General features: G+C 43.1%; 4 protein-coding genes across 7 annotated transcripts in view; 1 reads left to right on the forward strand and 3 right to left on the reverse strand.

Moving 5' to 3' along the window:
- The window catches only part of ACBD3 (acyl-CoA binding domain containing 3), an 18,700-nt gene extending 3,295 nt beyond the window's left edge, over positions 1-15,405 (reverse strand). The window contains exons 1-6 of the mRNA XM_062571606.1: positions 15,090-15,405; positions 6,677-6,818; positions 5,419-5,559; positions 4,553-4,711; positions 3,384-3,558; positions 766-958 (exon numbers count right to left, since the gene is read on the reverse strand). Of these exons, the coding sequence (XP_062427590.1) occupies positions 766-958; positions 3,384-3,558; positions 4,553-4,711; positions 5,419-5,559; positions 6,677-6,818; positions 15,090-15,348 (1,069 nt within the window). The 5' untranslated portion in view covers positions 15,349-15,405. The remainder of the gene's footprint in view (positions 1-765; positions 959-3,383; positions 3,559-4,552; positions 4,712-5,418; positions 5,560-6,676; positions 6,819-15,089) is intronic.
- Positions 15,406-38,475: 23,070 nt separating this feature from the next.
- On the forward strand, positions 38,476-39,067 carry MIXL1 (Mix paired-like homeobox; the record flags this gene model as incomplete). The annotated part of the gene is given in 3 exon segments (XM_062571611.1): positions 38,476-38,616; positions 38,667-38,840; positions 38,936-39,067. Coding segments are annotated over 3 exon segments (447 nt in total), but the record flags the coding sequence as incomplete, so codon positions are not given.
- A 2,936-nt stretch (positions 39,068-42,003) lies between these two features.
- Positions 42,004-79,672, reverse strand: LIN9 (lin-9 DREAM MuvB core complex component). 4 transcript variants are annotated; one of them, XM_062571608.1, is made up of 15 exons: positions 79,594-79,672; positions 71,224-71,256; positions 70,086-70,180; positions 66,169-66,273; positions 64,080-64,213; positions 60,690-60,815; positions 56,144-56,301; positions 54,934-55,067; positions 53,623-53,742; positions 53,363-53,464; positions 48,392-48,472; positions 45,285-45,410; positions 44,765-44,947; positions 44,554-44,651; positions 42,004-43,261 (listed from the first exon to the last, which is right to left on the reverse strand). In XM_062571608.1, the coding sequence occupies exons 1-15, from the start codon at positions 79,670-79,672 to the stop codon at positions 43,219-43,221; spliced, it is 1,617 nt and encodes a 538-aa protein (XP_062427592.1). In that variant the 3' UTR covers positions 42,004-43,218. The 4 variants fall into 4 exon arrangements, with proteins under 4 accessions (XP_062427592.1, XP_062427591.1, XP_062427593.1 ...); XM_062571607.1 differs by having other exon boundaries at positions 42,004-43,271; XM_062571609.1 differs by lacking the exon at positions 66,169-66,273 and having other exon boundaries at positions 42,004-43,271.
- A 6,337-nt stretch (positions 79,673-86,009) lies between these two features.
- On the reverse strand, positions 86,010-115,804 carry PARP1 (poly(ADP-ribose) polymerase 1). The gene is made up of 23 exons (XM_062571612.1): positions 115,654-115,804; positions 114,570-114,732; positions 113,390-113,508; positions 112,014-112,228; positions 107,533-107,629; positions 105,786-105,902; positions 104,945-105,121; positions 104,373-104,514; positions 102,450-102,590; positions 101,445-101,687; positions 101,128-101,196; positions 100,233-100,365; positions 98,696-98,891; positions 97,108-97,236; positions 94,177-94,260; positions 93,112-93,234; positions 91,927-92,055; positions 91,272-91,370; positions 90,610-90,762; positions 90,170-90,297; positions 89,703-89,764; positions 88,534-88,648; positions 86,010-86,826 (listed from the first exon to the last, which is right to left on the reverse strand). The coding sequence occupies exons 1-23, from the start codon at positions 115,771-115,773 to the stop codon at positions 86,745-86,747; spliced, it is 3,036 nt and encodes a 1,011-aa protein (XP_062427596.1). The 5' UTR covers positions 115,774-115,804; the 3' UTR covers positions 86,010-86,744.
- Positions 115,805-123,566: the final 7,762 nt, after the last annotated feature.

Raw genomic sequence — 123,566 nt, forward strand, 5'->3', positions numbered from 1 at the left:
TTGTATGCTGAAGTGTGTTTTAGGGGCACTCAAGGGCCACAAGCAGAGCTGCTTCTAAGTGGTTATCTTTTCCTACTGAAGCAATTCATCTTTTAACGGGGCTCAAACTTGTATGAAACGCAGTGCAAGTTTGGATATAACACTACACACTTAAATCATGAGCTTACCCATTCACCACATTTACACCAGCAGCGCTTATGCAAAAATGACTCAAGATAGAGGTACTGCTAATGGCATTGGGGCTACATTACACAGAATCTTTCTTTGAAAAAAGTGTATAAATGCAATAGAACCAGAGGCTAAGAACTTGTTCAGAAACTGTCAAATACTGACTAAAACAACTTATTTCCTAACTAGAACTGGATCACATTAGCATTGGTTCCTTACTAGAATCCAAGCAAGACCTTTTAGGGCTACTGATTCTGGATCAAAGGAGATGCACCCAGAGATAAGTGCTAGGAAAGCTGCTGGGATGCTGCTTTTCCAGCTCCCATTTTCATAGCTCAGCCAAGAGCTAAAGAAAGCTCTGGATCCCATCTATGGCTTCGCCTGAAATGCTTTCACTGCTTCACCTTTCTTCCCCCCAAAAGCTAGGTTTTATCTGTGCAATATATTTTGCCTTGAGAGAAACCAAATCCAGGAAACAAACCTAGCTCTTGCACAGCTTGACACAGCCAAGCAAAGAGACACAGTGATCATACCCAAGTATGTGTGTCCTAATGAAGTCTTTTGAGGGTATTTAATAAGGAATCTAGTTCATCCTACCTTTTGGTCCATTCTCTAATGCTTCTTCCAAAGCCTCTGGATCCAGCTCTTTTTCAGAGCTGTCTGCGTGTGCACTGGCCTGCCCGTTGATAGATGGGATGTCCCCTGGGGCAGGTGTATTTACCATCGATGCAGTAGTCAGAGGTGTCCCTGCTGCTGTCACTACTGCCTCCTGTTGTTTCTGTAAGGCTGCCTAAAATAAAAGAAATTAAAATCAAGTAAACATAGTAGTCCCAAGACATTTCCATCTGCTAGCAAAAAGTATAATGGCCATTAAAAAACTTCCCCTCTGGAAAGGATGGATATGAGAAAGAAAGAGCAGCACACGTTACTGAGTAGAGCTACGTGTGCTCAGTATTACAGAAGTCTAATCACACTGTTCCAGCCTGCTGGATACAGCCTGAGCTGAAAGACTCAACCGGAAAGTTAACTACAGCATGCACAGTAAGCTACAACACCTAAGTATGAAAGCTGAGCATTTCAATAACTCCTATAACACTTATTTCAAAAACAACAATCAATGATTTGTTTGCTGGTTTTTATTTGGGGGTTGAAAGTCCCCTGGGGATCAGCCAGCTTAAAAAAAAAAAAAAAAAAAGGAAATAATTAAGGTCTATTAAGTACTTTGCTAATTGGTGGGTTACCTTACTCAAAAGGGCTCTGTCAAACCCACAGAGCTTGAGAAAGGCAGTTATTTAATTTGAATGCAGACAACATACGAGTCAGAAGGACTGCAAGCAAGCTGGAAAAAGGTTTATTAAAGCACAGAGGTGTTCTATTAGAAGATTAATTATGCACTTGGAAACTCTTTAGATTGAATTTATCATGCTGTCCCTCTGCAAAGGATTAAGCACACCTAAAATGAGATTATACCAGGTAACACCCCTTCTTTCGGATGTAGGCAGGATGCCTTATCCCTTTAGCTTCAAGGCTTATTTGTTCCCCTCAGAGTTATCAGTAAGAAGAGATTACCTAAGGTTTTCTCTTGGGATAGGGTAGAAGGTATAACTGACAGTACTGTTTTCTAGAGAACCACCTAATAAGCATATAATTTTGATGAATGAATGCAACGTAGATATTCTGAAAAAGATGACAATAGTCAGTGAAATTTCAAACTTGACCAATTGAACAAATGCTGCCCAGATCTACCTTCATTACAGAAGGTTCCAGTGATTCAATGTAAAGTGGTGAGAACTTTTCTAGAAAACTATTCCACACAGTCTTTCCAAAATTAATTGTATCAACACCTGATCTAGAAGCAGCCACGATAGAACAGCACTTTAACTGCATTAGCAGATCCCAAAGGTACCTGAGTTATGGGCATCCAAAAGGAAAGTATTCCAGAAGCATTATGGAGGCTATCTTTGCCTCAAGTATCAGAAGTAGTTAGATAATCTTAGCACTGTTACAAGCAGATAGCTATGACCGAAAGGAGCAGTATTGATAGTGTTGAAGAAAAAAAGGCAGCATCTTTGACACTTCAGTCTCAAGGGAGCAGCATCAATTACAGATTACTTTGAGGGTGAAGCTGATGAGGTGGTAGCTTTTGCTTACTACTATGATGCCAAAGCATTGGCACCAAGGTGCTGTTAAGCTTCAGCAGTAAGAGTAATAGGGCAGGAAGCCTCTAGCTTTCCTATACCGCTTCAACTCTGTTCCTTCCGCAGACAAGCTCTTCACTGAGGAAAGTCTCTTCAAACTACAAGTGATTTCACAGAAAATTAGTTACTGAATTTTAAGCCTTCAGCTCAAGTAAAGCAGACCTCAGAGCAGCAGATACAGGCCACTTAAGAATCAGGTCTTCCATGCAGAGGTCAGACGTTAGAGACGTGAAGCCTGTTCTACCATCTGCTTAAGACAGAGATATCTTTGAACTTTAAAATAGTTTAAAAGTTTGAGATCTGAATAAAGTATGTTTGCCAGAGGTGCAAGATTCCGCTAAACAAAGTGTTAGTAAGCTTTCAAGCCCAGACACAAAATTCTTGCATAGAAGTCACGTTATCACTGTCACCTGCTGCTACCAGAAATGCAAGCATCTATCCTCCCATCCAAGCCCTTAGCAGTCTCCTCAGGCAAGCCACCAAATGTACTAACCACTGAAAACAGATGTAAGAGGGGAGAGAAGTGGAAGGCAGGCACAATCTCAAACCCAGAAGTGGTGAGACAGTATTGCATGCACATTCAGCTGGAAACTCACAGCTGACCAAAGGCTACTGCTACACTCCAGAGACCCTCGAGTGAGATACATATACAGACAGTCACCTGAAGAGGTTTGTTTATGCCTGTGCTCAATGCACTGGTATGAACATCCATTAAGTTACTTGCACACAGATGCTGCAGCAGAGCACTTAGCATTTGGCCTCCAAGAATTGTAACAGAATGATTAGTAAAGGCTACTTAAAATATTCTTTGTTAACAGATGCTTCTGAAACCTACCGGAAGAGATTAATAAAGGGGCTTTAGTATTTGGATCTGAAGCAACATTAGTCACGCTCTTTTTGCCTCTCCTTGCAACAGTTATCCTTTAAAGGGGATAGGGGTAGAAAAGTTGGCATCTCCCAAAGAAAACCTGGAACACTGAACACAAAAATCTAAGTTTCTCAGGCGGTCTGCCATACCTGTTGCTGTGCAAGCTGGACTTGATACAACTGCTGCATGTATTGTTGATAATGCTGTTCCTGAAGCTGTCGAATAAGGATCTGCTGCTGTTCGTAGTTGCCCGGATACTGCTGGGCTGCGTACTGCTGGAACTGAATGGCGGTCTGGGAGTTCAGCGCCGCCATTATCTGTTGCCTAGAACGGCAAGAGAAGGGTACGAAGATTACAAGCAGCTGAAGGTATTGAGGATTTAAGTGGCCTCCTCTAGCAAGCTGCATTATTAGACTTGTGTCCTAAAGGGCAAGATACAACCACCCCTCAACAAATTAACCACTCTGAATACACTGGGTCTCTATATGCATACCTAAATCCCTTTTCTGCCTAAGTTATTTACCTCTGCAACCTCCAATAACACTTACATGACTGCTTATCATGTTATAAAAAAGTCCTCTTAATTTCAAAGCATACTCCATCTCCTGTTACTTAACATTGCACAATTTAAATTGTATTGCCTGTTCATTTATGTTTTTATTTTGCGTTCCTCTGGCCCTCACCACTTTAAAACAAACAGCTAATCCACAAGACTTGTGGCTTTATTATTTGCTCCCTCTTCAAAATCACTACACAGCAAACATAGGATCTTTCAGAGGCACTCGCTGCAAAGACATTTTTACTGTGATATAATGTTACTTAGAGGTAAGGAGCAGCTTTGATGATCTATCAGCAGTGTTAAGGCTCCCAAGTCAAAAATTTCAGCCCATGCACAGTAAAAACCCAAGAACTACCACTATCCTTTTATAAGGTTTTGTATTCTAGGAAGGGGAAGAAACTTTCAAGTCAGAATTCAAATAACATTTCCAGTTGGATGCTTGCACTCTGCTCAGTTGAGTGTAGCACTATTTAAGCAGCAAAGCCACAAGTTTTCATGAAGTGCAGCCCCTGGATCTATATATCCCCAAACAGAGCTTCACTTCAGACGTAGTGCAGCTTAGCACACAGTAATACGCCGAGATAGTTACTCTTTGCAAACCGTCTCTCTCCTAGCTTAGGATTGCAGAAGTCACTGCCAGGCTCAAGTACTCCAAACTTCAGATATTCAACTCTTGCATAACTATTCAGAGTTAGAAACAACTGTCTCAAATGCAAGACAGTTATTTTCTTTGAAGTCTTATTTGTTTCAGCTACTCACTTCTGTTGCTCCATCCGAAGCCGCTCCTCTTCTATTCTCCTCCTTTCTTCTTCCTCCCTTCTCAATCTTTCTTCTTCCTCTCGCCTACGTTTTTCCTCCTCTTTTTGTAAACGCTCACGCTCCTCCTCTTCACGACGCCTTCGTTCTTCCTCTTCTCTTCTGTAACACCCACCCAATAAGCTATTTCAGCTTTCCTAAAATACTAGGATGAATTATTTTAAACATGCTGCAACCTGCCTTTCACCTGCCCAATAAAGCTTTCCGTTTCACATCATCTCTTTCCACTTCACCTTGACTGGAGACTGTCTTGCACACACACACAAAAAAAATCATTACTGTTTGGGTTTACTGCACTGAGCAACAAGATAAGCATAAATTCTGTTTTATAATATTCATTGAAACCTCAAGCTTTAACATATCTTCTAGGCTTCAATACATAGTCACTAGTTAGAGGTACTATTCAATATCATGTGATATGTAAAAACAATATAAGATAGCCTTTGTCAAATGGCTAACCCAAAAAGGAGAAGGAGTTTTAAATCCTTGATGATTTCATGTTCGGTAGCTATTTAGTCAATTGATACAACATGGAAGATTCTGTGAAGGGTATATTTCTTAAAACTAGACTACTTTATCAGCAGAAATAAAAAAATATTTTTTAAGATATTCTAGCTATGCCTTCACTTAAAAAACATTCATTACTGACAAAGTAAAAAGGCTTAAACAGAGCAAATGGTACCACAGCCACCTGAATGTGAAGCATCTCTTCCCAAAAAGGCTTCAACCTAAGTTGGCTGTGGCACCACTTACAGGGCCAGAGTTATACATTCAACATACTGTCCTACACCAAGAAGTTCAAATATTACCTTTTCTTTTCTTGTTCTTCTTTCTCTATCTTATGGGAAGTGACATACGTTGAGAACAAGTTGCAGCACCTATTTAGGAGCTTAACAAATTCTGTCATAGCTTCTTGCTTTGACATGTTTCCAAGTGCAGCCCATTCCTTCCTGAGAGAAAGGGGGAGAGAGAGAAAGAACTTATCAGCTGAGAAAACAGAACATTCAATTCTTTTCAAATCAGTAGCAAACAAACCCTTAGTCCAACCTGGGTGGGAGTGTATGTGTTGGGGGGGGGGGGGTGAGACCAGGGACCAAACTGCATCATATGTTGTTTCAGAGAACCAGTAACTTTTTGCCATTTGAAGTGAGACCTTAAACCTGTAGGTCTCATTGTTCTCTTCTGCCTGCACCAGAAGAAGTTTCAGACAGACATGTTTGAGTGCTTACAGAAAAATCTCATACATACTAGCAGCCCTACTTAGAGTTCTACACTGCATTCTGAAATTTCCAAAATACAAATGAACTGGCAAATGAATCTGAAATATTCTTCAGCCCTCTTTCAGTCCAGCCTATAGAAAAAAATGCTTATGTTTTCCCAGATGAACAACCAATTACACCGCTTAAGTCAAACAAATACAAGTTTGGTCTTCTTCGAAAAGGCTAAGTCCACTTGGGAGAAAAGGCAGTGCAGAGTCCAGCTCTGAGATGCCTATGCTGTGTTGCACACTGCCTTTACAAGCAAAATAGCGTCAAGAAACAACAACAAAGAAAATCTCTGTAGCTTAAACTGCAAGGAATACAGGAGACATCTAAAACTGCCCTCACCTTGCCAAAATTTACTCAGTCTGATTTCAATAGGTATCAGACTTCAGAAGCTACCCTTGATATTAACAGAAAGGCTGTGGCAAATAGTTCTACAACAGGCCAAGCCTTTTGCCAGCAGTAACTCCAGTGTAAAGCAGAGTTAGAAGCAGGAAACATGGGCTTGTACTTTAATGCAGATCTAATTAAGTCTTCAACTGCTATGAGAAACTAGGCAGTCAGCACTGCAGCTTTTCCTAATGTACTTCAGCCAAGTTAAAAACAAAACGTTCTTCTGTTAGTTCCTTTACCATACCATAGCTCAGATTTTTAAGACATATTGGAAGAGGCCCGTCTCACTTTCCACTACCATACATACCTATTGAGGCGACCCACATACTTGTTTTACTACTGACTTCTGGAGAACATTTGCTTGAGATAAAAAAAGCAAAGTTAAGATGAACAAGAGCAACAGTCTTTTTACCTTCTATCATTCCCCAGCACATCAAAGAATCCAACTTCAGGGCAAGTGTCAGGATTGTAAGGTCCCAACAGAACCTGCTTGTGCAGTGCGACAAGTTTGAGTTTTTCTTCATATGTTGGATGAAAGGCTTTGCCATCTTTTTCTGTAGAGGAAAAAAGAAAATGTCACTATTATGATTAAGGAATTAAGCAAACAGTGAGAGTGCTCTGTACAGCTTGCTTGTATCTTTATTGATTATCTTTTTACACAGGAAATCATAGTCACAAAAGGTTAGACAAGTTCAGTTTTATTCAAACAGATTTGGCCAGAAGAAATGCATCTAACCTTAGCTGCTGAAGCTTACAGTTTTGTTCATACCATCTAGAGCGAATCATAGCTAGCAAGATATCGCATAAACGTTTGTTAATTAGATTATAACATACGTTATACCATACATATCTATACCTCTGGAATATTTTAAAAGCCTCTAAACTTGAACCCAAACATGTCTGCCAAGTCTATTAGAAGATGAGTGGGAAGGATTTCCTGTGAAGATAGATATTAACTTTTAGATTGCTTTCCTCACATGCTCTTCACACCATGCAAGGGCAAAAAGAGCAAGTTAAAGGCAAGGAAAATTGTAGAAAGAAATGTTAGAATTAAGGTGAAGTTTTACTTGAGAGAATTTGATTACAAAGGCAAAACTGAAATAATCCCTCATGATAAGCTTTTGAGGTGACCTCAATCAGTACCAATGTTTTGCTTCTCTGCAAAGAGAGCTTTGGCAGTAAGACACAGGCAGCATAAAAACCAAAGACATACCAAAATTCCAATAGCTCCATATCACAGTTTTTTAAAGTAGTCCTGGTTAGATCACATCATGGATTTATTGGTAAGGAAAGACTTTCATACATCATTTTAAATGCATTAACCAATGCATTAGCCAACTACCAAACTAGGAGGAGTAGCTGATACCCCAGAGGGCTGCGTTGTCATTCAGAGAGACCTGGACAGGCTGGAGAGTTGGGTGGAGAGGAACCTCATGAGGTTCAACAAGGGCAAGCGCAGAGTCCTGCACCTAGGGAGGAATAACCCCAGGCACCAGGACAAGCTGGGGGCTGACCTGCTGGAGAGCAGCTCTGCAGAGAAGGACCTGGGAGTGCTGGTGGATGACAAGTTGGCCATGAGCCAGCAATGTGCCCTCTTGGCCAGGAAGGCCAATGGTCTCCTGGGGTGCATTGGGAAAAGTGTTGCCAGCAGGTGGAGGGAGGTGATCCTGCCCCTCTACTCAGCCCTGGGGAGACCTCGTCTCGAGTACTGTGTCCAGTTCTGGGCTCCCCAGTACGAGAGAGACACGGAGCTACTGGAGAGAGTCCAGTGTAGGGCTACAAGAACGATCAGAGGGCTGGAGCACCTGCCCTGTGAGGAACGGCTGCGAGAGCTGGGCCTGGAATAGAGAAGACTGAGGGGAACTGAGATACATCTTATCAATGCCTACAAATACCTTGAGGGGGGGGCAGTGTCAAGATGTTGGGGCCAGACTTTTTTCAGTGGTGCCCACTGACAGGACAAGAGGCAATGGGCACAAACTGAAACACCGGTAGTTCCACCTGAATATGAGGAGGAATTTCTTTACTGTGAGAGCGACAGAGCACTGGAACAAGTTGCCCAGAGAGGTTGTGGAGACTCCTTCTCTGGAGGCACTCAAAACCCGCCTGGACACGATCCTAAGCCACATGCTGTAGGTGACCTTCTTAAGCGGGGGGGGGGGGGGGGGGGAGGTGGACTACGCAATCTCCAGAGGTCCCTTCCAACATCAACCATTCTGTGAACTAGGAGTTACCTCAGCACATTTAACCATCAAAACAAATCCAAGAAACAGGCGCCACTAATTAAACTGCTTGTTTTAAAAGAGATTTTTCTTGAACAGGAAACCAAATAAGTATCATCTTTTTGGAAGGACTGAAACAAGGAAGCTCTTACTGGAGGCAAACACAGTTCATGTGACTGTACTTCATAGTACTCTGCGCGCAGCCATGAATCACAGGCAGAGCTGCCGCTAGTTTCCAGCTCTCCTTTTACAAGAAAGGTCACTTTAGAGTAAATTGTTTTGAGACCCAAACTAAGAGTCCAATTCACATCCAAACTTTACGGTGGATGTTTAACATTTTTTTTTTTTTCAGCTGAATTTTGTCGGCGTTACTGATGGAAAAAAAGAAATAAATTTCAGAAAGAAAAAGGAGGGAAAAACTTGTACTATGGCTTATTGAGAAACCCAGACTGAATATTTCTGAAACTTGAGAATCAGAGAAGCCCAGAGGGAAAGTGTTTGCAGGTCACAGCAAGAAGCTACGTTTTTGATAGAATAAATCCAGTACATTATTGGACTTAATCAGTTAAATTATCACAAGGAATCACTCACTACATGCATGCCATTAGCTGTGAAGCCAGAATCAAAGAATTTGGAAGGTAAACACTTATTCATCTATTAGCCACTTCATTCCTCTTCAGAATTCAGACTCTTTTCCCAATGTCACAGGAACTTACAGCAAACATCTACTCCTACTTCAGAAGTCCTCTGTCCACAATAACATCCATTTCTAAATATATCTGATGGGGTAGAAGGCGGATGTAAAGACACAGACCCTTCTCAGTAGTATCCAGGGAAAGGATGAGAAGGTATTGGGCACAAATTGAAATATAGGAAATTCAACTCACTTTAAAAAGATCTTATTTTCTGTTAGGGTGACCACACACTGGAAAAGGTCCAGAGACACCGTGGAGTCTCTGTCCTAGGAGGTGTTCCAAACCAAACTAAACCAGGTTGCTTAGGGCTGTGCTTAGCTGACCTTGCTTTGAGCAGGGGGGTTGGACCAAATGATCTCCAGACATTCCTTCCACCCTCAACCACCTGTGATCCTTAACAGATGCAAATCATCGTGCCCTGCAACTTCACCTCTGAGGATACAGCACTTTCTGCAATCAAGCAGACTTGGTAAGCTCTCCGCCTCCACCTCAGGGCTCCTGCTTCCAGCCCCCTAAATATTCCTTTAGTTTCTGCCCACTGTTTCTCCACACTTGCATTTAACACAGAACTTGCTAACTGGGCTGAATGCAAGTGCTTGGTACTCAATAAACAGCATACACTTTGAAAACGTACTTAGCATCCTGGGGTAGTGCGCTCGAGAGCAAGTCAACTGACAAGAGCATGAAACCGGTATTTCGCTAGGCTTCTGCACGAATTATCCTTCTCAAAGGGTCACTGCGGCATAGTGTGCCTTGTATAACCTGTACACCTCCAGCTGTCTGTCAAGAAACACAGCCGCTTGCTGTACTGAACTGCTGCCTAAAGCCAGCTAGCAACTAAGTATTTGAACCCATTTCTGTACAGGGTTCAAGGAAAAGAATTGTTTCCTCAGCAGCTAAAAGCAGCAGGTCTGCATCTTCCATAGAAGAGAGAAGTTCAACCTCTAGCCCTGAACACCAAAGGAAGCCAAAAATCTGCATTTATAAAGAACGGTGGCCCAAGGGAAGAAGAATGAAAGAGCAAAACAGGAAGAAAACAGAGACGGATAAGAGGGAGAAAAGTAAGAGACATTCAGTGACTTGTACATAATGCAGATTAGAAGCAAGCTCTCAGCAAAGTATTCAGCCAGCCAAGAGAGAAGTTATATACTAGCTATTTTTCAGTTGAATTCTTCAGGATGAACTCTGCTGTATAATTACCCCAAAGACAGGAAAATGTTGCAGTCAAACTGAACTAGAGCAGCTGAAGCCATCTGCAGAGTTAACTACGTCAAGAAGGAACATTAGTGAGTCTAGGCAAGCAGGAGGAGTGCTGAATTTGGGGTATTCATGAACATACCTTTCAAGCAAGTATTACCTAGCTATAAAATTGGATAGCTTATTTGATTTAAAAATACAATTGACAGCAAGCGGAAGAATATGAAGTAGAAACAAATTTGAGTAATTTGGAGGATGCACAAAGCTACAGTCCAGCACCTCTGCAGTACTCCCTACACCACTGGTATTCCTGACCGAGCAGGCATCCCTCCAAGGCCAGAGGAATGGCCCAGCTTTCTTAGACTCTTAGCAGATTTCTCTTCTGACACTACTTCAAACCATCATTCACTGGCGATGGCAGTTTTTCAACTCTCAAGCTCTACTTAAACAGCAGCCATTAACAGACCAGACAAACTCAATTAGTGATTAAGGGCATGGTTAGACGAAGGCAGGCTATGGACCTATTTTGCTTTAGGCATTCTGCAGCAACTGCCCGTACGCGCGTACTTCACTGATGATGAGTAGTTTAGCCAAGATGCAGTGAAACCCTGCATGCTTAGACCTTATAGACACGTGCTGTGAAACTGTTGTCACATCTCAAATGAAAGTCTCCGCACACCTAATACTACCAGTTTGAACTCGGCTCTCCTTGACAGTTGCCACCGTGTTTAGATGCTACCAAGAGATCCACTGGGAGCAGCTCAATTAGACACTTCAGAAAAATAGCACTTAAAACACAACCAACCTTCCTTGCACTATAGATAATTAATAGCATGCTTGAAGCTCACTGCTACCATTGCATACAAATACAAATGAGATAAGAGTTACATCACTGTCTGCTTTCCAATACTAGGTTACTAGAACAGCCTTATGTGACACCGTATTGTTAACTGGTATAAAACCACAAATTCAGACTCAAGAGAGTTTAACAAAGATGCTGAAGAAAAGACTGTCATACAAGAGATCATTACTTCTTTGTAACTTCAGAAATTTTTCTAGAAAGCAATAGAAAACCATCAGCAGTGTTATTTTTCACCTGTTGCTTTTAAATGCTGAAATCACACGTTAATCCTACTAATTTGTAAGGTTTTAATGAGCGAGCTCAAAACCAAGAAATGTGAAAACTGAATCACTGCCTGCAGTTCCCAACAGCATACATCCTCTTATACTCCTAGCTGTCATCTTCTGAAGATTTTCTGTATCAGCAAAAGTTATCCACCTGCCTTCCAGTTAAACATGACTGAAGCTTAGCATCATGTCAAACCTAGATCATAATAGAGGTTTTCGGATTCTTGAAAACAAGAGTCTACTTAGCTAATGAATTACAATCATGCTATCGGATGAGCACACGTTAAAAGAGATTAAGTTGAACAATAAATTTTGAATGCTGTATTGCTAAGGTCCATAATATCTCCTTGCTGGGTTAAGAGGAAATAACTTGGAGCAGTCAAGCAAAATTAAGAGTATTCAGGGTACCAGGAGAGCTTTTAGGAGTAAAATGATATGGTTTGTATTCTGTCTACCCAGCCATGCTGCACTGCAAACCACTTTGGACAGTGCATGAACTCAGGGACTGTTTGATATAAAAGGCTGGGTAGAGAGACTTCCATATTGTTTGCTTGGAATAACTGTAACACCACATCGATTCTTGGAGAGATTTGCTGGTACAGCTATGCAAGCCGGCCCCTTCTATCGCAGGATGCAGCTTAAACTTAAGCAAATTACCTTCACTGACACAGCTTGTACCAGTTCAGCAAGCATACCAAGCTGCCAGCCAAGACACTTCTATTCTGTCAACAGCCCGGGACATATACAGTTACAGACCGCCCCTGCAAGGAAGAAACCTGCCCCCCTCAGGAACATTACTATATAAGCAGTGTTTTCCCCTGTTGACCTGATTCAACACAGTGGAAGAGGTTTTTTTTTTTTTTTTTTTTTTTTTTTAAATGAAAGCCAGAACACTAGTCATTTTGAACTAGGCTAGACACAGCAGTAGGAAAAAAAGTGAGTATTATAAGGAAGGCTCTTATTTCAGGCAGAAAAGACAGATCGGAACATTATTAGCCAGCTCTCATTTCTTTGCTTCTATTATTCTGAAAAGCACTCTTCACAACTCGTTACAGAAGCTAGAAAACCTAGCACATCTGCTGCACAGCCTCAGGCCTCATGGTTGGAGTGACCCAGAGTCAAATCTTTACTAGAGACAGATTCAAGTAGCTTTTAAATCACTTTAATATCCTAATGTAGTTTCACTCTCACCATTGTGTTTATACACACTCCCACCCTCTTTTTACTTTGAAAATTTTATTTGGTTACATGCAGTACGTCAAAGATTGTCACAGGCATTGTGATAAGCAAGTATAAGGTGTTTAGACAGAATCAAACTTTTCTAGGAAAAAGGTACGTGATGAGCCACAACTAGACAACTCAGTCTACACACACAGGCAAAAAGGAAGCCGCTTCTCTAGTTATCACTACTTACCCTTTGACATCATCCTGTGACTTATTTAGTATTGCACTCCAAGCTCTTTCCATCCCAATAACCAGAGTTAATCCAGATACCACCATTCTCCCAAACAAGTGCTGCCCTTAATCACTTGTTTGTTTCATGCTAGTTATATGGGTAGTTCATAGCGTGTGTTAAAGCACTTAAAGTTCTTAGAACTATTCAATATGAATTTTCCAAAGATTCCTCCACTTCCTAATTAGTATAGATTTCAGAAAAGTTATCAGAAACAAGCATTTATTTCAGCATTTACCTATTAACATGTCTCAATCTTCAGATCCCTAAATATGTTGCTCCCTGAAGTAAAACAGGGATCTGTACTTGTTCCTTGGCATCTATAAGACTGCTAAACAAACATGCCCACTCCCACAGTTGTTTTGACAGTGGATATATTAAAACCACTTGGAAATAAGACCAATTCTTTTCAGAGCCATCCAGTTATAGAACAAGCTAACAGAATCGGTAATCTGAATATTACAAGCTGCAGTAACTCACCATCACATCTATAAAAACCTTCTTGCTACATCACACAACAAAAACTGCAGAGGAAAGTGAGCAATAACTTCATGAGATTTTTACTCTATCTATCCCCATGGTGCTAGAGGAACCAGGTTTCATTTGGAAAGCCTGACATGGTACAAAACAAAGTTTTCTCTTATGAGCAAAACCATGCAGTACAAGAAATTGCTAATGACTCAAGGGAACAGTAGTAAATTGAAACATCATGAAATTGAGCTTTTAATAAAAGGAAGACAACTAAGATGATTAAGGCAATACAAACACAACATAACAAACTGGAACCTAGGGACAATTAACACTTCATTCACTTTTCACCATCCAAAACAGAAAAAATAACACAGCATAAGTTTCACTAAGAAATGAAATGTAAGAGACAGACTAGCAACAACAAACAAGTTCATTTACAATATGTAGTTTTACACAGTCAACACCTATTTCAATGGTCTATTATGCTCAAGTCAAAACGAGACCATGGTTGACTGAGACAAAGAATTTGCTATTGCAGAGACATCTCCTTCTACACTGTATTTTAAAACAACTGCTCAGTAAGTTACACTACAACTCTTTCAGGTAGGCAAGCTTTATGCTTGTTTTTTTTCAGAAAGGGGAAAGAGACAAGTTGCAATACTTCCAAAACTGACAGCTGGTTGCAGCAGCTTCAGAGATTCTTACAGCTAAATATGTATCCCAATATATGTTATAATTCCTACAGAACATAGATTTTTTTGGAAACACATCAGCACAGGGTTAGAGAACCATGGCTCAAGGCACCCACTTTAATTTTACACACTTCTAACAAGTATCAGGACACTAAGTTAACCAAAATGAAGAAAACAGACAACAGTTTTGTCCTTCTAGCACAAGGGAGTTTTTCACCTGCCGAAATACTTGCCCTTGGACAAGGCAGCTTTCCTGGGGGTCAGCTAACAGCTGATCACCACAGAACCCACTAGAGTACAGCATCACACCTTCCCTTTGCACACACATCCCCGGACTCCCTATTCCTTGCTTTATGTTAAGCAGCAGAATGTAAGCTTGGATGCAATCCTGTCTAACATGCTCTAGGTGACCCTGCTGAGCAGGGAGGCTGGACTAGATGATCTCCAGAGTCCCTTCCAACCTTACTGATTCTATGATCTATGATTCTATGAAAGGCAGCACAGTGACACTGCTGTAAGGCACTCAAGCAGGGTAGTGCAATTAAATGCTACAGTGCACACAGTTCTTCCTCAAGATGCGCACACTAGATTTCATCCTCTTCACGAGGGAGTGTGGCAGAATACCTCCAGATTCCTGCAGGAGCTAACCTGGCTACAGGGAGTCCCAACACAGCTATCCCAGCCCTACATCCATGCAGACGTTTCACAGCTTGCGTGCAGAGCTGCCAGCTGGAGTCACGAGGGCGCAAAAAGGCAGCAAAGTCAGGCTTTAAGTTAACATCCTGGGGAGATGGCAGCTTAGCTCACGCAAACACGCCGACCGCCAGCACGCTTGACAACGGCTCCAGGGAGCTCCTCACCCCCCGCCCCGTGCGGCGAGCCAGGACGCTGCTGCCCACCCTGCACAGAGCTTCCCCGCGCCCTGGCCGCCCCCCGCCGGGCGCCCTCCCCGCCGCCGCGGCTTCACCTTTGAAGAAGCGCAGCGCCAGGCCATAGAGCTCCTCCAGCGCGAAGCCCCAGCGCCGCTCCGGGCTCAGCGCCGCCGCCTCCTCCTCCGCCGCCGCCTCCCCGGCGGCCCCCGCCTCCCCGGGGCCCGCTCGGCTCCGCCCCGCCGCCGCCGCGGGGTCCCCCGGTCGCGCCTCGCAGGGCGGCTCCTCGGCGTTGGGGCTCAGCGTCAGCCCGTCCACGGAGACCTCGAGCCGGTCCGAGCTCAGCGCCGCCGCCATCGTCCGCCGCCGCCACCCGCCCTCCGCCTCCTGCTCCGCTGCGGCGGCCACGTCCCGACTTCCTGTTCCCTCCGACCCGGAACTTCCGGCCACGCCCAACCGCCGCTCCCCCCCCCCGCGGCTCCACCCCCCGCATAGGCCCCGCCCCTCGCCGACGGCCGCCCCGCATAGGCCCCGCCCCCTCGCCAACGGCCGCTCTCGTGCGCGCCGGGCGGCGGCGTCAAGGGCTGGCGGCGGCTGCGGCCTGGGCAGAGGGCTGATGGCGGCGTGAGGCGCCCCGCAGCTTCGGGGGCTGGCTCCGGGCTGCCGGGGATGCTCCTGCGCCGCCTTCAGGGCCTCTGAGCCCTCGACGTCCGCGCCGCGGGCACGGCTGACCTATGTGTGTGGTACCAGCGTGGAGCCAAGCGCCTGCCCCGTGGGGCTGGGGCTGGAAATCCATCCCCCCTGCCAAAAGGGGGTTTTCCGTAGCCTCGGCCAGACTCTTGGCCGGGGCTGGGCTGGCATGGCATGGCCGGGGGGAGCTGCCCCCAAAGAAATGGGCACTGCATCTGCCAGAAACGCCTGGGCAATCTGCACTAAATCACAGGACCTCCTCCAGTGCAGCCCCCAAAACCCAGAGCACTGGGGTTTACGTGAGCTTTTGGAGGAACAGCTGCTGAAAACCCTGTGTGTGCTTTCTGGTTGCTTTATAGAAGGAAATAATGATTTTTCAGCAGCTTAATACCAGACATTAAAAGCCCTCTGCTCCAGCTCTAAGGTAGCGTGAGGTCAGCTACAGACCCCTCTTCCTTATCTTTCAGAAAACATGCTTCAGACCTCGCAGAAGAGAGGCAAGAAAGGAAAGTAATGAGCCAGGGAAAGAAAAAGAGTACAAGGCAATTATTTCTCCAAGAGTTACATCTGCAATTAGCTCGTTCCCTTGTGGCCATGAAACTATCCACAGTAACAGTTATCTTATGCTGTCCAAGGGGAGAGAGTCAGAATGTGATTCCACAGCTCTGTCCCCAGCCAAGCAAGCGGATTCCCAGTGCAAGCAATCCTTGTCAGAGGGCTTCAAGCAAGAAAAGATGTCAAGTGCTTTTGGCCATATTTCTCACCAGAAACAAGATGCCGAATGCATACCTTGGAAGGTCAGTGCTCCTCCCAGGAGCTTAACGAAGCCAGGCCAAAGAAACAGCACCCTACAGCTCTGCACTTCCTCCAGGAGCACCGGGGGACATTGAGGAGTCCCCAGTTCTTTACTCAAATCTGCCCCTGATTTCCTGGGTTAGCCTGTGAAACCACTTGCTCTGTCTATGAGTTTATCTGCCATTCAAGGTAGTGTATCCATGTGCTGATCTCTCAGGAATGCTGAGGAGATTTTATTAAGTCATATTTACAAAGTACTTTGAAGTCTTTGGATGAAAGGGAGAAGAACTGAAAGCTTTATTTAAAGCACTTCATTTCCAGTTTCATATTTCTTGAAAGAGTGAATGCCACATGGGACACTGTTTACTATAAATGTGTACAGACAGGAGCAGAATTTGATTCAGATGATGATTCATCTAAGCTTTAAAAGAAGTTTTACAACTGATTGAAAATCCTTTCTAGCTTCTTCACTGGATTTTTTTTTTCCTGAGGATCAAACATAATACTCTATACTTCACCTTTTCCTGGCTAAGATTACAGGACAAAGGTGTGCCACCCTCTTTTGACAGTTTTAGCTTTCAAGGGTGAACTGTTCTCAGTACTGACTATTTGGTACTATCTCTTGTACCAAATCAACAGCAGAACAGATAATTTTATCTCCTCATACAGGCCTGCATCCTGCTATCCTGTCTGATATTTCAGCATCAGATCTGGTTTCACTTAAAGATTTGTTAGTTCATCTATAAAATTATTTCTATTAAACCCTATATGTTTCAAAGTTTTCATCTGACACATTTCGTGTTTGGTTTACAGAGCTTGTGCTTCATAAATATTTCCTTACAGCATTAATTCCATTACACAGTTTAAACCATAGTGAGATTAAGCTTAATGTCTACTTTAAGAAACTCTGGATTGCATATTTGAGAATAAATCCTCATAGGAAAAGAAACCGAAGTTCTGACTGAGCCCTATAAGGTTTGCTACGTTTCAGCCAAGCAGAATGAAATATATATATCATTTTATGTCCTAGGAAAAACAAAAGCGTTTCTGCTTCATATTAGATTATCCCCAAACCAGACAGCGCTAAATCTGCCTAAATGTTGGGAAGTTAAGCTAAATCTAAGCTGCTCCACAGTCTTTGACTTGGTGGGCTAATTTGTAGGAGAATTGCAGAAAACTGATTTCCCTCATAGGAGGATGTTACCTGTAGATAATGTTTGGTACGCTTCGCAAATGCGGGACTGTTCCTCTCTTCCCGTGCCAGCTTTGCTAGTCCACAGCAGAGCATGTGAGCTGGTGCCAGCCGAGCAGGTTTCTCCACAGAGTGCAACGTGGTATCCTGGAGAGGTACCAGCTGGAGGCTTGAAAGCAAGACGTCTCTGGCAGTGCTACGTCTAGCCAAGGCGTAGCGGAGGCCCAGCCCTGCGCACAGCTCCGCGCCGTGGTGTGCGTTAGTTAACCACAGGGCCCTGCGCGCGTCCTCGCCCTCCTGCAGGTTTGGCTGCGGGGGCTCGGGGCCCGCTCAGCCGTGGCGCGGCCGTGGGCGGCGCGGCACCGAGGCCAACACCAGCGCCCAGCCCCAGCCCGCGGGAGCTGCTTTCCACCGAGGCTCTCGGCCCCGGCCCCCGCCCGCGCTACGGCCCCTGCCGGGCCGCAGCCAGGTCTGTGCCAGGCCCCGGGCCCCCAGCTCCGCACCCGCAGCCCAGCGCGTGGGCTTGCACCCCGCTGGCCACGTTGGCCCTCTCAGCTCCCAGCTCCCTGTCCTGCAGGGAGGAGCCGGCCTCAGCACACGGTCAGTATGACTTACACCTCATATTTCTAGCACTCTCAATGAATTGCTTATGAATCCTATAAATCAAGAAATATTTTCCAAATGATTATGACAAAGAGTTATCAATAGTTTATGTATTTGAGAAAAACCCTAGCTTAATTCACAGATAGGATGAAGATGCTAAGTTCCACTATTAAATTATTCATTTCTTGTAACCACTGATTCTACGTAGCAAAGAAAACACAGAAGAGATTCAAGTCCCAAAGAAGTAGCTTCGATCCAGCAACTGTGATCTTCACTAGGAAGTGTAGTCCTAAAAGCTTTTTATATAACAAATTAATTATTTAATTCAAGGTAGTGAATGTTTAAGAGCAAAAACCATCAACTCACTCATTGCTATTGCACAATAAACCATTAAAATGCTCATAGAGGATTAGTCCCACTTAAGCAAACAGCTATTTTACTCTTCTGGTATTCATAGGAAAAAGACCATAAGCCCTTCCTCCCAATTATTGATGAGTGAACCACGGGTGCTTCCTCCAGCCTGTACTGTCCTTCAAAGGAGTTTCCATCACCGAGTAGCTGGTAGCAGAGGAAGGAGCCCTGCTTTATGAGATGTGGCCTCATGCATTGTTTGCTAGAGCAAGACTGCTAAATATTTGATTATCTCGAACAGTTCTGAACAGCTAGGTCTGGCACTGTGTTGTGGGCTCAGAAATGTAAGTCATTCACTATGAAAAATAGTGAATGTAAGTCATTCATTATGAAAATACCATTATCAGCTTCCCAGGAACGGCTGCATTCAATAAAATCAGTGTGAGCAACCTTCCCAGACCTACTGGAAGCTACCAGCCCACAGGTTCCCTGGCTGAGGAACTGCACTCGCAGGCTTTTCACTGGGAGGGGGAACAGTGCAGTGGCTGGGAGGAAAAGCTACATGTATCTTTGCAAAGGTGATCAGATTAATGCAAGGCTTAAATTCCTCAAGGTTTAACAGTTAAACTGTGTTTGTGAGTAGTACATCCTAGAACATGACAGTTCTATTATTTATTCCTTTGCTGTCTTCACTTTCTGTTCATGAGAGTTTACTGGATGGAGCAGTCTAGGACCAGAAGGAAGACAGTGGTCAAGTTCTTTAAATTACTGGCTCTTTCTCTGTCTATCTGGATTTAGCCTGCCTTTCCTTAAAGGGTGGCTACAAGCAGTTTAGCTAGGAGTTGATCTTGTACTGTAAAACCACCTGAGGAAGCACTGTTACAGCATGGTGGACTGGGCCCCGCACTGCTAATAACACAAAGGAAAACAAATTTGATTTGTGCTTATGTCTCTAAATTGCTCTGGCTGATATAAGCTGTACTAAAGAGTGTATATGTATATATATGTGTGTGTGTGTGTGTGTGTGTGTGTGTGTATACAGCATTATGTGTGTATACACACACACACACATACACTATATATAATATATTTGGTTTTTTTATCCCCTCATAGTTTTGTTGATCCCTGTCTTTTCAAAGAAATTGATTTTTTTTTTCATTTTGGAAGACTGAAATGCAAACCATCTCTGTCACAGGAGCACAGTATATCTGCTAGAGCTTTGCCAATGATCCACCACCAAGTTGCTTCTCACGGTGGCCTATCGGTCTTCCTGAAATCCAGCAGCCGAGAGTGATCCTATTGCACATGTGACAAACAGCAGATCTTCTCAGTAGCTCTTCAGATGTTCAAAATGCATTAAGCTCAAAGATCATGTGCCATCCAATTTTGCATGTGCAATAAATTGTTTTTGGATCAGCTGATACTGGCAGCTCTGGGACAATAAATTGTATCATCACCATAGGACTCATTGAGAGTCATTTCTATGAAGTCATTTAAATCTGCCTTTTTTCGTTAGTACTTGTTAACTCACATGTCCTACAAACTCTGGGGAGAAGAATAAGCCCAACTAGGATTTTATGCTTCTACTTTTCAGCTCAGGCAGAGAGCATTTTGAATCTACTTCTGTAAGACCCCCACCACAGGCTCCGCCAGATTTAATAGCTTCAGTTTTTCTACTAAGTAACAAAAGCAATAAATATGGAGGGGGAAAAAAAAGAGAGAGAAAGGTAACTTCTCAGGCAGCAACCAGTACGCAGTTTGGGTAGATACCTGAAAACAGGCCCAATCCAAACCTGTTTTTCCTTCAAGGTCTCCTTTAAAACTCGGTCTAAGCTTGCCTTGCGCCCCGGGAGCACGCCGCGCTGCGTGCGCGTTTCCCGTCCTGTCGGAGCACCCCGAAGGACGGCAGCAGAGCCGCAGCCCTGCGCGTGTCTCCGGACCCGCCGGGACCGCCCCGCAGCAGGGGCGACCGTGTCAGCTCGCCGCCAGGGCTTCGCGCGCAGCCCTGTTCGCGGTGCAGCTGCCTTGCGATTTAGGTGGTAGTTTATGGCGACATTTACGCTGACTTCTCTAAATTATTATCAGATCTGCAGTTATTTGGATGTAGGATCTGGCAGTACCTTTTCAGCAGTGTTGGTTGGCAAACACGGCTGAAACCAGGTTTATTGACCCCATGCTAGAGTGAGTCCATCTGCACTTCATATATTCTCCATATTCCCATTTTGAGAGGCAGTAAACATCCCTTAGCACGGATGCAGTTAAGCCAGATACAAGTGATCTGAAGGAACAGTTCAGTTCAGTATAATAAAATCAGCTATAACAGGAATGTATCTTATGCTGATATGATTGCATCTGTGGCCACATACCTCTGTAAACAACCACACCTTCTCCAGGAGCTGAAGAAAGTAGTACAGCACTATCAAGAAGTCTTTGCTAAGTAAGATACGGCCAGGAATTCGAGCACTTCCTGAATTTAACCAGCTCCTCTAATACACTGATTTTACAGAAGAGAGGGCATGGAAATTGATACAATTAGCAATTGCGTCTTTGGCTCTCTGCCCAGAAAAACCTGTGAATCAACAGCCGGAGCAATGATTTCTGCCCCCCGAGGTGCTGAGCAGCTGTTGCTGTTCAAACACCCCTCGCAGAGCTGCGGCACCTCTGCCGGGGTCGGGCCCCAGCGGCACCCGCGAGGGCCCCGCGGAGCAGCGTGGCCCGGCCCAGAGCTCCCCCGATGCTGCTGGCCACGTCCTACCCTGCGCTGCCCTATACACCTGCTTCTTCCCCCCCCCCCCGGCCTCATCTCCTCTTGGATTTATTTCGGCATGAACTACGTCTGCCCGTGAGCCTTCCGGAGCCCGGTGGCACAGGCTGGGCGAGAGGTGCTCTCGTTGCAGAGCTGTTTACCGAGCCCTCCACCGTGTGCAAGACGTGGCGCTCTTCGCGGCACTCCTCCTGCTCAGCCACCAGCATAACCTACCTTCCAAAAGCAGGCGTGAAACCTGCCCTTCTTCAGCCAAGTATCAGCCGCACGCTTTGCCGCGGAGAGAGCCCAGCTGGTTCCCGTCTGCTCAGCTGCGGCTCTCTCGGTGGGGGTGGTGGTGGTGGTGGTGGTGGTGGTGGTGGTGGTGGTTTTACCTGCTTGGGGTTAAATTGAGAGCGAGGTTTCACGAAGCGGCTGCTGTAGGAAGGAGGCACCCTGTCCCCTCCCCGGCCACACCGCTCCCCGCACAGCCCTGTCCGCACTCCGGGGCCAGCTCGGGCGCTTGCCCGGCCTCTCAGCAATCCTCTTGCCCCTATTGAGCGGGCAGAAAGCTATTCGGGCTTGGCTCGGGGCGGCTTTCTGCTGGCTTCGAGAGCGGGCCCGGCTCAGCGAGGGGCCGGGCAAGCGCCGGCGGCGGCCGGGGTGGGGGGACGGGGCAGCTCGCCGCTGGGGCTGGAGGGGACGCCGCCTCCTCCTCCCCGCTCCGGGGAGGCTTGTGCACCAGCGCGGCCGTGACCCCAAAGTGCACCCGAGCAAAGAGCCGCCCCAGCGCCGCCGCTCCGCTCTTCCCGGCACGGAGAGATCGCTAGGTCATTTGCTTTCCTCCTCTTCTGCTCTAATGAACTCGTTTTCTGTGCAGGAAGTGTATTTTTATCTCCCTTATTCCGTGCTGGAAGTGAACTTTAGAAACGCAGTGCAGCAGGCGATTTTAACCTCTTCGGGTCTAGGGGCGGCTAGCGGAGAGGCGGATCCCGCACAGAGGGACGACATCCGTCCGTTCACTTCCATTCCCTCGGGAGTGACCGAAATCGAGCGCACGGAAGAACTGCTGGGAGTCACACGAGTCCCATCGACTGGCAACAGTGTTCGACATCATTTTCTCCTCTCGTAGTTTTTTTCTCTCTCATCAGGACAGTAAAATCAGAGCAGAGCGCGAGGAGCAAGACTGGTGCACAGAGTTAAAACCTTCCCCCTCCAGTTCCTTAATGGACAGCCCTGGACAAATTCCTGAGGCAGCGGTTCCCATTCTCCCTACCTGTGAGGAGGGTATCCCCGAGGGAGAGGAGCAGTAACGTGTGCTCTTACAAGAGCAATGCAAGAGCCTTTGTTACGGGCAGCGTCACAAATCCAGGGTTGTGTTCAGGCTGCACTAGTTACTCTGGCTTTTCTTGGCTTGCAGACGTCCCTCTGAGAGACTGCGGCGCCTCTTCCCAGCACTGCAGAAGGCTGTATTTGGATAAGATGGGGTTTCAGTGCAATACTGGCTTTTAGCGAGAATGCAGCCTCCCTCCTTTCTCCCACCCTTTGTCTTTTTTTTCTTTATCTTTCTTTTTTCCTTTTCCTTTTTTCCTTTTCCTTTTCCTTTTCCCTTTCCTTTTTCTTTTTCTTCTCTTTTTTCTTTCTTTTTCTTTTTCCTTTTCCTTCTCTTTCCTTCCCTTCTTTTTTCTTCTCTCCTTTCCTTTCCTTTCCTTTCCTTTCCTTTCCTTTCCTTTCCTTTCCTTTCCTTTCCTTTCCTTTCCTTTCCTTTCCTCCCTTTTCCTTTTCCTTTTCTTCCTTTTCCTCTCCTCTCCTCTCCTCTCCTCTCCTCTCCTCTCCTCTCCTCTCTCCTCTCCTCTCCTCTCCTCTCCTCTCCCTCTCCCTCTCCCTCTCCTCTCTTTTCCTGTTCTGTTCTGTTCTTTTTTACCTGTCTCTATTTCCACATCTGGTTCACAGCCAGCCCCATGAACAACGGGGATGGTGCAACTGTCGGGGCGAAGGGCTGCGCAGAGGGGAGCAGGAACGAGTGCAATGGCGAGGGGAGCAGCACCTCTCTGTAAAATGCCAAACCCTCATTTTTCACCAGGTCAGAAACTAGCACATCTAGTACGGTTGTAATCTGAGCCAGCACCCCTGGCTTTAAATTTATTTTCATGCCTTCTGGTCCATCTTAAGCTTGTATTTAAGAGGAATCACTGCTGAACAGTTCATCTATGTTTTTCTCTCTAATACAGAGAGATCCTCTCAGAGAGATATATTAATCCTCTTTTCACACGCTGTTGTGCAAGATAATGAAATTGTTGAAGAAAGAGGGGAAGGACATAACTAACAGGTAATTTAATGTAGTCATGGAACCATCCACTGGGGATCTCATCACGTAGCTCAAGTAAAACAAGGGCTGGGCTCGCTAGCATGTGAGGGAGTTTCGTTAGGGAAAAACAGGGCAAGAAGCAGATGAGAAGTTCTCAAAGGAGAAGCTTAACCAAGGTGATTACATCTCAGTACCCAGATATCTGCCCTGTATTCCCAGAAGAGAACTATCTGAAAGCCTGACTCAGTGGCGATACACTCCTGCACAAGAGTCCTAAAATAGCAGAGGTTAACAACACTCAAAATGTCAGCATTAGGCTTCTGAGATAAAATGCTATCATGATCAAACGCTCTCGTTTTCCTCTGCCTGCAGAATCGGTGTAAGCTGGCCTACACTTAAAGACCCTTATTGGTGTAGTTCTGTCAGTCAGGAGCTGGACCTTCTGCTGGCATGGTTACGCGGATAAAAGCCCCTGTGAAGATGCAGTTATACTGGCACAGGCAGGAAGATTGCATCTTTAACCTCACAGAGATACCCAAAGCAAGAAACTCTTCCTGTTACAGACAAGCCCTTGCGCTCGACAATGTGCAGATGTCGCATCTCCTTTTGCGCGTTGCTTTTCTCACGGGCCTTAGTAGAGCGCCCATCGCTGTCGTAACTGAGTAGCCTTTATACAATGGGAAAAACAGTATTTTTCAGTGAAAGAACATGCTCTGAGATTCGTAACACACCTGATTTTCCCGAAACAAACCTGGCTGAGGAAAGCCTTTGCCAGATGGATTCGCAAATATTATTAGTCTGCGCTCAGCACCTCCAAGTAACCTGTTAACCAGGATGGACAGACAGACGGACGGCTCTTGCTAATCTTCTCTATTCAAAAAGAGGGCAGTAGCATTCTTCGCTGGTTGAGCCTTATCGCTGTGGTGTGAAATGTGCCATTGAGGTCCGTGGGTGCTTCAGGCTCCCTCAGTGCCGATTTGCATGTGAAATGTAATTATCTCACTGCTGATCGTTTTAACAGAAAAAGCCAGTCCCCAGGCTTTACTGATCACACGAGCAAGTGCTGGGCCTTGCCCAGCCCAACTCCCACAGGAATAAATCCGCTATGGAGTCTCCGCTATGGTGGGTTTGATGAAAAGAATACCAGATACGTAGAGGCAAATGTAATGCACAACTAAATACGTAATCATTTTGATCTTTCAGCAGATCTCTAGGATTCAGGAAAATCCATTGGGGGACCGAAAAGTCTTGAAGGTTCAGAGAAGAATTTTTCTCTAACCACAGTGAGGAAAAACAAGATGTCAGCTTTAGCAACACCTTATATAGATCTTCTTTACAAAAAGATCTACATTTTCAAATAATTTTCTTTTTTTAAAAGGCGAACGTGTTTTCCTAGACTAGTAAAGCATACTAAGGAAAAAAATCTCCTTCGGAAGAAAACTTTTCTTTTTTTTTTCTTTTTTTTCCCCCCCAGGGGCACATTGCAAGAACCTGTCTGCTAAGGCCTTGAAGGAGTTAGTCTGATGGTTCCTTCTGACACCCTAAATCTCCAAGACCCTACACAGAGGTAGTGAAAGGATTAAATACATTACTTGGTCACGCTGGAAAATCACAGCCATGGAATCAGAATAGCAGGAGCTTAGGGTTTCTAGGGCTATTGTACGAGACAGCTTCATCCTGCCACTAGCGCAGAACTGCAGAACTACTTTCTTTTCTTCTTTGAACAAACGGGCTCGCAGCCAGCGGTTTACTGGTCTTACTTCTAGAAGCCACTTATTTGTCACGAAGGCTCGGACAAAAGCGGACAAAAGCTTTGCAAAAACAGCCTCAGCCGTCCCTATTTAGAAAGGAGACTGCTCATCACCTAAAGAAGTGCACTCTTAGCTATCACAGGATAAAGTAAACTCCTAAATAATCTGCAGATGATTAGAGGGTGAATAGAGGCTCTGGCTGGGAAGTTATCGAACGCTCGGAGAGTGCCAGTATCCTGTCCCCTAGGTGCTATTAAAACACCACGACCTTAAACTCCACAGCAGCTCAGCTCCCGCTGTGATACCATTATATATACACAGCTGGACACAAGAATTGTGCCAGTTCTTACCTGGCAGCATGTTGTTACAAGCCCAGGGGGTGCTCAGGCGAGTGGGAGGCACCGCGTGTGCTTGTGGGCTGGTGTTGAGCAGGGCTGAGCGCCTGAGGATGGTGAGGAACTGCCTCACCAAGGGCCCATCTGCACTGCGCAACGCACGGAGCCCGCCCAGACCCACCGGCGTTGTCCCCCTGCGCTGCTTCGTCCTGCCAGACCAGCCCAGGAGGCAGGAGGGCCCCGGAGCTCACAGCAAGCCCCCGGGCACGGCAAGGCAGGAGACCGCTTCCCCCCAGCCTGAGCGGACGGACCCTGCCGCGGCCGTGCGCAGTCCAGCAGGACTTCAAGCAGCTGCCGCAGCAAACTGGGCGCTTCCCCAGGGGCACGTTCAAAGCAGCTCACCAGCTCTCGTGCAGCTTTTCAAACCCTTCTCCTCGTCCTGTGGCTTGCCGGACACGTGTTGTTTCAGGTCTCGCGTTTGATTACAACCAGCTAAATTGCATGGCCTGCCAGCTCACCAGACAGTGGGACTACTGGGATGGGAAGAGGGAAAGGAGAGCCGGGGCGGCCAGGCTCCGGTTCTCGCTCTGCCGCTCGCTGACCTATGCCCAAGCAGGGACAGGTCGCTCAACCTTCCTGCACCGCAGTAAGACAGAGCCGCTCACCCCTGGTACCAAGGTCCTCCACAAAAGGAAGTCCACAAAGTGAAATGCCGGCATTACGACCGAACGCTTACCGTTCGGATCCCATAAAAGCATCGGCTTTACTACAGCATCCTCCCGGAGATGCTCTGCTTAATCAGAGAGCTGGCCAAGACCACGTCTCCAGCTCCTGCTACGGTGCGTGCATTGCTAGCACAATTCGACATTCATTAACCTTGGCTGCTCACTGTAGCTTAACAGATCCCGTTTTCTGAATCAGTTCCTCTGCTTTTAGGGGAACTCTGGGCCCAGTTAGTGCGTTTTCAAACATGTGTGGCCATGTCCAGTTAGGGACAAAAATATGGTTTACATATGAGGTAACATATCTTTGGGCTTTTCCCGTGCAGTCTCAGTTTATAACTGTGTGTTAATAACGTCTACCAAAACATTCCCAAAGGAAACATTTGTTGGTCTGCTGCCATTACGCAGGACTTGCTAATGCCATGTAGTCAGGTGGCAGGTAAAAATCAGGCTGCACTGTACATCTGGATAAAATGATCTTTCTTTTTGTTAACAAACTGTGTATAATTACCCAGTTTGGTTAACCTTGAATTTCTCCTAGTTTCTGGAGAGTTTATGTCCCCAATTCCTTGAACTATATAATGAGATGATTGCTATAGTATTTTATTTTGGTTGTGTGCACACGAAATAGGACGGACTGGTAATACACCAGAGAGTGTAGAGCAGCAGCTGTTACACTTTCAGAGAGCATTACTGATCTTTTTATAGTTGGCTGCAGTTGACATCATGGCTAAATAGAGTCTCACTTTAAAATAATTTCCACCCAGCCTGGGTGGACTGGGCAGTGCTTTTGGGCCACTACAGCCCTCCCCACTGCAATGCTCCACGGACTCAGCCAGGCTGCTATAGCACGTAAAAATTATATGCTTCATCGGCCTGCTAGAGAGATATAATTTGCTTCTTCCCTATGCCTGCTTGGCACCTCTGTGCAGCCAGCCTGTGGCACTGAAATACTGCGTACTAATCAAGTATCTTTCTTCCAGCATCCAAATTATTGCTCAAGTTCCTTCCAGATTCCCTCTTTCCACCATCACATCTGTTGGCGGACAGCAGATGTGATGATACACGAACAGGACTGGCCGCTGTGGCTACGTTACGAGACTGAAGCTCTTCCATACGGCAGATTTCAAAGGCCTTTTTTGTTCAGTTTCTTTCAAGGGTGTCGCTCGTCGGACTTCTTGCGTGAAACGAGATGCGCAGATGAGGACACGACAGACCACCTCTGGCTTAAACACTGCTGAAGAAAGTTTGAGTGCAGCAATTTCACCAAGAGCTCTAGCCCTAAAACCCTCTACATCCACCCTGTGCTTGCATGTGTCTGAATAACTGTATCAATACATTGCTGCATTAACACAAGCTATGTAGGAACGGCCAGGATGTCCTGCGGTACCTTCTGCAGTCTAACACACCGTGCACCTCCTGTCTGACTCTGGCTGAAGACAGGTTGGCTTTGGGCTGTGTTTCTTCTGAGATCCTAACAGACCTCATGGGAAAACGTCTGCGTCCCGCTCTTCCCCTGCTCGGTTTCGTATTGCAGAGACCCACAGTCCCAACAAGAACTGCAGTTAAAAGGCTGGAGAATTTTAGCCTACGTTCACCACGAAAGCCTGTGAAGGCTGAGGAGACGGTGCATCACCAGTCTGAGAGCTTGCCATGGGTGTGGGTTGCATAGCGTGCCAAAGACGGCACGGGCAAGAGCTGCTGGTACAGTCCCAGCCCCTTTTTACAATCTGTCTCTGTTCACTGGTCTCAAAGGTTGTTAAGATTTGACCTTAAGAGAAAACTGCAGGAAGCATAAGCCTCATCTATGCTGGAAAATGCACTGTTGTCATAGCCAAGTGAGGTGGCCCATGGCCACCACGGCAGGCAGGAGCAGTCGGCGCTGCGTTCCCCTCTCCCAACACGTCTGATGAATTTCCGCCTGGATACTCGACCCACGGAAACACAGAAGTGCACTGCGGCCTCACCCCGGCGCCCGTGCTGCCCTTCCGACGTGCCGCCCCGGCCTGGTGCCTGCAGTCCTGCCACTACCGCCTTAGTGACAAGGGACCTGAGATCCTGCTGCATGCACCTATAGCCCCGCTCCTACAGCATCAGCGTGGGCTGCTGCTGCGAGGGCTCCCCGCTCCGCTCACCACTAAGGGCCTAGGACCAAATCTTCACTAGGTTCTTCCTTCAGCTCAGCTGGGCAGTACAGCAACAAAAATCTCTGTTTTTACAAGTATAGCTCGTTTTCCAGAGGAACAATGTGGAAAATAACCCTTTGCTGGTGGAGCAGCATCCACACTAGGATCTGTGTTTTGCTCACGTAGTGCACCGATAACAGGCCCATTGGAGGCACGCTTTCACGGCCAAGGTGCCAGCCAAAGCAGGTATGTCCCTTGTTTTTCCCTGCTGAGCACAGCGGAAGCGTTGCTGCCAGAGGTGTTTCCCACTGAGCCTTCCCCTTCCTATTTATGCCATATTGAGGCGCCAAATCCAAAAGGGCCCAATGACTTCACCGAGCAAAAAGATTTGCAAAGATCTGAAGTACTCTGCAAGTGCTCCAAGAAGCAGTTAATGACTCCTTTTTTGCATGACTCATAATTTTTCATGCCAACATGAAGGAAAAACAAAAACTTGAATCCACAGAAACAGAGAGAAATTCACAGAAGCTTCTCACCCTTTTAGTGAAGAAAAAGTGAACAGATTTTTCCACTGGTGTGTTTTGGTCCATGGTTTCTACACCTGCAGGAAAACACTGGCAAGAGCGTGAGAGCTGATCCGGGGAAACGCAGCGAGAAGAGACAGCTCGGGTGGCCCCGCAGTGCCCTGGTCCTCCACGGCTCTTTGTGCATACACATTTTACACAATCCTAAATCAAATTCACAACAGGAGTCGGCTTTCCCACCTGGGGAAGCTGGAGAAGCTGCACTGCCTCCACCGTTCCTCAGGAGGCTGAGTGAGGGCTGCAGAGCGGGACGAGGCTCACCAGACCTGCTCTGGGACAGAGACCCCCCTGGCTCCGACTTCCAGGGCCTCTGCCAGCGCTTCCCACGCCGTCCCGTCAGCAACCGGCGCGCAGGCATTCGCAGGGGCACTTGACGTACGCGTTTGCAGAGCCCAGCCTTGGCAGTCGCTGTTAAGGCCAACCTCTTGCTGCGGAAAGCTCAGGTGCAGACACCTTTTTGTGCTGAACGTGGCCAGTGCTCACATACGGGCTGGACCCTCCGGTGAGAAAAGGGGGCAGCACGCCCGGCCGGTTGTTCGCGTGGGTGTGCGGGTGCCTCTTCTCATGTCACAGCTAGCGTTTGGCCTGGTCTCTCAGGCAGGAGCTGGCTCCATGCAGCCAACAGAAAGGCCACCGTCAGTGTGAAAAGCTGCAAAACCAGCTCTCCAGGCAGCGAGGATGAGGCTTCAGCAAATCAGGATTTTCCCAGCCAGCAGGTTCCCGTCTCCCCCGGACTGCTCTGTACCTGCCACGATTGCTGCTGCCGCATCTGGTAAGGAGTACAGCACATGAAGGAAGGACAGTTCAACGAGGACAGGGTCACCTAAGGAAGCTCCTTATCTTCTCACTCCTGCCTTCTGAAGGCCCCAAGCTTCTCCATCTTGGCGAGAGGTGTGAGAAACGCAGCCTTTCCGAAAAGCCGTGAGAGCCGTGCCACGAATGCTGCTCGGTTGGCACTGAGCGGGACACACGCGATGCAAACCAGCCGGGTACTGCTGCGATTCGAGGCACTCAGAGAGAGGATATTCTGCCCCGTTTCACAGATTCCGGCCTCTGCAGCAGGGCCAAAACTTTCCACGATGACCTTGTCTACGCTCACAGTTTGGGCACGGGCGGCTGAGCCCCAGGCTGGTTACAGCAGCTGATAGAAATGGTGAGAGCGGAAAAAGAAACACAGGTGCTACGATGCTGCTTCTTTTGAACAGCTGGGCATGCAGCGAGCTCTCATCACTCCCCTGTTCTTTCTCATACCTCAAAGACCTTACAGCAGCCTCCCAGATGAGAAGTTATGACAGTAAAAGAGAAAAATCTGGCCTCCTAAGGATATGGGTCTCGGGTAAGATGGCAGTAGAGAGCTGCTGTGATCACTGCCGTCTAGAGTCACTCTCGATCTGGGATTGCAGTTGCCTCATCTAGAATAATAAATTTATTTGCTCTTCGGCATGTGTCCAGTGGCCAGGAGGCACTTCTAGGAGGTGGGCAAGAAAAGCTGTCAAGGAGAAAAGTCTTAAATGCCCCATTTAACAAGCTTGGTCAGATGCGGAAGAGAAGGCAAAGAATCCAGGGGATGAAAAGGTAATAGAGAAAGAGATAAAACTACTAAGAGAAGGGAGGGGAGGAAGACCTGTAGACAGCAGAGGACTGGACCAGAATGAAGAGGTGACATGGGTGCACCCTCAGGAACCTGTCCCAGGAGAGAGGCCACAACTGTGGGAACGTCTTGGGCTGCTTCTCTGTGCTGGGGGAGGCAGGACGGGGTGGAGGAGGACAACGGAGATACTTTTCTATGCAAATGCGTGGAGCTTTGGTGTGAGTCAGACACAGGCAAATTGTGCTCTGGGCTTACAAAAAATCAGGGTAACCCACCAAAATAGTGCCTACTTGTTCTTTGCATGGCATTTTCTTTCCTTTTTTTTCAGCATGATTTTAAATAGCAAAGGAGTATGAGTCAATTCATGCATGGAAGAGAATTACCGCATGAAATGGCATAGTAATTCCCCAGCTTTGACCACCAGAAACTGCTGATTTAATGATCAACCACAAATCCTCAAGTCAGAAGGAACTTCCATCCTTCCCTCTAAATGTTAAAGTTGAAATGAAAAAATCCAAGGGGAAAAAAAAAAAAAAGGCTAGAGCAAAATGATTTTGTAGCAAATATAGAGATTATGAGAGACGAACAGTCCCTTGTCTCTAAAATTAGCTAGAAAAGAAGACAGGAATCATTTAGAATGAGTGATAAAAATGAAGCCAGAGCATCAGCCTGGCTTCCAAACACCAAACCAAACACCTAGTGATTCTCATTTGTTAAGGGCAGAAGGAAGACTGCGACACGCAGTAGACGATGGGGCTCAGCAGCTTACCGCACGCAGTCAGGCTGGACAGGAGAGCAGGACAGCACACCAGCAGGAGAAACTACTGCATCTGCTGCTCCATGAAGGAGCCTCAGCAGACGGCTGAGCAGTGCTGCTTTTACAGCATGTTACTGTATGACCTCAAAACCCCAGTCTGCCAAGAAATGGTAGAAAACAATTCCTTAACACCGCTTCCTAAGGCCACAGTCTTAAAAAGCAGGCAGGGGATGTTTTTTTTCTTTCAATAGTGCTACATAAACAGGACGTGGCCTCTCTGGTACATGCCATACCATCTTGCCCTTCCCCACCAGCCCCAAATTGCAAGCTGCACCCTGGTGGGCTGGCTCCATTTAAGTAGGTGCTGTAAAAAAAAAGGAGGTAAGAAGGACATTTCTCTTTCCTTAGCTTTTCTGTTCTTATCTTCCTTTCTTCTTCTTCTTCTTCTTCTTTTTTTTAATTCATCTGCAAAGACAGAGTTGCCTCCTTTGCCCACGCAAAGAATTAATGAAACTATTGGGAGTTCAGCTAGCCCAGTTATTTTGTATATACAACCACCTGGAAAAAGTATTATAAAATCCTCCTTTGATGAAAATCATCTCTAAGCATGGGGTAGGATTGTTCTACAGACTTCATTCAGAGCACATGATTAAGCATAGCAACATGATGAACTCATACGAAATAAATACTTCAAGTTCTCTCATAGGATCATGAGACCGGACAGGTGAGCACAGAGAAAACAGATTGCAGCAAGGAATTGTTTGAGCCTAAGGTTTGCTGCTGCAGAAATGACTCTAAGACTACTCACTCATTTCAGAAGCAAAAGTGACCGTCTGTCATGCATATCCTGCCATTCCCAGTATATCTCAAAACTCAAAGGCAGGCTAAGGTTTAAGCATCTAAATTCAACTCTAAATATCCTGTCCCCTTCAGACAAACCTCTCCTACCTCCAGAGAGCTTCCTACCTACTGCCCCTTGCTTTCCCTCTTCCTCACCTCACCTACACCATTTGCTCTTATCTCCCTCCACTCCCCGATCCTTGATCTTCCTCTCTCTGAAGGAAGGGAGGCAGCAATCAGACACACACTGCTCTTGCCCCTGTGCTATGTCTGGGTCCCGTCTGAACCCGGACATCTCACCCCAGATCTGTTCCTGTTGAGACCTAGCAAATGCAGCCCTTTGATCTTTTCATGAGCATCTGTTAGACTCTTATGCGTCCCCCCCACCGCTACTTTCTTCCAGGCTTTCTGTGTATCTAAAGCTCTTATCAACTCTTTGGAACAGAATACACGAACAGGCCAGGAGATCCTGAAGTCACGTCTCACACCTCTCCGGAAATGTCTTGCTCTACCAAGTCACATCCCCCTCCTAAGCACAAGGCTCAAGTCACAAGATACTATTTGTTCCTTGTTGCTAAAAACAGAGGAGAGACAGCAGTTCAATTTTCAGAGAAAAAATATATTACACATATATAGAAATAACCAAATCCTAGGCAAGCAAAACTGAGTCTTCTTTCAGAAAGGACACAAACACTTGCCGTATTTATGTTAACCCCACAGAAGAGCTGTGCACAGGGCTGTTCGGCAAGAGTAGATCTGTACTTTGTGATCTGAAATCGCTAGTGGCCCTGCAGCTGTACTGGGCAATACGATCAGCGTCCTGCGTGGGTAGCTGGCGTCAGCAGCCTCTGCCATCGTTGCTCCAGCTCTCAGATGTGACAGCATCCATTGCGTACTTTTTAGTGCAGGTACCAAAGCCCTAAAAGGGTTTTGGTGCAATCCCTTGGACACAGGTGACCAGGCAGGATGGTGTGACCGCCACACCACAGGTCACACTGGCAGGGACAGCACCTAGGCACCTACTGTCAACTGGGACAGCCGTGGTATTGCCCCACGCAAGGCTCAGAGTTGCCCTTCGGACCTTGTGGTAACCTCTCTCTCTCCCTGTCCCACAGGGAATGAGGGCCTGACGGTCAGGGACACAAATATCAACGTTTCAATTTCACAGATCGTGAAGCTGAGGCACAGAAGTCTTCATTTTGTCCAGTTCAACACAAAGGGACCAGAGAAAGAGTTGTGAACATCATGCCGGTATTCCCACCCAGCAGCACTTCTCATACAGATTAAGTCACCTTACCGATCGTCCCTCCCACCCCTCGACATGTGTGGTGGGAATGGCTGAGCCCAAAGCACATGGATTCATCGTCCACCCTGCTGAGAGACAGAAGGAGCTGCCTGCACCCAAACCAGTTCCCTGGCTGACCAGGAAACCTTAACTCTTTTCTTTACACTGCTGGCCCCTGTCTTCGGGGCGGCCGGGATCTGCTCTGGTACTGCCCCGGGAGTGGAGGATTAGGCGCAGGGTCCTTTGAAGAGCCTCGGGCGTGCAGTGGGGACCTGGTGAGGAGAAGCTTCCAGGGATGCAGCTCAACACCCAAGATGGGCAGGTGACTCAGATCGCTCAAGAACATACCACAGGACACCTGCACCCTATATCAAAGTGAGGACAATATGCACTTCTCAAGCTCTTCCTTGCTGTAGCCATGAGAGCTAAAAACACAAATAAATGACAACTTTAAATTGTAAACATGACATTACTGTGAGATCTCAGGAGTCAGGACTCTGCCTAGGAGCCTGGATGTGCCTCAATATATAGATCTGTGTGTATGTGCTCTGGGAAGACCAGATAAACCTCTAAAAGCATTTGGAGGTTATGAAGAGTATTGTTAGAGGAGTTACTCAGTAACTAGAGGCAATCAAAGGGAAATTAAGCATTCATTCTAAAGATTGCCTCTTAGACAGAAAGAAAAACGCTCTAAAACCAAAGGCTAGTGTGCATTAATGATTTTTGCTATTAGGGCCACTCTATAGAAGCTGGAAATTATAAGGCATTTTCATGTCAGAAAAAGTTGTAGAGCAAATGTAGCTATGTGACCATAAAAATGTCTCTGGTCCACAATATTTATTTGTGAGAACTAATATTAGTTGTACAGGCATCATTTCTTCAATCTAGCTTAGACTTAGGCAAGGTCTTAACAGGAAAAAGCATTTTTGTCGGGCTTTTTTAAACTTTCTCTTAAGGAAAATCAAACCAGGCTCGTGTGACTGCTGTTCCTTTGCCTGCCAGTATCCTAATGTGAGCTTTTGAACCTGCTGGCAAATTTCAATTAAAAGTGATATACAAATTGAGATCTCCAAGATAACAAGCCTCTGCAAGCTTAGTGAAAGTAGTCAGGCAGAGGAAAGAGACCTAAACTTGCTCTACTAAAAAGTTCAATGCTATTTTTAGACACCAGAGCGTTCAGTATAAAGAGAGCACACCCAGAAAACACTTTGTAATTTTTGCTGGACCAAACAAGTACTGTGCAAGAGCAACCTCCATGCAGAACGCTAGCAGACACAAAGTGACGGGATAAGCTAGAAGAGCTCAAGCACAGGAAGGGCTTTACCAGGGGTTACCTACCCACCGCACGGTGAAATCACCCCCTCTAAGATTCAACAGCAAAACTGCTCGTGGGTGTAGTTATCCAAGGGGTGCACGCGTTTTGCAGTGCAGATGTGACTAAATGTCACGCTGCTGCCAAGCTCCACCTCCTAAAGTCAAGGACGGCAGGATCTTCCTTTGCTCTTTAACAGATGAGCTTGTGGCCTCAGCAGCTGCGGAGAACCTCAACAGCTTGACACGCAAAAGCTCCAAAGCAGCAGGCAGTGACTGGAGCGCGCCTCTCCGAAGCCCCTTCCCCTCCAAAACCTCCGGGTTTCAGAGCTTGTCGTCTCATGCCGAATGCTTGCGGTGGTCAGCGGTGACGTGGCAGCACGTCCTCCGCCTGAAGCTTAAAACGGTGTTTTCACGCAGACACCGGTGCACTTCCTACCGCGGCAGTTCCCTCAGCACAGCCAGCGCAGTGCAGCAGCCCAGCGCTGACCGACGCGTATAGGAAGCTCCTCTCTCGATAAACAGCGAAGAGCAGCGCGATCAGCCTCCAAAACGCACCGCAATCATTGTCACCTACAAAAGGTAGTAAACACTACTCGTGCTTTTCCCTTCGAGACAGCTGTCTCAGTTTTCACCACCCCAGCTTCAAAAAGCAAGCTGCTTCCGAACTTGTGCCACAGCTTCTGCATCTCAAGAAGTAAAAACTCCCCCCTTCCTACCTCAACAGGACGAAAAATAAAGCAAATATGTAAAACTGGGGGGGGGGGGGCAGCAAAGGTCTGAATGACTTCCTAAATGCTTCCAGCCCTTACCTAGAATAATTCTGTGTGGACGCTGGCACCTACACGGCACTGGGAACACCCTCGTCGGACTAAGGGGGCACAGCTGGATGCAAAACTCCTCGTCGGGGAGCGGAAACGCAGCTGAATCCGGACACAGGGCTCCGTCTCCCCGCAGGAGGCACACCGCGATACCTCGCAGGCATCGCTTTTAGCACGTTGGTGGGACACGACTCTGCAGGAGCTGTGGTGAGGTGTGCCAGCATCAGAAGGGGAGAAACCTGGCAGAAGATACAAAGAGCTGCCTCCCGCGCCGTCCGGCTTGCCTCGGAGGCGGTGAAAGCCTCCCGCTCTGATCTGGGGCAACAGCTCACTGTTGTGTTTAGAGCACTAAGTCCCTCTCGCTTCTCTTCAGACTTAAATCCCTTTCAAACCAAGCCAATACGTAAGGGCAGCCACCAGCATCCTACAGAGCAGCAGAATTCGTACTTACTGCTTTGAGCACCAGGGCTGGGCAACAGGATTCCTGGGTCCTGCTCTCGCCTCAAAATTACTGTGCTTTGGTGCCCAGCACATATGGTCGGTATGAGGTCTTCTCACCACGATACGGCGAAGCGCTGATACTGGTCAGACAGAGCAGGAAAAGAAACTGGGACACGGCGAGCGAAAGCAAACAGCGGCCTGCACCAAAGGCGTGTAACCGCTCCGCTGCGCCGGCCGCTCACGAGTAGCTGCGTGACCGCCTACGAGAAACTCAGCCGTCCGCGAACAGGTAATTCCGTGGCCGAGCACGAACCGCACACCCCGGAGTCTGTGTTTGCAATACTGGGCCGTGTTAAGGACACGGGTGAGTTTGCCCGTTGCCCTGATTCAGTCACGACACACAGGTATGCGGTTCTGTAGAACTGCAGATCACGGACTTCCTATCAAGTACCGCAGAACCAGCAGCCAAACGCTCACGTTGCAAGCGCTATTACAAACAAAATTATCTTTTTTCTACTGCAATAAAGTTGAGTTTCCTTCTTTTTATGGTCTATAAATATCCTATCTATGTCTCCTAATGAAAGGCTTCGGGCCAGGGAAATGTCTCCAGTCATTTTCCCATCGGGGAAGCACATTAGTTGCTGCTACGAGATAGTTACTGAAACACCTCTGATACTATGAAGTGCAAGGGAAGGAGGGAACGGAGAAGTCTTTCGGCCCTGAGAAAGTCACAGCAGCGACTGCCTACAAAAGCAGTGCTCAGAGATCAAAGAGCAAGCCCATTTCCAGACGTATGAGTTGGGAATAGGTCTATTAGCTCCCAGTACTTGCTCTTTCCTGAGGACGTATGCAATATACATTGATAAAATAGCTGTCTTAATGGGAAGTCTGAGGCTGGAAACCACCAGGCTACCGGTCAGCCTGCCCCAGCCTTGCCCTCAGCTACCTCAGCGCCTGATTCAGGCACTGGCAGCCCCCCACGGGATCCCCTCATTCCTCTCCTCCACAAAATGCCGGATCCCTTCATTCCTCTCCTCCACAAAACGCCTCGTCTCTCCCGATGGCACAGCCGGGGCCAGCCCGTGCCTGGGGGGGGGGGGTTAGTAAGAGCAGTGGCAACAAGTTCTCCATCGCCCTCTTCGACCAGAGTCCCCCGACGCCCCCTCCCACGACCCCTTCCCGGGCGGGCGGCTGCCCCACGGATTCGGCCCTGCCTCAGCGGTGCCCTCGTGGACCCACGCGCGACCGAGCAGCCCCCTCCGCTAAGGGACGACGCGAGGACGGGAGCCGAGGGCGCCCGTGCTGGCAGGCGCCACCTGGGCCTGCGCTGCCGCTGCCGAAGCAAACGCACGTGTCCAGGCCCTTCTTCTGAAAGAAGCGTTTTCTTTTTTTCGTTTGCTTAATCCACCGCCAAAGTCGAGCCTGAGGCAAATCCTACCAAACTAAAATTGACGTCCCTATACGGGCATGATTCAAAGCAAGATTAAATTCACCGAAAAGCCAGAGAACGTCAATCTTTGCTCTGCACCGCACGCCAAAGGAGTCTTCGCGTACATTTTCCAGCAAACGTTATTTGCTGTAAATTACATCCTACAAACGCGACGTGGCTCGATTCCCTCGTGGTGCCAGCAGCGCCGAGCCCGAGCTCGAGGGGGGCCAGCGCCGCCGCGGGCTGCTCGCCTCCCGCGCCGCCGCCGCCGCCCTTCCACCGCGCTGCTCGCGGGAGCGAAACGCTCCCGTTTGCGGCCGCCACCCGCAGCCCCCGAGGCCGGAGCGGCCGCGGGAGGCGGCTAACCGAAGCGCAGGGGCACGGGGCGCTTCCCGCGCGGACCCCTGCCGCGCGGAGCGGCTTTCCGCAGGGCGAGCCCCTGTGAAGCGAGGCGAGGGCGAACCGTCTCCAGAACCGTCTCCCGGCAGGAGCGAGGCCTCGGGCCCCCTCCGGCCGGGCATCGCTTCCCACCGGGGCGCGACGGGGCGGTGGCGGCGGCGGAGTGCGAACGCCCGGGCCGCGCTTGCGGCCTGCGTGGGGCCAGGCGCCGCGGACCCCGTCCCTCGCCGCGGCGAGCTGGGAAACACGCGGCCGCCGCGGGAGCGTCGCCCCCAAACGCGGCTTCGCGAATCGAGGGCTCGGGAGCAGGGCTCGGCCCCCCTGCCGCGGACCCCCCACCCCCTCCCGCCGCCCCCCGGCCCGGCTATAAGGGGCGGCGCGGCGCGGCGCGGGCCCGGCTCGCCCCGGCCATGGCCGCGCTGCGCTTCGGGGAGCCGCCGCCCGCCTTCCCCGCAGGTAGGTAGGTGGGAGGGACGGGACGGGACGGGACGGGACGGGACGGGGGCGGCCCCGGGGCGGCCCCGGCGTCGCCTCACGGCCGCCCCCTCCCTGCCCGGGCGCAGAGCGGCGCTGCCCGCCGCCGGCCGCCCGGGCCGCGGAGCCGCCCGCGGGGGCGCCCGGGGCCGCCGCCGCCTCGCAGCGGCGCAAGCGGACCAGCTTCACGGCGGCGCAGCTGGAGGCGCTGGAGCTGGTCTTCCGGGACACCATGTACCCCGACATCCGCCTGCGCGAGCGCCTCGCCGACGCCACCCGCATCCCCGAGTCCCGCATCCAGGTGAGGGGCCGCGGCCGCCCGCGCCGCGCCGCGCCGCGCCGGGCCGCGCCGGCCCCCGCGCCGCCGCCGCTCCCGCCGCGCTCCCTCTCCCCCAGGTCTGGTTCCAGAACCGCCGCGCCAAGTCCCGCCGCCAGCGCGGCCCGGCCCGGCCCGGCCCCGGCCCCGGCGCGCCGCCGCCCGGCTACGCGCCGCCGCCCGGCTGCGCGCCCTGCGGCGCGGCGCGGCTCCTCCGCCGGGCGGCGGCGGCCTCGGGCGCCTGCGAGTGGCCGCCGCTGCCGCCCGGCGGCGCCGCCTGGGAGGGCGCCGCGGCCGCGGGGCCGGGGCCGGCGCAGCCGCGGCGCGGGGCCGCCTGCGCGCAGCGCTACCCGCCCGCGCCGGACGCCGAGGACGCGAGCGGCTACTGCGAGCGCGGCGCCGGGTGGGAGGAGAGCGCGGTCGGCGCCCTCTGAGCGGCCGCGGCCCCGGCCGCGCCACTGCTGCACTTTATCCTCCAGTGACTGCCCTCACCTATTTATTTAAGAAAGATACGGGTCGGCTCCATGGCAGCTTTTTACCGCGCGTTTGAAGTTCGCCGTGAGCAGGTTTCGTGTTATGTTTAACCTAACTGGATTCGCTTTTTTTCCCCCACCCCCCCTTTTTTTTTTTTTTTTTTTTTGGGGGGGGGGGGGGGGTTGGTCTTAGAGAAGTAGAATGGTCTGTCCGGGGTCGTGAAGAGGGGAAAAGAAATAAAACTTTTATGTTTTCGCTCTACTCTGCCCTGCCTCGAGGCGTGAGTTGCGTGTGTATATGCCTGGGAAAGGGTTTATTAGCGCGGACGACACGGGGCAGCGAGTACGGAGGGGAGCTGTGAGCGGGAGCTGTAGCACCTCCGAGCCTGCCCGGGGCAGCTGCGGCGTGGGCCCGGGCCCTCAGGGCTGAAGGAGAGGGTACGAACGCTGCAAACCTCGCCTCTGCCCCTCTGGCTAGATTAAACCACGGGTGTTTTGGGAACACCGTAAGGGCTCTCCGGCTTTCCAGCGTTTGAAGTGCAGGGGCTGCGCTGGAGCCGTTTGTGGGATCAGTACTAGGCTAAATGGTTCTGGATTTAAACAGAGCTCCGAGAACATTACATTTAGTAATAATAGAAGCCTCTATTTATAATTCATCAATTTACAAAAGAATGATATATTAGCGTATGCCGATTTCAACGGTAAGGCCAACTTTCTCTGCTTACCAGGCTGCAATGCCCTGTAGAGTGAGCTGTAGGACTCCACTTAGGAAAGAGCTGCTGAATATCATGGGGCTCTGATATGTTGGATGCTTTAACAGAAAAGTGACAGGTGCAAAGCTGGGCAAAGTAGCCTATAAAGGAAACCATACCTGATAGAGTAAGCAAAAACCAGTACAAAAATCTTTCAGTGTCACCCATAACATACCTGTGCTTGCAAGACCTGGAGCAGCTGAGCCATGCTTGAACTGCAAGCTTGCAAGGCTAAGCAGCAGTGGAGGATGGTTGAGTAAGACGTACTTCTCCAAAGACGGCTGTTTTGAGAAAACTGTAAAGCAAAAAAGCCCCCCCAACCAATCCCCCTGCTTCCCAAACCAAAACACCTCTGTTTGTCCCAAATAGGTGCCTAAGAAGATTTGCCCTTAGGGGGTCACGAAGATTGCCAGAAGAAAAGTACTTACAGGAGGACACAAAAGATGAGACAATCGTTTCCTGGGGGTGGGGGATGAGTTCGAGTTTACTGACTGACTGTAAGAAACTGAACTAACTTGTTCCATTCCTGCAAACTGAAGTTACACTAATGAGCCCTTGAGATTCCTGCCACAGTCAGACCACATTCTGCAGAAACAGTAATATTTGTTATTGTATTTCATCAGAACTCAACTACATTAGCTCTGACCCAACATAGCAGTGATCACGGTGAAACGTATAATCTCTTACAGAAAAAAGGCATGTAAGTAGGTAGGTGGGAGGGAGGGATGGAGGGAGGCATTACCTACATGCATTGGCCAAATGTCTCATGAAAGTACATTAATACTTTGATCACAAGTTGTGCATCTTCCTATTACATTATCCTGCAATGATTAAAAACACATCATCACAAAGAATATTTGGAAAGAGCACATTTAAGTATCCGTATGTAGAAACCATTACGCCTAAGGAATCAGGCTGGAGTGTTGTGCTTATTGTAATATATTCTGTGTTCAGAGCAAGAGTCATATTTGTCATGAAAAACAGGTTCCTAAATCCTCTTTGCTAAATACCAGCTGATACCAGTATTGGTAGTGGTACCCACAACCATCTCCCTCCTGCAGTTCAGGATCCCTGCTATCAGGAGGACAAAGTCAGCCTCCTTCGCTGCCTGATGCCTGGTGTCAGGAAGTCCTAGTCCAGAAAAGCATCCTCGTGTATACTTAACTTCCGAGTATAAAAGCAGAGTTTTGACAAAGCCAAAAGGGAGTATAAAGGTCCCTGCAGCAAGCCAGGCAGCTGCTGCCACAAAAGGTCACTGTGGCTATTTGTTTCATGTTGGCATCGCAGCCTATCTCACTGGGCGAGCGAGTTCAGCGAGCTACGCAGGCAGCAAAGCAGACTCAAAAGGAGAATTGTTTTTTCAGCAGCACAGCTCCCCAGGCTGGGACACTGGCGCCAGTTTTAGAAGCACCAGATCACAAGCGCAGGGGTGTACACACACAGCAAGGGGGCTGTTTCTTCTTCCAGTTAGCTGTAGATCACCTTCGTTACACTGTCAAACCAACGTGCCAATCAGACGGTAACATCACAAAATAATGAGTAATTATCACAAGAGGAATTGCAGGGACCACTAAAATGTTCTATTAAGTTACAACTGGTGAATTTCCATGGCTGACTCTGCAAGATTAGTGTTAAATATTATTTTCTAATATCCCTTGTAAATTTTCCAAATGCCTTTTAAAACTGCTACTCACCTTGTCTTCCAGGCCATAACACTTCATTTTCAGGAATTAAATTAACTTCTCTTAAAAAATGACCTAAAACCATCTGCAAAAAAGTCTGCATTTTTGTGAAATATATCAACTCTCATAGGTCAATTTATTCAGTTACAAATTTCATTGAGAATAAAAGATTTATGCATTTCTTAATTAACAGAACAAGTTTAGCTAAATATAAACTCTGCACTAAAGTTTTGCAGTGGCACAATACCAACACAGAATACAGAAGCATCTTTAAACTATACAAAATTTTAAAATTGAAAATAATCCTGTTTACATATTCTTTATACATTAACATATAAAAGACCTCATTTAATGAGGCATCTAAAGGAATCAAAAACATCTCTACAGCTATCTCTGAAAATTCTGGAAACAATTCATTACACAGAAGCTTTACAAGACTATTTAAACAAACCAATACACACTTTTTACAAGATTAACATTCCAAAACGTACTCCTAGGCGGGGTTTCCACTTTTCATTTTTGCAGTCTACCTCACTAGTTATCTTTAATTATAAAAATCTTCATATTTATATATGTGGCTATTGTTGGATAATCAGCTATCTAATTTAAAAGTTGTGCAAAACAAACAAAGATTTGGAAAAACAATATGTTTAACCAGTCATTTATATAAAATGCCAACTAAAGCATTTTTGCCCTGTGTGAAGGGAAAAAGCCATGACCAATCTGTTCCTGGAAAGTTACCAGTTACATTTTTATATTCCTTCATTAGACTCCTTATGTAAGTTATGATAAATTAGAAGGTCCAACAAGGTATTGACTGATCGATAGACCTGCCCAGCACCCTCGAGTTTACAACATCTGTTCGCTGTCCGTATCCTGCTGCTGCTGCTTCTGCCGCTGCTGACTAAAGAGTCAGGATGGCTCAGCCTGTGTTGTCACCACCCTACCTGAAGGCTGAAATGGCGACTCTCGGATACCTACAGAACTGGAGCTTTAAAGAACAAAGGCCTGCCATACGGCTCCCGATCTGAGCTATTTCCTCTTCGTCATTTCCAACATACCAGGAGAGCCCACTACAAGAAGTCGGCAGAATTAATCTGAACTTTTAAAAATTAAGTTCAAATTATATGAAAGCATGTTTTCAAGTTTATTATACTAAATGCAGTTACTAAGAGATTATCAGTTAGCAAAACTACTGTATGTGAATAACAAATGGAAAAATCTAATGTAATGCTGGCCAGTAATGCTGGTTTTCTTAAGAAGAAGATATAATATATTTTAAAAGGGTCCTTTCCGAGAGATCTTCTTTTCCCTTATCTTCTGGCAGTTAGGATATTTGGCAAAGCCTACATAAAGGAAGAGGACTTTCCAGAATTGCTTGCTGTATACTTGAAATAAAGTTTTCAGTCTCTGTTGGTGTTGTTAGCTGCAAAGGCATGTAGATTTCCCATCTGGCTCAGACCACTCTGAATATGTGCAACATGGATCTCAACATTATTCTGAAAACAGCTATGGGGGGTGGGGAAGAGAAGGAAAAAAAAAAGAAAAAAAGTTAAAAACCCATATTTAAGAGTCACTGCTGAATACTTCTACAGTGAAAGCTGTTTTTAAGTCTAAGTATGAACATAATCAATGTAAAAATTTGGAAGGATTATACTAATAAAACTTGATAAAGACAAATATGCAAATAGTATTTGTCCCAATAGCTGTACAAAATCATTGACTTGTCTGTTTTAAAGCAGACTTTTACATAATCAATTAATAAAATAAATATATTGTGAAGAGATGCTAAAATCCTCAAAATAAGTACAGTAAAATAGATGATCTCCTTTTTAGCAGTCTTTATCAACCTTGCTTTTTGCAATGTTGATTATAGAGAAGTTTCACTACTGTTTGGGTTTTATATTAATTTTGGTAAAAACAAAAAAGTGCTACAAAACAGCATTTCTCAACCTTTTTTAAATCAGGAAGCTACTCTAGTATCTTCGGAAAAACCCCAAATATGTCTGTGGCCTCCCATTAATCAGGTATCAGTAAGAGTATGGAGAGTGTAAGTAAAGTACTTAGCATTTAGATAAGATCTTAAAATTATGTCATTTTAGCAGCTATATATTATAAAAAATTCCTGTTCACAGATTGTTGGAGCTGCAGTTTACTCAAAGTATCATTACAGTCTTGATATTTTTGTAATGCCTCCTTAGGCATCTGATTTTGATTACTCTCAACGAAAGGATATTAGACTAGATGGACTTTTGATCTGGCACAAATATGGCAGTTTAAAGTATTGATAAACATAGTGGTCAGAAGCTCTAATTGGTTCATATACCAGCTTTTGATGTCTACAGACAAGAGGTTGAATAACACCGCTAAAAAGAATACAGAAGCTGTACTGTTCTATGGTTTAAAGAAATTTATAATACCTTTACTAGCAGAAAAAAAAAGATAGCTCTCTTTCAGATATTCAAATCTGAAAATATTCTAAAGATAACTTATTACGTGTTTAAGTGTAAGGTAAAAGACAGAAGAGTAAGGAAGAATCTAGCTGTTGCTGTACCAATTTAGTGTTTTTTTTTTTTTTTTAATAGCAGGTTAACTTTGTTGATAGGATCAAACAGAAAACTCCCTTTCAAACTCCCTTTAAGATAACCCCTTTTAAATGGGACCGTTCCTATAAATAAAAGTTATGGGATAAGACCCTTAATTATAATCAATGTCCATCCCTAAAGTTTAGTAAGAATTGCTTGCTGGCATGAAATATGCAATTAAGAATTAATTATTCAAAAATTAATACCTGATATTTGAGGAATCTATTGAATTCTTAATGTCATTTAATGAATCTGTTAGTGATTTAAATTCAAAGGAATTCAGATCACCTCCTTCTGCTAGACACTGTAGGAGAAGAAAACACAAATAATGTTCTGGCAATTGAGCACAAAGAAACGGACAGAACTTCAATAACATGTATTTTATGTGAGAAACTGTATTTTTTGCAAATATTTTACCTTAATCTGTAGTAATATTGCTGTAAGTCTAGAGATAAGATCAGTTAAATTTTCATTTTCAACACACAGGTGTCCTGTTGTCGAGGAATTTGCTTGCCTGACAATCTCCTGAGCTTCCTCTTCACACCTACGTCTCAGATCTGTTGGCTGGTCTGCAGGCTGGAGGCCTTGGTCTGGAGCAAGCTGCATAGATGTAACAAGGAGAAATGAAGATTTAAGCTCTCCTTTGCAATTAGTGTATATATGAAATGACAAACGACTTCAAAAGAGAGTTCAGCGATATATAGCATGCAGTATGTTTTCTTCATTTATGTACATGCACATCTATTCCAAAACTGGCCACTAGGATCAGCAGAAGTTTCTGCATTCTGAGACAGAAGCAGAGAGAGAAAAAAGGAACCCAATATAGCTGCTGCTGAACGCTTCATTTCCAAGTACCCTCCCTGCTCCCCAGGAAATGTTGATTTATTTGTACTTAAGCAGGAAGACCAAATACATACAGGTTCTAGCAAAATCTTACCTCGTAACAATACTGTTGAACCTTATGCAAAACTTTGTTTAAGTCTTTGTTTAGTTGTTCCAGATCTAGAACAATAGTTGCATATCTCCTCTGAAACTCAATGCTGATTGGCATAGAATAGGATTTCTGTGGAAAAGTTAGAGCATATTAAAGTTAATACAACTCTGTACATACGTATCTTTTCAACACACCAGAAAGAATTTTAATTTGAAAATAGTAGTGAGTTATTTGAAATCTCAATGTTTAATATAAATAGTTCAATGCACAAAATATTAAAACCTGGCATCACTACTCCAATTGACAACTGTATCTTAACTACCGTGCTTTTATTTTCTTTCCAAAAAGCACCATGATGATCAGCAGTACTAAATCCTACAGAGGCCTGGGGTCAGACTTGCTAATTTCTCTAGTAGTAGGGTCTTTAAAAGACCTTATAGCACCCATCAGTGACTTCTCTCTGCTGTGTGTATAGATTTATTCTGTAGCAGGAGAGCAGCATGGGACAACATGGCCATGGTTACCTCGGCTGCAGGATGGGAGGCAGAGTTGTTTAGCAGGTTGGAGGGTTACCGGAGGACAACTGCTGGGCTGCATGCCTTCTGTTACAACTAAGAGTTTAGCAAATAAGAAAGTTACCAGATTTTGTATTTGGTAACATAAATATTATGAGGAAGCACTACTTTCCACAACAAATACCCAAATTCACTGTTGTTTTTTCTTTTTTTTTTCTTACATTGCTTTCAGAATGTGTTTCTACTTTGTCTGGGTGATATACAGAAAAGGGAAACAAAATATACAATATATTGTAATTTTTCCCCCACAAACGGTCTCTTTCAAGATAAGCTAGATGTGTTCCCACTGCCCTTTAGACAAAAGCCTTGGGACAAGGGTACCTCGTACAATCAATCCTACGGCCACAGATTTTACACCAAGAGATGAAGCATGTTTCAAAGTCAAGAGCCGTCATCAGGAAGACCCAGGTTAACAAACCCAAAATTAAGTTTTCAGTTATACTGTTAGATTAAGTTTCCCTTTCAGCTTAAGCACTGAAATGATTTCTAGTGATTTAAGTGTCTGAATACCAAAATAATAGGGCTTCAAGCTAACACAATAACTTAAACATTCACCTAAAAGTTAAACTGGAAACCAGCATAAATTTTGAACATACTTCCTGTAACTCTGTAATGTAAGTGAATGATTGTAACTTTCAGATGTTCTTCAGTGACCAGCCCCTCTAGAGCATACTGCAATAATCCAGCTCAGACGTGAAAGCCACAGACAATTGTGAATTCCACATCAGACAGAGGTGTTTGAGGGCATTCTGCGTTAATGAAGATGAAAGAAGGACTTCTGAGCATCAGCTCTATTTATGATCCAGGAGTTATCGAAGATCTGGAAACATGGACAAACAGCAGAACTCGCAGATAAAAGATAGTTGGCTCTTTCAGTAAATGGAAGCAGGTAACACCTCTGTCACTGAGCATCTACATGCTTCTCTTGAATCATCAGTGTCACCTCTAAATTGACTTTTATCACAGATCAAGTGAAAAAATGAACCATCCATCTTTTTTATTTAGAATTTGTTTTCCAAAAGGCTATCAGAAAACTGTTTACTATTATTATGTGCGTGGTAGCTTGTTTACAGCCTGCAACCAAGACTAGTATACTCATGTCACAATGCTTAACAAGCAACAGCTAGTAAGTATCCTGTTGGAAAAATGAAATAAAAAATGTGCAATTTTATGTATTGATACTTCCTTTGAAGGCATCCTGTTTCTCAAATAATTTTGAATTTACTAAAAATACCAGATAATAATGAATTTCATTCAGTAACACTTCTGATTTTGGTCAGTCCCATTTATTTCTACATTAGATCAGTCATTAAAAACATCATCATAAAGGGATTTCTTTAAACCAAACAATGGTATTTCTTTAACAATTACTAAATCAGAATTTGATGAATGATTATCAAAGACTTACATTTAAAATATACATGCATGGACTTAAAGGAGTCTACTGTTTTATTTATCAATGTAATGGCTTCTTTACAAAGCAAAAAGGTGAAGGAAGTGTCAAAGGTATCTCAAAGTCCTTATCTAGGCTACAGTTGAGCTAAAATGTATCAAATTTAACATTTATTTCTGGATCCCCTTCTTCCCTATCACTTCTTTCCTCTCACAATTTTGTTATTCTTGATGTTCTTATTCCACAATAAAGTTAATATATTGACTTAGTAGCTGAGTGCCATGTTAATATCTGGATTTCTGTCAGAAGAAGCTTCTGAATCACCTGCCTTTCCTGTGGTTTGTTTCTGTCTATGCAAAAGTACTAATAACTCATTAAAAACAAAAAGGTTTTCGGCTTGTTTTAAGAAGAGCTGGTAATTTTTCAGTATCAGAGTTACAGGCTGCAATAGTGTGTTTTAATCTGGCTCCTATTTTCAGTAGGAAGTGGAGTGACAGAATGTACGTGTGCACACACTGACTGAAGGGACAAAGAGGGAAGCCTTACCATAATAAATCATTCACCATTCAAATATTTACCTGAATAATTCAGCATTTTTGGTTTCAAGAAGTAAAAAGAATGCCTTTTCCTCTCCACAAATCTTTACCTTTCTTCTGTACACTGTAGAGACAACTGTCTGAAAAGTCACTGGCAGAAGGTGGGGACTGATAGCTTTCCACTTTCAGTTGATTGATAGCCATGGGTAGTAGAGGGGACATTATCATTTTGATTTACTGACTGATGATTAAATAAAGCCTCGCAAAAAACCCTCATCTGCTGCTGCTGCTACTTATACTGTAGCTGCTCTATTACTGTAATTTTAAATACAGGTCAAAGGCACTCAGAGCTTTAAACACAAAAAACTCTAAGTTGAGTTACTGTTTTAGATGGAAAGCTAAATAAGTAAGTACCTGCATAACACTTTCAAAAGTGAGATTATATTTGAAATAACTGACCTTTCTAACTTGTTTAAAAAAATATATATAGAAAGCAATAGATTTTATCCAAGATACCTTTTTTTAATGTATCATTCATTCCATCTATTTGCAATAAGACTGTTAAAGCATATGCTATCTTAAGAAACGAAGAGAGAACATTCTCACCAGCTTTTCTGCTTCTGTATTCATCTCTCTCAATTGTTTGATGTGTTCTTTCTTGATCATGAGGATTTTCGATAACCTGGTCTAAAACAAAGGAGCTATTTTTAGGATGAATAGGTCCTTAAGCAGTTTTGAACTGCCACAGAAATGCAAGATAATAAAGTGCCTGTTTTTTTCAGTAATTTAACATACATTTCTCAGTTGCTCATCAAATTAGGATGCAGAAATAAAGTAGAAATAAATTATGGATTTTTAAAGAGATTTTTAAAGTATTTTTAAGTGTCCCGCACTGGAGAAATCTCAAACCAGTCAGCTGAAATACCCTAAAGGAAGACTAATATAATTTATGGACAATCAGAGGCTGAAGAAATAAAGAATCTTCTTTTTTTTTCCCAGCCTAAAGGAAAGCCAAAGATATTATCTTCACATCCTACAATTAATATCACTTGTCATATCATACGTTTCACACACAGTTCTCAGCCTGCTCACAGTTGTGTCCTAGATGGAGCACCAGCCCTTTTTGTACACTCTTGCAATAAAAGTTGCTACAGAGACTTTTATCTTTTATACAGAAAAGCTCTGAGCTTTCCATTTGCCTGTCTCTTTTGTAGTGCGAGTGCCCTGTTTCCGCTGCTTTGGGGACCTAGCCAACTGAAGAAGAAATCACTGGAAATACTCTCTGAACACGCATATAACTCTTAAAACTGTTCATATTCCCTAGAGCCCCTGGGAGAAATTTTAGCTCCACTACAACCAACAACAGTTTTATTACTGATTTAAACAGAGCCCAGATTTCAGATTTTATTCACTTCAAAGGGGTTTAGCTGCATCCTAGAAACTGGACAGGATTGTGAGAAACAAAAACTCCTAGATCAAAGTACAACTGTTTATATGCAATCCCCTTTGTCATTTTTTCAAGCTCAGTCTTAGAAGCAGCCACATTTCTTGCCCTCACAAATCCTAATGGAAAGTTGATCCAGGATCTCATTCAGCTAAATATGAATCCTTTTCTAATTTTCCAGGTTAAATGCATTCTTGTTTGCTTCACAGCAATTTGTTCTTCTACCAAAGCTGTCCTTCAGCTCAAAAATAAGGCTCTTCTCTCTTTGTATTCTTCTCTGTTCATTCACAGACAGTAGAAGTATCTCTTCTTGGCCATTCTTTCACTAGACTAATCAACTCAAGCCCTTCAAGTCTCCTCTCCCATAAAAATCTCTTGATTTCCTAAACTTCTGTAGCCCTTCTGCACCTTTTTCATCATTGTCATCTTTCTTGACAGTGACAGGAAGCCCACATCTGTATTCAAGACGGCATTTTTACAAGACCTGTAAAACCATTCTGAAATTCTTCCCTCTTTCTGTCAGAAACACTTTGCCAGATATATCTTATGAACTGATGCTGAGCCATGGCCAGACACACGGAGGCAGCATTGCAGGGGTTATCACTCTTCCAGTTCTACATGCTCATTTTGGTCCTCGTGCTGTTCCCCCAACGCCCATATATTTAGCCAGCACATATATTTTTGCAGTTACACGAAGAATCCAATCAGGGGACTGATCACAATGAACAACAAATCCAGAAAGAAAGAAAAAAAATGTTTTAAAACTGTTACTTTTGCGCTGAATCTCTCCCTGATCTAATTTACTACTACAGCCACACAAATGCTTGCGTTGGCAAAAAACAGCTGGCAGGAAGGAAAGCATTGTACACCATCTGACACTGTTGCCAAAAAGTTATTTGTCAGGCTATATTTTCCTCGCCATCTTGAAGCTGACTAATATATCTAAGTCCTTCTCCTTGATGAAACTGGTGAGCCCTCAACTCAATGCCAAAGTGTTTTATTTGTCCCCCAAAATTGCAAGGTATTTGGTACTTTGATGTCCATGTGTCTTCCATGATATGTGCCCTGGTTCTCAGGTTCATGACCTTGGACTTTACATTATATTCACCTTATTCCTAGGAATACTGCAGGGATAAGATAATCTGATTCTTTCTACATGAAACTCAGACCTTCCACATTGTATTTACGATGTCTACCAACCTCCTTTTATTGATACACCTTAATACATAGACTTCCCTTTTCTTCCGCCAGTGTCTGTAATGAATGCTTTAAATCAGATCAATTCTGAGTTTAAATCAGATCTTTGAGAAATTCTAGCTTAGCAGCTCTATTTTCAGCACAACTCATCTTCTTTACTGTCATTAGTTCCTACAGTTTATACTCCCATTAAACTAGAAAAGAGTTTTTAGTACAACGCTTTTCCACCTGTAAAAATTCCTCCAAAATGTAAAGATGAAGGAACAGCCCAACCAGTATGTTTAGATTTATACTTTATATTTCGGGTTTTTTGAGTCAATATAATATTTGAACAAAAGCATTTCAAAATAAAGTGTGCAACAACTTTTTAATATGGACTGTTTTTCAAACTTTGCACAAGCAGATAACAAACAGAAATCCAGTAACCATTTTTAGATATTTCTTCCTGCATTTAAGATGAGATGATTTTCCCTCTTCCACAGCAATCAGGAAGACTGACTCACTTTTCTGAATGTGCTGCATTAACATACTCCCTCTACTGGACATGCAGCAACACTGCAAAAATCATTTTTGTCTTGGATTGCTCCTTTGCAATCTAGATGTAAGCTTTCTCAAAACAGAACAAAACAAAAATAAAGGCTGCGGCTCAACAGCCAAAGGTTTTCCTCTGGAGGAAAAATAACCTTCAAATTTTAATACTGCCTAGAAGTAGAGACCTCTCTGAATAGAATGCAATCTATCAATTTTCACCTGCAGTGTAGCCTATGAAATATTTAACAACACACGTTGTATGTACGGATGAAAGATTTTTCCTTCTGTCAGTTTATATTAGTTTTGTTATATTCATTACTTGTTTATTGTTGATTTTATTCCAGGTACTATAGAAGATGAAGTCAACTTAATAGTGTAAAGTTTGTTTTTGAGCCTTTCTTCTAATGAGCGTATATTTGTACACACTAAAAATCAAAAATGATAATAGTTTCTGATGCCAAATCAAGACGATACATAAGTTTATATAAGGATTTAGAAAAACTAGGAACTACTAGTCTAAGACTGTAATTAAAGAAGTTCTTAGAAGCCATAATGTTTGCTTCCAACTGCAAATTACATAAAAACAGAATATCCTTGACATTTATTTATCTGTACCAAAGGATTCTGGCTGCACTTCCTTTTGTTTCCAATTAATTTCAGAACCTGTAACAGAAAATTAACTGTATCAATGCATAAAAAGATGTATAGAACATCTTTAACTGTCACCTTAACGCAAAACTCCCCCTGGATTAGTGAAGACACTGCAATCCATTAATAGCATCAGCAACTTCAAGTATTTTACAACCAAAGTTCAGTTCTATCCTTTACTTCAAATAAAAATGTTGATGCTTTAAGGTTAAAAATAATGCACAGACCTTCAATAAATATTGTTTTAAACTTTTTAATTCCTTTATCAGAAACCTGGATAAAGTATTAAGATGCTCCCATAAACAAATCCAAAAAATTGTAGTCTGCAAAATCTTTTGGCAATCTTCAAGCAAAAATACTTATTAACACAGCAGCCTCATAAAATGTCACCATTTCTTATACAAGCAAGCAGCCTATACTTTCAAAACTCAAAACTACTTACAAGTAATAATATACTAGCAAACATGACCAAGAAATGTCTTAATTTTCAGATTTAAAACACAAAAACAATATCACAAATAGATCAGCTTGACTGACTAGAAAAATTGTAAAACAAATCATAGTTACCCAGTTTGTTTTTATCACAGTTGCACTGACCAGTGACTCCAGTAATAGCTGCTGATCCAGTTTAGCAACATAAATCCCATATCTTTTGCAGATTTTCATTTTTAACATACTTAACCTTACAGCAACTACATCTATTTTAAAAATTCTTGGCTAAACTAGATGTCAATATTCATTTTTGGAATTAGCTTCACACAGTAAATTTCTCCCTAAAAAATGAATGAGTTGTACTTGTCAAAATGATCAGTTTACACTGAATGGCCAGAGTATCAGTGTCACCTTGTTAACTGAAGACAGAGCTTGATTCTTTTGCCTACTGCATACATTTTAAAACTCAAAAAGTTTAAACAAGTTTATTTCTCAGTTCTTAATTCTTTAAACACAGATCATTTCCAATTTCCCTTAGCATGTTCAAAACAGCTTTTATTGTTAAAGAATTCAACCAAAGATTTTAAGCTAAACGGATATGAGCAATTTGATTATTTCATCATCCTGAAGAAATGGATGATGAAATCCATTTCTTCATCCATACCAGAATTACTTAGATTACTTTTGACATTCAATGACTCTCAGATTACTTTTGACATTCAATGACTCTCAACCTCTTAGCATACTTGTTTGTGCTTCTGAACTGGTGTACAAAAAACTACTGAAGAATTATTTCTTAAAGAGGAAGAAAAGAGAGAGTTTTGTCATCTGTAACAAATATGTTTGTATGCAGGGAATACAGAGTGCTTCTTCTCCAAGGGAGTAGGGCATATGGCACAACATAAACTAAAATATTATACATATGATAACATGTGTGGGCAAATGTTCTTTGTATAATACAAATATATTTTAAATGGGGAAAAAATAGCATCTTTAAAACAGCACAACATTTGCAGGCTGAAATAATATCTTTTTTTTTTTAAGGTCAACCGGTAGAGCTGGAAAAATAAGACGCAATTTTGGAGGCACAATCTCATCCTGAGGTCTGAAGTAAGAGCAGCAGATTTCAAAGCTAAGGACAAGCAAGAAAAATAAGCATAAAAAATTTTCTCAAAACATATTACTAGCATCGTATGAAAACCTAATTTCTAATATCACCAAACCTCTGATAAATCAACAGAAGATCATTTAACTGCAGAAGAATTGACAGAATAAACACTAAAGGACAATGCCCAACAAAATTAAGAATAGTAGTTGACACTTACCACTTGAATGAGGAATTCTACTGGAAAGCCACCTAGTGTTTCACTATCTGTGCCTGAAATTTTGTTTTTCCACGAAGATTGTCCTAATAAAGGATCACTGTCCTATACAAGAAAGAACATTTCATTTAATAGCTTATTTCTAAAGGGTTTGCTAAAATTTTTATCTTACTGTATAACTGTAGAAAGGTAACAGCTTCAACACGTATCATAAAATGTTTCACTGAGTACTACTACAAAATTAGACAAAATAAATAACTTACTGTCATTGGAGATTGGAGTGATGGTGTATAATGCAATCGAGGAGGGGTCATAAAGAATCTAGAAGGCCGTTGTTTCTGTCCAAAGGCAGCAATTGGCATGGTTTCATGGGGCTCGTTGCTCTTTAAGACAGGAAAAGGGAAAACATACCTCAGATGTCAGCCTAAATAGAAGTTTAAGCACCTTTGGAATACATATTTATTTCTAGGCTAACCCTCCCATTTCACACCTCCACATTCAAACGTCAGAAGACTAACGGCATTCTAATTTAGAGCAATGCAGACCTTTCTGAAAGACCACATTTAAGACTTCCCTTCCCATTTTGCTTTGCTTTCAGGCCAGCATGAGCTTCAAAAATCATATTCCATTACTGCAGTTTGCAAAGCGGTATGGCACAGCATCCAAAAAACTGCAAGAATGTTTTCAAAACTTGTACTGGAAGGTTGTAGACAAATCATTGCTGAATAGGAGTTTGGCAGAGCTCCGAACTTGGATCAAAAAAGAGGTTGGTTCTTAGATATGCTATGAGCCCTTAGTAGATTCAACACTACGTAAGATACTAAAGAACACATGCCCCTCTAAAAGGTTTGCTGTTTAAGACACACTGTTCATCAGGAACAATTCCTGGAGATCATGAATTGGTACACAAGCATATCAAATAAAAATAAACCCAATTTATTATTTGACTATGAAAATTTCCTTACAGGTAGTTTTACTACCATAAAAAGATTCAAAATGAGATTCAATCGTACATAATACTTGCTTCCAGCTACCAGAGACTTTTCCGGACTTTGGCAAATTACAAAGGCACAGGTTTTCTTGAACATTTTCCGCAAATCCTGCCAGGATCCAACTGCAGAATTTCCTTAGGGATCTTACACCAGTCATTATATCTCTTCATATTAAACTCAAGCTATTATGATAACCTATAATAGCAGCTCTAGTAAACTACCCCAGCCTGAGTGATTATATTTTTATCAAGGAGGGTTATCCTGTTATGTAAAACCATAAACAGTGGATGCTCATTCCCCTGGAAAACTACAATTTCAAAGTGGAAAGTGGGGTGCTAAAAGTAGTAAATCAAAAGCAGCCCTCAGATGCATGTCCCTGAAGAGTTACATAGATCTTGATAAATATATGCACTTATTTACAAAGGTAACTTCCCATGTATCTGTTATTCTTTCTTCTACTGTATGACAGCACACCTGGACTTTATTCTGAATCTTCGTCTCTTTGCTTAAAGCATAGAACTTCAGATTTCTTTTTTGTTTTGCATTCCAGCTACTTTAAAGAATTGGGTTATTAATACTTACAAGAACTTCATAATCTGGGACTGTATGTGTTCCAAGACCTGCTCTGTCAAAAGTCACTCTGTATGTAGCATTAAGAGTGTCTACAGCATCTATCTGTCCAGTGAATAGTCCATCATGGACACCCCGCAATCGTGCTAAAAAAGAAAAAAGCCCCAAATATTACAATGTTTGGTTGCCAATGAGGAAAATAGATTTATCTTCCATGTAAGCCTGGCACCATCCAATAGAAGAAAATACATCTTAAATGAAAAACATTGTAAATCCAGAAAAAGAACTGTATGTAATAGAAATACCACCCAATTTTTGAAAAAATTATTTTTGCAAGTCAAGTATTTCCCAAACCTCATCCTTTGCACTACACTTATGTCTAAGCAAAATGCTATTTAATATACAATAGCTTGTGACAGTCAGAATTTGTGGACAAAATCAAATTATGGATGCTTTTGTGCACTAGTTCTCTTTGGTAACTACCACTAATGACTGCACGTTTAATAAAAGACAATGAAGAGAGCAGCTCAAAGCTACTGCTGTAGAAGTGTGAGGAGACGATGTAAATGTGTGAGAGACTGCAGGCTTGCTCTTCAGTGAAATTTCAGACAGGGACACTGAAGAACTCAAAAAGCAATAAACAGTAATTTATACTGTGTGTAAGTGAAAAACACCTAGATCACAAGCAAACAGGCTCAGGTGAATTCAAGATTTTAAAAAGTGAAATACAGCTTTATAGCTTATGGAATGTTTTTAACAATATTTCTTCCTCAGTTATGTGTAAGTTTTTGAATAAGATAACGTCATGTTTAATATACGTGGCCAAATATTCTGCCATATCCATTCTGTATCTGTTTCAAAGAGATATTTTTATATTTATGGAAAACTAAAGCTCAAGTTTTATGTTAGCCTGGATTTTAAACTTTCAGGCAGCACTCAGCTGCCTGTATTTAAGAATCTCGCTCTCCAAAATCTTTTGGATATATTAGACTTTTTAAAGAACAAATCCACAATTGGAACAACAACAATATTAAACCACATTAAATTTTTATCTCTAAACCATGTCACTATTTAAAAAATATTAGCTACCCCATGGAAGCACTTCCTCAATAAGCTAACAATAAAAACATACAACTTCTAATGTTTAAAGTTTATTTTAACCTATGTGCAGCAAATATATTTTAAATCTTTGCAAAACATATATATATTTTTAAGAAGTTACCTGTAACTTTTGTTCCTATCACGAGTGGTAATGGAATTTCTTCTGGAAGATCTTTGAACTGTGAAATATCTGCAACCTTCCGCTGCTGCAGAAGTCTTATTTTCTGCCGTTTCTGTTTTAATGCTGACCTCTCTTCCTCAAAGAATGCAGAGGAACATCTATAACGCAATTAAATAAGACTATACTTAAATTCAGCACTGAAAACATACATATATGAAGACACATCAAATAAATAGGCATATTCTACAACACAATGAAAGAAAAAGAAAATATAAAAGCTTGAGGTAAAGTGTTCAAGAGAGAAGTATTTCAGTGAACAGATTCAGACAGTTTTGCTCCCCAGAATTACCACTCCGGAAATAAGTTTTATTTAAAAATATTACTCAGTAATGCTATCTGTTTGCATGAGTATATTAGAAGAGTGTTTTTTTTTTGTTTGTTTGTTTTTTGTTTGTTTTTTTTTTTTAAGGATTTTTGTTGCTTATCAGGATCCACCAAAGCCAAAGCAGGTCCCACATCTAGCCTATCCTGAATGCCAGTTCAATGAGTATGATTAGGGCTTACTGTATGAGGTCCCTGGCAGCCACCACTTATTGACACATAGTAGATTCCTTTTAAATGTACTTTTTAGCACAACTAAACCAATCGGTATAAATAGACACCAGACTCAGAACAGTTTTTTTTTTTTGTTGTTGTTGTTGTTTTTTAAATGAAGTCTTATACCTAATCTAAGATAGCAGACTTACTCCCAAGGTCCTTACTTGGTTTTACTCATTTTCATCTTTACTCTACTGAATAGGTTTGACACATGAGGAAGCTACTGAAAGCAAAGAAAACCATTACGACTCTATCCTATCTGTTGTTCCTTATTAGGAAAAAAAAAAAAAAGTTGTTACATCATTCTTGTGTCGATGAAAGAACTCCTTTAAAAGAAGACTACAGATGCTACTGTAGGTCTCTAATTGCAGAAGCAGTTATTTATCAAAAAATTTACTATTTTTGTTAATTGATTTACTGCAGTTAGGTACAATTTAAACATTTCCTGTAGAACTCATCCAGTTATATATTGATTACTGATCAATTAAAGTTGCTATTTTATGAGGCTATTTTAGAAGTCATGCACTGGTAATTCCTCTGCTGGTTACCCTTTCTGTGCTGCAGCAAACTATTTTCCATTTTAAAACCCTTCCAGATCTTATTCACTTATTCATCTCTCATTCAGTATTGAGCAGTCAACTCCTATCTCCCAAGTCTGCTTCTACTACTCTCTTAATATACGCCGAAATAAGCACTCTTGTGTTTTCTTATGTTTAATCCACACCTGGAAAGGGTTCCCCAAAACTATTTCATTATTATTCTCTGAATCTTCTTTGTTGTGATGGATATAAGAAGTTGATAACAACTAAGCAGCCAGGTTGCTGAGACCATTTCCTTTTATGCTGACCAGAAGTTTCATACTCCTTTGTCTATCTGTAAACGTCAATTGTTTTCTGTCTTATATGTGGTTTATAGGTTATATGGGGCTTGGACCATCTTTTTGCTCAATGTTTAAAGTATTAAATGGAATGACATCTTAGTCCTAGACATTAAAAAAAACAAAAAACAAAAAAAACCTCTACAGGAATGAACTGAAGCTGCGATGTATTTCTGTCAGATCTGAGGAGCAGTGCACAGGAAGTTCCTTTACCAGGCTTTCAAATCAATATCCCTGCAGAAGTTGTAACTGCTGTTTGTATCGTATATAAACTGTACTGTAGACAGAGCAATCGTCTGTGTATGTCCCACTCACCAGTTCACCACTTACTGAAGAGCGGAATGTATTTACCTGGAGTTGTATATTGCTTAAATGATCCTTGCTAGGAGTTCAAAAATATCTGGAAAGGGATATGGCAGAGAGGTAGAGAGTTGTTGGGAATTTAAGCAAAATTTCTTTAGATATTCTTATTTAGATATGGCTTTTGTGTTACATTTACTGCTGGGGGGAAACAAGTGTAAAATAATGCTTGCTATGAGCTGTAAATATGAAACAGCGAAATGCAGGTCAGAACTCTTTAATGTCATTGAGGTAAACAACGGGGTGACTACTCATAGTAAGACAAAAGAAAAAAAACGACCAAAATAGACTTTAATATCAGACCTTCTGAACGTGTCCAAGGCCTTGCATTAGGAGCATCAGACACTGTCTAACGTTCTTTGACTCATGGTCTTAAAAACAAGTTCAAAGGCTAATGCATTAATTGTCAAACCTGGAGGTCCCTACAACAGCAACAATAAGAACATTTCACTAAAAAGACTCTGTTCAGAATGCAGTGGGTCATGGAAGCAGAAAGTATTTGCAACATGTTCCTAGCTTCTGTTACAGGAAAACTCTAACCCCTCCTCCCAAAATGAATCTAATAAAAGTTGTCCAACCTTTGTGCCATTCCCTTGAAAAAGGAAAGGTGAAAACACCACTAGATAGATCACACTGTTCATCCTCTTGAAAAGCCTCCACAGAAAAGTAATGTGGTTGCAGACTACTTGGTTTCTACCTTGGTCATAAGAATTTAAACTAACATACATGAATCATCATCATCATATCATGGCAGGACAAGCATATCTAATTTCATTCATATCCACTGCTATTTCACAACCACAGTGAAGTTATATAACAGAGCACAGAAGACTAACTACCTCTTCCTTTTATTGGAGCATATCTTTCCCCTAAAGTCCACTGGAATCTTACAGGTTTTGTAGGCTCCCAGGAAGAATAATGTTGTGTCAATCAACTGCACTGTTGTGATAGGTATGATATGGTGTGATATTACCGGTATGATAGGACATTAAATTTAAAGTAGCAGCAGACATAAGAAAATATTACAATATAGTTAAAGTAATATGAAAAAAGACAACTATGCGCACAACTATCACAGAGAAGTTGTTACCCTCTGCCATCAACACTGGGGATAAAAAATCTTATTATTTTCCTCCTTCTTGTGGAGATACCAGTATTGCTATGGTATTTTTCTTACTTGCATATAATGAGGACAGAGAGAAGATGTTTTTAATAGAATGGTAACAACAAAAAATTTTGTTCTAGAAACAGATGAAAATCGTCTTGAAATGTATTCAAATGACTTAGAATCATTCAAAACCTGTTGGAACCGAGCAAAAACGGCATTGAAAAATATTACTTTTTTATTAAATAAATAAAAAGCAAACAGGAATGCCTATTTTAAGATGAAAAAAAGAAAAAAAAAACCCAAGACTTCATAATCTTTTGGTTAACAAACAAAACCAAAGGCTCAACATCCAGTCAAAGGACTGTACTTCAGAATTCAGATTAAATAACCTCCTGCCTGTTTAGAACTGTGGATCTTTAGGCATAAGTCTCTCAAAAAACTCATTATATAATAGATTAAAGAAAAAAAAAAGAAAGTAAAAAAAAAAGGAGAAAGAAAGAGAGAGTGCGTGTCCAAAAGAGCGCCTGCAAGTGAGAGGAATGATTACATCAGTGGTGCAGCACACAGAAGAGAGTCAATCTTTTCTAGTGATACCCACTTTTGGCAAAAGTCTAAGGAATAGGCATGAAGACCAAGTGATGAGTAAGCCTCCAAAGACACTAACTCCATCTCAGTGGCAAGCACGATAACAGGTGAACAAAAAAAGCTATGCTACAGTAAAGTTCAGATTATATTAACACCTTCCCAGAAGGAATTCTTTTAAGGAGGCTCTGATGCCATGCCTGGACTGGCAAATTTTCTTTATGAAAATTTGTTTACAGATACAGAGGATGAGATAGCCTACATCAGACAAAATCTAATCTGACTCAATGAAGTAATTTATGAAATATATTCAGTGCTTTAGTTCTCATATTCAGTATTTAAATTCTAAAAATAATCGAGCCCTTTCTGTAATGCTCCTTATACATTTTTCTCCTTGATCTTACAGAATTGTATTGGATCTGTAAAAAGACTGACTTGAATCAGTGATTTTTAGAAGTTAAGAATTCTAAATTGAAGGGAAAACTATGCCCTTGATTCAGTTCTGGATTCTTGCCTACAGTGTCCAATATCCTGTGGATGACTTTCACCTGTCTCCTTTTGGCAGCCAAGTCAGGAAAAGTTGAGGATCTATCAAATGGTTAAAGATAAATAAACGAGACCATAACATGCTTTCCTGTGTAAAGGGGTAGTTAAATCCAGAAAAGACTTCAGCGGAAAGTTGGCCTGTCTTCCACATCAGGCAGTACTGGAGTCTCAAAGATACTAATATAAATTCAACATACCCTAGAGCTTGGAGGATCAGTTATCAAGAGTGGGAAGTGAACATTTCAAGTAAAGGCTCATGAGAACCATGCGGACTGGACACACCCAAATAAGTAATGGCGAGGTGAAAGGAGTGTAAATGCAGAAAACATTTCAAAAACAACAAAAACCTGTTCTACTCTTAGCTATTATTTTGCTTTACTACTGGCATATAAAGTGGTTTTAGTGAGAACAATCCATAAAGTCATAAAGCTGTACACAAAGTTATTAATTGTAAAGTGAAAAAAAAAGCAAATTACCTTCGTGGCTTTCCCATTAGTCGTCTGATTTTTCCCCACTCTACTCTTGTCAATTTTCTAGTTTTCAGATTTGGGAAGGATTCTTTCAGGCATACACAGAAATCATTATCTCCTTCAAATAGTGGTCTGTTAAAACATAATTGGTCCTCTGTTAAATATACTTAGCAAATTTTGACAAAGTTCTAAAAAGCATTCATCATTGTGTAAGAAAGATACTGAAAAGGAAAATTATGAATAAGCCATATAAACAAGATATTTATATTCAAAGGGAAAATTTAACTTGAAATCAATTCCAGTGCAAAAACAAAGACATAAAGTTTCTGGGACTACTGTTGTATTTGAGCTTTACTATCAATCTTTGTGATTTTAAAGTCTATGTTTAACAATTTTCATCTCTCCTGTTAATATGTGAAAACATTCATCCTGCTTTGCAATGTATGCAAAGGCACTGTCGTAACCAAAGGAAACCTCAATAAAACCAATGAAGTGCCATGAAGATACTGCAGCTCACTGAAGGAAACCATAAGGATGCACTGACGTATTAAGAGCAAAGGGAGTGAAAATAATTGTATGCAATGTGCTAGCAAGACATAGAAAAAATAGTACCTTTTTTCACCAATTCATTCAATTATAACCCAGATTCTCAAAAAAAGTTCCAAAAATGCAGTAGCTTGAACAAACTTATTCTCTATAGTTATACAAGAGAAACTTTTATTATATCATTCCATGACTCCATGGCAATGTAGAGGATGAGTGGTACAGCAATGACAGTTCAGAAAACCTACTTACACAAGTTATTAATTTCTGTTTGATGCTATGACCTGTCTGTATCCTTATGTTTTCTGACTGCCCTTTACTTTGTAGTACCACACTCTTCTTGTGCTGAGGAGACAAGGGACCAGCAATGGATATGCCTGTCTAATAGAACGTTAATCATTAAAGACTATGTGCAACTAAAATGGATCTCATCTGGTGAGAACAAAAGAATAACTGCATCCTAGATAAAATCACTTTTTTCCCCAAACTCTGCAGGGTGCTACAGTTTGTAGGGGAAACTCCCTAGCCACATAACAAAGGATCTTGGAAACAACATAGCTTTTGCCTGAGAATATGGAGCGGCAGAAGAAAAGGAAGGTTCATGGAGATAAGAAAACTTAGGCAAGAATGGAATAGAATATTTTGCAGTAGAAGGATCTGCGACTGTGGGATGAACTAAAAGGAAACTGCAGAGGGGGAAAACAGAGGTTAGGATGGGGTTCAGGAGTCGCTGAGGACCCTGACCAAAGCACGATCAATGGTGGGCAGGAAACAGACAATGAAATGCATGAAAGAGGGTTTTTTTTTTTTAATTCAGATATGCATAGATGTATTACGTTAGCTACAGTAAAGAACAACTGTTTTTTTTTTTTTTTTTTTTTTTTTGAGAAATAGAATTGGTATGTGACTGCTTTTATTATCACTAAATGGGCAAACTGTAAATCTACAGCCCTCACAAGATGAGAAGCTCTGGGAAATAGTGTAAGCAAGTTACTGCTGCAACTGGATAAGCAGATACCTAGAATCATTGAAGTGGGTCAGATGTCAGAGCAGACTGTACCACCATCTACTCAGGAAAAAGGGGACTTTACAGAAAACAGTCCCATGCATAGCAGTCTAGTGAGAATCTAATTGAAAAAGCTTCACTAATATTCTAATAATCACAGATGATAACTGCAGATAAAAATATTTTTAAGACTTAATAAAATTGCAGCATTTACATTTACAATTTAGAATAAAATAGTTTCATCAAAATATTTCGAGACGTGTAAAGTGAGATTTTTTTTCAGCTGATGGAGTTAGTCCTATTATTTGAACTTTTTAATGCTTCACATTAAGTCTAGATCACATCATTCAAAACAACATAAATCTAAATTTATCTTTTAAAGTTCTGTAATTACTCAATAAACTATTTTATCATATCTTAACGTGATAACATCTTACTAGTATTACAAACATTCACTGATAACTATATCAAAGAATTTTTCAGAATTATCTACTAAAATCAAATTGTAATTTACTGACCAATCAAAAGCTATACAATTATTTGAAAATAAACTAAAAATTCATGGACAGCTGTAAAAATGGTAATTATTGTCACGTCTGACATATATTAAAATTATTACTATGAATAAGTAGTCATTTTCAGTAAGACCAGAAAAGCATGCAAAGGCTACTTCTTTCAAAAGAACTAAATCTTACAGACAAGTAAGTCCAAACAAACTAAAATAAACGTGTTAATTCTTCTACCTGTGATGAGCATATCCTAAAATGTGTTTTTATTGCTAGAACTGCCCGCTCAGTTTAAGAAAAACAGCTTCAATCAAAAAAGAAAAAAAGTCAGTAATTATTTTGTTATGAATAAATACTAGAAAAGAGCACTTGTCAACTCTTAAGCTATCCTTTAGAATACTAAATGCTAAAATGTTTCATACATTAGCCAATCAGTGTAGCTTTAAGATTACATGTATTAATAAAGATTTTTACAGTTTAGAAGTTCTAGTTCTTCATGATTAGTTCTTCATGATCTTACTAGTATTACAAACATTCACTGATAACTATATCAAAGAATTTTTCAGAATTATCTACTAAAATCAAATTGTAATTTACTGACCAATCAAAAGCTATAGAATTATTTGAAAATAAACTAAAAATTCATGGACAGCTGTAAAAATGGTAATTATTGTCACGTATGACATATATTAACTTATATATTAACATATATTAACATATGAACTTAAAAATAGTTCATTTAAATGGTTCATCCCACCTTACTAGTGGTATTAACAAAACAAGAGCCAAATATCCTGAAGCACAGATTGCTGAAACAGTCTGGAAGGTAGATAAGAGGATACAATATCCAGAGAAGAGGTGAGTAGTTACAGCCCACAGTGCTGTCAGCGATCATAATAAAAACAGGGTAGTGAGGAAGAAATATCAGAAATCAATATTTAAACTTTTTAGGTGAGTAACAGCTTTTGTAGTAAAGAGTCTCCTTCCCATCTCCAGTGTGCAACATCAGTCTAAAGGTTCAAAAAAGTCCAGATGTTCAGATAATTTTATACTTAAAAAGCAAAAAATACATGAATAAAATCTTGTATCTGGTAGAGTCAGAGGTCATAAAAAAGAAAATTAATTCCATGAAGGAAAGCACTCTGTAGAAGACTAAAGAAGATACCCAAGTAGACTGATCATTACAAAGAAGAAAAAAAGAAAAAGAAAAAATCCAATAAAATAATTCTGAAGCTCTAAAAGTTTAATAAATTTAAGAATGTCTAACAAATACATGAAAATTTGCTTTCAGAAAATGCTTTCTATGGTAATAAATGATAATTATATTAAAAAAATACATACTTATCTATATTTGAATAGAACCATTCATATATGCACCACTTGTGAGCTTTGGGAAGTTTGAGCAGGTTACGAAGCCGTAAACCAATCTTCTGTGATGCTTTCTTGTCTGGTGTTGGCATTGTTGCAGTAAGCTTCTATACAGTAAAATAAAGGAAATAATTAAACACAGCCCTCTAAGGTTCTTCAATATTCAAGTAATTAAACTTCATTTTCTTGATAAAAATTGAAACATTATTAATTCCTACATTTTAATCACATATATTGCTTCATGATAAATTTTGTTTGCAGATGTATAATAAATCTTACTGTGTTATATTAACAATGCAATCAGACATAGCAGACGGCAAACTTTAGCAGGATCAGTGCCACAAATTATCTCCATACAAGGCTCTTCTAATAAAAAAAAAAATTCCAACATTGAAACTAAGTTATTGACAACAATAGTACTGGCTCTGAAGCACACACAGACCTTAAAAATTTGAAGCACCATTGAACTTGATCCCAGCCTGGCATACATGACATGGAGGCTCAAATGTCAGCAACACCAACCACCGCATTTGCACTAGTGCTTCTACTCTTGCTAACTCTGTGCTAATTTCATCTTAAACTTAAGACGAAATTAGCACAATAATTTAATATAGTCAAAGCCTTGAGCAGAGTATTTGCTTTTTAACAAACTGCAGAAGTACCTAGCACAGACATAAGCAATCAAATTTTACCTATGTTTGAAAACTATTTTATAAACTGCAGAAAAGACACTGTCTTAGATCCCATGCATAATACATAGAATTGTGTTTAAACAGGACTGAAGAAAGATAATTTCATAATTTTGTTCCAGGAATAGCAGTCTTGACAGACAAGGAGAGTTATTTACAAGAGATTTCAGCTTTGTGAAAATATTTAACTGGGTCCCCAAGCCATCCTCTCATCCAAGTTATCCTCTCTAAATGCTCAACACAATTTTGACCTTTAGTAGCAGCAATAATAGGATAAAGCATAAGGAAGGCACCTTGCTGGCTCCTGCTGTGCTTAATCACTACCTTCTAGATACAGGTCCCCTTTCTTCCAGTGGAATTCCAGGAAAACAAGGCTTAGCAGGACAGCAAGATCTATGAGCAATGCGGCTGGAGTCCCTCAGAAACGTTTACCCAGTAATCACAGAATCTCCTGAACCAGACATATAAACACAAACCAGCTGGGCCTAGAACATTATTCAGGTCTTTCTACTGCTAAGAAATCATGGCAACGAATAGAGATGGCCCTTATCTCTGACAAAATGGATCCAGAAAAATGGAAATTGCCAAGCCTCCCCATTCTACACTGCACAGTACAGTTGAGAAAGCAAATAAGAGCAGTATTCAAACAGGTCTACTTCAGTACAGCAAATTCAGAAGTAGTAACACAAATGCATATCACAGGCTCCAACTGTTCGTACAGAAAAGTGATTTGGATGACACAGGGAACAGAGAGCCAATTATCTGACACTAAAAAATGCTGCCCTGTCTAGCATGGCAAAACAAGCAAAGGCTGAGAGGAATCATTGCTGCCACTTTGTGATATAACAAGGAGCAGACACTCAACGGGAAGAGTAGAAAAAGAAGTCATTCGAATTAGAGAAGAGTATCATTACAGGAGCAAGTAGGTATAGCTGGCCACGAATACTTTTAGGCTGGAAGACAAGAGCAAGTTCCTAACTATTGGAATATGATAATGTTCTGTAGCAGACTTCTAAATTAGATAATCAGTGCAAGAAACCTAGTTAGTTTTTAACTGATACTAAATAAATAAATTTACGCAGATCAGAGGACATGACTGTAGTAAATTACTCTGGAATCCTTCCTAGTTCTGTATGCTTATGTCTAGGATCAAAATGGACAGGTACTCTCATAAATAAGCTGAGGAACCCAGTTGTGAGAAGAAAATATACATGTATTTTGAAATGCGGTTTATCCCTAGTAACAGCATTCCTCACAAAAATATTTTTTAAATTGATAATGCAACTTGAAAAGCAAATGGATCCTAATTTTCAACTAACAGAGACAGGCTTGTTCCCCTTTCTGGTAAAAAATATCTGCATACATGTAGGTACCTGTGGAACCATCGCAACCTTCTGATTTCTTTTGGGTGACCTTGTGTTTATTTGTCTGTCATCTTCTTCACAGAAGAGTCGACTCCGTTTTGAATTTCTGAAGGGCTGCATGTATCAAAATTAACAGTGAATTACAAAAAAACCCTGATTTCTCTGTTCATGCACAGAATTGACAGTGAGAGAAATGGAATGCCTTTTCCCTGGCCACCTACTGGTTTAAGATAGATGGTACACAATAAATAGAGCTTCCCAGCAGTTACCAATCTAAGGGCTGAGAGAAGAGAGAAAAGAATATATGATTCCAGGCTTTCCAGTGCTAACTATAACCCATTACTCTACTGCTGGCCCAGATCCACAGAAGTATTTAGAACCTAACTCCCACTTGTTTCCAGGGGAGTTAGGTGTCTAAACACTTGTGTATCTAAGCTTAATATAGTATTTATTTTAGTTATAAGCACATCCATTAAACAGTTTGTTCTGGATTTGGGTTTAAAAAAAAATATTCAAACTGTGCTTATTTTGGTATGTTCTCATAAAAAAAAAGTTAGCTGCATACAAAATTTCTTGCAAGAATCTCTTATGAATCTAATTTTTTTTTAACTTGCTGAAAGTGCCTATGTTGCAAAATGCTAAGAAGTAAAGCCCTCTGAAACTAAAATTCTAACAAGTTATGTAAAAATATCAGATAAGAGAAGAATTTAGAATTTATGCTGATTAAATTTATTTGTATGCTAAGATGTTATAGCTCAAAGAAAATTAGAAGCTGACCAAAAATGAAAAATCATATTGCAAACGTATGCCATGGAAAAAAAAAAAATCTCTTTCAAATACTTCTGCTTAGTTATACCTTAAGATTTTACCCTATGACTAAAAGCTTGCACAAAAAGCTTGCCAAAGCCCAAGGACAAAACAGTACCCTGTGACTGGCTGTGCTGACAGCAAGAAGTCTTCCTTCCATGAACACCGTGGCCCACCACAGAAGCCAGCCACAACCGAAATCTCTCCTTTGTAGGGCTCCAAGACTGCACCCTGCAGCATTTCTTGTAATTCAAACTATTCACAAAGATGACAAATAAAGACAGAACAAACGCAGATTTCACTTCTGCCATTACAGATGGTGAAAAAGCTACTAATTGACATGGATATGAAATCTATGACTCCCACAAAGCGATGAGTACTAATGGAAAGAGAAGTCCTTAACAGCAGTCAGAAACAAAATAAATCAACAAAGTAAAATATAACTTCACTAATAAGTATTTTCATTTAAGAAAGATATTTAATAAGTTTGTGGCTGATCAAAACATCCAATATGTTTGAAAAAACCAGTCCCTATAGAATTAATTAGCGAGAGAAAAAAAATCTGTCTATTCCATTTCATGAGACCAGCTGGAGCTCTTCTGGGAAAGTGTGTATTTCTTACTCAAAATGTATACATATTTATAACCATACCTATGCAAGTCTACTGTTAATCAACAATGGTGCTGGACACCCAGGTACATTCAACACACAGAAAAAGAAAACATCCATTCTTTGAAGGAGATACAAACTAGGAAAAAGAGACACCTTGAATAGAGGAACTATATATTAGAAAGGCAACCAAATGGTGTCCATATCATATTAACATAGTAACTAGTTTATTATATCAATTGTTCTGGATGTTTTCCTCTCTTCAGCAAGATACAGAGTTCTTTTCTTCCCATGTTCCAATTTGCTACACTGCCTCAAAAGCAAACTTAAATTACCATGTCTTTATGCTCCCTTATATCCTCTCTGATGTCCTGGACAAACCATTATCTTAAAAAGAAAAGGCCTGAATGTTTCTAACTTTGGAGCTACAGAGCAGATCCACATTCCTGCCTCAACAATAAAGAAAGACTCTTATATCACTAAATTCCCCAAATTCATCTATCACAGCATTCCGCCCACAGAGAAAACAGGTCCTTACTGAATTTTCATAATTATATCGTAAACTTGGTATCTGAGGTGCTGGTTCCAGAATGACTTCTTCCTCCCGAATGTCCACACAGGACTGCCTGATTTGACAACGCACTAGATGACACTGTACTGGAAGAGCACATGCCAACACAATGTTGGAAAATAAATACTCAAACGAACAAGACAAAACTTAAATAATTCCTTCAACCTTATGCTAAGGCTTTATTACAGGCCAAGAAGACTGATTTATAAGCCCCAACAGAAGCTGCCAAAGCCTGTTCCAATGAACTATCCAAAATGGCAAACTGTTTCATCAGTTTGGATTGCCTGTGTCTCACATCAGAAAAAAAGTAAGAAGTGTTGCAAAGAGGTGCCATCCAACTTCGCTAAAAAGGTTGGGCATTTTTGGAAGATTTTTCAATCAACGGTGCAACATATATTCAAAACTTAGAGTGTTTAGGAAACTCAAACAAGCACAGAAGGCCTCGTCACTTATCAGCAGCATGGGCTTTGCACACATATCAGTATCCTCTGTTCTTTACCCCAACTTCCCACAGAATACTGAATCAAATTCAAAGTCTCATTATTTATTTTCAATACTTTAAGCCAGCATACTTAAAATTTTGGTATAAATATTACGGTTAGTGATTTCTATCATCTGGCACATGCAGTCTTCTAAATTACTGCTAAAACCTGTTTTTGTGAGAAGATGAATTTCCCTAGTGAGTAGCTGGAAACTGTGAGTTGAACTCCCACAGAAACTAAGTGCTATCACAAAGATCACTATCGTCTAGAACTGCATTTTGTAGACCCTGTCTTCTCTAACATAAGCATTAGCAATATGTCTCCCTACACCTGCATGAATCCTACCAAAAACAAGGCACTTTTCTGTGTATATTTCTCTCTATGGGGAGAAGATCACAGAAAAATTACACCTGACAGCTGTTAGTCACATTTCTTAAAGTGCTACTGGATGCTGCTCAGATATTTTGATTATGTGTAGAGCAGCCAAGTGCAAGAATTTCAAACATAACACTTCCCTGAAAATAAGCAAGCAGCTTACTACAAATAAACAAATAATGATTTGAATACAAAACAGTTGACTAGTTAGAAAGTTGGCTGCAATTACTGTGGAAGAAGGTAGCAGCAGAAGAATGTGGGAGAGAAGGTCTGCATAGCAATCCAGAGTATGCCATCTACCAGGGTGTAATAGAAAAGAACACACAGTATTACAGATTTGGACAAACAAGGCATTGGGTGTGATACAGCCGGCAGCATAAACAAAACAAAAATAGATAGGTACAGGCAGAGGCAGTTGAGAATTATCAAGAAAAGCTTGAATGTGATAAAGAAAGGACAACAGAATGCTTCAAAAAGAGAGGGGGGGGGATGGTCAACCTAAACAGAAGAACAGAAACATGACCTTGGAGGCTGTGGGGTCTAGTTTTTTAACTTAAGCTCTCCTATGAGTGCTCTCAGAATACTGCAGGACACTTCATGGCCATTCCTTCCCTTTTAGTAAGATATTCCCCCCCCAGAAAACACAAGGATGGAAGCACATTATGACATTTTCCCTTCCTTTTTCCTACGCATCAGTTCTTAGCCAAAATTCAAAACGAGGTATTTCGTGGGATAGACCAAACGGTTTATCAGAAATGATGATTCCTATATTCATAGTGGTAGATACAGTACAAATATTCCACACAGCACTTACTTTACAAAAAAAGACAGAAAAATGACTACGAGGTATCTTGAACAAAGACATAAATTTAACTTGTTCCTTTATTCATTTATAAAATATGCCTTCATTTCACACTGGAACTGCATAGAGTACTTGTGAATGATATAGTTTAATGCTCTGAATACGTGAAACTGTAACTATTGAATAATTTGCCCAAGATTTATATCTGGTTCACTTTATGGTATTTTACTCATCCTAAAATTGTCTCCTTTTTGGTTCTTGAAATATATTTGCTTCTTACCATTTCCACAGCAGAACCAACATTCTTGCTTTTCCAAATAGGTGTTTTCTGCAGAGAATTGTACTTTTCATTCCATGTACTGGATAAACTTCCCTCTGTTGTAAAGAGTTCATGTCATTAACGTTTTTTTTGTTAATATAACTACTATCCAGAAGTTAGTATAATACTGTCAAACATCAAAATATTTTTGTTACTCGCAATGTTTTCTTTTGAGTCAACTATGAATGGATTTTAGATACCAATAGTTTTATTAAATTGTTCTGAACACTCACAAGAAAAAATGAGAGAGGCTTTCATAATAAGGAAAATCAAGAGCAAAGTTTTTTTTCTTGATACAAAGCTTAGATTTCATGAAATCCTTCTTTGCTGCAATCTGTTATTTCCACCGCCAAAGTGACAAACACCTGGAAAGCTGTAGCATGGTTGTGACAGAATCTTGAAGAAGGTAAAACTTTGGAAGTCCTGGCCTCCTCCAGCCTCTAAAAAAATGATTTAAGGGGATGCAATCCAACAACAACATCAAAAAAAAAAATCAAATTTAACTGACCCAAACCTGCAATGGTTAAAACATACTCAGCAGATCGTTTCCTCTTTGTTGTTTAATGCAAAATATAAAGAAACTTCTACTGTTTGGCAGAGAAAAAGTATTCAAATTTTTAATGTAATATTCATTAAAACAATTTCAAAGAAAGAATATAGGAAACATTTTTCTAGTTCTGCCACTACTTGCTGATAGAAAAACACAATGAGATTATAAATTTCCTTCCTATTGTAAATTGCTGCATGTAGAGGTTGCATGAAGAATCCTTCTCCTATCTCATCCTCAAGAGAGGAAAGATTATCTCAATTTTCTCATCAAACCTGACGCCTAAGTAGTACTTGAAAAGAAAAAACACATTTCAGAAATGCCACCCAAAAGAACAGTGTCTAAATACACCACAACATATGTAGTTTCAACTGCTGAGCATCAGTCAACTGAAATAAGATATACACAATAAAAAAAACATATTTTAACAAAAAAATTCTCTTTAATAAATGTTATTTTGTTGAAGCTTTTGAAGCCAGAAACTCAGTAAATCTGAAAGTCAGATTATCTATTTCATTTGTACAATAGTAAATTAAGACATTAATTTCTTACCTTTCAAGCTCACAAGTGCTTTTGCTGAAGAACCTGTAATGTATCAGAAAGTCTACATAAATCATAAGATATTTCAAAGTACACAACCTATGCAGAGTCTATGTGTTCTTAATTAATCCTTAGGCAGAAACAGCAATTTAATATCAAACCTTTCACAGCTGAATGAATGAACCCCGTATACTCTCCATGGCACTAGGTATAGCGTTACATGGCTATGACTCAATAAACCTTGGAAGTGTATTCACTTCCTTTTTTATGACTGTGAAAGAAAAGGCAGAAAACAGTTTCTAATCCTGAGCACTTTTGTTTAATGCAGTCAGTTCTGAACAAGCATTATTTCCAAACTGCAAACTTCCACACAGTTGCTTGTTTGATGCAACTGTGAACATATTATACAACTTGCTATGAAACTGCATATGAGCTCTCTTTAGTGACTGAAACCAATTCAAAGTTCTCCAGTATCACAAATACAGACATGGTATATACCATGCTTGCATAAATACATGGGGTCCCTGCTACCCACCAGGAGAGCAGTCCTGAGAAGTGGAACAGTCACATGATGGCCAGTGGGGCACTATTTCTCCCTCAAAGATTAATGTAAGGCATGGCAAGATGCGTGCCAAGATGAATACATACATATAGTTTAAAAACATGGGGAACACATACACGTCACTGAAGATGGACAGGCAGAAGCAGTATCATGAGAACTGCCAACCAGAGGAAATGTTGGCTTTTCAGAATGGATCACTATTCTGAAAGCTCTCAGGCACTCCACCTGTAAGGCTGAGCAACGCCCTCTTTTTCTGTCCGTCTTTCTCAGGTGAATCAAGCTCAATGAACTCATTCAAGGGTGAATACGACAACTATGGAAAAGCAACGATTCAGCGAGAGGCCACCAAGCGTTATACTGGGGGTTTAGTTGCACAGCTGAAGTGCCCGAGATGCTTTGCTGACCATCAAACTCAGACGCTTCATCTGTGAGAGCGACGACGGGTCAGCAGAGCAGCCAATTAAATGACTGGCAATGGAAACACGAAGCAATGGATAGCAGTATTACTGCGCTACCTTCTGCTTTGGTAAGATTAACATTTCAGAACAGCCCTGGCTGCTAAGGTATTGTCTGCGTGGAGTAGTTACGATTCAGGTGTGAGTTTCCCCAAAACCACAACCCTCAGTATGCATGCTAGAATAAGAACATTCATTTATTTTTACTTAACCTGCAGCTAAGGTATCATAACTAGAAAAGAGAATCTTTATTCAGGAATACAAGCGTTCAAATAGGAAATTCCTGTCCAAGGCATGTCTGTAGTGAAACTAAGCTATTTTAATCTAATAAATTGCAGGAAATTGCCAGAACTTATATTGTGTAGTCTAAAACATTAGAACACACGTAAGATACTAAAATGACAATGGAGATGCATATAAACTTAATTTTACCTTAAAGGCAACAATATCATGGGTTTTCTTGTCAAGTTCAATTCTATTGATCATAGGTGCTACTTGTAAGAACAGCAAATCTTAATAAAAATGGTACATTTCACTTTTTCTGTTTAATTTGGCACTATTCTGTGTGGCCCTAGTTGTACATAAATGGAAGCTAGAATGTGTAATTGGTTAAAATAAAAAAAATTAATACAGATAAAAGTATTTTAAAAATCTAAAAAATAATTGCAAAGTGATTCAGGACAGATTAAGTCTATTGCAACTCTCCTAATTTTTATTAAAATAATTATTGGTTTACTAGTGTCCCAGTCTCATATTAAATATCAGTGATTTTGTGTACAACTTTCATTTTGATCAACAAATATATAATCATGGACAGCCTTTTTAACCAGCATTTTAATTATAAACAAAGATTAAAGCAAAACATATACACATACTTGAATGTAAACACTTATTATAGCAACGACAGATTTCATTGCTACAAACATCAAATACATTAAAAGTAATGGGTGGAAAGGAAAAAATACAGGACCTGTGCATCACTTAGGATGTTATAACCAAAATCTGCTTCAAGATTCAGAGTGTTATCGAGGTGACTTTCTTACTACTGAGAATAAAAAGCTCAGCCTACTTACTACAGCAGTGGCTCAGGAATTACAAGGTCTACTTGCAGTAATGTTCTCTTGTCACAGTATTCCAAAGTGAACTGTAAAAGTGGCTTAAGTCTTGTTTTAGTATCCTACTGGGTTCTGCTTTTTGTATAGTGTTAGTAAATAAATTGCTTCAACACAGTGTTCCCACTGGACCAAGAGTTTGAAAAACTAGGAGAAAGTTCAGAGCAGAGCTAGGAGAAAGATTTGAAGATCTAAAATCATGCCTTATTGTGAGAAAGTCAAGACACTCCAATCTCGTTCTTCCCAAAGAAGGTCAAGATCTGCACTGATCACAAGTATCTACAAAGGAAGGTAATTTAAAAAGTAAATAGGTCTGCATCTTTCTTTTACACGGTAAAAGGTAAAATATGATCTAACTGTTTGAGGATGAACTAGGTAAATTCAGATTTGCAAGGAATGCAAGAAGTTAACACTTTTTATATTAATCATAGTAAGAATGGGCATGACAAGTTCCCTGTCATTCAAAGTCAAATCATCAGCTTACATACGCTTTTAAAGAGAAAAATATAGCTGAAACGGGAAATATGGAACTGATATACAGAAATTCCACAAATACAGGTGCTGTTGCATGCTTAAAGAAGAATGTCAGGTAAGAGGATTATAATGGCCTTGTCTAGCCTTAAAAATCTGTAAAATACATGCAACACAAGAGCAGTAAAAAAAAAAAAAAAAAAGGTGTTAGAGATTGCGAGGCACTTACTAGCATGATAAGAGGAAGCCTTTTATAGTACCTATGGGACAGGAATAAGGGTATTTATATGTTTTGTAACATCATCAAGGAGTTATTTTTGAGGAGTGCACATAAAATTGAATTAAAAAAATTCAGTGTTAACACACTGTTGTGGGCCAAGTCAAGCACAATAGGGACTACAACTTTTTCAGGCTAGACTAGACAGAGATCTGCTCTGCTGCAGCTACTGCTCCTCGTGGAGCAGCAGCTGGACAACTCCCTTAGTCCTGAACTCAGGTCCCGGCAGCACCGGCGCAGCCTCCAGGACCACCATCCTCTCCTAGCGCAGGAGCATGCTTATAGAGCCTTATCAGGAAGATAAGCTGCAACAACCACTTTGTGAGCAACATGAACAGACTTGAAAAGAAACACTGCTATTTCTCCCTCTAAGAAGTATTTTTTTATGTGGAGGAAGGCTCTGAAATGCAGGAAAGATAATTCAAAATCTTTTCTTCTATTCAAAAAACTAAAAACTAAAATTAAAAAAATTAAACATTTATGCTCAAAAATAAACATCCATACTCTCCTCTCCATCTGAAAATACTCTCTCTCTTTTGTCCAGTTAAGGTATTACTGCAGTTCAATATGGACAGTTATGGATGCCCTTGTGTGTATTTTCAGTGTTAACATGAAACAAAGCAGTTTAGATTTTAAGAAGAGCTGTTTAGAAGCTGTGTTTAACTTTAAACGGGAATACCGACACATAATTGTGAATGGTTTTTCAGGTTTTTCGTAATAATAATAAATTTGTAACAACTGATCACAATTTTGAAAATGAAGGTTACAAATAACTAAAGGAAAGTTCCACAGCTACTGATTTTACTAACGTGTGAGCACAAAGAGGTATCATAAGAGCATATTGAAATCAATATAGGAAATTGTGTAATTCAGATGAGTAATAACAAAACCTGTCCTCTCCAGATCATTACACTATTTTATCTAAATTCTGCACAGATGATCAGTTACTTTAACCCTGGCTGCGCTACATCTGAAAAACATATGTAATTAACTACACGGATGGCTCTAAAATGGTGTGACAGAGCAAACTTGTGGAGAAGGAAGGAGAAACATAAGCCTTTATTACACATTGAGTCATTAACCCTGCTTGAGATCATTCATCTACACAAGCATGGCACGAGTTGCTTTAGCAGAGAGGAAGCATCTCAAATGACTGGCCATTAAAAGGACAGCTAATTCAGGGAAACCTAGAAAGAGAAAAGCATGCATCATAGGAAGAACTAGTGACAGCATTTAAGCTCCCTCAAAACTTTTTGGCTTACAGAGAGTAGTTAAACAAAAACCAACCAACCAAAGAAGAACAATAACTTTTAAGCATGGATCAGCATTTCCCTTATGTTATGAAGCCACTAATGGTTTGATATCCACATAAATCCAAACTCTAATTTAACTAGTAGATGGAAGTTGATTTTTTCATCCTTGTAATCTCTGCTACAGGACTTGTGCAGACAAAAAAATAATTAAATGTTCTATTTCCAATACTACAGTCTCACAACGTGCAATATACTAATACCATAGTAACACTGCAATTCTAAAGGGATGCAGTATAAATGACACCAAAAGTATTCATTGTGGGTACTCTTTGGTACTCATGAAACTGATACCAAGCACTGGCTTGTGTGTTGAATCTCATATGGTTCTGGTGATCTTTTGCCTCAAATGTCCAGAGCAAGGCAGTGCTATGGCCATGGCCCCTTTGCACTTGCAATGGAAAACCAAAGCAGCTAGAGGTGGGCCCCATTCTTCCTCCATCTATTGGGTGAAGTGTCAGAGCAGAGCAAATAGTTATGCGGGGGGGGGGGGGGGGGGGGGAGAGGGCTGTGAACCATAGCAGGAGATCGCACTGGAGTAAGGAAGATGATTTCTGCCTGAAGCACCTTCCTTACGCTGCTGCCTCCATCTATGGGACGAAAGCCCATGCAGAAAGTTCCTCCTCCTCCCTTTTCTGCCTATCTCAAAACCCCTAGAAACATTATTAGCAAGATCTACCAATATACAATACTAAAAAGAGTAGTATATTACTGATTATTGAAAAAGGTTAACACTTTCCCACCTATCACTACTGCATTCCAGCTTCTTTCCCTGATTCATCTGTCACTTAGTACACGGAAACAATCAAGTCGCTAGTAGCTCAGTGCTCTACTCCTGCTGGTGGCCCCTTGCTGCAGAACTTTTAATGCGCTAAGCTATTACTAGTAGGAAGCAACAAGACAGCACTATGTATATATGCTTCGATACAATCAACTTCCCCTTCTGAGACAGGGAAAAATAGCCATCTGGTTTACCGCAGTAAAACTGCCCACTATTTACTTCCACTGCAGAATTACCGGGAGATAAGGAGGGAGGCGGGGAATACATCAATTAAAATTAGTCATGTGTTCAGTGTGAGGTCTGCATAAACAATTTTGTCTCCAAAATAGAAATCCAACGATTAGTGTTTAAAAAACTTCTGCAACTGGGAACTTTAATGTTCTATAGCTGTTGGTTACTTGATTTGCCACAGAATCTCTCCCTCTTCACAGAATTTTGCTCCATACAAGATGACAATATCCCTCTTCCCTTCCAACACTAGTGGGAAGGGGCACAAACTACATGAAATGCATATAAACCTGCATACTGATATCTCGTCCATATTTTAGGTCATCATCGTGCACTCCCTCATTCATTTTTACAGGATGGTACATCAACAGTTACAAAGGTAACTTTTGGAAGCACAAATGCCTTCTCTGGTAAGGCAAAAGTAGAAATAGTAACTTACACACTGTCTAGTCTTACGAATGGGAGCATAGATCCAGTAAACAATAAAATGCTTCTAATTAGTTATTAGAGTTCTCTCAATTGGCCCATGACTTATATTAATCAGTGTCTTACATGATACAGCAGACATGACTGAGCTGCACCAAACTGAGAGTGTCAGTTCTGTCTTTAATCTATGACGAGCCTTCATAAATATCTTTGATTAAAACAATGGTGCTGGATATATAGGGATATTAACTAGTTTTTCTCCTGATCGCTATCAGAGTTGTAATAAAAATCCATATGCAGTAGTTAGAAGTAAAATTTGAATTCAAAGTCACCTCTTTCTGATAATCTTCTGTTACAGAAGTATTTGGTATGTTCATGAACTTGCACAATGATGTGCAAAATAGTGTTAATGTCATTAAAAGCAAAAATCTACCCTTTTGTACGTAGGTTTACTGAGGCTACTAAATGCACTAGTTTCAGTGTTACAGAAGAAAAGTTTAACTATGTTAAAATAATTTTCAATGTAATCTACAAGATTATAGGATCAAACCAATAAGAATCCTTTTACCCCCAGAAATCCTTTTACATCCTAATTAAGTGAAAGACAATGGATTCTACACACAAATCACATGTAGAATTCATGCAAAAACAACAAAATGTATTTTCTCCTTTCAGAGGAATAAAGCCCAACAGCTAATAGAGGGGCATTTTTCTACCAGATCTTACCCTACTCCATAAATCACTTCTGACAAGAGGTATAGCTCTCCAGAGAACTCTTGTGAATACACAGGTGAATATTCACAGACTGCCTTTTTCTTACTGAAATAGCTGACCAAATAACCACAGTGAATTCATAGGACCAATAGGGCTAAAGATGACCACTATTCGGTATTAATAGGAGCTATCTGATGCAGCAGTTCCTTTGCCATATTAAGTGACTTGCTTGCAAGAGGTACTTGTTCAGTTTTAATGGAATACATATAGGGCTTTGTTCCATGTGAATAAATGACTGCAAATGTACAGTATATTGTAAAATGCACCCACCACATAGTGACTAATTTGTACATGAATCTTCCTGTATATACTGTTATGAGTATCATATGTAAGCCTGCAAAGATACTACATGAGTATCTTGTAAGTAAATACTACACAGATGCACATGTTTTAGAGCAGATGAAGGTGCTACACAGAAACCTGCAATAGTGATGCCGTATCTTGTAAGCACACTAAAATATTGGTTGTATATTTGTTTAAACAATTATATAGAAGTAACTTCTGCAAGTCTTCATATGCATGACGTGTATCAGTGTGCAGCTGCGTACCTATGTTCTAAGCGATGCCTTCACATTTGCTTAATTCTGTCCACCTCACTCAATATTCCCATTTGATGTGCCATTTTAAGATATGCAGTCTTAGCCTTCCAAAAGGCCTCCCTCAAAAACCTTCAAATCCTTTTTTCCATCATTCTCTGAATCTCCCTTACAGTCTATCTTCAGCTTTGATTATCAGAACTTAAAACACAGCAATGATTATGAGAGCCCATGACAAATACTGACTGTTGATTTCATGCTTTCTCTGTCCTCTGGTTCCTCAGACTGAGGATCGTGACTCCTGCTTATAGCAGTGCTAGAAGCAAAAGGGTTCCAAAACACCTGTAATAGGATGGAGGAAAGACTGCAGTATGGAAAGAGATGAAACAACTTTTCTTTTTTTTCCCCTTTTTCCTCTTTTTAGTTCAGCTTAGGACTTTGGTCAGCCACTACTGGGTATCAAGGAATTCTCACTTTTTCAGCAAGCAGCTTAGGTGTCCTGTGGCACATGGTTACAGTCAATCTGGGGTTCACAGCACATAGAAACTGCCCCATTTCAGTGCCATTGAAGAGCGGCATAAACCACTGGCTACAGAGTGGCTGTTAGACCACAGTCAGCTCCTCCTTTGCATCCCCTTTACATACCCCTGTTTTCTCTTCGATATACTTGCACCCTCCTCAATTTGCTTGTGAAACTTTTAATCTCTTCTTAAGTTCTATTAGATCCTTTATGCACTATATTGACCTGCCTTCTTACAGGTATATTTTATATTGAATCATTTCCTCCTTTACAATGTTCAGGTAGGTATCCACGTATACAATAACGTGTATTTTCACCTCAACTGTAAATGAGCTTTTCACCTGACCTTTGTGTGCACCTGGCACATTAAAAACTACATTCTCACAAAACCTACACAGATGTATAGGTTTGTACGTGTGCAAGCATGTGTTTTTGTACGAGGACCCCCCGGGGGTCTCCGAGCTCTCCTCTCGGCATTTGCCAGTGCCCCCTAGATGCAGCGAGCACCCCCTAAGCCCCAGCCCCCGCGAGGCGACCGCGCTGCCCACAGTGCGCGCCGGGAGCGCCCCGCTCCGCCGCCGCCCCCGCACGGCGGGGCGCCCGCCTGCTCGCCCCCTCGCCGCGCACGGCACCCCGCGCCGGCCCGCGCACCCCGCAGGGCTCCCCCCGCCGCCGCCCGGCAGGTGCCGCCCGGCCCGGCTCGGCCCGGCCCAGCCCGGGCGCGGGCAGCCCGGCGCCCCGCGGCGGGCACCTCCCGCCGCCGCCGCCCGGGCCGGCGCCTCGCCCGGGCGGGGCGGCGGCGGCGGCAGGGGCCGGGCCGGCCCGGTTGCCAGGGAGGCGGCTCGGGCGGCGGCCCCGCACGGCGCCCGCGGCGGGGCCGGGGCCGGGCGGCGGGGGGCGGCGGCGGCGGGGGCGCGGGCAGCTACTCACTCTCGTCAGGCAGCTGATCCAGCTCCGCCATCTTGAACGAGCCGCGCCGCTTTTTCAAAGGCTGCCTGGCGCGGTGCATTGTGGGGGAGGAGACGGGGCCTTGCGCGAGGCGGCGCTGCCGCGCGGGGCCGCGGCCGGCGCTCGCGGGCGAGGCGCGCGCCGGGGCGGCGGCGCCTGCGCAGGGGCGCGCGCCGCGAGTGGGCGGGGCGGGGCCGGGCGGGGCCGCGAGGAGCGGCCGGTAACGGCCGCGGCGGGGGGAGGGGGGCTGTGCTGCTCCCGCCGCTGCGTGTGTGAATGTGTGGGGAGGCGGGAGCCGGACGGCGCAGTGCGGGGGCTGCGGGCTGCCGCTGTGCTCCTGGGTGGCGCCGGGGGCGGCAGCGCGGGCCCAAGGGTCGCTCCACCGTCGCAGTCGTGGGCTGCAGTTTTTTGAGACAGGTCACCAGCATTTCATCCACCTTCCTCCATGAAGCGAATGTCCCGCCGTGGTTGAGGGCTCAGCCTTCCCTCGGCACCGTACGAAAAATGTTTTCCTAGGACAGCAGGGCTAGTTGTCCTATAGATAAAACCAAAGGATGGCAAAGGTGAGATGAGGACAACCTCTAAACAACAAGAAAATCAAAAAAATTTAAAAAGCAGCTCCTGCTCTATAGCACTCTTCCCGAGTGCCAGGAAACGCTCAAAGAGGCTATTGCATGAAGGTCAAGGTCTCCCTCCTTGTCACCCAGACAGCTGTGCTGTGGGGAGAGCCAAGAGCTGAACTCGAGGGGAAGCTTGTCACTAAACCAAGTCCTTTTGGTCTGCCCTGTAACACAGTCCTAGCTGAATTCCTGCAAGCCAGGGAGGTGGTTTTGCTTGTGTGGTCTCCTTTAGTCTCTGCAGCAAGGTGGATTTTAAATCTGTTTCTTGAATAAAGAAATAAGCATGGAGATCATAAGCCACAAGCCCATTCATGTTTAAGGCCTCACTTATTTGCATGAGTTAGAAAGAGGTAGTGTTTTTACAGTTACTAGTGTCAAAGCTTTGCCACCCAGAATTCAATTTTTATTTCAAACAAGAAAACTCAATTTGAATTTCAAGGCAAATTAACAGTGCATCTTAGTCCAAGCAAAGTCAGTATGTGATAGTAAATGGACTGGTTTGCCTACCTGTTTGCATCTCTTTAAAAGCACCTTGGGAAAGTTAGCTAGTTGAAACCAGGAATTCTGCAACATGCAGCAGTGTAGATGTTGGGAAATGGAATAGATTTTGTGTTCTGCATTTGCTAATAAAGGAACCCAGCAGACTGGTACACTCTAGCAGGTTGAGAGGAGCTGGATATAGGTCATGTTATTAAACAATTAAACCCACAATATTGCCCTTGTGCTTAAGAGGGGGGAAAAGTGAGTTTTCAAGAGGGGGAAAAAAATACCGAGTAAAATCCTTTGAAAATTCCCTCAGGGCTTTCTATGGACTAGATAGAACTGTTAGAGGGTGGGGGTTTGCGTGTGTGTTTAAAAAGAGAGAAAGAGAGAGACATGAAGCCTAGCAGGCATTTCCACCTTATTTTCCAAGTCATTTTGAAAGACTGTTAACAGAATCTGCCTTCCCCTTAACCCCAAAAGGGCTTAAGACACTTCAGTGAGATAGATGCAAAGGAGTACAGGCATAATAGTAAAACTAATAACAAAAGCAACAAAAAGTCATCTTTGCCGTATCAAAGACAAACTACACAGCATTAAGCCTTGTACATTTTCTCCCTTTATTAAAGGCATCACCACCATGCAAAAGGAGGCCTGATACCAACTACACCTTACAGGCTTGGATGAACAATGACATGCTAATGATATTAATACTTTTTCTGTACTTTAGCTAAACTCCCCTTGTTCCAAGAGTTAGATGTTAATGCTCAGCTAAGAGCGGCAACAGTGAGCCTGCCAGTCGATGGAAGACACTGATCACTACTGGGATTTTTACTGCTGTGCTTTGTAAATCTTGTCATCAGGTCTCACTGTGTTGAGAGCAGCAGTTGCTCAGTGCTCCCTGATGCCAGAGCTCTCGCAAGGGAAGGAATTTTCTGGGGGATGAGGGGGAGGAAAGACAAGTTTTCTACAATAGAATCATATTTTGCAGCACTACTTACAGCCTGAATTTCTAGAAGGAAAAGCAAACAGAGATCTTTGTGAGAAAAACAAATGCCTTTCAGGGCATCTTTGTACTTTGTTATTAAAAAAAAAGGCAAAAACAAAAAACACAAAAAACCTAGGAGGTGTTTTTCCCCTTCAACACTTCCCACTGATCATCTTACAAGTTATAGGTCAGAAGGTAGAATTAAGCTCCCAACAGTATTACACCAGATACTCATGCATTTCATTCCAACAACTGCATTTAGAAAATATTTAGCAGAAGCTGTTACCTCTCACGTGATTAAAGAGTAACAATCAGCATTGTATAGTAACAATTCCTGCTATAATGGATCTTTTACATTTTAGCCTTTCACAAATGTTGTAGTATTTTTGTATTCTGGGTTTTATTTCTCTTGTACGTGCTGTTTTCAAATCTCTCCCCCTTACACAGACGTACACTTTGACAAAGCTGTATCCAGTGCCATTTGACAATAACATAGACAAATATAGGAAGCTTTAACCGTGTCCTTTATCATCTGGCAAATTTGCGGTTTACACTTGGGTGACATGGAAATGGCACAATTAGACTGATACAATGACCAAGAACATCTGTGCTCATTGTTAACAACCTGTCATTAGGTGTTGCTGACTCACCTGCCTCATGCAGATGAAAGAGGACTCTTTAAATTGGCTTTACTCTATTAGCTTTCCCACAGGGTCATGTTAGGCAATTGCTCTAAAGGTGTGTGCCAAAACACTGCAAAATACACTTGGAGACTCCCATTTTCTCCTCGGTTACTGTGGATGACGTTCAGTCATGGGTTACAACACCTGCTTAAATCAATCCATTCAGAACCTCATTTAACACAGTGCAGATAATGCTACAGCCCAGAGACAGGAGACACCTAGTTGTCCTTTTCTCACCTGCCCCTAGGCAGGCACTGACAGTAGAAAGAAAAGCACAGAGAACTGTCGGAGGCCACAGGTGTGCCCTCCAGGCACTGCAGCACGTCCTCCTGAAGTCTCCTAGCCCTGCAGTATTCATCACTTGCATCATGCAGTTACGATTTGTACCAAAGAGCGGAGGAAGCAGCAGTTTCTTTTCACTACTTGGGAAGCCAAATTCCTTTTGCTTGTAGAGGCTTCTCACCTTCAGACTGTACTCACATACCTCACATGTTCTGTGAAAGCAAGCCAAAAACACCTAATGGATTGCATGCTCCACACCAAATATAATGCTCTCCACACCAAAATAGATGAAAAACAGCAAGCCATCTTTACTGGGACCTCCCCTAGACTGACATCTGTGCGCAAGGCTTTGCTGTGAGCAAGCTGTGGACAAGAGTACACCACCTGAGCGCCTTCCCCATCATCCAGTATGGGCACTAAGGAGAGCTGCCAGTGGACACTGACAACACAAGCCGTTGGCACCAACATGCACTATCTGCTCCCAGAACAACCTCAGCAAACCATTTCTTCCTCTTCTATTTCAACAAAAGGAATTAGGAAGTGGCACATATGATTCCCCGTGCTTAAGTTGCTCTTTTGAGTGAAAGCACAGCTGAAAGCATGCACTGTAGAGTCTAGCACAATTCATTAAACGGAGCTGTCAAAAATTGGAGAGAGACATATTAATAAAGTAAAGCCTCCTGAAACACCTTCAAAGGGTAGTGCCCAAATATAAAGTAGTTTTGAGATAAAACCAGAAAAGCCATGGTCCTTGTATCTGGAACTTATTTTTATATAAAAAAACAGTTTTCTTTCATTAAGAGGTGGGGAAGACAATATCCTATTTCCCTTATTTTACTTGCAAGTCAGTAGATACAAAGACCTCAGTGCCTAGGGGATTTAACATGACCAATTGCTCCATACCAAAGATTCACAACAAATCTTTGCTTTGCCTACATCCTCTGCAACTTTGAAAAACTGCCTCAACAACATTATTTCAGCTATGCTATGCATTTCTTGCTATGCAAGAAATGTAGATGTCATTGCATCTACAGAATGAAAGTTTCTGGAGAAGTAGCCTGGCATTTGTTTGAAAGTAAAAAGCCACGCAAGCTCTTGGTCAGATGCACGTACTCCACAAGTGCGGAAACCTTTTTTTTTTTTTTTTTCCTTTTAAAAATCCCACAGACATAACAGAAGGAATGAGAGTATAATAGACCAAGGTAGATGCCTCATAGCATATATAAAAGCTATTTAAGCAAAAGTCTAATACTTTTTAAAAAACTAAGTGGGATATAAATTGGCAGCCAAAACACTTAACCAGAAAATTAAGTTCACAAAACTCAAATGAGGGAGGTCTGGAACAGTTTTCAACAGCAAAGCCTGAAGGAAAGACCTCAACAGTTCCATACTCCACACTTAAGAGTAGGAGTATGACTTTTTCCAGTACCAGGATGGTTTCATGTACCAAAAGGTCATTTCCACATCTAAACAAACTTCTCCCTCTCCTTTGATTAGAAAGTGTGTGTGTTATTTCTTCTCAGCAACTCATTTAATGTGTGAACTTGGGCAAGTCACAGACAATTTACATCGATTTTCAATTAGTAAACCTAAGCTGGCTTCCTTCAGTTTACCTAATTCAGATTATAAACGTATCATCTATCTTAATACTTGCCAGCCATCATACAACAGAGCCCCCAGTCACACTAAAAGATAGCTTTCAGTATTTATACACTGCTGTTTCTGATGTTAATTTTTCTTCTTCCTAAGTGAGTTTAGATCAGAAGTCATTCCTCAACACCCCTCCTCCAGAAACTCAGAGGAAATCACGCAACCTGATGTCCTGAACAACTGATTTTTTTGAAGCAGCTTTGACAGAAATGGCAATATCAAATCAACCAGCTCTGCTCTGTGCACATATGCCTAAGATGGTGCCTTCAGTTGTTCCTATCAGCTGCTCTTCTCAGCCAAGCCCTGGGGAGAGGCTGTTTGAACACCAGTTCACAGTAGCAGGGTCTGCTTTCATCAGGAGTGGGCCTACTTTCCAGTCAAGACAAGCTGGCAGGAGAAGCAGCACCCTGAATTTGCATCAGCCTGCCTGGCACAAGAACAAGCACCAGGCTTCACAGAGGGCCAGGCACACCAGGGCTTTCCTACAGTCCCCGAAAGGTACTTGTTACCTTTTCAGAAAGCCCTATCCCGCTGTATCTTCTCCTGCTGCATTTGCTAGGCCAAAGTCAGCTTTGGAGATGCTTGCTTGTAATGCAGGTATAACTTGAGAGTATACAAGCATCCTGAAATGCTCTTTATACAACTTTGTAGCATAACATTTATAGCTATCTTCTAGGGCAGGAAAAAAAGGGTCTCAGAGCGAAAAGGCACTTTGAGCTTTTCTTGGTATACAGGGTGAAAGAGGGGTCATCATAAGAATCCGCTTTTAATTCCTAGTCCCAAGTTGAACTGAACCTTTTTTTTGAGGGTAAAGAGAAATGCTATTTCACAACTGAACTGAACCAGTTCTCACAGTCTTTCCCAGAGATTGACAAAATTACACTCAACTCTTAAATGCCTGAACAAGACAACTTTTTGTTGGAAGTGATCATTAGTCACTGGTTAAACTTTATTGAAGAACCACAAGACAAAGGCCACTGTTTTCACTTTCTCTCAAAGCCATGAGCACCAGCATCATTTGATTATTTTCTGTTCAACTGTTCTCAAGTCATACAACTTACCTAGTCCTTCCATGTTTTCTTCTCTCTGACATCCAATTTGTTCTCCATCCACAACTCCTCATCCTCCTCTTCAAGTGTCCTGGAAACAGCTACACTGTAAACAACTACTTTGGTTTGGAGCTCCTCTTTCAAAAGGCACAAGGTCATCACAACATTTTAGGAAACAGATCTGCTCTTTCCATGTACCTTACCTGAAGCTGCAGCAGTCTGAGCTCAAAGAGTCATCTTAAGATGAAAGCTTTCCTAGCAGAGCAGAGACTGAATGCACTACTCACACAGAATTGTCCCTGGGGATTAGTCAATTCGTCCTGTGCAACTAGAGGGAAAATGTGTGTGGTTTGGGGAAGTAATTTTGAAGAGAAAAACTCAGGTCACTCTATAGTAAAGTCTTCTCATATTGCTCAATGGCTTATCGCAAGTGAGTTGGTTTAAGAGAAAAATAACCCACATTAGTACACTTTGAAACTAGTCTCCACTGACATTTCAAGAGCGAGTTCAAGATCACTTCACAGAGTGGCACCATACCTCACACCAGGCCAGTAAGCAAGCAAAGTTTGTCCTGTTCTGCCAAAGCTCAACTTGCAGATTTGTTAGGACTTTGGTCTACAACAACCAACTTACATCATGTTGAAGGTTGGTGTTCAAAGGAGGTTTATTGGGGCTAACATCAAATTAAAACAGCCACAAGTTCATTTTCCATGTTTACCATACCAACTGTTGACAGATGAAGTCTCAGTGGAAAGTCCAAGTTCTCATTTCACCATGACTTGCTGAAATGTAACTACAGATTGCAATATTTGGCATCTGATCTTCAAAAAGAGATGGCATGTTTAAAACCATTCCACCAAATACATCTAAATCATGACTTAATCAAAACAATTTGGAAGTTTTGAAACATAAAGCTGTTAGTATGAAATTAGCTTTTATTTTTACCTCAAAATAAATGCACATTTAACATTTATTCAAAATGAAAACTGAAAAAAGTATCTTAAACAAGAGGGAACTATAACAGAGCAAACATCTGCAAATATCCTCAAGTTCCTTCTCCTGCTATCGCCCACCTCTGGCTAAAAACACAAGCTTGAGGTTCTTGGTCAGTTTGGTCAATTAAAAGAAACACTTGATAGCACAAAAACTAGAAGTGGTATAAACAAAACCAGGTACTCATTCTCATCAGAATTCAGTTCCATGTGTTGCCACACATTTTTATAAAACTTTCACTAAGTGTTGTACTAAACAGGATTTAGTAACTTCTTCTGCAGTTTAGCTCTTTTGATATCTTGATAAGAGAAGTCAATGCTTAAGCATGTCAGAAGTCAACGCTATAGCATAACTACAGTATAACTCTAACAGGGCTTCTAAATATTGTTCACCAGAGTGATGTCTTATAGTTGAATTTCAGTTTCAGCAGGTACTTCAGATTTACCTGAGCAACATCATACACAATATATCTGGGAAGAACGTTAAAGAACAAAATATAGTTGTTGAGATTAACAACACAAGTTGTATCCCCCCTAGAAATCCCCCCACATACACACACACAACCCACAAAAAATCCCCCAAACTCCAACCCTTTAAACACAGTCTAACTTCACTTCTGAACTTAAGTTAGCATACAGATGCCTGTGCAATTAAGTGAGCCTAACAGCTCAAACCAGGAATCTGTAAACTTGACCTTCTTTGAACATGAAAGTATTTTATACAATAGTCAGGAACAAACGTAAGAGAATTAGTGCAGCAGGAAATCTGAGGGACAAGCAAGTGGACCGACTTCAATATGGGCTGTACTTTTGTCAGCCAGAGACATAATGCACAATGTCCTCCTCTCTATCACCATCTGAACAGTGGAGCAAAGTAGTCTCCAGACCCAGAATCCTCAGCTTCTAGTGGTAGGTCTGTTGCTATTTTCCAGCACAAAGTCATTAATTTCCTCTTAATTTCCCCATCTGAAAAAACCCAAACTGAAATCACACAGAGGAGCTCTAAGATGACTGGCAGTGCAGGAACATTTTATGACTGCACTGCACTTTTTATGTTTCTTTTGAAGACATTTCCACTTGCCTGTCTGTTTCTCAATGCTTTAGGCCACAAACTTACCTCTAGCCCCAACGTTAGGTGAAAAGTATCTTCATTAAGCACAATGTATTACAAAGTGGATTATTTAAACTAGGTATAGTTAACTATATTATCTTCTATCACCTGCCCAAGACAGATACTGCACTGAAAAAAATCCAAGACTAAAGCCAGTACTGCCTTAAGTTCTGTTGCCAAGACTGCTTGCAAGACAACAACAATTTACCAAGGAAAAAAAAAATCAGTTTCTAAACCACCCAGAGGTTGTATTAATGGATTATTTGCTTCACTGGCAGTGCAAAGATTGATTTGGGATCTTAGGCATTATTTATTCTCATGACCTTCTATGCATATGGAGTAAATTTATTAATTTGGGGATACTTCAAACTGCCTAGAAAGAGGCTTAAAGGCTACACCTCTGATGGCCTCTCTGAGGTTTACCTTAATATTTGCAAAGGGTTTGGGGGAACTCAGGAGAAACCGTGCGACTTCGTCCAGCCCTGGAGCCTTTTCCCCCATCTCCTCCTGACCAAGCTGGGCAGCCACAACAATAGAGGAAGAAGCCAGGCTGGAGAGACAAGTAAGCGCAGGCTGCGTTCCCTCTCTCTCGGCCTCACACGTATCTGGGCAAGGCACTACTGGGCAGCATCTCCCAGCTACTCTGATCTTCAGGGTAAGTCCCACTGAGGCCTGGAATGGCTAGCTCTACTCTATGCTCCCCCCCCCCCCCCCCAGTTCCCTTTGACCTTCTCAACCCTTTGATCCTCATCCTATTTTTTTTTATTTAGAGCTTTCTGTCATCATTTGGTCTGTCTCCCTGTCCCCATCCCCTTTTCTTTGTAAAACAGAGGACATTTGGCTTTGTTTGGGACTGGCAAACAACACAAACAGCCATCTGCTACATGCATTGTTTCCTCTTTTGCAGCATGACAAAGTGTGAAGTTTTAAAATCACCTCCCCTGGGAAAAAGACTCTAAATTGTCCGAGTACTCCACAGGAGACTTAAAAGAAACAAAACACTTTCTGCCACTACTAAACTCAGTGACACTGAGACACAGTGCAGCCAGCACAGTAGCAAAGGATACTCGTTATACAGGAGACAGGTATCATTAATTCCTGTTGAAATTCCATTCCCTAAGGGAACCTCTACACCATCCAAGGTGGTAGTGGCTGTGGGATCAGGTGCAGTTTTGCCCAAGCCTAGAAAGGTAAAAAGCATTAGTTACAAGTCTAGAAGCAAATATAGACTTTTTACACGAAACAAATGACTTTGCTGGTATTGACAAATGCTAACAAAGAGCAAAAGTATCTTAAAAAAAAATGCAAAGGATAGAGAATATTTATTCAATTCAGCAAAACCATAGCTGTGGTAGTAGTAACTCTGCCACATTAAAAGCCAGAATTTTACTTTCCTTTAATCATACAGGTTAGACAAAACAGATGATCAGACTATCCTTACAGTTCTCATATCCTAGCTCCATTAATGAATACATGCACATTGTAACATTTTCAAGGAAGTAAAACAAACTAGTTCTTATCCTCTAAACTCAATAATACAAATCTGATTTGGCATTCATAGTGCGAGTAGTATGCATTGTAAAAGATGTTAAGTCACATTTTATTTTATTTTAGGCATCTGATTTTTCAAGACTATCAAAATGAATAGTTTGAGAAAAGCCACTCATTGAATATTACTGTTCTTCCATTTCTGAACAGAAGATAGTCACGATTACCATTTTTTCTTGATTTAGAAAACTATTCTCTCATCTTTTTCAGTGCAACATACCAATACTTTTTGTTGATAGAAATGTAATGAGAACAGTTGTCCCATCTGAACTTTTACTATTAGCCTTTCTCTCTGAGCCTCTAGAGCTCTTTGAAAGCTAAACAATTATTCTTCTGATCTACCAAATTTCTCATTTTTCTTCTAAAATACACTGTATTGTCACTTTGAAAGCGAGCAAAAAGTTGGAGAATGCACCTTACTTATTATCTTATGTAAGATCAAATGAAACTCTCATCCTGAACTTTAGGCAACCTGATAACTTCCTTCTTATGCTTTCTAGTCCACTATTTTCTATACAAAAAAACATTTTTATATACATACATACAGATGCAACTGTAAGGCAAATTATGCAAACTCTTGAAGAAAGAACAGCTATGAAATGACTACAGTTCTTCTCACTAAGCAGTTGCTACAAGGTAGAAGTTTGTTGTGAATAACAGATTACCAGTAACAATACCTAATGCTTACCTTTCACGCTGTGTTTTCCTTTCGGCAACTTTGTTATGTGAGAAGCGTTCTTTAACTCGTACCTAGACAGCACAAAGAACACATAACAGCATTTTACATTCATTTTAAGACATCTTGGTGAAAAAGCACTTTTTTCAGACTTCAATTTATAGTGATAGTGAGTTAATAATAAAGGTAATATAAATTCTACTATTTTGGAACACAGCATTATCAGCATTATTAGAGCTGCAGCATTCCTTCATCTCAGTTACCAATTTCAATGATATTGGCATTTAATCCAACATTCTATACCAGCACCACTGACTTTTCTCCTAAATAATTCTTGCTTAAAAAAAAAAAAAAGCATACCCACCCCCTCATTTTTTAAAAAAAATACTTTGCTCTGAAGAAAAGGGTTGCTATTTCAGCATCACTGTCTGCTGTGGTAAGGTAATGTGTTTGGCAAATGCTCTTCACAAGTTACTTACATATTTCCAAGGGCAACTTCTCCCAGAAGTATTAGACCTATGGGATCAGCCTGAGATGTGTGACAGTAGTTGGCACTCTTGGATACCATGTCTGCAAAATAGATACCCTTCCCAAACATGTAGCCGGTCTGGAAGCAACAAAGAAAGGAAGGAAGGAAAAAAAAAAAGGAAAAAAAGAGAAAGAGAGAGAGAGAGAAATAAAAAAGATTAGGCTAATAATATAAAGGCAGCATTGAATCCACTGGGGACTCCCAGGAGAACAAAGCTGTGAAAAGCTTTTGCAGACACTGGTCAGCAGTCACTGTTGACATTCAACAGTATGTGCATGTTCAGGGATAACTTGAGGTCCTCCTCACCCAAAAACTCTCATATTTATGCTCTGATGGTGGCCACAGATGGCCACAGGGATGAAAGTCAGAAAAGGCATTTGCTTCACGTACCACAGGAGCTTCAGGAGGAGCTATACGGAGACCCTGCGAGAGGATACCAGCAAAGTTGGTAGTACGGGAACCGTGCCACAGCAGCTGGCGATTATGAAGCTGCTTAAATGGCTTGTACCGCTGACTTTCTCCTTCACGTTCAATCCTGAAGATCTTCAGTTCAAAATTGGATAGGAGAGAAAGTAAAAAACACCACATTACCTTCATGCAACTAAGCAGATGAATCACTCAATCACAAATATAAATTAATCTGCCAGGAAAAATGATCTGAGAAGTATTTAGTATTTGCAATCTGCTATGTCATGCTAGCTTTGGTGATATTGTACTTGTTGATTACTCCTCCACCTTCCCTAGGGGATTCCCATGAGACAGTAGTTTTCTGGAAAATCATTTTAGGAACTAAACCTCAGCTTTAAAAGACAATCCCCTCCCTCCACCCTTTCTTTGAGGTCAGTTAAAGCACCCCAAAGGCAAGACACCTTGGTGAGCTTAGACTCATCTGTTTGCCCATGCTTTTACTATCCTTAATCTATCAAACCATTCTTTCAACAAGAGAAACTTGAAAAGCTACTAAAAATAAAGAACCCCTCAAAACAAGTAACTTATGAAAGTAAATTTTTGCATAATAAAACCTCAGTATTCCCCATTCTTCCAAAACTTACATCCACAACTTTGAGGTCGTATGCATTGTGAGTAGCAGCATGTGTATTTTTCACATACTGTTTTATAACCTTGGCTTCTTCTGAATCTTTGTCAACAACCTGCAGGGAGTAGAATAAGAAAAATTCCTTTAAAATACAAGCTAGCAGGCCTATAATATTTGAGGATATCCACCCTAAGCTTGTGACTCCCAAGTGTAAGCCTCCTCTGTATTGTATCATTTAGGTAGAAATTTATTCCTTGCTGGAGAAGCTGTGAGAGAGAGCACTTGGAATCCAAGAATGGTTGATATTAGAAGGCGCCTCTGGAGATTGTTTAGACCATCCCCCCTGCTCAGAGCAGGATCGACTACAACAGGTTGCACAAGGCCACGTTCAGTGGGTTTTCAATATCTCCAAGGGTGCAGACTCCACAATCTCTCTCAGCAACCTCTTTCAGCATTTGACCACCCTCACAGTATAAAAAACCAGCCCCCCTGGAGCCTTCTCTCCCAGCTCTCTCAGCCTCTCCTTATACATCAGAGGCTCCAATTCCTTAATCATCTCAGTGGCCCTTTGCTGGACCAGTATGTCCACTTAACAGTTTAGCTGACCTCTTACACTCCAGACTAACAGGTCATCAGTTTGTATTTATGGTCACCCCTTTCATTTCCTTTACCTTAATATCAGTTCGGAGCTTTTCATAGTTGATGTCAATTGGGTCTTTATCTCCATCTTCATTTCCACCTCTGAGAAGGCTGTAGGCAACCTCGATATCAAGCAGGTTATCCAACATCTGCACTTTAGCCTGAATAATTTAAAGAAGTTATCTCATTTGTGCCTTTGAAATGTTCAAGATCTGTGGAACACCCCAAATTACAAAAGCATGTGTAAATCACTGGCAAAGCAGTGCCATCTAACAACACTAAGTTTTACAGTCATCCTGCCAGAGAAACAAGAGAGTTTGGTTAATACAAGGAGATCTGATATTTATTCTGAAGCTGCCTAAAAAAAAAAAAAAAAAAAAAAAAAAAAAAAAAAAAAAAAAAAAAAAAAATCAAGTTCAGCAAGTTGCCAGTTTGAGAACTCCTACCACATGTACAGCCAGGCTGGTGGAAAGATCTTCCATCAGTGTTAGCCTCAGTGATGGACAGGGTTTCCTTCCAATGTTATCTAGCTTTTACAACACTATTCCTTCCTTCCTTCCCTCCCTCTCTCCCTTCCTCCAAACTCCCTATTATACTATCAGTTTTCCCCTCTTTCATTAGGTTCTAACTACCACTTGGCAAAGCTATGCAATAACAGCATGGGAGCCTTCAATACTCAGGACAGATTTTTCAAGTTGCAGTACTTATTTAGATAGAGAGATGGCAGCTGAGAAACTAGGAAGCCTATTTAGGGTCTGCCAATGACTTCAACGTGTGCTGCAGCATCTCAGCACTTCTGGTGAAAAGAGAAAAATGAATAAATGAATGCACAGCAAAAAAATCTGGCTTTGAAATCAAAGCTCTGCCCCAGAGGAAAGCTAAGGAGTTACACCCAATACACACTGAAGGTGAGTTTAGCCCAGAGTCTCTGTAGATTGCAAGAGATGCTTCTTTTCAAAAGGTGACTAAACATCCTCTGTGACAATTTTAGTTGCAAGATAAGAAACTTTGTTATTTACTGGCCCTCTGATAATACTAGGAGTTATATATAATAAAATACATTTCTTGTAGATATCTTAATATATAGAATATAAAATATAAAGTATTCTGAAGAATAACAAATTTATTCACCCCTTTCAAATCTCAGGAATTCTTTGCATTAGATATCTGATATTAGACCTGCTGCCTACAATCAACATACTGTTCCCAGTCAATACCTGAATGTATTCCAAATTATTTAGGAGAGGTGGTTTCTTCATCCCAAAGTCATGAGGAATCAGTGTATAGAAGCGGTTGGAGAGATCCAAGATCTGAGATTCAGAACCGCTGTCAGAAACTGCCTAGACAAGACAACACGCAGCAAATGAAAACACTGAGTACTGCAGAAAAGATGTCCACAGCAATAGATACATACAAGATACGCAAAAACTAATGGAAAGAAGCAGCAAACAGTTCTAATGCTGAAACTTGTAAGGCTAAAAGGGGCAATACTTAAATTGTTTTTCACATATTAATTCATAATACTTGCACAGAAATGCACATAATTTCTGATATTGAGAAAATATGATGAGGATTATGCCTTCTGAAAGGCAGAAGATGGGCTTCTAGATATGAATAGGTGCATGTGTTAGGCAGGTTCCAGTCCATTTTAACAATTCAAGAAAAACTTTTTGTACTTATATCTTGCCTGGGATCCCAAGGGTATGCTGATACACTTTGTAAAAGTTGTTTAGGCATTAATATCTACAGGTCAGGTCATGATGTATAACATTCAGTAATGTCATCAAGTCAGATCCTTCCCTGTTTCAGCTTAACCTGTACTCTCATCCTCAGACAGACTTCTCTAGGGTGGCACCACCAGCTTCCTACTAGATCAAGACGCTGGCTTCCTTTTGCTCAACTCCCATTTATGCCAGTAGCAAGTTTGCCTCAGCCTCAAGCTTGTGCTAGAAAGTATAAAAGATACAAACGCTGCCCAAACTATTACAACAGTGAAGAGAACTAATTACTAACATATTGAAACCATGCCCTCTTCTCCAAATAGTCTACCTAACAGCACAGGTCTTTATCCAAACCAAGAACTTAACAACTTTCTACATAAAAAAAAGGCTTTTTAAATTGTGTACCCTTGCCCTGTTACCTTTTAAGTTATGCAAAAGAAATGCAATCTAACATACACACAAACACACACACCCCTCCACTCACCCCTCAGCGATCACCCCTTTAAGTCCAGAACAACTTCTGAATTCCCCCCCTTGCTCTAACATCTGCTTCATGCTCACCTGCTGAACCTCATTAAGGATGGAATACGCGCTCTGGATCTGTCGCTTGCTCAGTTTTCCCAGTGGCATCTTCTGTAGGTCAATCTGATGAAGATTTAAACAATTAAAATGGGATTTCACTACAACAAAACCATTGCAACATTCCTTGTCCAGTTTCTAGGAAACAATTCTCTCCCCCCTGATAGGAATCACCAAAGAATGGAAACATTCGAGACTTGATATTAATCTCTGTGGATCAAAGAATGATGTCAGAAGGACAGTACATGTTACTGAGAAGTCTCCCTATAAACAAAGACATACTGTAATGGGAAACTAAACTAGCATATTTAAGCAACACAAAAATAAGGTAAGAAGCATTTGATTAAAAGATTAACATCATTCTTGTGTCAGAGGCATTCCTGAATCACTTCAGTAACCACACATTTTGGGCTGACCATTAAAGAGGCAATCTCAATGAAATAATTCTTGTTCATAAGACAGAACAAGCTGCTGTGAAGATCTCCTCTAGATACAGTCTAGACACTCTCTTCCAGGCCTCAACTTTACTCTAATATTACCAAGGGCCAAAGGCAAAGAGTTTACAAGATGCTTCCTACCCAAAAGTGAAAAGAGTAACACCACTAAAAGTGATGTCTTCACTGCCTGCATTTTATCCATTGATTTATTTTAGAAGTTCTTGTTGCTTTACTAATCCACTAGCAATGTAACATCGCTGCCTCACGGTGCAGGCAAATGGTTTCCCCAATGCAAAAGCATGCAAAGGACTCCAGTCCAACTGAACATGTTACAGAGACATTTTGGACTCTAACAATATTCACCATAAACCCTGCAGGTCAAACGAACATTTACTTGAAACAATAGGTTTAAGCTTCAGCTCAAGGACAGGAGAACGTAGGAAACTGAGTATATCATCTACTACTTATCTAAGTTTCATATTATTTGTTCACTGTGAAGCCAGCTGTATGCAAGTCTAACACAAGCTGAATGCAAAAAGCTACAAGAGATTTGCTGTGAAAGCTCTGAAATAACTTTATATGGAGATTTCTACCCTATATTGGGTGTAGGGGAACTTTCACCTGTGTCTGCAGCTAAGCATAAATATAGTCAGATATTTAGAAAAGCCCAGATGGAGCACAATAGAGAAGCTAAGCTTCAAAACTGATTGTGCCTTGGGGATGCTTTTGGAGAGGCATGAAACAAAGGTTAATAACCTGATGTAAAGTAACTTGTAACAGATCTGTTAGTTCTCCAACTTTTTGGGCTAGCAAATACTGCCAACTATCAACCTTTCTTGTTGAGCATCATCCATTCATATTACCTAATTATTAGCTGAAAAAACCAACAGATTTGTAAATGACATGCTATTTAATACGGATGCACAGAATACCTATACTGAACTGATACATCCCCCAATGACAAGGTCTAATAGACCAGTAACAGCCTCCTACAGAGTTTACAACCAGCCAGAGAGCTGGCGTTTGTTCCCCCGCCATGGGCGGTAGGAGACAGACAGCCCTGCAGAGCTAACCTCCGAGACAAAACTACACTGCACCCAAAGCTGTGCCATCAGACATGTCAGAAGAGCCAATGGGGCTGGGCCTAGAACAACGGTACTGATTGCTGCCAGATGTACTGACAGCAGCATGAAGTTACCTCCAGAGCATAGCTGTGTGCACAGAGATTGTCATAAGGGACAAGAGAGACACTCACCCCCAAGCCAGGCAAGACAGGACACTGCACTAGAATAGCACAGACTCAGCGCTCTAACCAGCTGTTTCATGCAAGGCAGTGACAGAGAATTGTATTAAAACTATATACTTGGTGAGGGAAAAGTTTGTCAGTGAAACCTATTGCCATGTAATGGAAGGACTAACAAGCTACTGCAGTTTTAGCAGAGAGAGAGTGTGTCTGGATAGAGCGAAATATATGAGATCAGATTGATTAGAACCAAGCAGCCCTTTTGGGAGGATACACAGAAACCTGTAACTAGGAGAAATATTATTTCCTCTAAAGGAAAATAGCTGTTCAGCAGCAGTGCAGGAAGACAAATCTAATAGGAAGAGTCTCCCATCTGCACTCCCAAGTAGGTGTCCCACAGATCTGCAGCAGGTGTAAATTAACATAGCTTCAACAGATTTCTGCAGAGCTAGATAACATCAGATCATCACTCCAGAGTCTTTAGCCAGTTCCAGTTACAAAGAATTAATGTTTTAAAAGACTTGGACCTAAACTGTTGAAGATACAGGAGAATACAGTTAACTCAAGGTACTACAGAACATAAGCCAAGACATCTGAAGGCATTTAAGCAACCTGCACAAAATACAGTGAAGCTTGTTCTGAAGAGGAGAGATACAAAATACTGACAAGAGCAGCAAATAACAGCTATTTAAATATGAAGCCTTAGAGGAGGAAAACTAATCTAGTTAAGAAAACCGAAATTCGTATTTTAGAATTAAATCAGTTTGAATGGCTGTATTCAATAAAAATCTACAGGCTATCTGAACAACAGTAAAACTGTTTCTATGAAAGGAAAGAGGCAAATGATGCTTCCAGACCGTTCTTTGAAAGCCTGTTCTAAGAATGGACCAAGAATTATGGAGGAAAGAAAAACGGAGGAAAAGAGTTATCATTAGAACAAATCAGAAATATTACAAAAAGCTTGAATTTAGCCCAGTTTAGAAGAGGAAATGGACTTTGTGAAAGCACATCATTAGTGCACGTATCAGTTGGCACATGTGAAGTCTCAGCTACCTGCTTATTTCCAAGTTAAACTACTGGTGATGCAGTCCCCCTAACTTTAAGACTGTTCTAAAACTCACATTGATTTCTGGCAAGCATGTTGTACCCTGTATTGCAAAGAACTTGTTGCTGGTTGTGGCGTAAAGAGAGAAAAGAGAAGTAGAAGCAGAAAACGTGAACACGTGTGGTCACCTCAAATTCCACCATTGCTTTCTTCATGCTCTCCACATCAAAGATCATCTTAATAAGCTCCTGGATCGGCTTAGCAAGTTTTGATTTAGTCCCAGCACCCACTGTCAGTTTTCTCACAGCTTCTTCATCCTGGGAGGAAAAAGTAGTATCAGAACTACCAAAAAAATCACAAAAGATAAAGGTAACAATCTGGCTGCCATGGTAACAACTCAAAATCAATTTATTATATGCATACTATTACTAGCCTAAAGTTCATGGGGAGCGGGGGACACTGCTCTCACATTTTGCAGTGATGGGTGTTTAAAATCCCACCTATTCAGTAACTTGGCACACATATTTCAAAAGGTGCAACAGCAAAATACAGTTTTAATTAATGGAATGTGAACTTTCAGTGTGTATCTCTGCTTCATCTCAAGCAACAGTATTAGTTTTTCCTTGAGCATTCTGCTACATAGCGACCTTGGTAGGAGAAAAGATCATGTGTTTTATTTTACTTCACAGTGTTTATGATAAAATAATTAGCTTCTCTAAGTTATTTTTTAAATAAAAACATATCATAGAGCAGTACAGGAATCATCAGTTAGTTAAAATATCATTTAGATGCTTCATGGTTAGTGTTTCACCAGTAAAGCATCTGCCAGATGCTTCAAAGCATCACTGTACATTGCAGTTTAACAGACACTTTGTTGATGCAATGTTTTACAACATTCAAATTGCCAGAAATAATGCTAAAATATCAAGTGCTTCAAACAAAGCTGACACCCAGTCATCTGGCCACAGAAAAAATGCAGTGGCTAGAAAATACATTCTCATATTAACACTCAATTATTTCATCTAAAGATAGTTTAAGCAAAGGGTAGGTCTTTAAATAAACACAAACACTCATGGGGCAGAAGAAAAAATTCTTATTTAGCTTAGCTATCTAAATAGCCAAATCTCACTGGCAATGAATAACTTCTCTTTTTCAGTCTGTTCAATATGTGCACTAAGCGGAATGCTGCAAAGGATTTGCTTCACTATTTGGGAGCATTTTTGATGCAGAAGACAGATAAAAGGTATCTATTTAAAATAGAATAAAACGGCGGTTTCAGACCGGCGAGCATGTGAAATTGCCGTTGAATTAGTTTCAAATAAATTAAGACTACAGAGAGTAAACAGAAATGAGTCCTAAAGGGGCTTTTGACTTGACATGGTAAAACTGTTCAGTCTTCCAGTATAGCTTCTTTTTCCCCTCTTTGTATGTTTGACTACTTGCATCTGATCTACAGCTGTCTTCCTGTAGCACATAAGACTATGGAAGTTATTTTCCTGCTGAACTAGCAGTATTTTGGTTGGAATCATCTACCTCCCCTGACTGGGCAGTTTCTTATGCAATGCTATCAGTTCTTACACACAGAACAGAACATACATGACATACTTCTCCTTCCAGTGGTCTCCCTGCTGGGCTTACCTTAATAACCTACATAACAAACATTTGCACTTCATTTCACAGGTTTATTGAAGTGTAAAGGATTAAATAGTGCAGAATATAACAGATAGAAAGTAGCTGAGCAATGCTCCACCTGGCACAGGGACATTTTGGCATTACCTGTCCATAATCAATTTCCAGCGGGTAAAATTTTTTTGGATATTTCGTGAAGTTCTTTGAATGCCAAGAATTTCCAGTTTTCTCTTCGTACAAGTTTAGGAAGTGCTCAACAGCATCCTCTTTTGATGGCATCTGCTCCAGCTTGTTACTCCCGATCACAGTGCCCACGCGACCCCACGATCTGAACACCCAGTACCTAGAGAAGCAAAATGTGAGAAAAGAACAGACATAAGATCTCTGGCTCTAGAATTTGGTCCAGATGAAACTGATCCCGCATCAACCATGTGGTTGTGTAAGAATCACCCATTTGCATACCATTAATACAGTAGCTGTTTTGTCAGAGTTACTACACAGACATAATGGAAGATGTTCTCTATCAGCGGCTGCGGGAGAGCAACAAAAGTAAACGGTCACCACAGAACGTGTGTCCAAGCACTAGTGTAAAAAAAACCCCAGAGTGAACACATCAAACCAATAATCCTGAAGATAAATACATACATTGTAGGAAAGAAGCGGCTATCATCCCTTCAGTCTTAATGTTCAGACTATTAGGGCCATTCTTCGAAAAACAGACACTATGCATCTTTAAGCCTATGACTCAAAATCCTAGAGTTTAGACTCAGAAAAACCTATTAAAATAGAAGTAATTCAAGTCTTTGTCTGTATTATTGACACTACCTTGGGTAAGCATCCTTATTATTGTACGGATAAAAACAACTAAATAAAAATAAACAAAACAAAAAACTCACCACACCTTTCCAATCTGTCAGGTACAAAATGTCCTGTCCTGAGTCACAGATCAGATAGAAACTCCAAATATAGGAGTCAGTAAAAGCTGATTATGGACAACGTAACGTGCAACTAAATCCAGAGCTGAAACAAGGTCATTGCTGACAGCCATTAACTTTCTTGGATTACTGTGCATCCCTTACTTGCTTGGAGGACCAGTAGCATTAAGATAGATCTCTCTCCACTTCTTCATCTGTTTTCAGTAATGCAACCCTTGGCCAGCTCTGCTATGTGTCAGGTAAGACCGGAAAGCTAAAGACATCACTGTTCCCTGACCAATTTCAGTATATTTTTTAAGCCTCATGATACCAATTCAGAACTATATAACAGTACTACCAGAACCTGGTTTTGTTTCCCAAGATGACAGCTCTGCAATTAGAAGAGAAAAGTAAATGGAAAATAAGGGAGAGATTCTCAACATGGCAGATTTCACCGGCCCTCCTATCAGCCAGTGAACCTAACCATACCAACTTTATGTCACTTGTGCATCCCAGGATGTGGGAATGAACACTTCTAGATGCAGTTCAGTAAACTTGTTCACCTCCTAACTTTGGCTTCGTCAATACCACAAAGAAAAGTCTACATACAGAGCAGGGATCTCCCCAGCAGGATACATACTTTTACTATATGCATCTATCTGTATCTCCTCAAAGACATTTTAAGTAATATTTTGCTTTTATAAAAAATACAATCCAATATGTATTGGAGAAAAATGAATATAAGTATTTCCAGAAAAAGCTAAACTTACCTGCTCTCTCTATCATCCTCTAGCAGTTGCAGTTTATAGTAAGAATTTGTTCCTTTCACAATATCTACTAGCCCAAGCGTGGCACTGAAAATCTTTCCACCTTTTTCAAAGACATGAGCAGAATCCTCCAAACCTACAGAGAAAACAAACAAAAAAAAATAGAACCCACAGGTGGTTACATATTAACTTCCATTAAGTCTCTGTTCTGAATGTGTGTTCACCCATATGTTTCATACAGTTATGCAAATCTTAACAAAAATACTGGAAAAATAATGATCATATGCTCATTCTATACTACTTGAGACATGTTTTCTTTCTAATAAATTGCAAGCATGCAATTTTGAGATATACTGGAGTAAATCTCAACCCCAGATTGAGGAAAGGGGGGGGGAGAGGGAGGAGAAGTCAGAACTGTTGACAATCTAAAATCTAGTATTTAACAACGCATAACTAACTAGAGAAGTTCTTGAGAGGGTTTTGCAGGTATCCAAGAAGAAAACGGACTGAAAAGCTTAGGGCTAGCCACAGACATAGTACAAGTTCTGAGAAGACCCGCCATGCACTGTAGGTTTGGAAAGTAGCATGAACTGCCCCCCCAAAAGCTTGGGCCCAGATGCAGCTTTTCACATTAGACCTGCAGCTTCTGCTGGCTGAGCTTTCGTTCCCTCTACTGACAGGCGGCACAAAGCTGAAGTAAGTGTGCTCCTTAGTTTCAGCTGGCCTGAAAATAGCACTAGAAAATGCTAGACATTCAAATGTCCTTACTTTGATAGAAAGAAAAAGCAGTTTAAAAACTCAGCTTCCACTTTCATGATTAGAAATCCAAACCCCTTATACTTTTACCAAAAAAACAAAACAAATTTTGCAAGTGGTCACAGCCATATCTATCACTCACCAGAATCAGGATCTACTGCTGCTCCACCTTTAACCGTTAGCTTCATTTTCTTTTCAGACTTGCTAGGACCTGAAGGGAAAGGGAGTTAAGCTTTCTTCCAGGCACACAATACAAAGTTTGAACTCCAAATTTGAATTGAACCAACATTTACATCCTCAATTTGTGTAGTTATCACCCTAAAAGACTATCAATTCAGATTCCTTGCATAAGAACAGTAAGACTTCAATGGCTTTTCACCTGGCTTTAGGAGCTAATTTACACCCCTCCCCACATCACATTATAATTTAAATGAAAGACAAGACCACTTTGTTAATCACCTTGTTCCTCTTTGACCTTCCCAGCACTCTTCGTATTTGGTGGCTTACTGCACTTCCCATCCACAGACACCTCCTGATACTCCATTTTCACCTCTGCACCCCAAGGCGAAAGTGCATGGAGAGAGAGAAGCTCCTGAAAGCCCTTGCTGGAGCATTTCACATCCTGAAGAAACTCCTCTGAGACCACACGGACTTTGGCCTCTTTCACTTCTTCCATCTTCTTGTTCATTTTCTCCACGTCCTCTGCAAAGGTAGGATGGGAGAAGGAGAGAAAGAACATCAGGTTTCAGAGTTTAGCCTCCACCTCTGGCCATAATTCATGGCCATGTAATGCTATGAGGAAATGCAGCTCCACCATATTCTGGATTCACTATGTTCTTTGGAAAGCAAAAGCCCCAGAAGCCGAAAGCTGCAGACTGCACTAGAACAGGAACAACCATATTTTACCTTGCAGGTCTAGGTATCTTCCTCTCCTGAGGCTGGGCTGGAGCTGTACAACCCCTCCCGGGCTGTCCAGCAGGTAGTACCCAGTACAGGACTTCCAAGTCCAACACAACACAAGAACAGGTCCATAGCTGCCAGCAGAGGAAACCTAGTTCAGCCACACAGCCCCACCGAGCTAGGGGGCTGCTGCCTTTGAGCACCCATGGCTGGCTCTCCAGCTTCCCTAAAACAAGTGCGGCAGAATCCACAAATCCACAGCGCCTTTTGTCTGACTGAGGGCAGCCAGCACACTGCCACAGTCTGCGCGCAGAGACCTGAGCTCCAGTTGTTGCAAATCTGATGGAGCCTTACTGCACAACCCGCAGGATTAAGGCGCTAGCTAAGTAAAACTCGAACAGCATACATCTGTCTTTACCTTTCCAAGCACACTAAGACCATCTGTGCACACAAACACGTGCCCTCATCCAAACATAATTCAACAGAAAGATGAGGACAGTGTGTCCTGTCCAACCCACTCAGTTCTGCTACCAAGCTACCAATAATCAAAGCAAGGCTGCTCACTCTGTGTGCTGATGCACAAGGTGGCCTTGTTAGCACTTCCTGTCATCTTTCCTCCCAGATCCTCCACAATGCTCTTCACCTCCTCCTTGTTTTTGGACAGCTTTCCGAGAACCAAGATCTTCATGTTCGTCAGTGGTTTATCTAGAGGTTTGGAAACAACACAGTATGTTACCAAGAGGCACAGAGCTCCCCGGACAAATAACAAACACAACAGGACAGAATGCTACAAGCTCAGGAAAATCATCCCGGGGGAGGAGACAAGGGTCTAAACAGATGTGACCTGTGCTAAGCACGCAGGAGGACAGCTCCCTTTCATTTACGAAAGGCCACAAAGCCCAGCATCTGACAACATACAAAGGTTCCTAGGGAAGGGGAGGAAGACAGGGAAGATGGATACGTAGCTGCACTATTTGCCTGCAACTTTATCATTCTGCTTTGGCATGGTGCTACTGGAGACCCTGCACTGCTTCTATCTTCCTTCAACGTCAGGACAGCATGAGAGAAACTCACTGTAACATGAAAGCTCCTGCTTCTTCAAAAGTAAATCTATTTTTGAAGAGCTGGAAAAGGAAGATCGTCTCTCACGCAACACTGTGTTCCCACATGTTATACAATACTTTTTGGTCTTGATCTTACAGACAGCACAGGTTGTAAATCAGCTGGATCATGCAAACTCCATAACAAGTCAGGAGCAATCTGGTAACCAACTGGGGCTCCATCACATTATAATGCGAACACTGATGCAATGAACTTTGCAACACAGGCAGCCCAAGGACACTGGAAATGTCTAAGAGCGCACCTGTGCTGTTGAAGATAAATGGTATCGACTCCGGTTTACAAATCGAGTTTGTCTGTTTTTTTTAATACAAATTAGGCTGCTAGCAACCACGTAACCCAAGTTTAATTCCAGTCAATAGCTTGAGTTTCCACTTAGAGCACACTGGAGCTGGAATCAACTTGCTAATCAGAACCAAGACCTAGGCTATTTTATCTTCATTTCTACAGTAACATAATTTGGCTAAAATTAGTGGGACAGAACTCCTCTCACCTTTTTCACCATATAGCAATAACCCCTTGCTCCCCAAAACTATGGCCAGGACTAAACTAGTTGAATAAGTCAGTCATCACAGTTCCTAGCTGACAGGCCACATTATTAGACCAGGCAACTCACTCCAACAGCCTACGTGAGATTGCTGAAACCTGACCTTTTGCCACTTTGCAGGGTGGAGACAGCATATCTATTTTGCACAATGGAGGTCAGTAGTTGGTAAAGCCAAATCTAAATAAAGGATTTTAAATAACCTCTTTTCCATAAAACTTAACACTGCATGTGGAGTATCTGGCACTGTGGATGTTCCCAAAAGCAGCTAAGCAAGAAGGGATTTCACAGCAGCTCTTGGAACACACAGATTTTGGAACATGGGCCTCAAAGCTTTTGATCCATTGCAAGCACATCATTCCCTCACCACCACCAAGTGCCTGAAATAATTTCCAAGACAATAGCCAGGATCTTGAGTGTATCCCCAGAAAACACACCATAACAGAGTACCTATGCTAGAAAGACAAAGCTCAAGAAACTCTACCATGGCATGTCTGGAGAGCTCAGGCTGTTTGGAGGCAGGAAGAGAACAGCAGACAGCGTGTCTGCCCAGGATAGCATATAAGTCTGGCCAGAAGTTGCATTACACACTGTCCTGAACTCCTGGAAGGAATATATCACTACAGCCAAAGGAAGATGTTTCAATATTGTTGGACCCAGAAGCAAAGGTTCTAAGAAACACACTCTCCTCTACCAGAAGTCCTGTTACAAGACCTGATACTCGCCCTTCTTCTCCGTTTCCCTAGCAGGGCAGCCCCAACTCCAAAAATTTACCAGTAATGTTTTCTTGTCTTATTCCGACCTATGTCCAGCTAGTGGCTTACCTCTGGGTGTGGACACAGTCTCTGTCAAAGGAGCAGATGCAGATGGAGGAGGCACAGAGTTCACAGTTGCAGCCTCTGGGGGGAATATCCTGTCCTGCTTTTTACACTTAAATTTCTTGAGATAGGGAATTTCCCGAAACTCCTGTGTGATGGAAGCACAAGTAGAGTTAAGCCCCCCCCCCAAATACTACTATAAGACTTAAAGACTAAATCTAGCATTGGCCAGATCTTGGCCAGATCTTGGTATTTACTCAGAAAGGATTTCTGAGACATTCATACTGAAGTAGGCAAATACTCATTTTACTGACTGAGAAAACAAAGCTAGAAGGAGGAAAAAGACTGGTTTCAAGTCAAACCAGCAACATCTCTTTCAATTCAGCATTACTGGAAAACATTTTGTTATCCATTAGCTGCGTTTCAGTGGATCTTCCCACTGTCACAGCTGTTGACAGACTCAGCAAATTCTGCTCTTCAGTATTCGACAGCACCTGCTTATTTGACCTCTTTACAAGAAGTAACACTAGTTAAAAAAAAATGTGCTACAGATTGTCAAATCCACAGTAAACACCCACCTTTGGGATTATCCAGTCTTTCCTGTTGGGCGTCTGTGTTTTAGCAACACACTTAGTCCAGGCAGTAATATCCCCTGAACAGTAATATGCATCACTCTTGAATACAAACTGCCCCTTACACTCCTCACAGGGAAGCAGAGCTCCAAATGCCATCCCATCTGCTACTCGGTCCAAAATCTACAGCAGCAAAGAACGCAAAACAGGTCATGGCAGAAACAGAGTGGAAGCCCGCATACTACATTACACTGGGTTGGACAAGAGGAAAAAAATGTACGTTTGCTGGCACACAGATGTAGACATTTCCAGCACTTTGTCATGTGTACATTGCATATAAACCAACACACTCAAGGCTATTTGGTTTACCCTGCCTTTACGACATGACACTAAGTTTCCCCAGTCATGCTGTATCTGCTCATAACTGCGACTTGCAACCTCTCCTATCTGGACTCTGCACACAAGACAGCACACCTACTACACTGCACCTGACCAGGCAACAGTGCAGAAATAAGTCTTAATAAGTACATGCCATGACCAGCTTGCTCTTGAAGAGCCAGCAGCAACAAAATACAGACCACTTTGTGCATGGCAGAATAGGAGCGCATCACTGAGATCAGGAACTGAATTGGGTATCAGACATCACCACGTGGCTCCTTCATAAGCATTATAACAGTATCATCAGAGTCTAGGGACAAAAGGACTAGGTTTTACACTCAATTTCTGTCTGCAGTGTTATTCTAGAGAAATGCTTCAGATCTATGGACCTTGCAGCACTATCAGTTTGGGTCAACTTCACCAATTCAAGGATCCAGTATACAGGCAAAGCAACTACGCCTCAACTCACGGCATTCTCCCCAGAAGGCACTTCCTGCTTGTTGGCGATCAGCAGCTCTTTCAGGTCATTAGTGGAACAGATCTTCCTCAGCTCATCCTTGATGCCCCAAATCAGCTCTGTCTGCTCCTGTTGACAAAAGCTGCCAGTTTAGGCACCTGCAGTTTATCATCATCATCTATAAACAACACTCCTGAAATTGCAGTATATGGACAAGGATTCAACAAACCCATGGTATCTTAAGCACAGCCCATGAGATGAGGAGTACCAAGAACCGGCAGCTTTACTGAAATGGAGTCACACGCTTTACTCCAAACACCTGAAACAGGTCTTTACTTCAGATTTCAGTATGAATGTAAGAATGTACCACAACTGCAACACATTTTGTTGCTTCTCAAGACCACACATGGGATGGACAACTCTGTAAGATTCTGTATATACCAGTGCTTGTCATGTACACATGCAAAAAATGCCACAGAGTAACATTTACTGCACTATCCCACAGAAAGAGATAAAAATTATATTAACAAGACAGCCTGGTTTTCAGGTAGAGTAGAATCTGTGTTTCTATCACACTTTTACCTTTGGTGAGTTCCCCAAAGCCTCTGTAAATGTCACTTCACTAGTTCACACTACAAAAAGTAGAGATGTTGATTTATCCAAGCCATGTAATAAAACAGAAAAAGTCACAAATCCTGATAGGTGCTCTCCTTGTTTTAAGTCATCAGAGCAGAAGAAGAACTTCTGCAGAACAGTCACCTCAAGCACTGCAGATAAGTCTGTACATTCTTTTGAGTCTTCCCAAAGGTGACAGGGTTGGGCAGCAAAGAAGCATCCTAAAAATATCTCAGGTACTGTCTGAATGTGTTTTGTCATCATCTGTACTCAAAGATGAAGCCCACTCTGCAACAGCTGGTTGCCAGTGTGTTGAACTCCGTCCCCCGGTGTCAATGGTCACGCTTGATGAAATACTGCTAAAAAACCCATTAAGTGAATGTGGGCCCAAAGTTAATCTTGATCCTCAAATTAACTTGATCTGTCCTAAATGTCTGCATTCCAGCACCAAAACCCAGATAATGCCCCATCTATGCTTTGCTAAAAATTAAGCTACCATCACAAAACAAGAAAAAAAAATCAAAGGCAAATGCACAATTTTTCTACAGCTCTATTTAGACTTCAATTTCAGTAAAAGCTGCTGTTCATTTTTCTCTTGGAGAACACCTATGTCAAACTTTCAACAAATACAAAGTTCCTGAAGCTCCCTCAGAAATTCTTCCCACAATATTCTAGAAAACAAAAGACAGAAAGCTGTGATTTATCACACTTCCTACTCAAGAACAGAACACAACTCACCAGAGGGTAAAAAGGTATGATTTCTCATTAATCTAGTCAACACTCCATTTCTGTTTAATTTTTATAATGAGCTGCTTATTCAGTCCCCAACTCTGCTGCAACAGTATTCAGTCTCCAAATTTCAGCCACTACAAGTACAGGAAAGACTACAGAATTAATTTCCTTGAGAGAAAAGACGCTTAACCTAATCTATTTGAATCCAATAAACACAAGTCCTAGAGTTTTCCTTCCTGATCTTTCAGAAGACAGCTTCAGGGTGAATTACCTTCAGCAAAGCCTTCATGAAAGAGAATCCTGTGCGCCAGGACACAAGGACCGGTTGCCTCCTGTGTTGCAATTCTGTTTTAATTAGTGCCTGACACTATGCTCTAGGGCAGTTTTACAGAACCAATTAGCTAAAACTCACCTTCAGCAGTTTCTCCTGCTTTGATTCTTTGTCTTTTTCTTTTTTCTGTTTCTTTTTCGCAGTCACATTTCCATCTACCTCTTCTCCTTTTCTCTTTCTAATATAGGAGAAAACAACAACAACAAAAAGAACACACACATACACACACACATGAAGTATTTCAAGTGACTGTCCAGCAGTAACCAGAGCTCACTTTGCTGATATCTGCAGAGGCTTGGCTTTCCTGAATTTTAGCAGGCAAGCTCTTTTTTTTAATTCCTCAACGCTAGATTTTAGACATGTACTTGGCTCTGCAAAGAAAAAGCCTTGATCAGGTCGGTGCACATAGAGCTATTCCCACAGGATAACTGTTTGATCTGGCAAAACACAAAATACTACAATATCTGGACTTCTAGGTATATTCATCTACACTTTTATTAGCTACTCCAAAGGCATATTTAAAAATCACTGACTGTATCTAAATACACCTCTCCAGATAATCAGAGGAACTATAGCAAGGTAAGTTAAAAGACTACCGTGTCTTTCAGCTGTTTGACTTTTCAGCTCAGACAGTACATTCTTTTGAAATAAATGACAGCAAACATAGGAACTTGAATAAGCCAGCACACTGGGAAAACTAGGTATTTCCCAGCTAATTTCTCTTTAGACAGGAGTTAAGTCTCTGAAATCAGACAGGAAGTAGTTTCTGCTTGTAAGCTACTTTCAGGCTGATACTGGCATGCTACTGCACAGTTGTATGAGGAATTTTATTGTTATTTAGCTGGGGCCTTAGAGCTGTGCAGGGAGAATTTGAGAAAGCTTTGCTCAACACAGACTGGAGAGAAGAGGAAGCCAAATTAAACACAGGAGGATTTCAGCAGATTTCTGAATGACAAAAGACCTCAGTAGACAATTGCTTATGTTTCCAGAGACAGGTGACATCCTCTTGGCCTGCCTGGTTTCAAAATACATCAATACCAATAGTGAAAACACGCAGTGATTTCATTTATGAGGAAATAAAGGGAAATTTTACCCCACTTCTGGGCCAGGAGGGACCCAGAACTTGACAAAGAGCATGAATACAGTTCGGACCTCGTGCTTAGTTTTGAGAGAGCTGCTATCATTTAGGAACATCAGCCAGGTTTCCATTTAAGAAAGAATCTGTAGCTTAACTTTATACATGGCAGTTGATGGTTAAGACAAAGTTAACATCCTCTGTAACTCTTCTACTCTCAAACATTTCACCTTCTAGCTTTGCTACCTTTAAGACTGACCTAGTACTAAAGCTTATAAGATATAAAGCTGCAGGATGATGCTAAGAGCACTCTCCTTGAAGGCTCAGACATTAGCAACCTGTAAGTTCTAGCAAAAAGATTAGGCCAAATTCTAATTTTACTTGCAACTGCTGCCAGTAGCCCTTCATTAGCATCTCCAACCAAAGCATAAACCAAACCACCCTGCAAATCCTGAAGGTGCTAATTTTGTAAAAGATTCTTCCTTTCAGCTGTTCTCCAGCAAGTCTGAAGGGGCTAACATCGCAAGTTACCCTGCCTCAGAAGACACAGGAAAGAAGCATCACTCAGCTACCACCAAATTCTGACATTTCACAAGAAAAGTTACATATTGTTTGCCGAGGTGTGCAAGTATGACCGAGGGTGGCAGGGCTGGGTACAGCTCAAATGCCTTGCCTTCAAACCTCCCCAGAACAGGCAAACTGCACTCTCCTCTCTTCCTGCTCCAGTGCCTGCAAGAGGCAATCCCAGAGCGCTCGCTAAGCCCACAAAGTACAACGTGTTAACCACAGGGATCACAACTTCGTGAAGTTTTAAATCAGTCACAGATATCCATCATTACCTAGGAAAAACATACCAGCTCAAGGGCAGAGCGCTGCGAAGCCTTATCAAGCCAGAGGTCTTAATGATGTAAGCATTTATGCTGGGCGCTCAAGAACTGGGTTGAACAGGGCCCAGTATCTGAAGTGCCTCTCCCTGGGCAGCCTGGCTCCAGTAAGCCAAGAGTCACTCCTGTGCAGTAACTTGTCTCCTGTTCAAAAGGAGATGAGGCAGCAGGCAAGCTGCTGGAAGCCAACCGCACTGCTGAGAGGCCCCAGGACCAAGGGAAAGCATCCAAATCCCATCAGCAACACTCACTCACAACAGCTTCTCCTCAGGGTCGGGGTGGGGGCAGTAGGCAGCCCTCCCCTGACAGGGCAATTACTGTACCTGTTCCAGCCACGCGAGCAAACTGCACAGCAGGAGCAATCATCTGGATTGCAGGCAGAGGAGTAAAGCTGTCAGTCACCATCCTCTCTTTCATCAGGAGGCTGGCTTTGCCAGAGACTTAGCAAGCACTAGCTATCATTTTATACAGCCCAGAAAAGAGAAGACCAAAGCAGAATTTGTCTCATACGTGTATCTACAAGCCACAGATGGGAAGTTTTAGAACAACTGATGAAATACACAGTCGCTGGCTGACACATGCATTCATTTCCACTCCTGTGCCCAGAACCAGACGCTGCATGTTGTGAGCAGCGGCCAGGTGCTACTGTATATACTCTCCCACTGGGGAAGGGTCAGTCTTCACATATGCAACAGGTACAGTTCAACAACAGCTTGCTTAAAAAGACCACTACTTAATGGCCTACACAAATCACCAGGTAGGAAGTATACTTCTCCCTCGCTTATGCAGTTTATTTGACAGACAACTATTTTTTCAGCTGACCCTTAATACCTTTGGCTCAAGCAGCCAGCCTAAACAGAAGAAGGTCAGTGGAGCATAAGAGCCAGCCAACACCTTCATGGTTGAGGGGCTTGCTCATGTAGTGCTTGGAAAGCAGGAAAGATGAGAGGTCCTGCTGCTTTTCTGACACAAGGTCCTGGTTTACATTACTCTACCTCACCAGTTTAAGCTTTTTTCCATTGCCGTTCTAGGCTCTTATTTACCCAGTGACTTGGCAAACTACACTGTGGTCTATCTTCGCAAAGCCTTCATAGTTTGAATAGCATCCCAGCAGTGGCCCAGGAAAGGAGAGGCAGGGCAGACAAGAGAAACACTTGCACAGTCAAACTTCTAATGCTGTGTCAAAGATCTGGGAGAAAACTAAAAATATCCTTCTTAAACTCATGCACTGCTCTAGGACAAAGCAGAGCACTCACCCCTGCACCAAAAGCAGAGGACTACTTGAAAGGTTGCAAGTAAATTAAACCACTGAACTACTACTTATATCCTGCAACACACATGGAAGCAAAGTGCCTGTGTGAAAAGATGGCAGGTTGCCTGGCAGCAACACATGGTTCTTCACACTCAGAAATATCACAGCCTGCAGTCATTCAGCTGAGTTAGCAGAGAAGCAAGGCACCTAGCAAGTGCTCCTCGGGGAGCCTTGTCCATACGATACTGCAGGACCCTTCCCATGGCACCCCCACCATGGCTGAATGTTTCTAGAGCAATTGTTTCCTAGCTGAGCATAAAGTGCAAAAGCTTAATGGTAGCATCTCAACAACACACAGGTCACACATTCTGCTCTGTTACCAGCAGCAGAGGATGACATTCAGATCGTCACAAGGTTCTGAACAGCACTCTGTGTCCATTAGATATGCACCTGGAGGACCAATGCCAAAAAAAGCACAGACTGACATACCTAGGTTTTCTCAGAAGCAGACACTAGACAATTTCATACTGAATCCTGGTAAAAGTAGAGGTGAATTCAGTCTATGATGCACATGGACAAGCCTGAAGTCTTACAAAGACCAGTTCTTTTCTGTTTGTAGACCCCAGCAACACTTCATGTTCCCTCCTTCACAGGAACTATGCAACAGTGGCTTGCATTATGAACTGTAACTCAAATTTAAGTTACTTCATAAACAAGCAACAAAAGCCTTCATTAACAGAGAAAGATTGACCAAAGCTAAGCAGCAATCTGGAAGGTCTTTTCTGTCACTAAAATTTCTAGCTAGAGGCTGTTAGTAGAACCTGTAATACAAGGCAACAAATTTTCAGTTTTAGCATAAAAGACTGGGCAAACAAAAGCATCCAAGCATCAGTACTATTCAGCCAATACACACTATTATCAGATTCAGTGCCTGTCACACAGTTCAACAGTTCATAGATAAGACATGTCAAGTCAATTCTCTAACAAGTGATTAGAGCAGAGAAACCATCACTGATAACGGCATCACACAGACACAAAGTCCAGCATCTATTTGTACAAAAAACATTTTATGGCTGAAAGCCCTGCATCAGTTTGCTAAATCACAGCTGCTGCTCTCTGCGCTTTCTCTCTGCAGTCACAGGGGCACTAGGATTGCCAACTTCTAGTGATGGGAAACTTGGGAAACTTATCTGCTGCCTTCTGCTTAATACCATGAGAATGACCAGCACCTCCAACAACCGTTACTCATTTTAAGAGACGCACATTAATGCTAAAAACACCTTTATCACAGATGCATTTGAAGACAAGTAATAGCTCCTTTAGACAACACGCTCTTACATTCCCTACATACCCTTCACTCTTGACAGCTGGAAGCTGCTTCTTCAGAGTTTCTTTATCTTCAGCTTTCAAGATCCCGAAGCCTAGGAGTTGAGTGGCCCCATACGTCGGGAGGAAACCCAGCTCTGCTCGACGGCTCACAAAACAGTCCGGGTGGTACCAGTTATCTATCATTCCCAGCTGTGGCTTTTCAGGATGCACCATCTTCTTGGAAATTCGGATCTGGCCCTGAGGCAGGTTAAAGCACACAAGAGCAATAGTTAGGATGCCCTAGAAAGGGCAAGATGTTAATAAGCTCATCAAACATAATTCCTAAACAGCTGCAGAACAGCAATGTTTCCTCTATCAAAACCTGTAACTTTTAATAAAGCCCTGTCACTTAAGCTCCTCTGTTTTTCTGAATATTTCTTCTGAGTTGTATTTCTTCACGTATATTTCAGTTTGAAAGAAATTCTCTCAACTGAGCCAAAGCTGAAAACCCAGCCTTTTACTGCTTTAAATAGTTTTCTGCTCAAAAAAACACTCCAACAGGTGAACGCCTCGTAATCCTTACTCACTCAACTTCCCAACTCCCAGCAAAGTTGGGCAAGCAAAGCTCGCATGACCAAAGCCTATGCAGGGAACTCCAAAAGCTAACTTTACATCCCTAACACTGAGCATATGCATCAGAGAGATCCAAAAATTTGTGAACTTCTCATCCCATCTTACTGCAAATTACTTTTCAGATTCCAACAACTACATGTTTTAGGTGTTTAGATCCAGTCCTTCACACTCCAGTACAGGTATGTCCACATAGCAGACACCAATGCTTCTGCAGACAGGAACACACCAGAACTGGTGTTTAGACCTGCACAGGTGAGGGCCATTCACATCCATCAGTACAGAGAGGCTCAGAGCTTCATTTTGCCAATGCTGATTAAAAGCAGAGCACTGAAACATGCTCAGCCACAAGGCAGGATGCACTGTTAATGAGCTGCATCGTTGGTTTTGTATGCCTCCACAGTTAATACAGCTACACTGCACATCAACAGAACTGTTCTTGTTGAGGGAGAAGAAGCAGCTGACACCTATGACATGGTCCAACAAGCAGCAAAAGCTACAGTGTGTGGTGGCTTTCTCGCCACGGAAATGCTGGCGTGCGGCACTGCAATCTGCTCCCAGGCCCAAGTGAAAAAGAAGCATCAACGGTTCTGAAGCCCAGGCTCCAGACAGAGGGATGCCTTTTCTGACAGCTGTCCAGGATGCAGCTGCTCTCTACACTCAGAGTTGCAACTCTGCAAGTGCCCTCCATATGCAAGACAGACAGGAAGCAATTATTAAAGCCACTGTTTGAACTGGGACTAGTGGGGGAAAAGACAAGAGCTGGAAAACTGAAGGAAAGCTCCTTACCTTTTCTATTTTCTGTTCACAGCCTTTGCAAGTACTTCTGTTAGACTTGGCATATTCTGCAGCAAAGTCATTTAGGCTTGTTTCAGCCTTGCCACCTCCTTCCTGGTCCCCTCCTTTTCCTGGAGCACAAAGGCAAATACAGAGTTTGGCTTTAAAAGGCATTCTTTATTATTATTATTATTCTCTGTCTCAGATTGTTATAAGTCTGGATTAATAAACCCCTGTGTTCCAGCAAACCATCTGCCAAGAATCTGAATACAGAGTAAAAATAAATCAGTCCATGCTCAGAAGTACTTTTAGAATATGAAGAATTTTTTATGCAATCAAGTAGCAATTGTAGAGGGCTGCTTGCCGAAGGATTTTTGAAGACTTTCCAAAGTGCACAGAGCTGACCTTTTTAACCTCTTTTATGGAGAGGTATAAGAATTTACTGTATCAATAGAATTTACTATCAAAGAATTTACTGTACCAGTAGTCATAAATAGCCATGCTTCAAAACAGAACTCTTCAAGTGCTAGTTCCCTTTTATTTTCATATTATTACACTTCAGCGGGTGGACAATCCGCTGGTAGACACCAATGGAGCTATTCTTGTTGAGGGGGAGGAAGAAGCTGACACCTATGACATGCTCCAACAAGTAGCAAAAGCTACAGCTTGTGGTGGCTCTTCCCAACTGCTAGTTTCCTTTTATTTTCATATTATTACATTTCAGTGTGTAGACAATCTAAAACCTCCCAGCATCCTCAGTTTATACAGAGATTGGGTGAATTTAGTCTGTTCTGTACCCAGATCCTTCCCACTTGCTTCCCTGACTCATTAGCTGACAGTGTAACAATTTCAAAGAGCCACCACATCCATATATTACAGTGAAGGTATCATTAAAATAACATACTGCAAGAGCATTTGTTAACATTAAGGAACTGAAACCAAAATACATCAGTCATGAAAACAAAAACATCTGTCAATGCATCTGCCAACTGCCTTGTTTCTTCCTTGCTGGTTTCACAGGCTAGACCATATTGCCAGCTTCCTAGTCTGCAGCATGCTGCCACCACCACAATTCTGCCCATGTCATTTCCTAAATGGACACAGCGATCAAATAACCACAATCTGCCACGAGCTTGGCAACAGAAAGCATGTTTTTTGTTGAACCTCTAAACATCAGGACACCTCTGCTTACCTCCTCCAGGTCCTCCAGTTTCAATGGCTTTCTTGATTTTCTCCTGGTCCTCCCATCGGAGCTCAGGGAAGCCATCAATGTCTGCGTGGGACACAATTCGAGCCCGCTTCCAGAAGCAGCTATAGTGATGCCAGTGAGGGACTTTGCCATCAAACATGGGCGACTAGGAAGAAAGCAAAAGTAGGTCAAGATGAAATAACTCAGGCAGATTAACACGGAAAAGAAAAAAAAAAGACAAAATGGAAGTATCTGGGTAAACTTAAATATTTTTTTCCCCCAATTAAAAGATACCTGCAATTTAGGAAAGAGTCTAGGAAGGAAATCCAGCGTAACAGATAAGGTGCCTGGGGAAGGTACCACAGGACATGCACACAGGAAGAGAGCTTACCCAGATCAAGCAGCTTGCCACCCTACCGCTTAGCCCTTCTACATTACCCAAAATAAAAAAGCTTGTGGCCTCAGCGTGGCTACACCACCCCCGAGCAGACGAGGACAGGTTTCTCCTCAAGGAGAATCAAGCCACGTCGGGGGCGAGCAATCAGAACACAGACTGGGTGAATCCCCCCTCCCCCCCCCCCAAAAAAAAAAACCAGCACTCGGCTCATCTCCTACAAGCTCCCGCCGAGGGAGCTGCGGGGGGCACGGGCAAAACTCAGGAGAAGCGCTAGAGCCCAGCACAGCTCCGCGTCCGGCCTGAAGCACCACGTAACTCCTCTCACAGGCGGCAAACCCGGAGCGCCCTGCCTCATCCTCGCCTCACCGGCGAAGCGCTCAGCTCGCTCCCGACTCCGGCGCGCACGGCACCGGCCCGGCTTCGCTCTGCTCACCAACCCGGCGCGGCCCGGCCCGGCGCGGCGCGGCGCGGCGCGGCGGCGCCCGCAGCAGTGACACAGCGCCGCGAGGACGCACAGCGCCGGCGGACGAGAGCCGGCCGCGGGCGGAGCGCCCGGCGCCCGCGGCCCGCGCCCGCCGCCGGCCCCGGCCCCGGCCCCGGCGCGGCCCCGGCGCGGCCCCGGCGCTCGGCGCGGCCGGGGGCGGCAGAGACAAAGCGGGCGGCGGCGGGGGGCGGCGCGGCCCGCGGTACCTGCACCATGAGGGCGAGGCGCAGCGAGTCCTTGGCGATGCTCTCGCCGCACTTCTTGCAGGAGGCGCGGCCGCTCTTGGCGTACTCCGCCCGGTACAGCTTCTCCGCCGGCTCCGCCATCGCCGCCGCCGCCGCCGCCCGCCACGCGCCCGCCGCCCCGCGCGCGCGCGCGCGCCCGCCGGGACCGCTAGCCGAGCGCCGAGCGCCCCTCCCCGCCTCCGCCGCTTCGCCGGATCCGCCGCTCGGGTCTCGACTCGGTGCGCCTGGCGGCGCCTGGAACCTTCCGCTTTGCTGCATTGTATCAATGGGGGGCGGGGGAAGGGGCGGCGGGTCACGTGGGGGCGGCGGGGGGAGTGCGCGCGTGTGCGCGCGTGAGTGTGTGTCCATGTGCGCATGTGTGCGCGCGTGTATGTGCGCGTGTGTGTGCGCATTTGTGCGCGTGTGTGTGCGCGTGTCCGCGTGTGTGCATGTGCATGCACATGTATGTGTGCGTGTGTGTGTGCATGTGTCCGCGTGTGTGTCCGCGTGTGTGTGCGTGAGCGCGCATGTGTGCATGTGCACGAGTGTGTGTGCATGTGTGTGCGCATGTGTGTACATGTGTGTGATTGTGTGCGTGCATGTGTGTGCATGTGTCTGAGGCATGTGTGTGTGCATGTGTGTGTGTGTGCATGTGTGCGTGTGTGTGCATGTGTGCACGTGTATGTGCGCATGTGCGTGCATGTGTGTGCATGTATGTGCATGTGTGTGTGCATGTGTGTGCGCATCTATGTGCATGTGTGGGGGTCATGTGTGTGCATGTGTGCACATGTGCGTGTGCATGTGTGCACTGTGTATGTGCAGGTGTGTACGCATATGTGTGTGCGCGCGTGTGTGCATGTGTGTGGGTCATGCATGTGTGTGCATGTGTGTGTGCATGTATGCATGTGTGTGTGTGCATGTGCATTTGTGAGGGGCGTGCATGTGCATGTGTGCCTGCATGTGTGTGCGCACATGCTTGTGAGTGCATGCATGTGTGAGTGCGCATGTGCATGTGTGTGCACACGTGGGGGCCTGTGCATGCTTGTGTGTACATGAGTGTGCATGCGTTCATATGGGAACGCGTGGAAGACTGCCGAGGAGACGGGCGACGGGCGCGAGCGGGGCGCGCGGCCCCGCGGTGGCATGGCTGCGCCGGGGCTGAGCCGTCGCGATCGACCGCGAGCTCGGCGCGGGCACTGCGCGTGTGTGTAATGCATAGCAGCCTCCTATAGGGGACCCCCCCCACGCACACGCACGCATGCACACATGTTCCTCCTTTGCCGCCTCCGTGGGGAGGCTGCCGGGGAGCCCGCCCAGAGCACGGGGCGCCTCGCGCTTGCGTAGCTGCCCCTGCTGGGGGCTGAGGCAACACCTACTCCCCCCCCGCAGCGTGCGGGTGTGTGCTGGGGTGTCGGGAGGGGGGGCACGTGCATGTGTGTGTGAGCGTGTGTGCATGTGTGAGAGAGCGCGTGTGCGTATGTGCAGGTGTGGGGGGGATGTGCCCGTGTGTGTGTGCGCGTGTGCGGGTGTGCGTGTGCCTGTGAGTGTGCGTGTGTGTGGGGGGGTGCATGCATGTGTGGGGGGATGTGCATGCGTGTGCACGCGCGTGTGGGGATGTGCGTGCACCTGTGGGCTCGGGAGCGTCCCCGGAGCCGCTCGGCGGAGCCTGCCACGTCTGCCCTCCGCGGCGTGCTGAACGCGCCCCACAGCGCCAGGGAGCGGGGAGAAAAAAAAATCTCTGCGGTGCACTAGATGGTGCTGCAGCCCCATGGCGGGGCGCACAGGCCTCCGGCACCAAAACCTTTCGCGTTACTTTTTGCGGAGGCTCCTGAACCCGAGGGAAGCACTCGGTGAACACGCTGCTGCCCGGCTCCGTGGGGCTTTCCCAAGAGGAGGAGGGTTCGCCCGCAAGAGCCACCTCCACTCGAGCCCGTGGGCCGTGGCCAGCGTTGGCGGCTGTTGCGGGGACCGTCCGTGCGCAGCAGACGTGGCGACAGGCCCGTACGTCTGCGGGCCCATATGGTGTTGTGCACGCTCACGTGGACTCGTGTGGGCTCGTGCAGGTCTGTTCGGGCCTCTGTGGTCCTACGCAGGCTTGTGCAGGCCTCGGTGGGCTCGTGCAGGCTTATATGGTCCTCTACGAGTTCGTACAGGCTTGCACAGGCCTCTATGGGCTTGTATGGGCTTGTGCGGACCTCTACAGGCTTGTACAGTTCTCCATGGGCTTGTTCAGGCCTCTATGGACTCGTGTGGGCCACTATGGGCTCACATGGGCTCATGCGGTCGGTCCTCTAGTCTTGTGCCATCTTGTACAGGCTTGTACAGGTTCATGCAGGCCTACACGGGCTTCTTCATGCCTCTATGGAGCCTCTATTTGCTTGTAGGGGCTTGCGAGGGTCTCTATAGTGTCAAACGGGCTTGTGTGGGCTCACACAGGCTTGTACAATCCTCTACAGCTTCATATAGGCTCGAACTGGCTTGTGAGGACCTCTCTGGGCTTGTACAGAGTCATACACGCTCACATGGGCTCATGCAGGTCTATACAGGCCTTCATGGTCCTGTAAGGTCTTATATGGGCCTTACAGACTTGCATGGGCCTCTGCGAGCCACTACGGGCTTGTACGCACCTCTACTGGCTCACACATTCTCTTGCAGGCCTCTATGGGCTCTAACTGGCTCATACGGGCTCATGCAGGCCTCTACAGCCTCTTGTGGGACTCTGTGAGCTCCTACAGGTTTCATAGAATCCTAGAATCAGTAAGGTTGGAAGGGACCTCTGGAGATCATCTAGTCCAACTCCCCCGCTCAGCAAGGTCACCTAGAGCATGTTAGACAGGGTTGCATCCAGGCGGGCCTTGAAGATCTCCAGAGAAGGAGACTCCACAACCTCTCTGGGCAACCTGCTCCAGCATTCTGTCACTCTCACAGGGAAGAAATTCCCCATCACGCTCAGGCGGAACTTCCTGTGGTTCAATTTCTGCCCATTGCAGAAATGGGCATTGGGATGCCCATTGCATCCGTAGGATGGATGCTCCAGCCCTCTGGTCATCCTTGTAGCCCTGTGCTGGACTCTCTCTGGTATCTCCATGTCTCTCTTGCACTGGGGAGCCCAGAACTGGACACAGTACTCGAGATGAGGCCTCCCCAGGGCTGAGCAGAGGGGCAGGATCACCTCCCTCCACCTGCTGGCAACACTCTTCCTGATGCACCCCAGGAGACCAGTGGCCTTCCTGGCCACAAGGGCACATTGCTGGCTCATAGTCAACTTGTCATCCTCAAGCACTCCCAGGTCCTTCTCTGCAGAGCTGCTCTCCAGCAGGTCAGCCCCCAGCTTGTACTGGTGCCTAAGGTTATTTCTCCCTAGGTGCAGGACCTGCACTTGCCCTTGTTGAACCTCACAAGGTTCCTCTCCGCCCAGCTCTCCAGCCTGTCCAGGTCTATCTGAGTGGCAGCACAGCCCTCAGGTGTGTCAGCCACTCCTCCCAGCCTGCTATCATCAGGAAACTTGCTGAGGAGGCACTCTGACCCCTCATCCAGGTCATTGATGACGAAGTTGAACAGGATGGGACCCAGTCCTGAGCCCTGGGGGATGCCACTAGCCACAGGCCTCCAGCTAGACTCCACGCCACTGATGACAACCTTCTGAGCTCTGCCTTTCAGCCAGTTCTCAATCCACCTCACTGTCCGCTCGTCTAGCCCACACTTCCTGAGCTTCTCTAGGAGGATGTTACGGGAGACAGTGTCAAAAGCCTTGCTGAAGTCAAGGTACACAACGCCCACTGCTCTCCCCTTATCAACCCAGCCAGTCATGCCATCATAGAAGACTGTCAGGTTGGTTAAGCAGGATTTCCCCTTGGTGAATCCACGCTGGCTACTCCTGATCACCTTCTTTTCCTCCATATGCCTGGAGATGACATCCAGAAGGAGCTGTTCCATCACCTTTCCAGGGATGGAGGTGAGGCTGACTGGCCTATAGTGGCCTGGGTCCTCCTCCTTGCCCTTTTTGAAGACTGGAGTGACATTGGCTTTCTTCCAGTCCTCAGGCACTTCTCCAGTTCTCCAGGACCTTTCAAAGATGATGGAGAACGGCTTGGCAACAACATCCACCAGCTCCCTCAGTACCAGTGGGTGCATCCCATCTGGGCCCATGGATTTGTGGATGTCTAGCCTGCCCAGAAGCTCTCCAATCCTACCCTCCTCAACCAAAGCAAAGTCTTCCCTTCTCCAGACTTTCTCCCTCACATCCAGGCTGCAGGATTCACGAGGGCTGCCCTTAGCAGTGAAGACTGAAGCAAAGAAAGCATTCAGTAATTCTGCCTTCTCTGTATCCCTTGTCACCAGGGCCCCTGCCCCATTCAGTAGCGGGCCTTGTACACTTGCACAGGCTTGTGCGGTCCTCTACAGTTTCGTGCAGGCTTGTACAGGGTTGCGTGGGCTCACGCAGGCCTACACAGACTTGCATGGGTGTCTACAGGCTTTTGCAGGCTTCTACAGGCACTTGTACAGGCTCATGTGGGCCTCTACAGGCCCATATTGGTTCCTGTGGGACTCTATGGGCTCTTAGTGGCTCGTGCAGGCCTCTATGGGCTTGTACAGACTCATGTGGGGTCGTGAGGGTCTCTATGGGCTTGTACATGCTTGTGCAAGCCGCTATAGGTGCGTAAGATTTCCTACAGGCTCGTTCAGGCTCTTGTGGGTCTCTGTGCCTCGTGCAAGCCTCTGTGGGCTCATGTAGGTCTTTATGGCCTTCTACAGGCCTGTATGGGCTCATATAGCCTCATGGAGGCTTCTTCAGACTCATAGGGGTTCATACAGCCTTGCACTGGCTCCCACAGTCCTCTATGGACTCATGTGGACCTACATGGGTTTATACAGTCTCTCATGGGCCTCCATGGGCTCATGCAAGCCTCTACAGACTTGTATGGGCTCAGTCAGGCCTCTACCAGCTCGTGCGGGCCTCTATGGCTTTGTGCAATTGTTTATGAGCCTGTACAGTCTTGTACAGGCTCATGCCGGTCCATACAGGCTCCCGTGGGCCTCTATGGACTCATATAGGTTCATGCTGGCCTCTACGGACACGCAGGGGCTCGTGCAGGCCAATCTTGTATCGAGTCCAAAGCTACCTCATAACAATAAAAAGAAAAATCCACATTAAAGCAAGGAGCCTGCCAGACATCTGTCTGCTTATCAAAAAGCCAACAGGCTGTGCTGCTTTACAGTCCCATGGCGCAGATCTTTGTTTGTTCTGTACTTGCATTGCTAGCCTGACCAGGAGCCAACGGAGCAGATAACAGCAGATTTCTCCTGAGTGCTGCAAGGACAAAGGTGGACAAGTTTTTAAGCTATTACTGAAACTAGGAGCTCTGGGCAATTTGTTACAGCTTTGCTGTACCAAGGGAGACTCCCCAGAATAGTGTGCTCACCTCCCAGCTGGCAGACCTCAGCGCAGACCCCACTTACACATGACTTAAAGCAGGCACACAAAAGGATAGCATTGCTGGGAACACTAACCTCCATGGTTTATAGCAGAAACCAGCCCAGTAGAGAGCTATGAGCTGCCACACTACGATTCAGGAGACAGGGAACACGAGCACCTTAAGAGGAGCACAAGAGAGAAGCAGTCCAAGTGCTTGCAAAATGGCTCAAGAGCAGCTTCACACAAAAATGATTGCTTTTAAAGCAGTTTAAAGACTAGCCCCCTCAAACACTGAGCAGCTCGTTGGCAGGGGTGTGCCATCAGCACTGCAGCAATGACAGCATGCTACAAGCAGCGACTGGTCTCCTGGAAGGCAAAGCCCGACCTCACGCACACTGAAGATGAACTCATGCCACCGGTGTTCTCGGATGGCCCTGTCCCACTATGCAGGGAGGTTTACCGTTAGCAGGCCATTCTCCAGAGCACGCTACAAGGCCAGAGCTCCCTGAAGAGGAGTGTTTGCAGCAACCAGAAATGGAGGGTGTGCTGGCAACCCACCATTCTCCCACTTCTGCCATTCTTGGAGAGCAAGATCAGCTTTTCCTGCCACCCTGGACCTCCCTGCTCTATTTCCCAGGCAGTTCCAAAAAGAGACAGATGAACCAACACTGTTTGAAACCTTTGAGAGATAAAAAGGAGCACTACTGCTTAAGAGAGAATGTCGTGGTGACAAAGCCATGCAGGATGCAGACTTCACATGCGATGGCAGGGGTGGACTACAGCAGCACTCAAGCACCAATGGTGCGTTATAGCACATGCTAGAGAAACCACAAAAAGCAACGTCAGGCTTGACTGTGAACTTGGAGTCCATATCCCAGAATACTGTTATGGGGAAGTATTATCACCTTGTTTCTCTTCAGGAAGGGAAATGGGAAGCAGACAAGTAGTAGTTAAGAAACACACGCAGATTATGAAAAGGCAACTCTTCCTTTGTCTGCACAGCAGCAAAAAGATGAAAAGCCTCCACAGAATTCTTAGGAAAGATAAACATACTTAAATATAACTAGATTATTCCAGTTTAAGTTCTACCTTCAAAAGTCAGAGCTTGTTTCTAATTTACAATGCTCCCAGAAGAGATAGAAATGAGAAGTGAAAGCTCATTGTGGGGGATTCACATCTAAACTAATGAGGAAACTTGATTTAACCATGTTTCAGACAAAAGCCACAAAGTAATTTAAAAAAAGATAACCCAGGTCACTGGCTGGCCAGACTATTTCTCAGGCATTCTTCCAAAATCTTTGGGTAGATGCTTATCTAAAGCTGTTGACTTAATCTGATTTAGCAATTCCAGTGCTGTGGTTAACAGAAGAAAAAATAGAAGCATAATCTACATTACATGCAAATCCCTTCATTGGTACAATACGCATGCTGTAAGTTTACACTTACAGGATGGAGAAAGCATCAGCTAACACAGGCTGTGCTTCCTGAAACAGCCAAAGCCTGCTGTACTAACTGCCTAAAGAATAGAAAATTAGTCCCACAGAGAGAAAAGTTTTGGTAAGCAAGTACACCAACTTCTATTTTTTTTTTTTGTTTGATTTTTGACTACTGCACGCTTACATTTGAGTGAAACCAACACTTGTAGCTTATAGCTTAAAGCAGGGGAAGACCACAAATGGAAATAGCAGCTAGAAGGAAAAAATAAAAAAGTCACCACAGCTGATATGCCATTGAATAATTTTAGCGCTACATTCTGGCTACTACTATACTATTCCTACCAAGATCAACTCATATTCCTGGATCCCAGATGCTCTGGAGGAGAGGGTTAATTGTTTTGCCTCGGTAATGTGCCACATAGCTGCTGTCTGTCTGTCACATTCCTGCGAGAGTATTCTTTCCCCCGTGTGAAGGCCCAACTCAGTCTGCAGCTGCTCTGCGAACACCAGCAAAGGAAAAAGTAAAACATACTATGCCAGAAATTAAGAGCTCGCATCAGTGGCTGCAATGGGCAAAGGAAGAGTGGAGAACCTCTCCAAATTAATGCGTGGCTCTATCCCAGGGAGCTGGCTGTGAAACACAGAGAAGCTTGGCATAGGACAGATACCAAAGCTTCTTAAACACATGAAAAGGGGCTGAGGTTACTTCCTTTAGAGGAACATAGCCAAAGCACAGTGCAAGAGAACTGGCCATGTTAGGCTCCCCCACATTCTGTGGGGATCACAGTCCATGAGGAGAAAAATCTTTTTTTTTTTTTTTTTTTCTTTTTTTAAACAGGGTGGGAGTGTTTTACATAAGGAAACTTAGGGAAACAAAAATATTGTGCGCTTTTAACTTGATGATACAACTATCTAGAAGTGAAAACCCTTTATTGCATCACATGTTTTACTGGTAAAGCTTGGGGACCCACCATCATCATCCTCTGAACACTTCATTTTCATCAGACTATGCTCCCTGCCAGCTTTAGGAAGGAATCTAAACA

This window comes from Rhea pennata, chromosome 3 (genome assembly GCF_028389875.1).
Source record: "Rhea pennata isolate bPtePen1 chromosome 3, bPtePen1.pri, whole genome shotgun sequence".
Classification (NCBI taxonomy): domain Eukaryota; kingdom Metazoa; phylum Chordata; class Aves; order Rheiformes; family Rheidae; genus Rhea; species Rhea pennata.

Excerpts from the sequence above, each read along its gene's own strand:
- PARP1 (XM_062571612.1), bottom strand. The coding sequence starts at position 115,773 with ATGGCGGAGCCGGCGGAGAAGCTGTACCGGGCGGAGTACGCCAAGAGC. Across the intron at positions 90,763-91,271 it reads ACGACCTCAAAGTTGTGGAT|ATCTTCAGGATTGAACGTGA; the intron begins GTAAGTTTTGGA and ends TTTGAACTGAAG. Across the intron at positions 86,827-88,533 it reads ACCTGTCTCCTGTATAACGA|ATATATTGTGTATGATGTTG; the intron begins GTATCCTTTGCT and ends CGTTCTTCCCAG.
- LIN9 (XM_062571607.1), bottom strand. The coding sequence starts at position 79,672 with ATGCACCGCGCCAGGCAGCCTTTGAAAAAGCGGCGCGGCTCGTTCAAG. Across the intron at positions 48,473-53,362 it reads TAGAATTCCTCATTCAAGTG|ACCAGGTTATCGAAAATCCT; the intron begins GTAAGTGTCAAC and ends CCTTTGTTTTAG. Across the intron at positions 43,272-44,553 it reads ATAGATTCCTCAAATATCAG|CTGTTTTCAGAATAATGTTG; the intron begins GTATTAATTTTT and ends CACCCCCCATAG.